Source organism: Scyliorhinus torazame, chromosome 16, assembly GCF_047496885.1.
Source record: "Scyliorhinus torazame isolate Kashiwa2021f chromosome 16, sScyTor2.1, whole genome shotgun sequence".
NCBI lineage: Eukaryota > Metazoa > Chordata > Chondrichthyes > Carcharhiniformes > Scyliorhinidae > Scyliorhinus > Scyliorhinus torazame.
In genome coordinates this window covers 46,667,330-46,791,052 of record NC_092722.1, presented here as the reverse complement: position 1 = coordinate 46,791,052, position 123,723 = coordinate 46,667,330, and the positions used below count along the sequence as shown (strand labels likewise).

The window sequence follows — 123,723 nt, the reverse complement described above, 5'->3', positions numbered from 1 at the left end:
CAGAATACAAGAGGGAGATAGAGAACCTAGTGGAGTGGAGAAGCGACAACAATCTACCCCTCAATGCCAGCAAAACTAAAGAGCTGGTCATTGATTTCAGGAAGCAAAATACTGTACACACCCCTGTCAGCATCAATGGGGCTGAGGTGGAGATGGTTAGCAGTTTCAAATTCCTAGGGGTACACATCTCCAAAAATTTGACCTGGTCCACCCACGTCGACGCTACCACCAAGAAAGCACAACAGCGCCTATACTTCCTCAGGAAACTAAGGAAATTCGGCATGTCCACATTAACACGTACCAACTTTCACAGATGTACCATAGAAAGCTTCCTATCTGGCTGCATCACAGCCTGGTATGGCAACTGCTCGGCCCAAGACTGCAAGAAACTTCAGAGAGTCATGAACACCGCCCAGTCCATCACACGAACCTGCCTCCCATCCATTGACTCCATTTACACCTCCCGCTGCCTGGGGAAAGCAGGCAGCATAATCAAAGATCCCTCCCACCTGGCTTACTCACTCTTCCAACTTCTTCTATCGGGCAGGAGATACAGAAGTCTGAGAACACGCATGAACAGACTCAAAAACAGCTTCTTCCCCGCTGTTACCAGACTCCTAAATGACCCTCTTATGGACCGACCTCATTAACACTACACCTTTGTATGCTTCACCCAATGCCGGTGTTTATGTAGTTACATTGTGTACCTTGTGTTGCCCTATTATGTATTTTCTTTTATTTCCTTTTCTTCTCATGTACTTAATGATCTGTTGAGCTACTCGCAGAAAAATACTTGTCACCGTACCTCGGTACTCTTGACAATAAACAAAATAAAATCAAAATCCACACCACAGAACTGTCACCAATCTCACTGAAGGATATCTAATTTGAGAGTAAAATATGTTGCTGAGGTGTGGTAGGGATTACAAGGAACAAAGAACAATACAGCACAGAAACAGGCCCTTCAGCCCTCCAAGCCTCTACCGGTCATGATACCACCCTTGGCCAAAACCCTCAACACTTCCTAGTGCAGTATCCCTCTATACCCATTCTATCCATGCATTTGTCGAGATGCCTTTTGAACGCCGCGTCTGAAAATGGACTGAGGGCCCAATAATTGTATATGATGGTCAAAAGTGAGAAAGGGCCATTTGGTCGATGAAACATTGCTCTTTTGTGATGAATATAAGAAATTATCATACTTCATAGTTTATATTTTTGCAGCCATGATGTGGAGATGCCGGCGTTGGACTGGGGTGAGCACAGTACGAAGTCTTACAACACCAGGTTAAAGTCCAACAGGTTTGTTTCAATGTCACTAGCTTTCGGAGCGCTGCTCCTTCCTCAGGTGAAGGAGGAAGGAGCCTGAGGAAGGAGCAGCGCTCCGAAAGCTAGTGACATCGAAACAAACCTGTTGGACTTTAACCTGGTGTTGTAAGACTTCGTACTATATTTTTGCAGTAATGTTTTTAAACCTAGGTTAGGATGCACAGACAGTATGCCTGCAAGAGCTGTGATTTAAAGTGAGGTAATCAGTGATTTTTGCAGGAGAAGTGCTTTGCAAATAGATATTAGAAGTCATTTTACCTTTTTGCAGATAGATAGCTAATGTAATGTTGTAACAGTCTGAGCCTGGCTGGAAAAATAAAGGCACATCTTGTAACAGAGACAGAAGAATGCCATGTGCCTTGAGTGTCTGGACAAAGGGAGTTGGTTCCAGGGCTCTAAGCCAGTGTTTTTCAAACTCTTTCCTGGGATCCACTTTTACCAACCAGCCGACTGTCAGGATCCACATTGGCCGGCCTTCATGACCCACACTGGCCAACCTTCACAGCACATCATTTTTGCATACATTTACTGCACAGGTGAGCCTGCTTGGTCCTCACAATCTTAATCAATTTATGATTCAATGGTACATTTCTGCTAAGAACTTCAGCTGATTATTTAAGTTCTCTCTGCATTCTTTCAAAAAAATCAAGAGGTTTATCCTCGAACCTGCCATGCTTAGTCTTCAAATGCCTTTGAAGATTTGGGGGTTTTAAACTTTCATTTGCCAGTACTTCCTTCCATATAACACACATGGGCTTTACATCCTGATTTGCATTGGTACAATTAACAAAGCCATACCTCAAGAAATTATCTTTATGCTGTTTTGTTCCTGATTTCAGTTTCTTCTTAATGGGTTGTTAACCAGAGACCCTGGATCTCTGTACAGAGCTAACACTAGCACTGTTTTGACCTGCCTTGGACTCTCCTGATCAGCTCTCTCCAGCAGATTCAGTTGTGAGATACTGGCCTGTTTGTATCTCTGGCCCTCTCTTCCTTATTACAAAATAATCCATGTTGCTGGCAGCTGCAGAATGGAAGAATCTCCTCCGTGCTTTTGTGTCCAAAGTATGGACGTACAAGGCATGTGATGTCAGTATACATGCTGAGTGGGTAACCTGCTCTCTGTTTCTGGCTGGAGGACTCCATCGTTTATATTTAAAGGCCTGTTGCAGCCGGCATTCCTAACAGCCGGCCACAGCAGTTGCGTACTTCTCCTGTGATCGGGAATGCCGTGACCAATTGCTCCGCAATCCTCCCGACACCCACCCGTGACCCACCCGCGGGTTGCGACCCGCAGTTTGAAAAATCCTGTTCTAAGCTGAGCAAAGGTTTTCAGCTTGGTCCTTTAAAAATGGTTCTTTCCCCCAGTAAACTGCTCCAAGATAAACAAGTAAAACTTGGTTGTTAACTTCACACATAAGTAAGTTGTCTTTGAAATATACGGGTTCCTTAGTTGGAATGTAGAGGCAGGTTTCAGGAAGCAAGTTAAGATGTTGTACCTGTTAACTGTAAAGCTATTCATTTGTCACTAATATGTGTAATTCTGCATTCAAATTAAAGTTTGCTCTAATGTAAAAGCTGTCTAATTACTGGTCAGTGCTATCACTTCTGTGGTGCAGTTAAATTTCCTCACAGTTTTCTCAAATGCAAATACTTGGGTTTTAATCTGGGACCTTAACCAAAATTGGGGTCTGATCCGGAACCAAAACAATTGCAGACTCTTTAGCAGGATTTAAAAAGTATAATTTCTTGTTTGGGTTTCTTGAATCTAAAGACAATGAGTGTGAGGAGCTGTTGCTTTCAGGTATTGATACTCTGGCTGTTTAATAGGGAGTCGCTTGTAAAATGGCTTTCAGAGGCTAAGTGTTTCCTGGGTGTTGAAGAGATATCTCGGGGTGGTTTACAAAGGGTGCTTAAAATAAAGCTTTTGGATTTGGCGGATAAGCTGAAGTAAACTTTACCTGAAGGGGTGAGGAAGGTAGAGATAATTGAAGCGATCGCTCAGCACTTAAATTTGGGAGGAATGCCAGAAACACAGCCTGGGTCATGGCAAGAATCAGTGGAATTAGCTAAAATTCAATTACAAATGAAGCAATTAGAAATGCAGCAAAGAGAAAGAGCTTTTCAAAAGGAAATTAAAATTAGGAAATTTGATGTGGAAATGAAAAGATTAGCAAGAGGAGAAAGGGAAAAGGTGAGAGTGAAAGAATATCAACTTAAACGGTTGGAGTTCAAAGCAGAAGTCAAGGAAAGTCAAAAGGGAGCAATGACCCTTCCCAGTCCAAATCCTAGTGGGGACATGTTTAAATATGTTCAAGCAATGCCAAAGCTTAACAAGAAGGATATAGAAGCATTTTTAAAATCTCTTTTGAGAATGTTGCTGAACAATTGAGTTGGCCAAAAACCATGTTGGTAGTGTTGGTTCAATCAAAATTAATAGGTAATGCTACTGAAGTGTTTATATTATTGACAGAGAAACTATCTACGGATTGTGATGAGGTGAAAAAAGCCATTATAAGTGCATATGAACTATTGCCAGAAGCTTATAGACAGACGTTTAGAAATATAAGGAAAGAGCCAAGTCAAACGTATATAGAATTTGAAGGAATCAAATAAAATAATTTTGATAGGTGGAAAAGAATATTAAAAATAGATCAAATGTATGAAACTTTTAGAGAAATGATTCTTCTGGAGGAATTTAAAGGTTCACTTCCTGCAGTGGTGAGAACTCAATTTATTAATAATTAATCATCTTTATTGTCACTAGTAGGCTTACACTTAGCACTGCAATGAAGTTACTGTGAAAAGCCTCGAGTCGGCACATTCCGGCACCTGTTCGGATACACAGAGGGAGAATTCAGAATGTCCAATTGACCTAACCCCTAACATGCGGAAGAGCAAAGGGTTAAGACTGCTAGACAGACAGCAGAAATGGCAGATGATTTTGATTTGTTCATAAATCAAGGTTTGGCTTTCAACATAATTTTTAGCCTGTGAGTATTATAAGCTGGGGTATTGAAAACTTCACAGGTGGTCAAGGAAAAAGAGGTATAGTTGGGGATATTAAAGAGATTTTGCCTTAGGTTAAAAAGGAATCATACGAGAGTGAAAGAGAGATAGGAAAACTCATTGTAATAAAGTTGGACACAGAATCACAGTGTTGGTGGCTTAAGAAAAGTACTGGGAAGACAGACTCTTTAAAACAGGATAGGCCAGTGGGGTTTATTAAAGGTGGAAAAACAAGGTCCCAGCTGAAGAGGTGAAAAAGTGTGTCCAGCTTGTTCAGACGTTGGTTGATAAACAGGTGGCAGATCCTTTTCGAAGATTTCGTTTGTGAGGGTAAGGATTACTCCTGTCTGCAAGGTGATATAACTGGATCACAAGTAGAAGTGATGTGGAAGGGGAAATTTTCCATCAGTGTCCCTAATGCATTCAAGGGAGATTTGATTTGATTTATTGTCACATGTACCAAAGTACAGTGAAAAGTATTTTTCTGCGGCCAAGAATACGTACACAGTACATACATAGTGGACAAAAAAGTATAATAGACAGAGTACATTGACAAATGGTACAGCGACAAACAGTAATTGGTTACAGTGCGGAATAAGGGGCCAAACAAAGCAAATACATCGCAAGAGAAGCATAGGGCATTGTGAATAGTGTTCTTACAGAGAACAGATCAGTCCAAGGGAGAGTCGTTGAGGAGTCTAGTAGCTGTGGGGAAGAAGCTGTTCCTATGTCTGGATGTGCGGGTCTTCAGACTTCTGTATCTTCTGCCTGATGGAAGGGTCTGGAAGAAGGAAAAACCTGGGTGGGAGGGGTCTCTGATAATGCTGTCTGCCTTCCTGAGGCAGCGGGAGGTGTATACAGAATCAATGTGAGGGTGGCAAGCTTGTGTGATGCATTGGGCTGAATTCACTACACTCTGCAGTTTCATGCAATGTTGAGCTGAGCAGTTGCTATACCAAGCTGTGATGCAGATGGATGAGATGCTCACTATGGCATATCTATAGAGGTTTGTGAGAGTCGATGCAGACATGCCCTAATTTCTTTAGCTTCAGTAGGAAGTAGGGCTTTCTTGACTGTTGCATCAACATGAGTGGACCAGGACAGACTGTTGGTGATGGTGACCCCTAGGAACTTGAAGCTATCGACCATCTCCACTTTGGAGCCATTGATGCAGATGGGGAAGGGGGGGTAGTGTCATGCTACGCTCCCTGAAGTCGATGATCAGATCCTTGGAGTTCCGACATTTGGATACACCATGTAGCCAAGGGATCGATTTCCCTCCTGTAGTCTGTTTTGTCGTTGTTTGACATATGACGCATCACAGTCATATCATCTGCAAACTTATAGATTGAGTTGGAGTTAAATCTTGGCACACAATCATGTGTGTATATGGAGTACAGTAGAGGACTGAGCACACATCCTTGCGGGGCCCCGGTGTTGAGGACTATTGTGGAGGAGGTGCTGTTGCCTATCCTGACAGATTGCGATCTGTTGGTGAGGAAGTCAAGGACCCAGCTGCAAAGGGAGGGGTCAATTTCAAGATTGCAGAGTTTGGTTATAAGTTTTGTCAGGATAATGGTGTTGAAGGCGGAGTTGTAGTCTATGGACAGCAGTCTCACATAAGTGTCCTTGTTGTCGAGGTGTTCGAGTGTTGATTGTAGAGCCAGGGAGATACCATCTGCTGTGGACCGGTTGCAGTGATAAGCAAACAGCAATGGATCAAGGCCGCCTGGGGGGCTGGCGTTGATCCATCTCATGACTAGCCGCTCAAAGCATTTCATGGTAATAGACGTCAGGGCCACCGGTTGGTAGTCATTGAGGTAGGCTACCTTGTTCTTCTTGGTCAGAGCGACGGTCATTGGATGGTCAGTGTGTTAGTCAGTGCGATGGATGGTCATTGCGATGGTCAGTGGTTTGGACAGTCAGGTGGATGGTGTTGCTCTCTTTGGTGTTGTCTCTTAATTTGGCTCTGTTTAGTTACGTTTGCTCAAGAGTCGCCAGGTATCTTTCGACACCGCCACAAGGGTCAGAACCGAATACTGATCAAAGACTCGATACACCAGTTAGTAAGTTCAAAGGCAATGCTCATTTATTTACACACAGTCAAATCTACTCATGCATAAAACTCTGCAACCTGAACTATCACTATTACTAGAAGCCTATACTTAGCTTCGGGTGCCCACTCAGTCAGAGGAACAATAGCTGTTGCTCGGTTCTGAGGCTGCTGGGTTGAGCTGTTTACAGGATAGCAACTAGGAGCGTCTATCTCGTAGCGTGTGTTGACTTAGAACTTACTTGGTCTGGCGTAGCTGCTAGGCTAGTCTCTCTTCGCTGAGAGCCAAGGCCAAAGAAGAAAAATTCTCTCTTGGGGAATACTTTTTATACCTGAAAGGGCTTTGCGCGATTTTGGGTCGGCCTTGAACTTGGCCTCAATTAATTGGGCCTTTCCCAATCATTCTTATCGATCTTCCTCCAATAGAGGGGTGGGTTCCCTGGTTGCTGGGCGTGTCCGAGGTGGCCGTTGGTTTGCTTTGTTTGAGTCTCCTCTGGCGCCAGGGTGTCTGCCTTAACATTGTTTATCTAAATGTTTCCCTTTTGTCCCCGGAGATGGTTCATTAGTATGTAGATGGCTTAGCAGTTTCTGTCCTGTCTGAGAGCCAAGGCTCTAATCACAGACAGACCTTGCACCTGCTTGTTTCTCAGTATTGTCCAATTTTCCCTGCATTCTTTGCAAGTGTCCATTTTGTAATCGGGAGGTGGCCATCCCAGATGGCTATACTCCCTCCTTGTGATCCTCAACGCGAAGCGTGAAGGATCACATTACTACGTCGTCTACATCCTCTGACCAAACGGGGCACCCATACTTCGGCTCTACACGGTCCTATCCTATGCAACACAATTTTATCTAAACCATTTAAAATACATTCATTATCATAAAACTCTATGGGGCGCTATGACATTAAGACATGCATTACAGAAAAGTAAAAAAAACTGGAACCTATAACTATTCTCAATAAACTATCCTCATTTAAACAATCCAAAAATACAATCAATCCAAACAGAATCTATACATCTTAAACTGTACAAAATAGCAGCACACTAATTTCTCTGGCCTGGCAGTCAGACACAGAGGTTTACATTTCTTTATTCCACATAATACATAAAGAAAAATGGATGCACTTTAATCCGTCCCAATGGGTTCGGGGGTCTGGTAAAATCCGAAAATGGGGGACCTAAATCTGTATACCGGGGTGCAAGAGCGAAATGCTCTCTTTCGCCATTTCCTAACTCTAAATGTTTGCACGACACTGCAAAGTATCGCCAGCACTAAGAGTGCTTCGACTACATATGAGAGTGAGTACCAGGTGATAAACCTATCACACCAGGTTGGGGTATTGCTAGCTGTCACGGGGCTTGTTATCTCGGGGTTCCGTGTATTGCAGGGGTGGGAATCATTCACGGCTTGTGTGGTAGGTGTCAGGGGGGTAGCGTCCGCGCGCAACTGACGGGATCCCGCTGAGATCCATGTGAAGGCCATCTTCATCTTTGTCGGACTTCTTTGTCTTCCTCTGGGGTTCCTGAGGTTCCAGAGTTCTGTGAACACAAGCATAATTTCTGTTATTATCTTGCTTAAGGTCTTGTATGTCTGTCTGTCTGTCCTTATTGCCAATTTCCCTTTATAATTGGTCACCATCTGTGACTCCCTCATTTTTTTAAAAAACCGAATGTTGGGACAAGACATCTAAGAAAAATACTGCCATACTGCGAGCCGTCTCGCAGCCTGTGTGATCTACCATCCTCGTGTTTTAGGATGTAAATAGCATACGGAAGCAACCTAAGGGTTGCCAAACCCAAACAAAAGAATTTTGAACATAACGAGTCAAAATGGGGTGCGTATGGGCCGTGGTGGGTAAGAAATGGGTGGAATCCCCAGATAGGACGGTGATCAATGCCGTCTGTGCGCTACCCGAGCGTAGTTGACCAGAGGGGGGGTCCTCAGGCAGGGCAGGGACCAATGCCGTTTCTCCACTGCCTGAGCAACCGGCAAGAACGGTTAAGAATGTGGTCGTCGTGGGGGCTCCCACACGAATCAGGAGAGTAGGTATGAGTCGTGTTCTGTCGACAAACTAGTTCCTCTGAACTATTGGCTGGGGACAAACTTGTTCCATGAACAGGCATTGGGCGTCAAAGGAGTGGTGACGTGGGGCCGTGAAAACTTTTGAGTTCACGAACAACACTTAACATTAGCACTAACGAACAAACATACAACGAACATGGTGCAGGTTCCATCAGAAAGGACGCCGTATCTATCCAGCGGTTCCTTTTTGTTTTCCATCATTTGAACACCTTACTGCTCAATAGCAAACAGGGTCACAAAGGGATTTGTTTGGTGGGAGTCAGACTCTAAGTCATCATCTTCTCCCGCCTGCCAAACCCGTGACTGTAGTAACCGTACTAAAGCTGCTTGGGGCGAATTGGGGTCCATCCCATCATTCCGGATGAGCCTGAACGAATTGTTTCGGTGCCAGCTTCGTGTGTCGAGGTTGGAGCTACTATGCTTCAATCCGTAATCGTCGGGCGGTGGGTCTAGGTCAGGGGCTTTGATACATGTAATCTCAAAGGGGTCAGTGGAATCATGCTCGGATTCGCTGGGAGTGGGGCCTGGTGCATGGGTATAGTCATAACGTGGTGTGCTGTGGCTATCGTCATTGTGATCGCTATCACTGTCGCTGTCGCTGCTGGTTGAGGGAAGGGAGAGGCGGAGTCGTGCCTCTGGGGGCGGAGTTGAACTCGTGTCTGAGGGCGGGCTGGACTGGTTGGGGGAGGGTAGGAATACGTCATCTGTGGGCGGGGCGTGCTCGTCTGCTGCTGCGAGCAGGATGTGGTGTGTGTGGTTATTCTGCGAGCCATAAGCCTTGAGCTGGTTTATATGAAACCACGCAGACTTACCAGTGGGATAGGTTATTTTGTATACTGAGGGGCTGACTTTGTCCGAAATGGAATACGGTCCAGAAAATTTGGGGAAAGGAATGAACTGGGGTTGTAAAGGGAAAGCATAACTTGGTGCTCTTCTGTAAACTCAGTGGCGTGTACTGTTTTGTCGAAACAAGCCTTGCTCTGTTTCTTCTTGGTCCCAAGTCTCACAGCTGCTGCGAGTTGGGCTGCCTTTATGTTCGCTGACAATTGTTGTACAGCATTTTCATGCGTGAGGGCTGTGACTGCGGGGCTGGCCAAATCCAGTCCTAATAAATACTCAGTGCCTTTCATGGGGCGTCCGGTCATGAGGGTGTGGGGGGTGTATCCTGTGGACGTGGATACCGTGTTTCTTATAAACATTAAAGCAAATGGGAGAACTGAATCCCAGGTGCTGTTATTCTGCTGTATCATCTTCCTGAGGGTGGCTTTTAATGTCCTATTCATCCTCGCTACAATACCACTTGACTGGGGGTGGTATGCAATGTGAAACTTTTGTCAAATGCCGAAAATCGTGAGGACGTTTTTCATTACACGTCCAGTGAAATGGGAGCCTTGATCGGACTCTATACTGCGTGGTAAAGGTATGGTGTGTTAATATTTTAGTCGTTGTCTTGGCCGTATTAGTTTGCGATGGAAAAGCTTCCACCCATTTTGTGAAGGTGTCTATGACCACCAACACATACTTGTAACCATTTCTGCAAGGGGGTAGGGGTCCTATATCATCTATCTGTAGATTTGTCCAGGGTCCATTAACAGGTCGGGTATGACTAAATTGAGCCTTTTTAGCATATCTGTCCGGATTGTTCTGGGCACAGATTAAGCAATTCTCTATGTAGTGCATTTCATCAGTTTTTAAATCAGGCCACCAACAGGGCGGTCTGAGGTGGGCTAGGGTGGGTTCAATACCTTGGTGTCCATGATTGTCATGGAACTGACAAATTATCTGGTTCCTGTCCTGGCTGGGAACTATATAAATGCCATCCTTTAAAATCACACCGTCATGTGTGGTGATTGCATTTTTGTATTTATCATATGGGGCTGGAAGGTTCCCTTTAAAACTTCCCTGAGTTTCTCGTCCTCTTTCTGTGCCTTCGCTAGATCCTGAATATTGGTCTGTGAGACCTGGACTGCGTGTACTGGGATGCTTTCGGGGGGGGGTCCAAAAATAACCATGCCTGGAGCCTGCCTTCGCTAGGGCGTCTACTTTAATGTTACCAGGGGGGGAAGAACGGTGATGACTGCGAACCTTAATTATTCCGTATTTCCTATCCTTCGCTGTCTCTAAGATATGGCGGAGTAATGGGGCTGAGGGTAGGGGTTTACCGTCCGCGGAAACAAATCTTCTTGTTTCCCACAGGGGTAGGAATTCCGTCAAACTGTTGCATACATACAAGCTGTCTGAATAGATGTCTGCTGGGGTCGGGAATGAGTCGGGGTGGTCTACAATGTAAGCGATTGCTGCTAGCTCTACTGCCTGCGAGCCTAAGTGTCCTGGCAACTTTAATGCAATCGCATCTAGGGCGCGTCCCTGCGCATCCTCTACATAAATACCGCAACCGGCAATTCTCTCTCCATTTAACATTGTGGAGGAGCCATCCACATAAATCTTCAGGGGTGCGCATGTGTCTGTGGGCTGGGGTCTCTGGGGTGTACTACCTGTTTTCCTGGGAGGTGTATTGGGAATAAATGGACCTGTGTTCTGTTTCGTGGTGATGATCTCACATTCATGAGGGGTGCCTGCATATTGCAAATTATCGGCAAGGAAGGTGTGGGTTTTGGTTCTTTTTACTGTGATGTCCCGTCCCTGTAAAAGAAGGGTCCAACGGGCTGCGCGGATTTGGCTGCCTGTGCCATCTTTAAGTCAGCCGTCTAACAATAGTTATGTTGGGGTGTGTTCTGTGAGAATGGTAATGGGGTTGAGTCCTGTAATGTAGGCGAAGTAAGGTACTACCCAAAAAACTGCGAGCAGGTGCCTTTCACAGGCAGAAAATCCTTGCTCTACAGGGTCTAACACACGTGAGATGTATGCTACAGGGCATAATTGGTCATGGCGTTCCTGGAGGAGTACGGCCGAAAGGGTTCGGTCGGTGCTTGCAACTTCAATTGCGTATGTGGAAAGTGGATCTGGGACCTGTAGTGCGGGGGCTGTGCTGAGTGCTCTTTTTAAAGCATGCACGGCATCTGTATGCAGTGGAAGCCATTCCCAAGGTGCCTGCTTCTTGAGAAGTTCAGAAAGGGGCGCTGCTTTAGTGGCAAAACTGTCAATATATTTTCGGCAGTAGCCAACCAGTCCTAAAAATGACCGGAGGGCTGAGACATTGTGGGGAAGGGGCAATTTGACGATCAAGTCAATCCTCTTTTGCTCGATCTCGCGTTTACCATGAGTGATCACTGTTCCCAAGTAAATCATTTTCTCTTTCAAAATCTGGGCCTTCTTGGGGTGAACTTTACAACCAATTTCTTTTAGGAATGCTAGGAGTTCGGCGAGAAGCGAAATGTGCTCTCCCTTTGTGTCTATCTGTAGTAACAAGTCGTCTACATACTGGACCAGACAATCGGGGCTGGAAATTTTTGCTAATCCATTTGCCAGCTGTCGGTGGAAAATGGAGGGGGAGTTGTGGAAGCCTTGTGGAAGGCACGTCCACATGTACTGTTGCCCTTGGAATGTAAAGGCGAATTTGTACTGGCACGCTTTAGCCAATGGAATGGACCAGAAGCCATTACTAATGTCCAAAACCGAAATTTGTTTTGACTGGAGTCCCTGTTTGAGTATGGTCTCGGGACTCGTGGCTACGGTGGGGGCTGCTGCTGGGGTTACTTTGTTCAGTTCCTGTTAATCAATGGTCAGTCACCACGATCGATCCGGTTTCCTGATGGGCCAAATTGGTGCGTTGTTTGTGGAGGCTACTGATCTGAGTACGCCTTGATCCAACAAACTCCCTATTACTTTGGAGATTTCTCCCTCTGCTTCCTGGGGAAATCCATACTGCTTCTGGGGTTTAGGGCCGGGACCTGTAATGTTCACAAAGCCAGCCAAATTGCCACAGTCGTGCTTGTGCTGTGCAAGTGCCGCTTTATTTTCCTGCAGGACTGCCCTAACCTGTTTGTCCGCACTGATGTTCACGTACTCTCCTACTGTGAGCATGGCGGGGGCTCGTGCTGCCTTTGCCATTTTCCAAACACACTTGTTAACTGGGTCAAAAGAAAGGTTATGGGAGCTCATGAAATTGATCCCAAGGATATGTTCTGCTGTCTGGGGCAGATCAACCAAAACTACGGGGTGCTTAGTCGTGATGTTCCCTATTTGTATCACTACAGGGGCTGCGATGTGTCCCTGTTGTAAATGGCCAGTAAAACCGCTGAGGGTAGCAGGGGCTGTTTAGCACAGGGCTAAATCGCTGGCTTTGAAAGCAGACCAAGGCAGGCCAGCAGCACGGTTCAATTCCCGTAACAGCCTCCCCGAACAGGCGCCGGAATGTGGCGACTAGGGGCTTTTCACAGTAAGTTCATTTGAAGCCTACTTGTGACAATAACCGATTTTCATTCATGTCTGTTGTGGGCCACGTGTCTCGCTGGAACATCGTGGAGGAATTGAGTGTGGTGCGGGACCCTCCTGTGTCCCAAAGAAATTCTACGGGTTGTCCCCAAACTTTGCCTGCCACTATCGGTCTACCAGACTTGTCCCAAAGGGTGTTGCAGACCCAAGTTGGGGAGCCCGAACACCGTCAGTCGGTGCCGTTCATGTCTGCATTTTCTGAACGGGCGCTTACGCTATGGATCGGCTTTGCCCTATTCCTGTTTAGGGTGCCTATCTTTGGCTTCTCTGCTGCTCGGGGCGCGTTGCACTCTTGTGCAAAGTGTCCTAGCTGTCCACAGTTGTAACATTCCTGAGCTTTGGGCTGGGGTGGGCTGTTCCTGCCCTCATTTACCCATGTGGGGTTCTGGTGGGCTTTAACTGGGTTCATCTCTGCCTGCTCTTCATCGGCTGTTCTCAATGCGGTTTTGCCTGAAATTGATTGCTCCCAAGCGTGGGACAATCTCTTCAAAACCCATTTTTCATTGTGGGCCTCATCTGAGGGGTCATAATTTGCGCAAGCTTTTCCTCCTGCCTCTGTGGCGTGGAAGACTGGAATTCGGGTCCATTTGGCCATATTATCTGGGGACACATGGGCGCGGGCTAACTCTCCGAAAACTGCTGTAAAGTGTATCCACAAGCATCCAGCAAACGCTGTGGGGTGCTCTGTTTTCTTTTGCCTACACTTATTTAGGTCTTCTACGGGATCTCCTCTGTTAAAGCCGATCACATCAAGTATCGCTGAGTGCCCACTTGGCATCATCCACCTCTCTGTCCCTTGCTGCTAACTGCTCTTGAAATCTCGATTCTCCTTCTCTACCTCGCTCACGTCTACCTCACTACTTCTGTCTCTCTCCTCTCTCTCTCTACGGAGCGTCCTAACGACCTCCTCTGTGCCTCGCAATTGTGCCATACAGGACATGATTGCCATCGGCTTGCGAGCATTCCCTAAGCTCTTCTTGTGTATCTCTGACAGGTTCTCCCACCAAGTATGTCCTATACTCCCGGGACCTGTTTCCTCATTAGCGCAGAATTCACACCAAAGGGGCGATCCTTTCCCTTTGAGATATTTCCTGATCTCATCTTCCCAAACGGGACACTGTCCTACTCTATTGGTCGCTGCGACCTCAAATTCCCGGGGGTTCATAAGGCGTTCCATTGCCTTCATTGCCATTTTCTCTATCTAGGTTCTCTACTGAATTTGGAACAGGGGGTGATAAAGTGGTGATGTAAACATGGGTATGGCTTATGCAGATTTCCGGCCTACAAAACTCCCGACAGTTTTATGCAACAAAGTCTCTCAGGTTTACCTTATATCCCTGTTAGTACGCATGCATTAACACACTTCCGAATCTCAGAGGCTTGATCAGTACTGTTCTTACGCTTGTGGTTTTTCTGTTTCCAATTGGATTCTCAATTCAAATTTGGGTTCTCTCAGAGTGGTTAGGCCACTTCTAAGTCGAGTCCCAGCGGAGTCGCCAGTAAATGTTGCTCTCTTTGGTGTTGTCTCTTAATTTGGCTCTGTTTAATTACGTTTGCTCAAGAGTCGGCAGGTATCTTTCGACACCGCCACAAGGGTCAGAATCGAATACTGATCAAAGACTCGATACACCAGTTAGTAAGTTCAAAAGCAATGCTCATTTATTTGCACACAGTCAAATCTACTCATGCATAAAACTCTACAACCTAAACTATCACTATTACTAAAGCCTAGGCTTAGCTTTGGGTGCCCACTCAGTCAGAGGAACAATGGCCGTTGCTCGGTTCTGAGGCTGCTGGGTTGAGCTGTTTACAGGATAGCAACTAGGATCGTCTATCTCGTAGCGTGTGTTGACTTAGAACTTACTTGGTCTGGCGTAGCTGCTAGGCTGGTCTCTCTTCGCTGAGAGCCAAGGCCAAAGAAGAAAGGTTCTCTCTTGGGGAATACTTTTTATACCCGAAAGGGCTTCGCGTGCTTTTGGGCGGGCCTTGAACTTGGCCTCAATTAACTGGGCCTTTCCCAATCATTCTTATTGATCTTCCTCTAATAGAGGGGTGGGTTCCCTGGTTGCTGGGCGTGTCCTAGGTGGCCATTGGTTTGCTTTGTTTGAGTCTCCTCTGGCGCCGGGGTGTCTGCCTTAACATTGTTTATCTAAATGTTTCCCTTTTGTCTCATTAGTATGTAGATGGCTCATTAGTATGTAGATGGCTTAGCAGTTTCTGTCCTGTCTGAGAGCCAAGGCTCTAATCAACTGACAGACCTTGCACCTGCTTGTTTCTCAGTATTGTCCAATTTACCCTGCATTCTTTGCAAGTGTCCATTTTGTAATCGAGACGTGGCCATCCCAGATGGCTACAATAGACAGTGGGATGGTCATTGGGATGGTCATTATGTTGGCTAGGGGAATGGTCAGTGGGATGGATAGCCATTGGGATGGTCAGTGGGATAGTCAGTGTTTTGGGCAGTGGGATGGATGGACAGTGGGATGGTCATTAGGATGGCCAGGGGAATGGTAATTGGTTTGGTCAGTGGTTTGGGCAGTGGGATGATCAGTGGTTTGGTCAGTGGGATTGTCTGTGGCATGGTAATTGGGATGGTCACTGAGTTGGTCAATGGGATGGATGGTCAGTGTTGGTCAGTGGGATAGTCAATGGAATAGTCAGTGGGATGGATGGTCAGTGGGATGGTCAGTAGGAATGGTCAATGGGATGGAGATCAGTGGGATGGATGGTCAGTGGGATAGTCATTGGGATGGTCAGTGGGATGATCAGTGGGATGGATGGTCAGTGGGATGGTCAGTGGGATGGATAGTCAGTGGGATGGTCAGTGAGATCGATGGTCAGTGGAAATGGTCAATGGGATTGGTGGTCAGTGGGATGGATGGTCAGTGGGATGGTCAGTGGGATGGATAGTCAGTGGGACCAATGGTCAGTGGGATGGTCAGTGGGATCGATGGTCAGTGGGATGGATGGTCAGTGGGATGGATGGTCAGTGGGATGGATGGTCAGTGGGATGGTCAGCGGGATGGTCAGTGGGATGGATGGTCAGTGGGATGGATGGTCAGTGGGATGGTCAGTGGGATGGTCAGTGGGATGGTCAGTGGGATCGATGGTCAGTGGAATGGATGGTCAGTGGGATGGATGGTCAGTGGGATGGATGGTCAGTGGGATAGTCAGTGAGATGGATGGTCAGTGGGATGGTCAGTGGGATGGTCAGTGAGATGGTCAGTGGGATGGTCAGTGGGATCGATGGTCAGTGGGATGGATGGTCAATGCGATGGATGGTCAGTGGGATAGTCAGTGCGATCGATGATCAGTGGGATGGTCAGTGAGATGGATGGTCAGTGGGATGGTCAGTGGGATGGATGGTCAGTGGGATGGATGGTCAGTGGGATGGATGGTCAGTGGGATGGATGGTCAGTGGGATGGTGAGTGGGATGGTCAGTGGGATGGTCTGTGGGATGGTCAGTGGGATGGTCAGTGGGATCGATGGTCAGTGGGCTAGATGGTCAATGGGATGGATGGTCAGTGCGATCGATGATCAGTGGGATGGTCAGTGAGATGGATGGTCAGTGGGATGGTCAGTGGGATGGTCAGTGGGATCGATGGTCAGTGGGATCTATGGTCAGTGGGATCGATGGTCAGTGGGATGGTCAGTGGGATGGTCTGGGATGGTCAGTGGGATGGTCAGTGGGATGGTCTGTGGGATGGATGGTCAGTGGGATAGTCAGTGCGATCGATGATCAGTGGGATGGATGGTCAGTGGGATGGATGGTCAGTGGGATGGTCATTGGGGTGGTCAGTAGTCTGGTCAGTGGGACATCATTGAGATGATCATTTGGTTGGTCAGTGGGATGGATTGTCACTGGGATGGCCAGTGAGATGGTCAGTGGGTTGGTGATGAGCTGGATGGTCAGTGGATGGTCATTGGGTTGGTCAGTGGGATGGTCAGTGGGATGGATGGTCAGTGGGGTGGATGGTCAGTGGGATGGATGGTCAGTGGGATGGTCAGTGGGATGGTCAGTGGGATTGTCTGTGGGATGGTCAGTGGGATGGTCAGTGGGATTGATGGTCAGTGGGATGGATGGTCAGTGGGATGGATGGTCAGTGGGATGGTCAGTGGGATGGTCAGTGGGATGGTCAGTGGGATGGATGGTCAGTGGGATAGTCAGTGCGATAGATGATCAGTGGGATGGTCAGTGAGATGGATGGTCAGTGGGATGGTCAGTGGGATGGATGGTCAGTGGGATAGTCAGTGAGATGGATGGTCAGTGGGATGGTCAGTGGGATGGATGGTCAGTGGGATGGTCAGTGGGATGGATGGTCAATGGGATGGTTAGTGGGATGGTCAGTGGGATGGATGGTCAGTGGGATGGATGGTCAGTGGGATGGATGGTCAGTGGGATGGGAATTGGGGTGGTCAGTGGGACTTCATTGAGATGATCATTTGGTTGGTCAGTGGGATGGATTGTCACTGGGATGGCCAGTGAGATGGTCAGTGGGTTGGTGATGAGCTGGATGGTCAGTGGATGGTCATTGGGTTGGTCAGTGGGATGGTCAGTGGGATGATCAGTGGTAATGGTAAATGGGATGGTTAGTCACAGTAGTGGTCACCTTTACATAAGGCAAGAACCTTCCTCCACAATACTCCTCCCTCGACACATCACCACCCTTGTCATTGAGAGTGTAGTTCCTAATGATGTCCTAGATTCCCACAGAAAGCTTTGCCTTCTTCCCAAACACTTGTTCCAGGCAGCACTTCCCTTTCCTGTCTTGCCTTCCCCAGTAGACCAATTGTTTCTTTGGATACAGTAACTAGCGGCTGAATCAACATTTGCCCATTTTGCACTATCGTTCAATGTCAACAGTACCCCACAGAGTGAAGATCGTGTGTAGTGTTCAGGTGAGGCAGAGTAGGAAATAACTGGGTAATGGTTTCTAGATTTTAAATAAGATATGAACAGATAAATACCATCAAATAAAAATGTATTCAGTCCCTATTTTAAAGACATATATCTTTTACGATGTTTCTCTCAAGCTTTCACTTTGCATAATCTAGTGTTAAGTGGCAAAACTCACCCAATGTGTGAAGAGGAGTGGAGTTTGTTGGAGATTCGGAGTTTCAACTGCAGTTCAGGTTAAGGAGCTGGGAGATGCAAAACAGAGACACTACAGCACTAGCATTAGCAAGAGGGTATAATAAGGAGTTTACATGGGCAATGGCCAACATAAATGTTGGCATGGAAAATATAATAGAAAACCCAAAACATGTGGAAAAAATGTGGCAACAAAAAGAATATTGAAATGATGTGAAGAGATAGATAATTGGCCAGATTTTGCAACCACTAAAATGGCAAAACTGTCAACATTTACTTTTATTGCTCTGTGAAACTGACAACACCTTTTGGAGTCCACACTTGCGCAGTTAAATACAGCAATCCAGGGGTTAATGTCAGTGATTCTACATTTCTCCATAGGATGCACTGTTGAAGTCTCTGCAGGCTGCAAACAGAAATCACTGAACTGACAATAACTTGAACTTACAGATATTAGTAACACCATAAAAACCCTTGATAAATGTTTATTGACAGAGGTGCAACTGGGCTTTTAACAATGAATTAAATTAACAATTCTTGTTGAACAACTTCTCTGGCTCTAAGAACTAATTTTATATCAAATTCCTCCATTATGATCAAATAAATTTGACACATTTTGACATTAATTTTGGACGTTTGTAGGGCAGCACGGTGGCACAGTGATTAGCATTGCTTCCTCATAGTGCCGAGGACCCGGGTTCGATCCCGGCCCTGGGCAAATGTCCATGTGAGTTTGCACATTATCCTCATGTCTGTGAGGGTCTCACCCCCAAAACCCAAAAAGGTGTGCAGGGTAGGTGAATTGGTCACGCTAAATCGCCCCTCAAATGGAAGAAACAAATAATTGGGTACTCTAAATTTATTTTAAAATAATAACATTTTGGAAGTTTGTTTGTGATATTTCAGCTTGTTTCGTAACCTTCTTTATGATCCAATTATTTTCTTTCCCTCTCTGTGAAATAGAAAAAGTTAAGGACAATCATTGCTTTTGACTTCCTGGCTTTCTCTCTGTGAGAATTCTTCAGTGTGATTGGCTGCAAACCCTAGTTGATTACATCATTGTTGCTTGATGCCATGAGATTCTCTGGACTTGGTGCCAGATTGAAACAAGCATTGGTAAAGAGATAATACATTTTGAATATATAAATGAGTAGTTTTGGAATTGGGCGTCCTCCTAATCTCCTACCATAACCTTGACAAACAATTGTGGGATTTCCCCACCAGAATGGCGTAATTTAGTATTTTCAGCCATTTTTCTAGGAGTTGCCCCCATCTCCTGCCAAAGTCTAAACGGCAGAGTGTGAGGGTTCTTACAGAATGTTGAGGGCCCAAATGTCTGATGTGCATTTCCTATGCGGCACTCTTCTCCCTCATCTCCTTCCCACTTCAGTTTTCACACAGGAATTTATGTGTTTCTACCGAGAGAAAAAAAATAAAGCAGCAAAGGCAATCATTTGATACAAGAACCAGAAAGATTGTGTCCTCAGAGTGACCTTAGCAATCACACTTTAAAAATAGGCCTAGGCTTCAAATCATTTATTGAAAAGTTGTTGAGCCTTTAAAGGGACAGCACTTCAAATTAGCAATGGAATAATAAATGCCCCATTGTATTGATAAACTTTTCAAAACTTTTTTAAAGTATTTGATAAAGCGAAAGAAAGCCAATTAATCATTTATAACATGTAAAGAAAGTTTTCCAGCAACAGAAGCCAATCTCTATTCCATTTCAGGAAAGACAATCTTGCCAGGAACTCCGGAGGAACAACCACGTTTTAATTGGCCCAGTAATTATATCTTGAGGCCTTAAAGGGACACGCTACATCACATGCAGCTGGAGTTGAGGAGAAGAATAATACATTGTGTGCCTGTCATAGGCTGCACGGGACTTACAAAGTGGCAATGATTAAACTCCCCGTGATCCTTTCTGAATACGCACTCCACTGTTAAAGGTGGGTGGGTCGGTGGGTGGGGGTGGTGAGATAGTTAATGCCTCTACCACCAGAAGGGAAGGAGCAGCGCACAAGTGACCAGAGCAGGAAGAACAAACGGTGTGAGTATTGATGAAGGGCTGGAGGAGGCTGAAGAGATATGTGGGAGCAGTCTACTTAAGGATTTGGAGGTAAGGATGAAGATCTTGAAGTCTTCACGTTGAGGGAGGGGGAGGCAGTGGAGGACACTAATTCTGCTCCTATGGCTTATGGTCGTATGAGTCAATATCCTCAGATAGAGAGCAGGAGATTGGAGGAAAATAATAGTATTTCTACAATTCAAGGAATGTTAATGGACCAAACAACATAGACAGTGTGTCTTCAATTTACCAATCTGCTTCCTGTAAACACAGTTCCCCTCTCACTTTGTGATTTTCTACAGTTTGCGAGCACCAAGTGCTCACAAACAGCACTGAGATAAGTGACCTGATAATCTCTTCCTGCAAGTTGAGTGATAAACATTGGCCAGAATATTGGAGAGAAATACTCTATTCTTCTCCAAGTAATGCCATGGGATCTTTTACATCCATTTAATAAGATAGACAGGACCTTGTTTAATATCTCAGGCGGGATTCTCTCAGCCCGGGGCCGGGCAGAGCGGAGAATCGGCGCCATTGACGCCAGCGTGTGTGGCACAGCGCCTGTCGCGGGCCCTCCTACGCAGCCGGTCCACCAATTCGCGGCCCAGGATGGGCCGAGCAGCCGCAGTTAAAACACTGAGTCCCGCCGCCGCCGTCCACCTGCTCACAGCTGGCGGGAACTCTGCGTGCAAGGGTTGGGCGGCCTGTGGGGAGGGCTCCGACCTCAGGGGGGGCCTCTGATGCGGCCTGGCCCACGATCAGGGCCCACCGCTCGGCGGGCATGGCTCCCTGTCCCCAGGCCTCATTTCCTACGCGCCGGCCCCGTACTCCTGCGCCGTGTTGCGCCGGGGCCAGCGCGTTGAAGGAGGCCAACGTGCAAGCGTGCATTGGCGCCACTGCGCATGTGCCGTTGGCTCTGGCGCCACTGCGCATGCGCGGATCCCGCGGCGCACAGTTCGAATCAGGATCGGCAGCTGGAGCAGCGTGAACCGCTCCAGCGCCGTGCTGGCCCCCTGTAGGGGCCAGAATTACTCCTGGCAGCGGCCCGTTCATGCCATCGGAAAACGCGACGGCATTTATGATGGCGTGGACACTCTGCCGCGGGATGGGAGAATCCCGCCCCTCATTTGAAAGAGTGCATCTCCGATAGTGCAGCACTCACTCAGTACTGAAGAGTCAGTCTCAAAGACTTCGAATTGGGTCTTGAACCCATACGTCTGGCACAGAAGTGAGGGGCATCACATTGTGTCAACCCTGGAACATCAATAACATCCTTTAGCCATGATACTGCACATTGGGATTCACACGATCTCCCCAAACAGCCTGTAACGTGGAAGGCAATAACAGGTTAATGATTGCATTGGAATAGCACAGTGGAATATAACAGGGCCTTGGGCAACAGCCAGAGGAGATGAAAGGTACACTAGGCCATGTTTTTCTAACTGAAATCTGTATTTCCACTCACTTGGGTGTCTTCTGATTTGAGGCTGTTATTAATGCTTACATTGAATTTTCACAAACATCAGAACTCAATACTAGATCCAACCTCCCCTTTCCTCCCCCTCTTCTCTAATTCCTCCCTTACCTAATTCCCTCCTTCCCTAACCTCCTGTTCTGCCCAGTTTAAATTCATAAAAAGCATAAACCTTTTTCCAATGTCGCTTTGAGTACCTTTCTTCCCCTCTCCCGCCTTTCTGTATCTATTAACCTCTGCTGCGATACGATTACTGGAGTCAACAAAGGTGCCGATCTTTGGACAGTGAATATTGGTGAGGCCATTCCATCCTCGGGGGGGAATCACAGCTATTAGTAAGCTTGTTCTCACCCAATGGCCACTTGTTAACACTTTACAGTAGGATGGCACAGACCCTGACTAACCTGTTTACCCTCTCTTAAAAGGACATTTAACCTGATTCTAGAGACCCCTCCCCACTCCTCCATCTGAGGTCAACCAACTCAGTATGAACCAGGGGTGGAAGCTTGGACCTTGGACCTCTGACCCATCCCCAGTTGCACACCTCACTCATCAGCACCACATTCCCCTCCCCTCCAACTAGAACCCCGAAAACTCCTCCCCCACATTTGCCCCCCACAACTTCCTCCAACCCCGACCCACTCAACATCACACTGAAATGCCCCGTCACCAAGCTTGGTTAGTGAGAGAGGCAGAAAATCATTTATGGTCGTCTTGTGGGTGAAGGAAAAACTCCAGAAATGTTTTCAATCCTGGTTGATCAATGGGTGGAACGTGCTCAGTTCCACTTTAAGATTAACCAAATACATTTAATGTTGGATTCCAATTGCTCTGTTTTCACATTACTGTTAGCTATTAATGCCTAGAACAAGGTGAAAATTACAACAAAGCAACTCGTCACAGCAGACGTACAACTGACACAAACGTCAGCCAATGGGGGTAGCACTACTGCATCACTGCACTACGGGCCTGGGTTCAATTCCGACCTCAGGTGACTGTCTGTGTGGAGTTTACACATTCTCCCCGTGTCTGCGTGGGTTTCCTCCGGGTGCTTCGGTTTCTTTCCACAATCCAAAGATGTGCAGGTTAGGTGGGGTTATGGGGATCGGACAGGAGAGTGGGCCTAGGTTGGTTGCTCGTTCAGAGGATCGGTTCAGACTTGATGGGCTGAATGGCCTCCTTCTGCATAGCAGCAATTCTATGGTTCTAGTCTGACAGGAATGACTGTGTAGCTCCGCCAGTTTGTGACCCTCTTTGTTGATACAGTTTGGTATTTCAGCCAAGTGGCCAATCTTCAGCTGTGATCCTGGAGAGTGAGTACCAGGAGCTACTTGAGCATGGGCCTGATGCCCACTAGCATGCACTTTCAGTGCGAGAGCTGGATTAAAATTTAAATTTATTGTCACATGTACCGAGGTACAGTGAAAAGTATTGTTCTGCGTATAGTCCAGGCAGATCGTTCCACACATGAAAAGCATAGGAGATACGATAAATACACAATGTAAATACATAGACATAGACATACGTGAAGTGTATGGAAGATAGTGGTACAACAGTACAGTTCAGTCCATAACAGAGCCATCCAGGAGTCTAGTAACTGCAGGGAATAAGCTGTTTTTGAATCTGTTAGTGCGTGTTCTCAGACTTTTGTATGTGTTGCCCGATGGAAGAGGTTGGCAGAGAGAATAACCCGGGTGGGAGGGGTCTTTGATTATGCTGCCCACTTTCCCAAGGCAGCGGGAGGTGAAGACTGAGCCAATGGATGGGATAAAAGCAAATTACTGCGGATGCTGGAATCTGAAACCAAAGAGCAATGTGTTAAAGACCAGGTTAATTATTTTTAATGATGGTGATTGTGAGATAAGTATTGGCCAGAACATCAGGGAGAACTCCACTGATACCCTTCAAGATAGGGCCCTTTATGCCTACCTGAGGTGGGAGACGGAGTTTCAGTTGAACAGCTCCCCTGAAAGAACGCTTGGTAAAGACGGGGTCATTGAACATTTTTAAGGCAGAGGTAAATAGATTCTGGTTAGGCAATGGGGGGGGGGGGTCAAAGGTCTTCAGGGGTAGTTGGGGACAAGGAATTTGAAACACAAACAGGTCAGTCGTGATCTTATTGAAAGGCAGAGCAGGTTCGAGGGGCCGAATGGCTAATGTCTGTTCCAATTTCATATGTTCGTGTGTAAATATCCTCCCACTGCCTTGGCACATTGCCAAAGAACGGCCCACATGAGCTAATTATTGGTGAGCAGTAGCCACTTTGGTCAAATTCCAAGAGTTGATCTCTAAAGAAACGGACATTATTGTAGGGTGTTAGATACTATTTGGTCGGTCTAAATGAAGTGTTTGTAATCTTAGGTAGGTTAACTATATGTATTTATTAACCACAAGAACTGTGCACATATATTTAGTAAAGGGATCAATCAGGAAGCTGGTTCCATGCTTGATTGCGCACACGTCTCTGTCCAATACTGGACTGATCTTTAGGTGCAGGTCACCTGCTCCCTTACCTCACCATTATGTGCAGTACTGTACTCACTCCCACATTGACCCTGTATGTGCCAGACCCTTATACGACAGATAAAAGACTGAAGATATCTTGGATTGGAAGTGTTGCAGAATTGGTTGAAGAGAGCACTATATTAATGATGCCCTCATCCTCACTCTCATGAGCACTGATCCTGCTACACCAGACCAGGCACTGCCCATGTGGAGATGCAGAGAATAAACACAGAATGCTGCCTGCAGACTGCAAAACTAGTGCTGCGGGGCGGGAATAAAACTCAGGAAGTAATCACAGGCCTTGTAAACGTGTCTGAAAATACTAAGAGCCAAATGAGACAAGGGAACCCAAAACATTTCCCCCTCCCTCACGTAGACTATTTATGTAAAGTTGTCACTGCGCCCTGTTGAGAAATGCCAACCCAGTGGCAGAGCAGAGTGCCCGTCACATCTGGAGAATTTAAAGGTGGGATCATAGCTTCCTAATGACACTGTTTGTCGGCTATTACTTTGCCCAAGGTTAACATCACATTAATAGGTAAATAAAATGCTCATTCCAATCACCATGGAAGTTAATGCATGGCAATAGCCCACATTCTTTAAGCTATCATTACTTCCTAATGGTAACAATGAACATTCCAGCATTTTTAATGCAGCAAACTGGGAGTTGACATGACTTAAACGATTCAATGGTCCGTGTACTTTGCTCCGCTCCATCTCCAGCATAAAATGCTTCTGAAAGGTCATGGAAGACCTTTTGGGTAAATGCGGCCTCCCTGCATGTGCCTTCAGCTGCAAAGGCTCTAAACTCTGCAATCCCCCCCCCCCTAAACCGGCCTTTCCTCCTTTAAGGTATCCTTTAACATCTACCTCTCTGACCAAGCTTTTGTCATCTGCCCTTAATGAGGCTCAAATTTTGTTTGATGATGGTCCTGTGAAGCACCCGGGATGCCTAACTATGTTAAAAGCACTATGTAAAAGCAAGTTTTTGTTGCATAGTAATTCTATATGCCGAGAACTATCATCGCCATTATCAGCACGGCCCCATGGTTAGATCCTACTACTGAATTTCAGAAAGAACATTTCTGATGCACCATGCAGCCGAAAAGCTCGCTGGACTTGCAACGGAAGGACACTGGCTTCAAAAAGGCACCAGAAGGGCTGGCATTGGTGTCGCTGGGGGGGGGGGGAAATTTCATAGAATCGCAGAATGGTTGCAGCACAGAAGGAGGCCACTTGGCCCGTTGTGCCCATGCCAGCTCTCTGCATGAGCAATTCGGAGATTGTTTTATACAAACTTGATGCAGACCATTAGAGGTGACTAGACAAAAATTGGAATGATTTTATCTACAGTTAGCGATGTCTGAGTGCGAATGTCGAGGTAGTTTCTTTCCACATCTGCTTCTGGCATTCCTTTACTTGTTACTGCATTCATTAATGGATTTTAATTGCAATAATCACAACTTGAAGCCAGTATGAATCATTGCAGTAGTTACAGGCTACCTTAACCCCGAACAAACCAATACAAAAATTGAAAGGCCCAGTGGAGACACAAGGGGTTCAATTTTACACCCACGCTGCGCCGATAGCAGCTCGCTGCGGCGAGCATGGCCAATAGAAGCTGGGAGACACCGCTTACAACGCCTCGCTAGATCTAACGTGACCTTGCAAAATGTTGCAATGTCAATCCCGTCCATTGTGGGTGAGATCACTTTTTCAAAAATCTGCATATTAAAGCGAGATAGCTAGACTCACTTTAATGTGCAGATTCCCGAGGTGTGGGATCTATCTCCTTCGCCTCGGAGGCCTTGTGGAGGCGCCATTTTGTATTGGTCTCCACAAACGGAGGCCAGATGGAATGGCACTTGTGGAGATCTCCCAGGAGATTGGAGACCCCCAGGTGCATGCCCTTTGGGCAGGGTGGTACCCTGGCACTGCACGTGCCACCTGGGCACCCTGGCAGTGCCACCTGGATGCCAGCCTGACAGTGCCAAGGTATCCAAGTGGCACTGCCAGCTGGCAGGGACACTTCTAGGGCTCCAACCTGGCATTTGTTGCGCTATGGTGATTGGGCTGGGGTTGCCCTGCGCGTGTGTTGGGGGAGGGTGCCGGGGGACTCTCCCATAGTGTGATGGGGGGTCACTTTGAGGGCTGCAGAGATCAGGATGCCACCGGCGAGTGGAGCTTCTTAGTGTACAAAATGGAGCCATGTGCAGCCTCGGCCGCGCATTCCCCACTGAGGCTCTCTATCTAACGCAAGTGCCGTTTTATAGCATTGTGTTTCTCAGTGCTGCTAGCACTGGAAAACACACGGCAAAACGCACTCATTTTGGGACTTTGTTCCCATTGAATCAAATCTTGCCAAAGAGCGAGGAATCCACAATCTAACACGCTCAGTGGTGAATAACAGCCCACAGGAAGCACATCGCATGAAATTATAATCTATACAAAAGAGAAAGAGCTCACATTTACATAACATCTGTCACAACCTCAGGATGTTACAAAGAACTTGACAGCCTATGAAATACTATGAAGTGTCCTCCTTTTTGAAATGGTAGAAAAAAACAATTTGTGGACTGGAATTTCTTGCAGAAAGAAACGTGTTAATGACCAGATAATCTGCTTTATGGGTGTTAATTGGGGAATAAATCTCGGCCCAGGGCGGTGTAGCACCATCGATCACACACGAGGCGAGACGTAGAGAACTTCAATCGAGGCTTTATTGAGCAGACTTGTTCAGACTTGTTCCCCAGCAGCTCAGTCACAGATTGCAGCTGCGGGGAGTAAACCGGGTTCTTATACCCCGCCTATCTGGGTGGAGCCCAGTAGGCGGCAGATCCAATCGGGACCCAGCATCTGTCCTCCAATAGCTCCTCGGCATACATGGTGTACCGTATTACCCCTAATACATACCACCACAGGCGGCAAGGACAAATCCCTTTGCTCTCTAAAATAGTGCAGTGGGGTCTGTTGCATCCATCTGAGGGCACAGATGGGACCTTTGATCTAACACCAGATCTAAAGGACAACGCCTCCAACAGCGCAGTACCCTCTCATTGCATTGGAGTGCGAACCTAGGTTAATGTGCTCAGGTCTCTGGAGTGAAATTTGAATGCTAAAATCCTGAGAGGGTTTGACAGGATAGATTCAGAGAGGTTGCTCCCCTTGGCTGGAGACTCGAGAACTAAGGGGCAAAGACCCGGGATAATGCGTCAGCTATTTTTCACCTGAGGAAGGAGCATTGCTCCGAAAGCTAGTGTTTAAAATGAACCTGTTGGACTTTAACCTGGTGTTGTAAGACTTCTTACTGTGCTCAGCTATTTTGGACTGAGGTGGGGAGAAGTTTCTTTATGCAGAGGACTGTGAATCTTTGAATTTCTCTTCCCCAGGGGTTGTAAGTGGGGTGCTCAGTTGATGAGTATAATCAAGACTGTGATTCATAGATTTTGAAGACTAAGAGAATCAAAGGCTGTGGGAATAGGACAGGAATGTGGAGTTGATCAGAAGATCAGGCATGATCTAATTAAATGGTGGAGCAGGCACGAGAGGACCCATATGGCCTACCCCTGCTCCTATTTGTTACGCTGTAACCCCAGGCCTCTTAAATCAGTGCAACCATTGAGCTGAACATGGCAATCCAGCCTATGGACTGGGAATTCCCCAGCTGCATTCTTTTTGAGTACAGTCCTCTTTGGAAAGATAGAAAAAGCCCTCAAAAGATTCACCAAATATCTTTACCTCCGCAGAGTTAGTATTAGTATCACATTAATGAATTAAGCTCCAGGATTAACACCATTAAAGTGTGACCTCTGTGAACGTTAGTCCACTCACTGTGATATTAATGAAATGAAAATCACTTATTGTCACAAGTAGGCTTCAAATGAAGTTACTGTGAAAAGCCCCAAGTCGCCACATTCCGGCGCCTGTTCGGGGAGGCTGGTACGGGAAATGAACCATGCTGCTGGCCTGCCTTGGTCTGTTTTAAAAGCCAGCGATTTAGCCCTGTGCTAAACCAGCCCCATGGCTAATTGGACTGCAAGGTCCCAGGTTTAAGTATTGGTTTCCTGAATGGACAGACGATACTCTGTTAGTGTGTATCCCCCACAAAACAGAAATGCACAACACAGGGTCAGAATTGCATGACTTTGACCTGTTTAATTCTTAGCGCAAAGCATCAGGATTAGCGTTTGACCTTCCCAAGCGTACAATACACAAGCTGCCCTCTAATTATGATGACCACAAGCCAGCTGAATGTAGGGACTGCAGTCGAGGGGGCTTAATGTCAGTTACAGAACAAGTGAGTTTACTGATTAACCCAATGGTATGGAGAGTACAAGCACCTCTGTTCAGAGAAACCCTGGGAGGGCTTCTATTCCGAGAAAGCAAGATTGTAGATCCTGTCCCAGGAAGCCGCCTCTCACCGCCAAAGCTCAGATTAGCAAGAAGAAAGAATTTACATGGCAATTTATCACATCCTCAGGATAATCCCAAAGCCCTTCACAACCAAGGAATTATAACAATTGTCATAAACACAGCAAAATCACACAAATGGCAAACTATTGCTATACGCTAACCTGCAGTGTTTGTTGTTGGAGAAATGCTCTTCTTCAGATGATTCCATGTGACCTTTTGCTTGAATAGACAGATGTCGCCTAGATTCTAGACACCACCCTGCACTGCGCTGATGTGCCACCCTAAATTATAGGCTCAAACTGTGAGGTAAACCTCAAGGCCCAAACCGCTCCACCTCCAAGGTGAAAATACGACCACCTGAATCAAGATGTCATTGCAGATGATGACACTCACGCTAAAGATAAATAAGTTTTAAAGACTGAAGGTTGCAAGGGGAATCACGGTTTGCCCCTTCCCAAACACAGAATATAAATGTGGTGTGCCACCTCTGCCCCGTCTCTGGAATCTGTAATTGCCTTCTTAACAGGTACTGATGTCCGTTTGAAGTGTTCAAAGGCGTCTTGTGCATCTGACCTTTGACCTCTTCCCTCGACTGAAATGAGAAAGAGAAGATGCTGGAACTTTCCATCAGGTCAGGCAGTTTCTCTCTCCACCGATTGCTGCCAGACTTGCTGAGTATTTCCAGCGTTTTCTCTTTTTATTTCAGATTTCCAATGTCCGCGCTGTTCTGCCTCCATTCTTGCTCTGTCACTGGAGACATTGACCAGGCTGCCAGGTAGGAAAATAACGCAGACAGAGCAATGTACATCATCCTATTACTTTATTGAGATGTTAACTCTCAGGGCTGAGACAATTGTGCTGCCAATCGTTTAAATGGAGAAATTCCCTTCCAGCCATTCCCACTCCGAACGAGTGGGAGAATTTTCCGTGGTGAAGAATTGCGGTCACAGCAGGTTCAGCAATGATGTGCATGCAAACTCGTTGGCTCCAAGAGCCAGACTGTTGTCATTTTCTCAGACCACTTGACCATAGATTTTCAACTGTACATCAACCAGAACCAAAGAATTACTCCAAGCAAAGCCCCAGGCTCTGTGATTAGTCAAGTATGTTATTTACTGAATGCTTCCCAAGGCTTTAGGATTAATGTTTGAAAAATGCAAAGCCACACTTAATGTTAAATCCTTAGAAAAACTCTTGAAGGGAAAGGAAATGGTCTTTTTCACATGATGCTTGAGACCCTGGTACTGAATGCATCAGTGGTTTGAGAAGTGGGCATGACCGAAGTGCCTGGTACTGTAACTCACACACAGTGAGGGTGTTTTTAATATTTGGCATGTGGTTATTATGCTGGTGAAGCTTACTAATCATTCCAAAATTCCTCAAGGACGTCAGAGTGGTCTTTCCTCTTAGCAAAGGTTTGTACAACTTATCTCACTCGTCCACTTCCGAGGGGATTAAAGTTTACCGGACTAATACCTGAATTGAGCGGGTGGCCTTATGAGGAAAGGTTGAACAGGCTAGGCTTGTATCCACTGGAGTTTAGAAGAGTTAAGAGGCGACTTGATTGAAACATACAAGATCCTGAGGGGTCTCGACGGGGTGGATGTGGAGAGAATGTTTTCTGCTGTGGGAGAATCTGGAACTCGAGGGCACTGTTTAAAAATAAGGTGTGGCCCATTTCAGACAGAGAGAGAAACCTTTACTCTCAGAGAGTTGTACAAATTCTCTTCCTCAAAAAGTGGTTGAGGCCGAATCCCTTGAATATCTTTAAGGCAGAAGTAGATAGATTCTTACTAAATTTTTGTTGGGGGGGGGGGGTTGGGAATGGGAAGTTAAAATTGAGGGATCACCCATTTAAAACGGAGATGATGCAAAATGATTTCTCTCTGAGGGCCGTGACTCTTTGGGACTCACTTCCTGAAAAGGCAGAGGAAGCAGAGTCTTTGGATATTTTAAGGCAAAGGTGGATAGATTATTGGAAAGCGGGGTGGGGGGTGGGGGGGGGGGGTAGGTTATCAGGGGTAGGCACGATGCAGATTTGAGGTGACTATCAAATCAGCCAAGGTCTTATTAAATGCCACAGTAGGCTACAGGGGCTGAAAGGCCTCCTCACATTCCTTTTCATACCTTCAGAAATTGTTTAACAGATGAGACAACCAAGGTTTTCCCTGTTGAACATAAAATATTTCCTGGCGTCACTTTGAGAAAGAGCAGGGAAGTTTTCAACAGCATCCTGACCAATATTTACCTTCAGTCAACATTATTTATCTGGCCATTATCACTTTGATATTTGTGGGAGTTTGCTGTGTGCAAATTGCCTGCTGCTTTTCCTACAACAGTGACTACACTTTGAAACTGGCTTGTAATGCAGCACAAGGCCAGCAGCGCAGGTTCAACTCCCGTACCGGCCTCCCCGAACAGGCGCCGGAATGTGGCGACTAGGGGCTTTTCACAATAACTTCATTGAAGCCTACTTGTGACAATAAGCTATTATTATTATTAAAATACTTCCTTATCAAACACTGTGGTAAATTCTAAGCTTGTGAAAGAGGCTGTGCAAATCTAAGTCTTTATTTCTTTTCAGTCAAATAGTTTGGAGTGAAGTTCTCTGAACATTAGGGAACAAATTAGGTTTTTTCACAGTCTAGTGTAACTTAGGTTGGGTAGTTCGAGATTTAAACACGCAAACACGAGTTTAATATGGCCATAGCAGTAATGATGGGCTGGATAAGAATCTGAACCTTTGAGGCTGTCCCACAAAACTGTGGTGCCTTGTGTATCAAAATATAAACACTCTTCAAACCACCCCAGGGCCAAGTCTTCACTTGGAAGAGGCGATGAACTCAATTAACAATACAGGTCATTGAGGGAAAAAAACAACTGGAAAATCCTTCTCTGATCCCCTTAGATGATCAAAGCTAAACCAGTAGATTAGTCCAATCCCATTGTTGCCATAGCCACTATATGATCAATGTAAGGAAAATGGCTATGATCCATCTCACTCTGGGCCATTCCATAATTTCTGCATGGACCTCAGTCTAAAGGAGCTTCTGGAATTCCTCCCAGTTATGGTGGTACCTCACTAACAATCTTAAATTAAATTTTAAAACGGCGACAACCAATTTAAGATTATCAGTCAGGCTCGCAGTGTTGCGTTTGTGTGTACTGGGAGCTACACGTATTACTACACATCTTTGCAGACAGAAAGGACACATAGACACAGCATGTGTTTCAGCTAAACAAAATCAGTGATATCTATTCGCTGATTAATTCCCCAGGTCAAGCTGCCTGGTTTCAATTTCAAATAATGCTTGGCAGTTATCCATCAGTCATTATTGACTGATGCATTCTCCGTGGCAACACCTCTACCAATCAGAATTCACTTGCCAACCAATCAGCATTCTCTTCTCATATAGTATAATTGTTGTTTTCCCCTTATAATAGTATTCTTGTGAAGTGTCCTGATAAGTGCAATATGAGAAGCTTCAACTTGTGTTTTTTGTCAGCTTCATGAGAAATATAAGTCTCAGTGGGCCATTCGGCCTTTCGAGCTTACTCTACAATTCAATACGATCCTGGCTATTCTGAATGTGGACTTAAAATCACTTTCTTGTCTTTCCTCCATAGCTCCTGATTCCCTTGCCAATCAAAGATCGTTCTAACTTAGCCTTGAACATATTCAATGATCCAGTCTTCACTGCTCTTGTGGAAGCAAATTTCAAAGACTAATGACCCTCTCAGAGAAGAAATTCCTCACCTCCATCTTAAACCCCTTATTTTTAAACTGTGCTCCGCTGGTTCTAGATTCCACCTCGAGAGGAAACGTCCACTCTATCGTGTCAAGCCCCCTGAAAATATTGGGCTGAATTTTTCGCAAGCGGGATGTTCCATTTTACCGGCAGCCCGGGGGTTTCCCGACGGCATGGGGCTGCCCCACAATGCGAAACCCCATTGACCAGCCGTTGTAACAGATCATCCCGTTGGCGTGCTGAAACAGAAATGTGGCGCGGCGGGGCCGAGTATCCTTATATATGTTTCAATAATTTCACCTGAAATGTACATTCACGCCAAGACTTGAGTGTGTAACCTAAGCCAACACCCCAGTACAGGACTCAGAGATATGCTGTTCTTTGAATGTGATAAGCAAGGACCTCTCTGCCTATTTATCAAATTTATTTTTTATTAAGAAGCAATTTAGTGTGGCCAATTCACCTACCCTGCACATCTTTGGCTTGTGGGGGTGAAACCCACGCAAACGGGGAGAATGTGCGAACTCCACACAGACAGTGCCCCAGAGCCGGGATCAAAGCTGAGACCTCGGCGTCGTGAGGCAGCAGTGATAACCACTGCGCCACCGTGCTGCCCTCTCTCAACCTATTTGAGTGAAGGTCAAAGGTGATGAACAAGGTTCAAAGGTCAGTGGTGGTCAACCAGACGAATATCTCATCTTCAAACACCAGCACAAAAATAGATGAACTGATCATTTGTGAGATATTTAACCTGTACAAAATGTGCACCTGTGATGGGGTGGGGTGGGGGAGATGTGGGGTTGCAGAGAGATGCAGTCAACAAGCCAGCATTTTCCAATCAAACTGAGTTTCTGAGCTAACCTCTCCCATCAGACCCTACCTGACAGCAACTGCCATTAGATAGCCCCTCTCTCATTGTGAATCTCAATTAGAATTTAGCTGATGCAAGTTATGTAGAGTTGTATTCTCCAAATTAGCGTGATGCTTCTGGGCTTTGAATCCCAGTGAAAGCTATTGGCCCTGAAAAAATTGTATTGAGAAATGATCGGATTTAATATTTATCCAGTGCCTCAGCCTTCCAAAGCTCCTTCAAATCCTTACAGATCCTTCATCCTCGTTTTCAAATTGTTTCTAATCCTTTCAAGATTCTTGTTTTGAAAAGCAGTAGGTTCAAAGTAAACCACATACAGTCCCTCAAATTAACATCTTCGAGCTACAATGGAAAACAAATAAGTGCTCATATATTCCTTCATTAAGTTGTGAATCCAGACCGGGCTTTTTGTACAGGGTTGGAATAACGGCGATAGAATGTTGGGTATCTCTGACAACTCTATCTTCTTCCTTTCACGTGGTCGTCCATCAGACGTCTATGGTTGTGGGGTTGTCATGGTTTTTTGACTGGACCGAACATCCTTTGTGAACTTCTGGATGATATTTTGGCTAAGGCACACAGAGAGCGAGGCCAGAGTCCTTTGGGCTCTTTCCCATGGTGCAACAGTGCCATCAGCATAGGAGAAAAGTGCAAATTAATTGAATAAAATTATGAAGCAGATTCTGACAAAAATGGACAGAAATTGTGGGAGGGGAAGTACAAGCAAATCTGAAGTCATTTTCCACAAAAACAATTGAAAAAGTATTGAAGAGAAAAATCAAATGACAAAAATACCTGATAAAATGTGGAGGAAACGTCAGACGTGATTGGAAGAGAGAGGAAATTTGAAAACAATTGACTGGAGCTCGGGGCAATAGCCAATGAAATTATTGTACCACTTCCAATATGTTCCCTGCAGCCCTACTAACAATGGCACGATGCAGAGTTAATCTCTTTTGTTATGAATGCCAGGAACAGTCAGCGTAAACTGCAGGCACCTGCTCCAGTCCTGGTGAATGTTCTCTTAAAACGCCATGGATCCCGAGCACAGCCTCTTGTCCCTCTTGTGCTCTGCATTCCACGTAACGTCTCAGGCCTGCTGAGTGAGCTGTAATCCTTGAGCAAGTGTAAGCGCATGCTGGGCCCGTCCCCACGGCAACTGCCGAGGTGGGAGAGCAGTGCGGGGGGAGGGAGCGGGGCGGGGGGCACAGCTTTCATCTGTAGCTTAACCAAGTAGTTTGAAGAATTCCAAAACATAATCAGCTCTCAAAGGGCACATTTGCGGTTTCTTGATTGTTGATTTTATGAACAGTGTTGCAGGTGACTTAGTTCAGTCTGATTTAGCTCAGTGGGCTAGACAGCTGGTTTGTGATGCAGAACAAGGCCAGCAGCGCAGGTTCAATTCCCGAACCAGCTTACCCGAACAGGCGCTGGAATGTGGCGACTAGGGACTTTTCACAGTAACTTCATACTTGTGACAATAAAAGGTTATTATTATTATTACTCTCTCTGGTCAGTGTCCTATTTCACTGTCTAATAGGTTTGGACATATTGTATTGTATGTTATCGTGCCAGTTTCAGAGGTTTGGGACCAGGACGTTTTGCTGAGCAACCGTCCATCAGACAAACTGAGGTGTTTGCTAAGATATCATTACAATTGTTGAAAGTGTTTTTGCTGTCATCTCATCCAGTTTAGTGTTGTGTTATCTGAATAGGGAGGTTATAATTTACCTTGACGTCCTCAGCCCAGAAGAAATATCAACCAAGATTCTATAAACCGCACAGAGTTATTCTGGATGAGGAAGGCCATTCGACCCCTGTTCATTGTTATTATTACTTAGCGAATGCAAATCCCTGAAGCCCCAGCATCCTCATTGGTGAGTTTAAGGTGATTAGTCTGTAGTGGGGGACAATCCTCAGTAATACGCTGTATTGATTATGTATTTCCACAAGTTTGAACAGAGGCCCCAGCATTGGAGGTTGGCCACGCAGGAGACGTGGCCTGTCCTGAACCTTGTACAGCAAAGACCACGGGGTGAATTCTCCGCCAGCGGGATTCTCCTTTCCGTTGGCAGCGCATCCCCGCCCGTGGGTTTCCCGACAGCGTGGGGTGGCTACAATCGGAAATCCCATCAGCCGGTGACAGGAACGGAGAATCACGCTGCCAGCGACGGCGGGCCACTGAAGAACACGTGGCGAGGGAGGCGGAGAATTCTCTCTCACAAGTCACCGTGGCAGTGCAAAGCCTGACATGTGACAGATGGGTTCGGCACAAGGAACCTGTTTGTCACTTCCATGACCCAAAAGATATCTGCTGGTTGGTCTTGCTGAGAAAAGGTGCTCGTATGAGGTATTATTTACAACCAAAACAGGGAATGCTGGAAACATTCTGCAGGTCTGGCAGTATCTGTAGGAAAACAACGTTAATGTTTCGAGTCCGCCTGACTATTCATTGGAACTAAAGAGAGGGAAAACATGCTGGACATTTTATTGTAGCTGGGAGAGATTGCAGCAAGATGTAGCAAACTTAAGAACAAGAGACAGATGGTCTGGTGTGTCATAATATACACCAGTATATCATGGTGCAGACACACTGATGGACACACAGTGGGACCAATCAACATACACAACACCGCAGCCAATCACCAGCGAGAGCACGGTCCGATTGACGGTCCGGAGTCCATCAAAGGTTCAACCGGTCCGGTGCTTTGGTGCTTGGTTGGGAGCGGCGTAACGATGGCGGCAAATTCGGTGCTGGCGGTGGTGGTGGTGGCAGCGATGGCGGTGCTGATGCTGGCCAGCCATCGGGGAACTCCGGGAACGTGCAGAAGTCCTCTTCGTCCTCTTGTGCGGAAAAGGGGAGGGGGGGTGGTATGGTGAGGTCAATATTGATGGCGCAGTGGGAGGTGGGGGGGGGGGGGGGGTGCATTGGTGGGGGGGGGTGCATTGGGGTGGAACCTGACGGTGCCAGGTCTCTGAGTGAGACGGTATCTTGGCAGCCGTCGGGGAACTCAACGTAGGCATATTGAGGGTTGACGTGGAGCAGGTGAACCCTGTCCACCAAGGGGTCCGCCTTGTGGAGTCGGACGTGCCTACGGAGAAGGACCGGTCCTGGAGTAGCGAGCCAAGACGGGAGCGACACCCCGGATGTGGACTTCCTGGGGAAGGTGAAAACACGTTCATGGGGTGTATTATTCGTGGTGGTGCACAATAGTGACCGGATGGAGTGTAGAGCGTCAGGCAGGACCTCCTGCCAGTGAGAGGCTGGGAGGTTTCTGGACCGTAGGGCAGCTGGACGGCCCTCCAAACCGTCCCATTCTCCCGTTCTACTTGCCCATTTCCCCGGGGGTTGTAGCTAGTCGTCCTGCTGGAGGCTATACCCCTGCTGAGCAGGAACTGACGCAGCTCATCGATCATGAATGAGGATCCCCTGTCACTGTGGGTGTAGGCGGAGAAACCGTACAGGGCGAAGATGGTGCTGAGGGCTTTGATCATGGTGGCAGACGTCATATCGGGGCATGGGATGGCGAAGGAGTATCTGGAGTACTCATTGACCACACTGAGAATGTACGTGTTACGGTCAGTGGAGGGGAGGGGCCCTTTGAAATCCACGCTGAGGCGTTCAAAGGGGTGGGAAGCCTTCACCAGGCGCGCACGGTCCGGCCGGTAGAAGTGCGGCTTGCACTCCGCACGACCTGGCACTCCCTGGTGACTGTCCTTACTTCCTCGACGGAGTAGGGCAGATTGTGAGCTTTGACCAGATAGTACAATCGAGTGACCCCCGGGTGACAAAGGCTGTCGTGTAGGGCCCGGAGTTGGTCTACATGTGCACTGGCACATGTACCTCGGGAGAGGGTGTCTGGGGGCTCGATGAGTTTACCGAGGCGATACAAGATCTCGTAATTATAGGTGGAGAGCTTGATTCTCCACCGCAAGATTTTATCATTTTTGTTCTTGCCCCGCTGTGTGTTATTGAACATGAAGGCTACCGACCGTTGGTCCGTAAGGAGAATGAATCTCTTACCAGCCAGGTAATGCCTCCAATGCCGCACGGCTTCAACGATAGCTTGGGCCTCCTTTCAGAGGCATGAAGGGTGCGGGAAAAGAATGCCACGGGTCTGCCTGCCTGGTTTAGAGTGGAGGCAAGGGCGACGTCTGAAGCGTCGCTTTCTACTTGGAAAGGCAGTGATTCGTCCACTGCGCACATCCCAGCCTTGGTGATGTCTGCTCTGATGTGGGCGAAAGCGTGTTGTGTCTCGGCCGCGAGAGGGAATTGGGTGGACTGGATGAGTGGGCGGGCCTTGTCCGCATAGTTTGGGACCCACTGAGCGTAGTAGGAAAAGAACCCCAGGCAGCGTTTGAGGGGCCTTGGGGCAGTGGGGGAGGGGAAGTTCCATGAGGGGGCGCATGCGCTCGGGGTAGTGCCCGAGAAGTCCGTTTTGGACTATATAGCCGTGAATGGCTAACCGGGTCGTGCTGAACACACACTTCTCTTTGCTGTAGGTCAGGTTGAGAAGAGTGGCAGTGCGGAGGAATTTATCGAGGTTTGTATCGTGGTCCTGCTGGTCATGGCCGCAGATGGTGATATTATCTAAGTACGGAAAGGTGGCCCGCAAACCGTACTGGTCGACCATTCGGTCCATCTCTCTTTGGAAGACCGAGACCCCATTTTTGACACCGAAAGGGACCCTAAGGAAGTGGTAGAGGCGACCGTCCACCTCGAAGGCAGTGTATGGCCAGTCCAACTTCCGGATGGGGAGCTGGTGGTAGGCGGATTTCAGGTCAATTGTTGAGAAGACCCGGTACTGCGCAATCTGATTGACCATATCAGATATGCGTGGGAGGGGGTACACATTGAGCTGCGTGTAACAATTGATGGTCTGGCTGTAGTCCACGACCATCCTGTGTTTCTCCCCAGTTTTAACCACTACCACTTGGGCTCTCCAGGGGCTGTTGCTGGCCTCGATAATACCCTCCTTAAGTAGCCGCTGGACTTCGGACCTGATGAATGTCTTGTCCTGGGTGCTGTACCGTCTGCTCCTAGTGGCAACGGGCTTGCAGTCCGCAGTTAGATTGGCAAAAAGGGAGGGGGGATCGACCTTGAGGGTCGCGAGGCCACAAACGGTAAGGGGGGTAAGGGGCCGCCGAATGTGCGGGTGAGGCTCTGGAGGTTGCACTGGAAGTCCAGGCCAAACAGGAGTGCAGCGCAGAGACATAGAGGCGGAAGTTACTAAATTCTACGCCTTGGACCGTGAGGGTGACTGTACAAAAGCCTCGGATCGGGACGGAGTGGGATCCGGAGGCTAGGGAGATCCTTTGATTGGCAGGGTGGACCGCGAGGGAGCAGCACCTTACCGTATCTGAGTGAACGAAGCTTTCGGTGCTCCCGGAGTCCAGCAGGCACGAGGTCGCGTGGCCGTTGATTTTAACCGTCGTCGGTGGCCAGGTTGTGCGGGCGAGATTGGTCCAGCGTCATCGAAGCAAGCTGCGGGTAGCCATCGGATGCTTCGGGTGGCGAGCGTGTGCGGTTCCGATGTCGGGATGTCCAGAGACCCTGTGTGGAACAAGATGGCGGCGCCCATGGTGCGGACATTGATGTCTGGAGTGGGGGAGGGGGCGATAGCGGGCACGATCGCAGCGACTGCGCGGGCCTGGCACACAGCTGCGAAGTGGCCCTTTTTACTGCACGCTTTACAAACTGCAGTGTGGGCCGGGCAGTGTTGGTGGGGATGCTTCTGCGGACCGCAGAAGTAGCAGCGGGGACCCCTGGGGTACACGGATCGGCGTGCGGCGCAGACGTATTGCGAAGGCAGGGCCCCAGCTGAGGAGGTCGTCGTCGGGGTCCAGGAGGGGTAGGAAGGGGTAGAAGGGTGGGCAGCGCGACGGGAGAGGTACGATTGTACGTTACGGAATGCGACCGTCATGGAGAGCGCCTAGGTTTACGTCTCTGCCAGTTCGAGCGTGGCCCCTTCCAGCAATTGTTCTCGGATGTGGTCCTACGCAATCCCCGTCACGAAGGCATCGCGCATGAGGAGATTCACGTATTCGGCGGCCGTGACGGCCTGACATTCACAGTCCCGGACAAGTGGAATTAGGGCCCGCCAGAAGTCTTCGATGGACTCACCAGGTAGTTGCGAGCAGGTGGTGAGTACATGCCTGGCGAAGAGCGTGTTCGCCTTCTGCGTGTAGTGTTCCTTAAGGAGTTCCATTGCTTTTGTGTAAGTCATGGCGTCTTGGATCAACGGGAACACGCTGGAGCTCAGTCTGGAGTACAGGACGTTGATCTTCTGAGCCTCTGTTGGCGCGTGGTCCGCTGCGTTGATGTAGGCCTCGAAAAATGCTAGCAGTGAGTAAAGTCTTTCCTGGCGTCGGGCGAGTGCGGATCCAGCTGCAGGCGATCGGGCATAATTCGGATATCCATTCTGTGGAAAATCTGACTGTAATAAATTGATGCACAATCGACTGCACAAAGACTAAAGTTGGGTACAACTGTGGCTTTATTACAGTCAGATGCGTGGCCTCCTGCTGCAGCTGGTGAAATGGCAGGGCACTGGAGGACATGCATATTTATACAGTTCTCCCTGGGCGGAGCCAGCCGGCAGGAGCTACCGGCGAACCTGTAGTGCAGGTCCTACCTTACATCTCCAATTACAGTGGATCACCACACTCCGGGTGCTCCGGTTCCCTCCCACAGTCCAAAGATGTGCAGGTTAGGTGGACTGGCCATGCTAAATTGGTATCCAAAATTGCCCTTAGTGTCGGGTGGGGTTACTGGGTTGTGGGGATAGGGTGGAGGTGTGGGCTCTTTCCAAGAGCCGGTGCAGACTCGATGAACCGAATGGCCTCCTTCTGCACTGTAAAAAATTCTATGATTCCAGTATTTATACCTGCATTACTGCCCATAATAGGAAGTCCTGTGGCACAGTGGGTAGTATCTCTGCCTCTGAGCCAGAAGGTCTGGGTTTGATTCCAACCCCAGGAGGTGATGGCCAAGGAAGGCGAGTTTATAATACAGCCAAAGAGATTGAGTATCAACCTGCAACATCCATCCGGAACGTGTGAATGGCAGATGGTAAGGGTGGGAGAGATGTTAGTCACACCAGGTACAGAGTGGCGCCGCTCAAACTATAATCCTCTGTTGACAGGCTCGTAACCTATTATGGAAACAGGTAAAAGCCTACCTTGTGCACCACAAGAAGAGAAAGAGCTGCCTATAATAGTCCAATGCATTGATTGTTCTTTGCATGAAGAAGAACCTCCTGATTTGTATCCTAAATAACTTGGCTCTTAAAATTCAAAGTAATTTTCACATAACATATACTAACCATTCACGCCCTCAGGATGCCTGGGAGCTAATGAATTACTATTGTGTTCAGTCACTATACTATGTAAACAAATGCAATATCTAGTTTGTACATAGCATCCTCACAAACATCAACAAGATAAACAATCGGTTCACATTTTTTGGTATGAGACAAATGTTGACCAGGAAACCAGGACGAATCCCTGTGCAATTCTTCGAACAGTGAGGTGGGATCTCTGATAACCACTGGTACAGATGGATGGGGCCTTAGTTTAATACAGCACCTCCAACAGTGCAGCATTCCCACAGTCAGAGAATGAGAGAATATTGCTGACAAAAATAGACATCTTTTGTTGAAGCTTTTCATCTTCTTCATCAGGATAGTCGCAAGAAAACAATGTAAGAGAAATGAATAACTTTATACTGTATGAGAAGAAAGTGCTGATTGGTAGGCAAGTGGACTCTGATTGGCAGAGGCGTCGCCATGGAGAATGCACCAGTTGTGTGGGTGACTGACAGTTAACTACTGGTGCATTCTCCATGGCAACTCCTCTACCAATCAGAGTCCACTTGCCAACCAATTAGCACTCTCTCCTCATACAGTATAAATGTGTTGATTTCCCTTGTATTGCACTCTTGCAAATGTCCTGATGCAAGACAAAAAGCTTCGACAACAAATGTCTGTTTTTTCAACAATATTCTCTCATTCTCTGACTGTGGGAATGCTGCACTGTTGGAGATGCTGTATTAAACTGAGGCCTGTCTCATCTACCTGTACTGGTGTTTGGGGGGGGACCGGCTTCATACCTCGATGGGCAGATATGGGGGGAAGGGGGGTCCCATCAGCAGCCCTCTTTTAACATCACCACCCTACCATAAGGTATGATCACAGTAGGTCGTCCCTCCCCGCCCAGCCCCTCCTTTGACACACTAATCCTTAACTGTCCCCTTCCCAAGCCTCATCTACCCTCCTAGCCCTAAGACCCCCAAAACCTTCCTGGTCCTGTACTCCTGCGACTTAGTCTCTGGGAACTACATGCAGTTCCTGCCCTGACCACTGCAACATCTGGCGCTGCTGGGACTAGGGAGCTGGCCAATCAAATTGGCCGGCAGCACTCTGAGATGGAACATCCTCCCATGTGAAGTGTGCAAATTCCGGCCGGATTGGGGTCGGAGAATCCTGGGGGAGGGGGTGATAATCGCACGACGCCGCCCTGACGCCGGCTCACCGATTCTCCGGCGCTGATTCTCGGGTGCCCGCGGGATGGCCGCCACACCGGTCGGAGGCCGTTGAAAGCGCCCCCCCCCCCGGTGATTCTCCAGGCCCCGACGGGCTGAGTGGCCGCCAAGTTTGGCCGAGTCCCGCCGGCATGGGTTATTCAGGTCCCACACGGCGGGACCTGGAAGGTGTGTCTGCGGGGGCCATCCTGGAGGAGGGGGTGGTGGAATCCAACCCCGGGGGGGAGCCTCCACGGTGGCCTGGCCCACGATCGGGGCCTACCGATCGGTGGGCGGGGTGGTTATGTGGGGGCCTATGTTCCTCCGCGTCGGGCCCCTGTAGGGCTCCGTTATATTGCCCAGGGGCTGGCGCAGAGACGGGAACCCACGTGCATGCGCGGAATCACACCGGCCGTGCCGCGCATGCGCAGAATCACGCCGGCCGTGCCGCGCATGTGCAAACTCGCGCCGGCCGTGCCGCACCGGCTGGAGCTGTGGGGACCACTCCACCGCCGACCTAGCCCCCTAGGAAGGGGAGTATTCCTGATTATCGAGGACCGTTGATGCCGGATGGTTGGCGACGCTTTTCATGCCGGCGTCAGAACTTGGCCCCGGGATTGGAGAATCCCGGCCCCCGTCTCTAGCCAAGTAATTTTTGTCAGAGTGTTAAATGGCTGTGGGGCAGCTCCTGCCAAATCCTTGGATAGTGGCTAGGCATATCCAGCCATCTGGAAAGTCCTGGTCCTCCTAGTTTTAATGTCTCTGTTAAATCTCTGTTTCACCTCCTCACTCTGAGGAGAATATTTCTAACTTCCCTAGTTCGATGATACTTTGATTTCAAGCTGGCTTTTACAGTTGTCTCAGATCCTATGAATTAGGAGCTGGAGTCGGCCATTCGGCCACTTGCGCCTGTTCTGCCATTCAATAATATACTTATCTGATTGTTCCCTTACTTCCACATTCCTGCATGTCCCGCAAAACCCTTGATTCCCTCGTAGAGAATCTATCCGACTCCGGTTTTGAATATATTTCAAGGACCCAACCTCCACTGCTCTCTGCAGTAGAGAATTTTATAGATAAACAACCCTCTGGGGAAGGAAATTTGTCCTCTTCCCTGTCTTAAATGGAAGAACCCTTATTTTGAAACTGTACCCCCTCATTCTAGATTTTCCGAGAAGGGGAATAATCTTCTCAGCATTCACCCTGTCAAGCCCCTTCAAACTCTATAAACTCAATAAGATGACTTCTCAGGCAATGTTTTCTCTCATGTGCAATGGTGCGCAGCTTCACAGCAATGGGGAACGGGCTACACAGGGAAGAAAAAGCCACACACAAGCAAGGGTCCCTTCGAGATGTGTGCATGCATGCCCGCATGTCAGTCTGAAAGGGAGTAAGTACACAGTGCAATAGGCGGACTGGGCACAACAAACAGAGAGAGCATTACTCTCCGGTATCCACACGTTGGTGAAAAGGCGTACCTTGGGTCATAAATGTAGATGGGTTTGCTGACACCCACTATCTACTCTCAGATATAAGTGACTGTTTTGGCAATGTGGCATTCAATCGTTCTGTCCTTGATTATATGAGCCCGTTTACTATTGATGCTCACTGTGTTTGATTGGGTACGCTTGGGTGTGGAGAAAAGTAAACAAACCGGATAAAGAGCTGAAATCCAGAGCTGAAGCATGGAGCAGACATTCATAGGCATTGTGAATAAAACCTAATGCACGCATAGAAACTTAGTATCATCTCTTCATAGCTCTGAGACATGAAATATATAACAGGCAAGGTACTGAAACCAGCTCATGCCTGTCAAACCGTATGTGATAACTCATGTCTTTTATGAAGGGGCTAAGAGTAAGAAAGGAAACAACTAATAGCAATACTGCAGGGACTTTGCAGACCAGAAAATATAGCGACAACATTCCACACCTTGGAAAGGTCGTTCAATGTTAACAAGTGATCTGGTGATATTTAACTCAAAAGCAATCTGTTTGGAATCCTCTCACATGGTGTTCCTTGGTTCTAGCTGGCGTGGTTGCTTCAGGGGTTAGATCGCACCTTATTTTAAAATACACCTTCCGGGTGAATCTAATTTCCATTAATTAACTTCCATTCATTTAACCATGTCATCACCCAAAACCTCTTTCAAACATTCATACGCAGGCTTAGAGAACTACATTGTGAGAAAAAAAGTTCATATTTATATTATACAGAAATTATCGACAGCTTTGAATTTATATCGCACCTATGATAGCCTCAAGATGTCCCAAAGTGCTTTACAGTCATGTCAATGATATACTACTTAAAGTAGTCACAATTGTTATGTGGAAAGATACAATACTGTCATGTTAAAAATTTAATGTGACATGGTTCAGTCTTGTCCCTTCTCCGAAAAAGTCCAATTGTTTTAAATTGGCAGACCAGTGGTGTGGTTATAGTCTCTTTCAGGGCCACACAGCAGAATAATGGTCACATGGCCTGTGCAACCAATTGGGACTCAGAGTGTGGAATCACTCCATGATGAGAGAGACAAAGAGACATTTTGGGAGCTGGCTACAGCCATGAGGCTGCTGTACAATCCTTATTAATAAATATTTTTGAGTTCTTTAATGAAGTCTGTGAATGTGCATCTTTACATTATATATTTTTCAACATTTTTCCAATTAAGGGGCAATTTAGCATGGCCAATCCGCCAACCCTGCACATCTTTGGGTTGTGGGGATGAGACCCACATAGACATGGAGCAGCACGGTAGCACAGTGGGGGTGGCACGGTAGAACAGTAGTTAGCAGAGTTGCTTCACAGCTCCAGGGTCCCAGGTTCAATTCCCGGCTTGGGTCACTGGCTGTGCGGAGTCTGCACGTTCTCCCCGTGTTTGCGTGGGTTTCCTCCGGGTGCTCTGGTTTCCTCCCACAGTCCAAAGATGTGCAGGTTAGGTGGATTGGCTGTGCTAAATTGCCCTTAGTGTCCAAAAAAACGTTCGTTGGGGTTACGGGGAAAGGGTGGAGGTCTGGGGATAGGGTGGAGATGTGGGCTTGGGTAGGGTGCTCTTTCCATGGGCCGGTGCAGACTCGATGGGCCGAATGGACTCCTTCTGCTCTGTAAACTCTATGGTTCTATGAATTCTATGACACGGGGGTATGTGCAAACTCCACAAGGACAGTGACCCGGGGCCGGGATTAAACCCGTCTCCTCGACACCGTGAGGCAGCAGTGCTAACCACTGCAACATCGTGCCGCCCTAAAGTGCAGCTTTGCAAACGGTAAGGTGGGTTTGACACAAGTGCCTGCATTTTCATTTGCCGGTGAGGTTAGGAACGGGTGTGGGCACAATTTAAAAATCGCATCCCAGGAGGAAATCATTGGATCCTGGTGCCTCTGGGATTCACTCTGATTTTCAAAGGGAGAGCAGGAAGGGGGGAATCAGGGAACTCACTCGTCTCCAATTAATGACCCATTAAGCTCCCTGAGAAACTTGTTAATGGGCCAGAGAGGGGAAGACTGCACCTTTTGGAGATTAATTCAGTGAACCCGGTCAACCTGGTATACGTTAATGCACAGCTGTCATGTTCAATGCTGGGAGCAGTGAAAAGTTAGATTTATATGATGAAAAATCTCGGGAGCGGTGGACAATTTGTATGTGTTTAGCTGCTGGCCCACCAGGCTGTCGCCTCCTCTCTTCTGTAAAGCAGTGGCAGGCCCCATCATGGCTGCCATCTGCATTTGCCACTTTTGCGCTGCAAGCAGCTCCTGCCTTCTGGAGACCTTTGACATTACTAATTGGTCGCCAAACCTGCTTCCTGGCTAATCAGGGTATTTACATTCCAAAATAGCAATGCATCAGCAACAGAGTACGCATTATCTGGAAAGTTATCCAGATGTCAGGTTCTGGATTCCGCTTTGAAAAACAAGCCCCAGCCTTCCCAGCACACATTCAGATCTCACTAATGGTTGAGGGTTTCCTGTGCCTCCTAGTTGTAAGGATCCTTTTCCATTCCTAGTGGACACAAACTGCCCACAATTTCCTGCTAATTGGCACTCTCACTCAGTGAGGCTATTGTCATGATATCTACATTAACATATCATGGTGCAATCACACACACACACTGATGGACAGGTAGTTGGACCAACCAACACACACACAACATCGCAGCCAATCACCAGTGAGAGCACACGCACTATAAAACAGGGAACACCACAGTTCCCGCTCATTCCACCAGGAGATAGCTCAGAGCACAGAGCTCACAGCGTGCCACTCAGACATACACCATGTGCTGAGTGCTTCACTAAGATAGTGCTAGGGCTGGGTCCACAGGTTAGCAGGTGAAGCACGAACCACAGCCAGAAGTTAATAGTTATTATTGTACAGAATAATAAAACAGAGTTGTACCATCTACAACCGTGTTGGTTCGTTTGTGTATCGGAACACCCAACATGACAGCTGTATGATGGCTGGTGAGGTAAAAGGAAAGAATGTCACATTGGCACAGTGGAGTGATGAGAGGGTGTGAGGAGTGTGGTGGTGCGGGCACAGCCTATTGAGCTTGACCTGAGCCACATTGTAAGGGCAGAACAGAGGCAGCTTTGCACCATGTCTCCGCGAGCTGGTTCTGACCTGTGGGGTGCTGGGTGACTGTGATAGCAGAAGTAGAAAAATGTCTCATCCCTGACCTTGATAACCTCAAAATATAGGGGAAAGCGGATATTCCTTAATCCACAATCATTTGAGAACTGGTTAAATTTTGGTGTGGAAAATTCATGTTCCTGTTCGTTCATCCAAATAATCATCATTGATATTGTGCGGTCTGTATCATGTACCTCATTCTATTATAGATGTAATGTTAGATGTGAGAAACTAGATAACTTCAAAGATAATTTGCTATTCTACAAAAGAAAGAGATTATATTAGTGTGGCGCATTATTCTTACAAAGTCCTAAAACCCCATCCATGGTCTGAATTTTACTCGATGGCGAGGAGGAGGGGCTGGTAGGAATCACACCGGGTCTCGCCTGAATCACAATGTTGTGGGTTTAATTCCCACTCCAGAGACTCCAGTGCTGTACTGAGGGAGTGCAGCTTTGTTAAAGGTACCTTCTTTTAGATGAGTCGTTGAACCCTCTGCGGGGGCATGCAAAATATCGCATTGCACAATTATCATAGAATTTACAGTGCAGGAGGAGGCCATTCGGCCCATCGAGTCTGCACCGGCCATTGGAAAGAGCACCCTACCCATGCCCACACCTCCACCCTATCCCTGTAACCCAGTAACCCAACGTCGTTGGACACGAAGGGATAATTTACATGGGCAATCCACCTAACCCGCACATCTTTGGACTGTGGGAGGAAACCGGAGCACCCGGAGTAAACCCACGCAGACACTGGAGAGCTTGCAGACTCTGCACAGAGAATGACCCAAGCCAGGAATCGAACCTGGGACTCTGGAGCTGTGAAGCAACAGTGCTAACCACTGTGCTACCGTGCCACCTATTCTGAAGAACGAGGGGTTCTCTCTGGTGTCAAGGCCAATATTTGATCCTTCAACCAGTATCACTGACAACCAATGATCCTATAGGTTATCTCATGGCTGTTTGTGGGAGATTGTTGTGTGGCATTTCTTACAGTACAACAGTGAAAGTACTACAAAATAACTTAGTGGGCTGTAAAGTTCTTTGGGACGTCCTGAGGATGTGACAGGCGCTACATAAATGCAAGTTTGTTTTTGCTGACATTGGCTCCTGCTGCAACTGGTCAAAGCAATTTGTCCTTCAGTCCAGCAGGCTGCATCTGATTCACTGATACCACCGTGTGGTCCATGTAAAAATAGCAACATTTCACTTCAAACATCCGAATTAACTCCTTGAAGTAATTTATATTGATAGGGTACCTTGTCACATCACATTGTTCCTTGCCATCAAAGGAGTGCATCTCTCCTTACTTTCGCACATTCTGCCATGCCAACTCTGGACGACTGCAACCTTCACCCCTCCTCCGCTCCATCCTGAGTTCCAGAACCACCAGATGTCATCTTGCTGCCGTGGAATCTCCTTCCCAAATAACTCTGTCTCTTCACATCACTTCTCCTCACTGTCCTCAGTTCCAGAGTCATCACCCCTGTGGTCATCTCCCAGAATACTCGCCTGTTAATTCCTTCCCTTGGTAATGTCTCTCCAATTTGTGAAACACAATGAGACACTAATCTCTGTCGAGGGTGACATCAGGCCAAGAAGTTATTTTACAGGAGACCTTCAGTTTTTCTTCCCAATTAATTTCCATCCCAAATCTGTTTTCTCTTCAATGGAATGTGGGCATCACTACCCATCCCTGATTGCCCTTGAACCGAATAGCTTGCTGGGCCATTGCGGAGGGTAGTTAAGAGTCAACCACAGTGCTGTGGGTCTGGAGTCACATGAAGGCCAGACCGGGTAAGGATGGAAGATTTCCTTCCCTGAAGGACATTTGTGAAGCAGGTAGCTTTTTAACAACAATGTTTTTCACAACTATCATAATATACACCAGTATATCATGGTGCAGACACACACTGATGGACACACAGTGGGACCAATCAACATACACAACACCGCAGCCAATCACCAGTGAGAGCACACGCACTATAAAGACAGGGGGCATCAGAGTTCCTGCTCATTCGAGTAGCAGCTAGCTAGGAGCACAGAGCTCACAGCCTGCAACACAGACATTTGCCATGTGCTGAGTGCATCAACTGGTTAGGACAAGGCAAAGGTCTTTAGTTAAAGCTAGTATCGTATTTACCCACAGTTCAAGTATGTTTAAATAGTTAACCTTTTAATAGAATTGTGTTGCACTACTTCAAGTGTTGGTGACCTGTATGTGATCCAGAACACCCAACACATCATGATACCAGGAGTGGTTGCATACTAGCACTTCTCAGACCTACTTGCAAGTGATCTGCCTTCCGCCAGCATTCCGTCATCCTGCAACATGGACAACATCAGCCCGCCACTGCCGCTCCGCATCGCCGGCAACCTCGGGGCCAACTGGAAGATTTTCAAACAGCACTTCCAGCTCTACCTCGAAGCCACGGACAGGGAGGGCGCCTCGGACACCAGAGAGATTGCTCTTCTCCTCTCCATGGCCGGGGACCATGCCATCCACATTTTCAACTCTCTCACCTTTGCAGATGACGAAGACAAATCGAAGTTCAAGACGGTTCTCCTCAATTTTGACACTCACTGCAGCATAGAGATGAATGAAAGTTTTGAGCGCTACGTGTTCCAGCAGCGTTTGCAGGGTAAGGACGAACCTTTCCAATCCTTTCTAACGCACCTCCGCATCCTTGCGCAATCTTGCAGCTACGGGCCCACCTCCGACTCCATGATACGCGACCAGATCGTTTTTGGTGTTCAGTCGGACCCCCTACGTCAGCAGCTCCTCAAAGTAAAGCAACTCACCCTTGCGACCGCCATCGCGACCTGTGTCCTACATAAAAATGCCACCAGTCGGAACTCCCATATACAAGCAGCTGAAACGGCGTGGCAAGGTCCCCATGAGGCGGAACGGGTCCAAGTGATTGAGCACCTCCAGGGCCTCAGCCTGGATGAGGGCGGCCATTTTGCGCGCTTTTCGCGGACTAATGCACTTGTACGCACCAAACGAGGGGACGGCTACGTGGAGGAACATAATGTGCAGGCACGCACCACGCATGACCGCACCACGCATGCGCGGTGGCGCAGCGAACGTGCTGACGCCACGACGTGCGGCAACTGTGGCTCCGCCCATTTAAAGCGGCAATGCCCCGCAAAATCTCGACATTGCCTACGATGTGGAAGACTTGGCCTGCTGGCGAGCAGCTCAGCCTTCCAATTCATATGGCTTCAGCCAGCCTCGATGGAATGTTCGGGCAATTCAACCCACGGTCACCGAGTCCGATTCCGACCTCCCACACGGCACTGACACCGAGGACCCGAAGGCACCTTTTCGCGTCGGTGTCATAACGAAAAACAGGCTGTCCCCGAAGCAAAGACACCAGCCGCTGTCGGTATACAGCATCGATCCAGACGATGAGTGGTGTGCCACCCTGACGGTCAACCGGTCCCAAATACGATTCCGCCTGGACACTGGTGCCTCCGCCAATCTCATAGCGTGGTCTGCTTTCCAAAGCCTTCGTGTCAAACCAACCATTCTTCCATCGGCCTGCCAGCTATTGGACTACAATGGCAACATCATTCCTGCTACCGGCTCATGCGAACTCGAAGTGACGCACAAGTCAAGAAAAGCCTTCCTTTTGAGATTGTGGGCTCCTCGAAGGACTCTCTGCTTGGCGCACAGGCGTGCAAGATGCTAAACCTCGTTCAAAGAGTTCACTCTCTCTCTCCTGATGACACGTCTGCCTTCCAGGATGCTGACTTCAGGGCGCAACTCAACGCCATCATCGACTAGCACCGCGATGTCTTCGAAGGCATGGGCACGCTCCCATATACTTACAAGATCCTACTCAAACAGAACGCACGCCTGTGGTGCATGCATCTCGCAGAGTCCCAGCACCCCTCAAGGACCGCCTCAAGCAGCAGCTGCAGGACTTCCAAGACCAAGGAGTGATCTCCAGAGTTACGGAACCAACCGACTGGGTCAGTTCCATGGTGTGCGTAAAAAAGCCTTCCGGCGAGCTCAGAATCTGCATTGATCCAAAGGATCTGAATCGCAACATAATGAGAGAGCGTTACCCAATCCCCAAGCACGAAGAGATCACATGCGAGATGGCTCGCGCCAAGCTCTTCACCAAACTTGGCGCCTCGAAAGGATTCTGGCAAATTCAACTAGTCAGATCCAGCAGGAAACTGTGGACCTTTAACACCCCCTTTGGCAGATATTGTTACAACAGGATGCCGTTTGGGATCATATCGGCGTCAGAAATGTTCCACAGGATCATGGAACAAATGATGGAAGGCATTGAAGGTGTTTGCATCTATGTCGACGACATAATCATTTGGTCCACCACCCCGCAGGAGCATATCAGTCGCCTCCAGCACGTGTTCAAATGCAAACGGGAGCAGGGCCTACGCCTCAACAGAGCCAAATGCTCCTTCGGGCTCCTTCGGCCAGACGGAACTCAAGTTCCTAGAGGACCACATCTCCCAGTTGGGTGTGCGGCCGGATGCGGACAAGGTGGCTGCCATCACAGCTATGGAAAAGCCAGAGGACAAGAAGGTGGTCCTCCGATTTCTGGGCATGGTCAACTTCCTAGGGAACTTCATCCTTAACCTCGCCTCTCATACCACAGCTCTCAGGAACCTGGTCAGGAAGACGACAGACTTCCAATGGCTTCCTGCCCACGAGCGCGAATGGAGAGAACTTAAAACCAAACTTACCACGTCCCGGTATTAGCCTTTTTTGATCCAGCGAAAGAGACAAAAATATCAACCGATGCCAGCCAATCTGGCATTGGGGCAGTGCTCCTGCAACGCGATGAGGCCTCATCATGGGCCCCCGTTACATATGCGTCACGTGCCATGATCACCACGGAACAGCACTACGTGCAGATCTTAAAGGAGTGCCTGGGCCTTTTGACCGGTGTCGTCAAGTTTCATGATTATGTGTACGGCCTTCCCCAATTCACCGTTGAGACCGACCATCGCCCGCTGGCCAATATAATACAAAAAGACTTGAACGACATGACGCCTCGCCTCCAGCGCATTCTGCTCAAACTCCGCCGATATGACTTTCAGCTCGTATACACCCCGGGCAAAGACCTGATCATAGCCGACACTCTGTCCAGGGCAGTCAAAACCCTTGTGACCCAGCGGGATTCGTCTGCCAGGTTGACGCCCATGTGGCCTTCGTGGCCTCCAATCAAACGGCCACGGATGAACGCCTCGTCCAAATTCGCCGCGAGACCGCGGCTGATCCCCTGCTACAGCGTGTCATGCGCCACCTAACAGACGGGTGGCTCAAGGGCCAATGCTCACAGTTCTACAACATCAGCGACGATCTGGCGGTAGTCGATGGTGTCCTCCTGAAGCTGGACCGCATTGTTGTCCCGCACAGCATGCGCCAGCTTGTCTTGGAACAGCTACACGAGGGCCATCTTGGCGTGGAGAAGTGCCGCCGACGGGCCCGAGAGGCAGTGTACTGGCCCGGCATCAATGACGACATCGCTAACACAGTGCTCAATTGCCCCACCTGTCAGCGGTTCCAGCCGGCCCAACCACGTGAGACCCTACAGCCCCATGAGTTGGTCACGTCCCCTTGGTCCAAGGTCGGCATCGACCTGTTCCACGCGCTGGGCAGGGACTATGTTCTGATTGTAGACTATTTTTCAAACTACCGGGTGGTGGTACGTTTGCACGACATCACATCGTCTGCAGTCATCCGTGCCTGTAAGGACACCTTTGCTCTTCACGGCATCCCACTCACTGTGATGCCAGACAATGGCCCCTGCTTCGCAAGCCAGGAATGGTCCAACTTTGCCAGGAGGTACAACTTTGTGCATGTGACATCCAGCCCCCTGTACCCCCATCTAATGGCAAAGCGGAGAAGGACGGCCACATAGTCAAATGGCTCCTCTGCAAGGCTGCCAATGCGGCCCCACTGTCCACTGGCCTGTCGCCAGCCCAGCTGTTCATGAGTCGCATCCTGAGGACGACGGAGCCGTCCATTCAAGTCCCAGACCTCGACCACGTTCCAGTCCTTCAAAGAATGCAACTGTCTCGTGCACAGCACAAGGCGGCTCATGACTCCCGTGCAGCTGATCTCCCTGCTCTGGCTCCAGATGACAACGTCCGCATCCATCTTCCGGATGGTGGCTGGTCTGCAACTGCTGTGGTTCTTCGGCAGGTGGCTCCCTGCTCGTTCCTGGTTCGGCTACCGGATGGTTCCATTCTGCGCCGTAATCAACGTGCCCTTCGTCTCGTTCCGCACTCGCTACGTGATCCTCCACCAGTGCCACGCCCTCCTGTTGTCCCTGACCTGGACTATGCGGAGATTCCGGTTACTCTGCATCCTCCTCACCCTGATGCAGTCCAGCCCGCTCCTCAGCCGGTGGATACGGACCCACCCTTGAGGCGGTCAACCAGAATTCGTCGCCCACCTCAGAGACTTAATTTGTGAACTTTGTGCACTAATGGACTCTCTGGTCTGTTCTGTTCTTCCGTTTAATCGTTCAAGTGGTTTGTATATAGTGTTCATCTCGTTATTTCTGTGACACACAGTTTTTCTGCACCAGGCACCTTCCCATTTAAATAGCTTAGTTTTTATGCACATAGTCCTGTAAATATTTCGCACACACGTAGTCAGGAACATTCACCACACACTATTTATTGTCATGCAGGCACATTTTTTTCTATAAAAGGGGGGATGTCATAATATACACCAGTATATCATGGTGCAGACACACACACACACACACTGATGGACATGCAGTGGGACCAATCAACATACACAACACCGCAGCCAATCACCAGTGCGAGCACATGCACTATAAAGACAGGGGGCATCAGAGTTCCCGCTCATTCGAGTAGCAGCTAGCTAGGAGCACAGAGCTCACAGCCTGCAACACAGGCATTCACCATGTGCTGAGTGCATCAACTGGTTAGGACAAGGCAAAGGTCTTTAGTTAAAGCTGGTATCGTATTTACCCACAGTTCAAGTATGTTTCAATAGTTAACCTTTTCATAAAATAGTATTGCACTACTTCAAGTGCTGATGACCTGTATGTGATCCAGAACACCCAACACATCAACAACAATCTTACAACCAGCTACTATGGTGGAATTTGAACCCAGACCCATAGCCCAGGCCTCTGGATTACTCGGCCTCTGACATTACCACGACCATCATCTCCCCCGGTTCTGCCACAGCATCTCTCCCCATCTTAGAAACACTTATTAATAGTCACACTGACAGCCAGGCTGTGCATTTCCAACACCTTCAGATTTAATATAGGAACTGGAGTAGACAATTTAGCTCCTCAAGCCTGTTCCACCAACTAGTTAGACCTTATTTAATCTGTATCTTAATTCCGCTTACAAATCATGGTTTCATATCCCTTGCCAATTTTTACCCAAAAATCTACCAAATTCAATTTTGAAAATTTAAATTGACCCTCCCACCCACCCATTCCCATCCCCTCCACCCCACCTCAACAGTGGGGGGCGTGAGTTCCAAATTTCCACCACTGTTTGTGTCAAGAAATGTTCAACTGACCTCATGGCTGAACGGCCTAGCTCAAATTTGATGGTTCTGTCCTCTTGTTCCGGACTTGTCCACCAGAGGAAATAGTTTGTTTCTTATCCGCCCTGTCACATCCTTTAATCTTGTGACAATAAAGGTTGTTTATTTATTTAGTTTAATCACTATCCACTTCAATTAGATCACTCCTTAAACGTTTATACTCAAGGGAGTACGAATGGAGTCCATACAGCATGGTCTTGTTCTCTTAAAAATAAGCTTGTGCCCCACAACGAGCAATGGTGGAAAACCAGTCCAGGCAAAGTAACAAGTCGGAGACACATTGAGGTACACTGTGGAAAAAAGGAGCGTTTATTTGTGGATAAAACTCCACAGGTGTTCAGTACCGAAACCCTGATGGGTTATGTACCTGAACATTGAGATATTTAAGATAAAAATAAAATGAGACAAACAATGTCAGACTTGCTTTGAAGTCTCACGATGCATTTGCTTTACTGAAAACAGTAATGATTATAAATATCAACAGTGTCAGGGCCGTTGAGGAACAGCAGGACAGACCTGGTCAGGGAAGTATTGGCATGCTTGCTCTATTCATCCAGGACAGTGTGGATATGAAAGATCTTCTCATTTACTGGGAGATATCAGGCTGTTGAACCTCTAGCCTGACTTTTGCATCGAGGGGAAATGTTGATGGAATCATATTTTGTTTCAGAACTATGCAGGTTATGTTCAAAACAGGGAAACACATTTGTAAAGATTTGATGCATGCTGTTTCCAATTTTCTCACCATGTTCCCTGAAGGCCTTGGCTCCTTCATCATTGGGAGCATTGCAATGAAACCCTGGCCATTGGACAGTGATTGGGCCCAGTCGGTGCGGTTGATTTTCTTTATTCTGCCCCTTGGGCCACAGGGAGTACAAATCCTTTAGCGGCTGCTGCTAGCTTCAAAGCTCTCCCGCCACACACAGCAGAGACATTCTGTGTTGAGATCGTCACCTAAACTACTGCCCATGTGAGCGGGGGAGGGAAACTCAGCACAGACACGGAATCAGATCAGGGAGCTTGCTGGTATACGTGGGCAGAACACTGACAGCCTCAGAGCAACACGCAAACCAGTTCAGGAAGAGGTTCAAAGAGACACAATCAGGTGTCTGGGTAACAAACATACCTCATGACTCAGAACAAAGCGGTCTGTTTTGTTCAGTGATCTGCGAGCGTGAGGTACACTGGCTGGGTGTACAGTTTTGTTGTAGTTTGATACATTACTGACAATAGCCAAGGCAAGGCTGACTAATACCCAGATTCCACTATTAAATATGTTAGTAATTCACATCGGGGTGTAGCCCTGAGCCCCAACCAAGCTACCTTTTGGAAAACCTCACTCATATCTGCGCTTATATCTTTTATCCACAGGTTGGCCACCGTTGTATGTTTTTTGAAGGACTGTATACTGCTGCTGCCTCATTGGGTGGACACCAAGGCCTCTTTACACCAGCAACTTCAAACCTTACACAAGTTAATGGGAGTGGAGATTTATACTTTACCTGTGGCCCTCGAAGCACCATGGAAATTAGTGACCCACAAACCACCATGGAAATTAGTGGCCCACAAAGACAAGTAGCTTGGACAGTCTTGGTGTGGAACATTCCCCTAACTATCTGTCCCAAGCTAACTTAAGGCTAATATATAGGCAGTTGTGTGCAGTTGGGCCAGGCTCACACCACCGAATAAAGTTTTCACCAGACCTTCACAGTCAGAGGAGATTTCAGTCTTGGCAGATCTGGCTTCCTGTCAGGAACGTCAGGCCTTTGCCCTGTGGCTCAGGGGTGAAGGGGCTGGTCTCCAAGGCACACCAAGCTCAGAATATCCCATGGTCAACCCCTGGTCTGGGTTGGGTTGTCTGATCTCTACAGGAAAAGTTCTCTGAATGTTTCTGACAGAAATGTCAGCTAGGGTTCTGACTCCGATCTGCTTTGAGTGTTTCTTGCTGAAATCATGTGGGTGGGAGTGAGTGAGTATGGTGTACTGTGTATCTGTATGTGTGTATGGCTGATTTTGTGTCTGTGTTTGCGTGAGAGTGTGCTTGTGTGTTTTTGTGTGTGACTTTGCATGTGTGAGAGTCTATTTCTGTTTGTGAGTCTGTGTATTTGTGTATGAGTGTAAGACTGTGTGGGAGTGTAGGACTGAGAGTGTGTTTGTTTGCATGTGGGACTGAATGTGTGCTGGTGGGACTGGGTGTATGTGTTTTGTTTGTGTGTGAGTGCATTTGTGTGTGACTTTGAGATTGTGTGTTTAGTTTTAATTCGTACTTGGGATGTGGGCGTCGCTGTTTGGGCCAGCATTTTTTGCCCATCCCCAATTGCCCTTGAATTGAGTGGTTTGCTCGGCCATTTCAGTAGGGGGCAGTTAAGAGTCAACTGAATCTCTGTGTGGATCTGGAGTCACATGTAGGCCCGACCAGGTAAGGATGGCAGATTTCTTTCTGAAGGACATTCGGAAACCAGATGGGTTTTTCTGACATTGTAAAAAGTGTGGGACTAAGTGGGTTTGAGTGTGAGCATAGGACTGAGTGTGGGACTGTGTGTTTGTGTATGAGTGAAGGACTGAGTGAGAGAGTGTGTTTGTATATGAGTGTAGGGCTGAGTGTCGGTGGATGTGAGTGTAGGACTAAATGTGTGTTTGTGTGCGGGACTAAGTGTGTGATGTGTCTCTGTGTGGGACCAGAAATGTCCATAAATCACTACATAGTTTGTGCTACAATTATGTCATTTGGCACAAGGTGAGTTGGGGGGATATCGTGCGCCCCCCCCCCCCCCCCCTCCGCCCCCCCTCATCCCGATTGTCACCAAATGAGCCGGCCCACTGCCATCAGCATCAGGACAAAGGGCAGGTCTCAGCAGGATTAGGGTGAGCCCTGATGCCCTCACCAGCGGAATAGTTTGCCCAAACTCATTGCTGAAGAAAGGCCTCTGCAAGAACGCATTGGAGGGTGGAGAGCTGACAAGGAATGATGCACCCTTACCCTCAGCACCATCTGAAGATGGAGGGGGAACATTGGGGTGAGGGATTATAAGTAATAGAACAGAAACACTGGTCAGTGCGCTTACTGCTCCCTGTATAGAAAATGGGGGAATACGTGCTTTGAGTGCCAACTGACAGTAAATGTGTAACAGCGAATACACTTCTCCTTCACAATATCAGTGCCTCACGAACTGTGTGAACTCTGCAAAACCTGGAGTGCATTCCGTGTATGACAATGGGTGTCAGTGGCCCAGGCTGTTCCCATGATAACTGAGGTCGGATGAAGAACATTTATTCCTTTGTTGCTTGGCAAGGCTGCAAAAGAGTAGGGGAGAAGAGGAAACAATTCAAGGAAGTCAGATGGAGACTGTACGCAGTCAAGCTTTGGCTTCCAAAGCCTGTAGACTGCAGGAGGAAAAACAAGGACTGGCTGAGGTAATGGGGTCCACAGTTTTCAGGTCCAGAATTGGAGGATTGGTCACCGTGAGCAAATCAAACAACAAAACGTTGTGCTTTTTATCATTCTGAACGGTGCAGCCTCGTTGTGTACAATTGTAAATACTATTACAATTCCTGCTTTCCAGGGGGCATGTTCTGAGCTGCTGAGGCCTTTTGATCTAAAACAGGAGGTATTGTCTCCGGAGAGGAGTCTGATGTATTTATTGTGGAGGAGTCTGGAACAGAGACTCCGTCGGTCCCTGCCTTTTGCCCCTCTGCCTCGATTTGTTCCGACGGGGCTCCTGCGTCAGATTCTGCCGCTGCCTTGGTGGGTGGCTCACCCGTGGGCTCGGCGGCCAAGGCCTCTGTTGGCTGGTGCTGGTCAGGATCAGGCCCTCCGATCACCTCTTCATCATGTTGCAACTCCTCCTCTGCCCCGAACAGCAACTTCACCAAATCATCGGCTGCAATCCTCTCCTGTGGGGCATAGAGTGAGCGAGAGGGCTGTCAGCACACCTGTACACTAACCAAAACCAAGACTAGGCCCCAGCCTAAACTTCAAAATATCACAAGAGCCCAGATCAAAGTCAGGCTTCCTTTCCAGATCCGCCTCCCGCCTCGCTCAGGGATGCTGATTTAAACTGAGCCAGTTCCCCACATTCTGCTTACTCTCTCGGCCATTGCAGCACATTCGACTCTTAGCCCAGGCTGCTCTCCATCAGCTCCCTAGGCCAACATAATCTGTGTCAGTGCTTTGGGGCACAGATTGAATGGCTTCAGAGAGAGGAGGAAGGAAACTTTGCAAGGCCATAAAATTATGCTATTTTTCAGTCAGCTACATTAACTTTAAAAACACGAGGCAAGTACTTAGAATAGAAAACAGCACAGAGCTCACTTTGCCAATACTCTGTTCCCCTCTTCCTGATACTATACCCCCTCCCAGACACTGTGTTCCCGACACTATGTCCCCTCCCCAACAATGTGTCCCCTTTCCTTGATAATATATCCCCTCCCCGGCACTATGTCCCCCACCCCAATAATATAGCACGCTCCCCAACACTGCTCCCCTCCCCTGATACTGTGTCCCCTGCCACTATGCCCCCCTCCCCCACCACTGTGTTCCCCTCCCCCAGAAACTGTGGCCCCTGCCTCTGTGTCTCCTCCCACTGTGCCCCCTTCCACGACACTGTTTCGCCCTCCCCGACACTATGCCCCCCTCCCGATAATATAACACTCTCCCCCAACACTGTGTCTTCCTCCCTCTCCCCTGTGTTCTCTGCCACTGTGCCTCCCTCTCTGACACTATGTCGTCCTCCCTGACACTGTGCTCCCAACACTGTCCCCTTCCCCGACACTGTGTCAACTCCCCAACGCTGTGCCCACTCCCCAACACTGTGTCCCCTTCCCCGACACTGTGCCCACTCCCCAACCCTGTGCCCCCTCCCCAACACTGTGTCCCCTTCCCTGACACTGTGCCCACTCTCCAACACTGTGTCCCCTTCCCCAACACTGTGCCCACTCCCCAACACTGTGTCCCCTTCCCCGACACTGTGCCCACTCCCCAACACTGTGGGCGCAAATCTCCTGCCGCGTTGCACTCTCGCTTGAGCGCAGCGTGGATGGATAACGTCGGGAGAGGCCTCCAGCAAGCCTGCCAACAGGCTCTGCGCCTCCTGGGATTTTCCGAAGTCCCACGAGACGTTGGAGTTGGAACCCCGCCCCAAATGGGCGTGACCGAATGATACTCGCAGAAGAAGGTCGTAAACCTACTTACTACCTATCTGTGCGAGTTCCAGCGGCCTCCCGCAATTCCTCAGCCTCCCCAATGAGGCTGCAGCTGAGCGCCGATCAGTGCTTGTCCACACAAACGTGGACCAGGTGGAACGGCATCCGGGGGGGGTCTACCGGGGGGGGGGGGGGTCTACCGGGCCACCAGAGACCCCAAGGTGGTCAGGGTAAGTGCAGAGTGGCTCCCTTGCCCTCCCCCTAGAACATGGGCACTTTGACACTTCCACACTGGCACTTCCAAGGAGCCCGGATGGCACTGCCAAGCTGGCAGGAGCACTGCCTGGGTGCCAGGGTGGCAGCGCAAGTGTGTCCGAGTGCCAGGGTGGCACCGCCAAGGGCCAGGGGGCGAGTGAGTTCTTGCCCATAAAATGAGGGTGGAACGGGCGTTTGAAGGGAGGGAGAGTGCAGGGCAGGTAAGTAGGAGCCTCTGGGCAGTTTGGGGGGGTGGGGGGATGATGGGTGGGGATCCTGGAAGGGAGGGGGTGCTGTTAAGAGGCTGGGGGAGCCTGGAGAGGGGGGACCCACAGCGACCCCATAGGGGGTGTCCTCACTTGGGGGGGTTGTGGGGTAGTGTCCATGTGTGTGGGGGGTGACATTGCCCATGGGTGGGCGACCCACAAGCTCACTTAGAGTTTGGACCACCCTGTCAAAATGGTGGCCCGATCTCTGTGTTCAGCTCCACAGTGCGATAAAAAATTCGAAGTGTGGTGTAAACAGGTGAGAAACTCCCCAGGGCCCAAAGAAGTGACAAACACCCCAGGGTCCAAAGAAGTGACTAAGTGTCATTGAATACTGGTGGGTAACTCACCAGCAGAGCTGACGGGAAACTTCCTGAAAAAAACGCCACAAATTAACTTTGAAAATTTGGGGGAGAATCGGGCCCTGTGTCCCCTTCCCCAACACTGTGCCCACTCCCCAACTCTGTGCCCACTCCCAACTCTGTCCCCCTTCCCCTGACACTGTGCCCACTCCCCAACTCAGTGCCCATTCCCAACTCTGTGCCACTCCCCTGACACTGTGCCCACTCCCCAACACTGTGTCCCCTTCCTCTGACACTGTGCTCACTCCCCAACTCTGTGCCACTCTCCTGACACTGTACCCACTCCACAACACTGTGGCCCTTTCCCCAACTCTGTGCCCACTCCCAACTCTGTGCCACTCTCCTGACACTGTGTCCCTTTCCCCAACACTGTGCCCACTCCCCAACTCTGTCCCCCTTTCCCTGACACTGTGTCCTCCTCCCTGATATTGTGCCCACTCCCCAAACGCTGTGCCCCCTTCTCCTGACACTATCCAGTCTCCCACACCCCCGGCACCATGTTCCCCTTGTATCTCTGTACCCTGATACTGCGTGCTCCCCCCCACAAGGTTAGATGACAGATTTTTCTGCCATATTCTGTTGTGAACGGCTGCAAATACCATACCCGTTCCTTATGTCGGGGGTCCAGAGTGAACCACAGTGCCACTGCACATCGCTGCCCTTTGGTCACGGCCTGGACCCCATGCGGATTCTCAGCCCCCGAGGAAAAGCCCACCACACGGCCACACTTGGGTTGTACCGTTGCCTGTGGAAAAAGAGATCATTGGAAATAATTTCTTAATGTACTTTAGTTGAGTGTCAAGGGTCAGGTGCTGGAATCCACCTCTAGCTTCAAAGAGGAAATGATAGGAAATAGGTAAGAAGTGAGCTTGTGGGGAACTCCGGTGTGCAATGTAAGGGGAAGATGCACATGAGGTGGCTCCTGCTGCAGAACAGAGTTGGATATTGTAGTCATAATAAAATTTTGTTTTAAAATAACAAATCCCTATTTTTTTCAAGCAGTCATTCCTGAAGCGAATTATTCTTTCCCCACAGTCTTACAAATTAAACTAATATATTAGAGTTTTGGTCCAGTATCTTAGCCATTGTTGGGGTCTGATCTGGGATCGTAATACTGTCATCCCCTCCCCCTCCCGAGTCCCCAAACCTGAGGTGATAATATCTCTTGATGCTGAAAAGATATTTGACAAGACTGGAGTGAGGGTATTGATTTGAGATTCTCGGGAGATTTGGATTTGGTCATAAATTTGTTTCCCGAATTCACCTGTTGTATAATGTCCCTATGGCCAGCGTTGTTGCGAACACTTTGTACTCTGATTATTTTCCCTTGAATAGGGGCGCGAGGCAGGGCTACCCACTGTCTCCACTCTTGCTCACCCTGGTTATAGAGCCGCCCTCTATAGCGCTGAGATCCTCTCGTCAATGGAGGTATTAGCCAAGGTGGGTTAGAGCATCGGGTGTCTCTCTATGCGGATGACCTACTTCCTTATATTACAGACCCGGCTTCCCCCATTGATGGCATAATGAATTTGCTTAACACCTTTGGCTCCTTCTCTGGGTATAAACTGAATTTAGGCAAGAGTGAGTGTTTCCTGGTTAACCCTCCTGGGAGGCGAGCTCAATTGTGGTCATTGACTTTTCACCTTTCTAAAACTTTCGCTACCCACAACAGAGCCTCACTTCATACACTGAACTATTAATGTCAAAATAGATTTGAGGAGGCGGAACAACCTTCCTCTATCTTTGGCGGGTAGGATTCAAACTATTAAAATGAACGTGCTCCCGAGGTTTTTCTTTTTCTTTCAATGTCTTCCCATTTTTCTCCCAAATCCGTTTTTATAAAGGATATCTTCTTTTATTTGGGTGGGTTAGAATCCCAGAATCTGTAGCATTCTGCTCCAAAGGGATAGGCAGTCGGGGGGCTTGGCTCTCCCCAATTTATTGTTTCATTACTGGGCTGCTAACATATGTTGTTGTGGATCAGTGACCCCGATTCTATTTGGGGACAAATGGAGATTCACTCCTGCACCACCTCTACTTTTCTTGCCACAGTCACTACACCATTGCCCTTTCCCCCATTACGTTTCCCTCAAACCCAGTGGTGGTGTCCTCTCTGAGAATTTGGAATAATTTTAGACAGCATTTTAAGCTCCTTGCCCTGTCTTCACTGGACTCTATTTGTAACAATCACCTTTTCTTACCTTCCGGTTTGGTTCCAACATTTAAATCTTGGGAAGTGAAGGATCTGGAGCGTTTTAGGGACCTGTTCGTGGAGGGGAAGTTTGCCAGTTTTAGGGACTAATTTCCAACTACCCAACTCCAGCCTTTTTCGGTATTTTCAGGTTTGTGACTTCTCACAAAAGGCTTTTCCTTCCTTTCCTTTGGTGCCACCATCTGCTTTGTTGAAGAGGATTCTGTCCCTGGCTAGGCCTAGCGAGGGGTTTATTTTGCACCCATATGACCTTATTCTCTCCAGATTCCACTCTGCAAAGTGTGAGGGCGAAATGAGAAAGTGAATTGGGCCCTATTCTTGCTCGTCAGATTTAGAGCGAGGCCCTTCACACAGTCAACACCACAACCTCATGTGCTCAGATGAGACTAATTCAGTTTAAAGTGTGACACAGGATGCACTTGACTAGGGCAAGGATTAGTGGGCTTTCCCCAAATGTTGAGGATAGGTGTGATCGCCATTCTCTTGACCCGGCTAACCTCATGTATATATTCTGGTCCTGCCCCAAACTCATAGGCTTCTGGGCTTCCTTCGTTGGTACCATGTCGGAGATAGTCCATGTAAAGTTAGACCCATATCCGCTTATGGCCATATTTGGGGTGTCGGATTCGCCGGTGATTCAGTCTGGGGTAGAGATGGATGTTGTTGCCTTTGCCTCGCTATAGCCCGGAGGCAAATATTGCTTGGTTGAAGGTCTACTCTGCCCAATGCCTCTGCTTGGTTAGGTGACTTAATGTCATCCCTGAACTTGGAGAAGGTCAAATTCAAGGAGTCGGTGGAGAGGTTCTAAGATGGCAACCATTTATTTCCTTTATTAAGGATTTAATCACCATCAGCTGTTCAGAGTTTAGGTTAGTTTTAGTATTTAAGTTAATTATATGTTGGGTTTTCTTTAACTTTCATATTGCTTGTGACCTTTTGCATTCTTTTGCTCTTATTTGTGTCGGTTATTAAAAAATCTTTAATAAACATATTTTTAAAGAAGAAGTGAGCAGGTGACAACAATGTTGGGTTTTTAAATTGTGAACATTGTGGAGTGAAGGGAAGATAGTGCAGAAGGAGGCCATTCGGGCCATCGAGTCTGCACCGACCCTTTGAAAGAACACCCAACCTGGTCCACTCTCTCGCCCCATCCCCGTAACCCCACCTAACCATCTTTGGACACAAAGGCTAAATTTAGCATGGCCAATCGACCTAACCTGCACATCTTTGGACTGTGGGAGGGAACCGGAACACCCGGAGGAAACCCACCCAGACACAGGGAGAACGTGCAAAATCGCCACAGACAGTCACCCTAGACCGGAATTGAACCCAGGTCCCTGCGGCTGTGAGGCAGCAGTGCTAATCACTGTGTCATAATGCCAGGGTGGGGGGGGGGGGGGGGGGGGGGGACCTGGGGAAGTAAACTGTTTCTAAAGTCCTCAAAGAAACACAGTTAACATGGGGCTCGGCGCAACAAGTCACATTTCAGGTTGAACCGAGAGTTTGTCGTAAAAACAGAACATGCTGGATAAACTCAGCGGGTCTGGCAGCATCTGTGGAAACAAACAAGAGTTAACGTTTTGAGTGTAAATGAACTTTCTACAGTTTGTAGGAACAGCCATTGATTTCAGCAGTGACTGTACTAACATTGATAAATTCAAAATAAGGACGTAATAGAGAGAAGAAGGTCAGGTGGTAAAGGTGAGAGAGTCATTGTCACCTTTTATGGTCTCCTATGAGGAGGGGGGAAGGTGGTGAATCAGTGGGCAATAGCCCCGCCTCAGAGTCAGAAGCCCTGGGCTCAGATCCCACTCCTCTACTTGATGGTCAAGGAAGGTGTGTTTATCAAGTGACCACACAGGCTTGATTATCAACCTGTAAATCCTTCCAAAATGCCTATGGCAGGGCAGCAAGAGATTGCTGGTCACCATGTTTGCAGGGGACTTGCGCCCCCGGAAGCCGTAGCCTCTGGTTTCCGGCTGATGACCTGTTCCAGGTAAAACAAGCTACAGAAAATAGACACAAGCAGGTGCTTTGCCTGCCACATGTTCCCAAGATGTACAAAGTCTTCTAAGGGTATTAGGAGTGAAACAGAGGTAAAAGAAAAATCTCCGCAGATAGAGAGAAAGGAACCTTCATAGTATTGTTTTTTTAACTGCAAATTATCAAAAATAAATGAGGGATAATAACTTACTGTAATAACTTTTGCATCGATTTCCGTGAATATGAAGTCCCCCCCTTCAAAATCGTGGTTCAAATAAAGAATAGCGCTGGAAAAAATATACAATCTTTGATCATTAAAGAATGTGTTACAAACACCCATCAGCATTCACAGACAACACCAAGTACACAGGTGAGATATGGACTTCCGCGGCTTTCCGCATCCCATCGTGGGTGGCCGGAGAGTTCGGAGAGGTAGCAAAACATCCATTGACTTTGGGCGGGAATTTAAAATCCCAGCTGTAGAGTCATTACAGCACAGAAGCAGGTCATTTGGCCCTTTGAAGAGATACTGTCAGTCCCTATGCTAACAGTGGAGGTGCCAGCCCAAGGAAACTGTGGCTAAATGCAGTACCATGGCTGAAAGCAGGGATCGCCCTTTCCACATATCACATCTCAAATACTCACAGCTGTAATGTGCTGAGTCACTGAGTAGCTGATATATCATAGAGAATCATAGAATTTACAGTGCAGAAGGAGGCCATTCGGCCCAGCGAGTTTGCACCGGCCCTTGGAAAGAGCACGCTACTTAAGCCCATGCCTCCACCCTATCCCTGTAACTCAGTAACCCCACCTAACCTTTTGGACACTAAGGGGAAATTTAGCATGGCCAATCCACCCAACCTGCACATCCCCGGACCGTGAGATGAAACCGGAGCACCCGGAGGAAACCCTCGCAGACACGGGGAGAAAGCGCAAACTCCACACAGTCACCCGAGGCCAGAATCGAACCCGGGTCTCCGGAGCCGTGAAGCAGCAGTGCCAACTTTAAAAAAATTCTTTTATGCAATGTGGGCTAGGCTGGCTGGGGTAACATTTATTGCCCACCCGTGATTGCCCTTGAACCGATTGGCCTTCTAGGCCATTTCAGATAATGGGGCTACGTGGTGGGGTTTTGAAAATGTATTCTTTCGCAAGATGTGGGTGTCGCTGGCTGGGCCCAGCATTTATTGCCCATTCCTAATTGCCCTTGAGAAGGGGGTGGTGAGCTGCCTTCTTGAACCCTGCGGTCCGCGTGGTGTCGCTACACCCACTGTGCTGTTCGGGAGGGATTTCCAGATCTTGATCCGGCGACAGTGAAGGAACGCCGGTATATTTCCAAGTCAGGATGGTTTGTGGCCTAGGAGGGAGCTTGCAGCTGGTGGGTGTTCCCATGCCTCTGCTGCCCTTGTCATTCTAGGTGGTAGAAATCACAGGTTTGGAAGATGCTGCCTCAAGAGCCTTGGTGAGTTGCTCCAGTTAAATCTTGGAGATGGCGCACACTGCTGCTGCCACTGTGTATTGGTGGTGGCAGTGAATATTTATTTACCACGCAGTCACGAGGGAACTGGCACACGGTATATTTATTGCTGATCCATCAGAGAACTGGCATGAAAAATATTTGGTGGAAATGGTATAATTGCCCAAGGTTCATCAATGGTGATGACAGAGCAGCAGTTACACTTTGAGAAAAGTGGGATCTTATTTTCAAAGTCTGTAGTTCAGCAAACGATATGTGGGTTTCATCCATAACAAATTAAATTTATGTGGGATATTTAAGGTAGCAAAGATTTTTCATAGTTTGGGCTCCAACCCTAGCAGGATTCGGAGGGGGATGGGGAATGGGATAAGGGCTGATGCCCAAAAGTAGAATCCACAACCTGGTGCAACTGGTTAGGGAGTCAACTGGTTAGGGGCTGTTTAGCACAGGGCCAAATCGCTGGCTTTGAAAGCAGACCAAAGCAGGCCAGCAGCACAGTTCAATTCCCATAAACAGCCTCCCCGAAAAGGGTGCCGGAATGTGGCGACTAGGGGCTTTTCACAGTAACTTAATTTGAAGCCTACTTGTGACAATAAGTGATTTTTAAAAAAAAACTATTTTTCCTGGAATAGGATCCTATTGTGGAAAGAATTAGCCAGGCCGGAGATTGTTAACCAACCATAACAAACCACTTGCATGCAAATTGGCGTCTTGAATAGTTTTTGTCTTTCACTGTGCTCTGGTGGGTAGTTCCTGCCCGCTCACTACATCAGTCCTGGTGAGGGTACGGCCAGTGACCCCCCTCCCCCCACCACCATCATCCCCACCTCCACCTCTCCCTCAATTCATCTGTGGCTCTTAAGAGCTCTGTGACCCTGCTATATTCCACTCGTGGCCTCTCAGGGTGAGAAACATGGAAACATGGAAAGGTGGAACATAGGGTGGAATCTGGTTGAGGTTTCAAGGATTTAACCTGCTGGCCTCTTTGCCAGAATGTCCACCGAGGCACAAACCCAAAGAGGCAGCGGCAAGGCTGGGGGTGGGCATTCCCCTGGAAACAAGAACCTGGGGGGGAAGACGTCTCACTTATCTAAAACCGCCAGCCAATCAAAGGCCAGCAGCTCTTGTGCTCAGCAGCGCAACCGGGAAGACTGTGGCTGCTGCTGGAAGGACAGGCACAGAAGTCCCATGATTGTGGAATGACCCACAGCCACTCACAGGTAAGTAATGTGGGTGGGGTAGGGGGTTTATAGAGGGTGGGGGTGGTGTGGGTTGTGGGGAGAGGAGTTGGCAGCAAGGGTGGGGGAGGTAGGGAGGGGTTGGCCCGCAGAACCCCCACACTTCCCAATGTCCAAACCCTTGATCAGACACACGTCTGCAGTGATAAATGGATCGTAAGCCAGACGGTGAAGTATGAAACGAGCCACATCCTTTATTTGAGAGTTGGTTTATTCACGGAATGAAGCATTGTGCATCTCTGCCTGCCACCTACCAACACTCCAGAGTCTCAGCAGTCCCCTTTCATACTCTCTTAATTAAATAAATGACCGATAAACAAAACATAAAAGACAGGGCGGGGGGGGGGGTGGGGGGTGGACAGTCTCCGGTGGGGTGATGATGCATCCCAGCCCCCGCGGTGCCCACCGGTCGTGGAAGGCCTGAAGTGTGCTGGTGTACTCCCTCCCCAAGGTCACCTGGCCGCAAACGTAGCCAGGGTAAAGGGGCAGACATCTGGGTCGGATGACCCTCTGAACTGTCCACTGCCCAGACCTGATGATGGCCAACTTGGCCAGGTCCTGGAGCAGGCTTACGGAGTGGTCGTCCTCCCTCATCGCGTCTCTCCCCACCTCGCGTCCCCTCACCCCTCCACATTGAGTGACCGAAGATTAGGAGTGTGGAGCTGAAGTGCAACCAAAGATTGAGGAGCAGTCCCTTCAAATACCTAAAAAGGGGCTGCAACCTCTGACAATCTTTATAAACGTGGAACATGGGCTCAGAAATGGGAAGTCCCTTTGTATATGTGCTCAAGATACTTAATCAGTGAATACCATCGCCTGTTTATCCTGAATCTTAATATCATTAATATAGCATTAAAAATATAGCATAAATAATATAGCATTCCAGTTCCATCAATTCTCGGCCTTTTGGCTTTGATCGAGTGTCAGATCAAGCCCAAGCTGAGGTGCAATGCCTTTACTTGTCAGCTTGGATCTTGTATGTCTCTCTTGTGAATTGGGTTTAATTTGAACGTGAATTGTTTTTTGGGAGCAAACAATGAGATGGATTAAGGGTTTGCCCTGTTCACTCTGCGCATTGGCTTTGTAACTTTAAGGATTCACAGTGCCTTCATTGCAGTGTTAATGTAAGCCTACTTGTGACACTAATAAAGATTATTATTATTTCAAAAAATGTTTAATAACATTAATTCTAGTCCTAAACCTCCCAGTCTTTCTTCCTCCTTTAAGCCAAACTACTTCTTTGGACAAACATTTGGCAACCTTTCTCAATGTATCTTGCGCAGTGTCAGATTTTGTTTGATAATGTTCCTGTGAAACATATGGGGATGCTCTTGTCTGGTAAAGTTGCTATATAAATGCACATTGCTGTTGTTTAAACCAGGGCTCAGTGTCCCTGAATGTGGCTCTTGAGGGAGACTTGGGACAGGATTCTCCGATCACCAACACCAAAATCACATTCGGTGATCGGCCAGAGAATACCCGTTTACGAACAAATCGGGGGCGCCACCGCTTTCACGATGCTCTGCCACCTCCAAAGCGCCATCGCACGCCGTATCGACAGCCTCACCACGTTGCCTGAGGCCCACCCGCCGATACTCCGCTCTCTGACCAGCGTAAGCCGCGTGTGGTCTCATCCATCGGGAACTCGTCATGGTGGCTGCGGACTCAGTCCAGCGCCGCCACAGTCGGGGGAGGTCTGATCCGCGGGCAGGGGGAACATTGTCAGGGGCTGGGGGCACTGTTGGGGGGTGGTCCGGGGTTCGCGAACCGACCAAAAGGGTGGCACTATTTTGTAGGCCGGATCTGCGAGGGCCGGCGCCATGTTGCACGGTGCGGTCGCTGCAGGCCGCCGCCCTGCGCGTGCTCGGCCACGGACACGGCAATTCTCCGGGCCGTATCGGCGGCTAGAACCGGGTGCTCTACGCTGCCCGGCTGCTAGCCTCCAGCCAAACGAAGGATCAGTGGCCGTTTTACGCCAAATGTCCAGTCGTAAAACGGCACCGTTCCCACGCCGGTGTGGGGACATAGCCTCAAAATCAGAGAATCCAGCCCCTTGTTTGGGACTGTGACCCTTGGCAAAGCGTCAATGAGGAAGTACCCTTGCAGAGCAGCCACTGTCTTGCTTTGGCTTTACCTGTAGTCCCGCTCAGTGTAGGCCGGATGCTCTTTCCGACACTCCAATGCCTCGGAGTTTAATATACAATTGTCAACATGGACTGAGTGACTCAGATCATCCCGGTTGTCCTGGGTTCCTGGCAGAGGGGACAAGAAACCAAGGTAACCAAAGTTAATATCCCACAGAAATCTGGATCTGCGAACAATTTGTGGGTGAAAGTAAAAAGAAGGAAAGCCGAGTGAATTCTGGAACAAAGGCTGGAAATACAATGCAAGTATATCTGAAAGTAGAACTTCAGGTGCACAGCTATATAAAACAGCAAATGGTATAAAAACATCACATCATTGTTCCTTCAAAATTAAACCCTGACTATAGATTGAGTGGCCACAGATTCATTTTCAAGAGGAGGCATAGGGACTCAAAACTTTAGCTCTGTTTCTCCCTTCATTGAGGTTGCCAGGCCTGTTGAGTTTTTCCCGCGTCTTCTGGTTTTATTTCATTTTGGTGAGGGCTAAATGAAGGGCCCAAATTCACAAATGGAATTCTGGGAAGGGAAATGGAAGACCTCCAGAATCATTTGCGAAGCTGCTGGATGCTGCGCTGGTGAATGTCAGATCCTTCTGGATGAGTCTGAAGACCAAAAGACTTCCCTTTAAAAACCACGCCCTGATCTTTCACAAACCAAAGTTGCTGTACTAAATCAGAGCCCACCCCACCAGTGTGATGACGTGGGCCCTTTCCATTTTTTTTCTCAAAGTCTTTAGAAATACGCTGGGAAAAGCCATAAAAGGAGCTCAGGTGTTGGGAGGATTGGTCGGTGGATAAAGGATCGGCTAACTAACAGGAAGCCACGAGTAGCGATAAGGAGATCTTTCTCAGGGTGGCGGGCAGTCAGTGGAGTGCCACAGGGGTCAGTGCTGCTCTTCAGGATGCGGATCATGACGTTTCACGAGACCTGGTTAGATCTCGCGAGGCATGATGATCATTGGGAATCCCAGGAAGGCCTCTCCCAGGAACTACTGGCTGTATCCCTTCCCGATTCTGGCGGGACGCGATTGGTAAATCGCATTCATAATATCCAGGAAACGAAAACTGAAGATATCTAAATCCCCTCACCTTCAGGGAAGTTGGTTTGTGTATGCGTACCGCTCCCTCAATATAAATACCCTTTCTGCACCTAATTTTGTGTATTGCTGGCTGTTTCTTTCAATGTACTTTTCTGAGGCAGATTAGGCTCCTATCTGCATGAGACCTTCCTTATGAAGCTTTTGTGAGGGCCACGAAGAATCCAGCACGAGTTTTAAGGATACAAAGTAATAACATTTATTTACAATAACATATATATATAACAGTAGCAGTAACTTCCCTTGCTGCATACTCCTTCCTGCTGGTTCCTGAACTGGCCAACTTTATTTATACTAGGAGTTTACTAATGGTTTCTCCGCCCCCCCTCATTGGGGAAGCTCATACTCCCACAGGATTGTGGGATTGTCATTAGTCCCCAGCCAATGGTAAGTAGGCAGGTTATAACAGAAGCCCATCCAGGTAAAGTATAAATCATGACAAATTCTGCCTGTATTTTGTTATATGATATAAACTCAAACACGTTCACAGCCAGCAGGAAGGCTTGCTATCTCGGCAAAGCTGAGACAAAGATCATCACCTTCAACTGCGGTCCGACAGACGAGGTGTGTGTAGGAGAAGTAGAGTGGATTTTCCAATCGGAAGTAAGACTCCAGGATCCGTCGGGTTTTCTCACTGATGTCGTAAAACAACTTTGATGTTTGAAGTGGGATCCTGCCTTGCTGACTGAACTGTCAGAGAAAACATGATTGTAAATGAAAGAAGGAAACAGAAAAGGCAACTGGTGTGCCAGCAGTCAATTCAAAACAGGAGCGCCAGACGGTCCTCGTGAGCCTCATTCATGACAGAAAAATCCATTACGAAGTGACGGAAAACACCAGAACGGGCAAGAATAACATATTTGGAAATGACTGAACTGACAACAAATAAATTGATAAAAAACTTAACCTGTACTTAAACTTAAATATTGATTCAGCGTCTCTGACATTTCTGTGTTCCCTATTATTAACTCGGCAGTCTCGTCCTCTAGGGGATCAACCTTGACTTTAGCTCACAACACAATTTGGAATGCCTGTTTCCAAATTGTGGTAGTAAGAGGGGCTTGTGGGCTTCAGTGCTCACATTATGTTGGTCAGACAATAAGTTAAAACAAAAGGGAAATATGGCAATTTTGGATTGTTCATTCAAAATATATGCCAACTAATCAGCACCCTTTTCTCATGCAGTATAAATTGTTGCTTCCTTTGAATTTGGCATTCTTGTGTCTGTCCTGATCAGTGCAAGATGAAAAGTTTCAACAGCATGGCTCTTTTTTCACCAATACCCACGTTTTGTACCTAACCAAGCTACAAGTTTTTGTTAGTTGCTTTGAAGCAGTTTAAATATTGGGGTGAAGCAAATATTTTTGTACTAGCTTGTTTCTATGTAATTATGTACCATGTAAATAAATTTGGCTGTTCGCTTTAGCCTGAACGACGCAGTCTGATAGTAAGATGTTTATTTTTGCTTTTTCATCAACAGGTGTGTGACCACGGTAAAAATGTTCCTCGACATATTTTTCCATTTACAGCATTCATAAGGCTGTGGTCTTGAAGACATCGGGGTCATGGGACCTGCTTACACAAAGTGTAAGCATGGTAGCATAGTGGTTAGCACAATTGCTTCACAGCTCCAGGGTCCCAGGTTCAATTCCCGGCATGGGTCACTGTGCGGAGTCTGCACGTTCACCCCGTGTGTGCGTGGGCTTCCTCCGGGTGCTCCGATTTCCTCCCACAGTCCAAAGATGTGCAGGTTAGGTGGATTGGCCATGCTAAATTGCCTTCAGTGTCCAAAATTGCCCTTAGTGTTAGGTGGGGTTACTAGGTTACGGGGATAGGGTGGAGGTGTGGACCTTGGGTAGGGTGCTCCTTCCAAGAGCTGGTGCAGACCCGATGGGCCGAATGGCCTCCTTCTGCACTGTAAATTCTATTTTTTAAAAAGTGCTATTGTTGTCAAGATGAATAGGAAATGATGGGAGAGAACCTGAATTGTAACAATTGGTGGTAGCTAGTGTTGGATAACCATCATCTATAAATGGTCTAGGCCACTCAACGCTTAATGGGAAATGGTGGAAGTGAACAATGGCAGTAAGATTCAAAAACAAAACTAGACAGAATGTTAGCCTGTTGGACAATGGAGCGAAAAGGCAAGGGCCATGAGTGACAAAATTGCTTAAAACACAAGGCTGAAACAGTGACACGGGGTGGAGTTTGAAGAAAAGGAAGGGGGGCTCCCAACAAAAGGAGGAATGCGGGGAGAATGGTTACGAGGTGGGATTGAGCGAAGCATAGCTTAGACATGAGGCAGAGGAAAAAGATAAGACTTTGCCAAACACGTGCCGGGACTTATGAGAGAGGTAGCACTAATTCACTTCATAACCGTGCTGAATCACTCACCTTTAATGCTTTGAGGACTGTCACTCCCTGGAATCGCTCATTTGGTGTGTGAGGAGAGGGTTTCCCTTGGTAACCATCGCCCATTGAAGCAGCAGCCTGGAAATCCAGGATTGGAAAGTTAAGGATATAAAAATGGCCAGGAATAGATAGCCCCTGCAAGATCGTTATCCTTACAGCAAGTTAAATTACCATTTGAACCTATTTGTACTGCCTACTTCACTCACTCAAATTATTATTATTTATTGTTTGAATGAAAATGATCTCCTGGTAGAGGTGAAAGAAACAGGCAAGAACCCTGGCGAATTTGGGGGTGGGTGTGCAGGGTAGATCTGAGAACTTTCCCTCTAACCCACCCAGTCCTGCCCACAGATGATCAATCTCTGCAAAAATGGGTGGACTCGGTGTAGTTAACCCGCAGAGTCCTTGGTTGGTATAACAGCAGAGCTGAAGTCAGACATTGCCAGGCCTGTGCGATGCCCCAGGTGGCTGTATTTTATGGCCCCCACAGCCAGATGTGCTTTCCACGCTAGGAGGCGCGGTGGGGGGGGGGCATGCATGGAAAAATCTGTCAAGTGCCATGTCCACCTCCTTTCCACCCACCCCTGAGCTGTTCCCCAGGGGAGGGGGCTGAATATGATGTCCACTATGCTGCCCACGCTTAGGCATATTGGGGTACTTACCTGCCCAATTAAGGGGCAATCAAGTGCCTTAATCCCCTTCCACTGCCATGAAACGCTGAGCAGTAGCAGGCGGGTAGGTATGATAAGGTTGCTTTTGAAGTGGTTCCTTTGAAAAGGCAGGAAGGACGTGGAGGGCCTCATCAGTGTGCTCTGTACACATTGGGGGTATTCACTCCCTACCAAGATGTCACATTCCTTTTGTTCCACCTTATCTGCCCTCCAAAACCTACGCAGCCCCTCCATCCCCCTCTCCCATTCCACAGGTTGTCCAATCCCTCCCTACCCTAAAGGTCTGGGACGTACCTGTCTCCAGTCACTGTGCTCTTCGCCCCGGGCCTCTTGCAGCCTCAGCAGCACCCACTACTGGAACTGCTGGTGCTGGCAGCCTACCTTGGGACTTCTTGTGTTGCCCCAGCCGCGTTATCACTGCAGAGCAGCCATTTCAATAAATTGGTCCATTTTGGATTGACTGTCTTTCTGAGGTGGGGGGATAGGGAACGAGCAGTCTGCCAACAGCAAGACCTTGCACCATGAAATCCAGTCCAAGGTCTGAGCTACCTCAGGGTCCTACACTTAGCATGGTCACAGTTAGATCTGCATTTTTGTAGTGTGAAAAGAGCTGTCACTGGCTGAGTGTTGCAGATTCTCACATTCCAAGATCCAGGACTGAGCCTTGATGGATGCGCAAGTGCTTGGGGGAGCCCCCACAAAGTGGGGAAAGCCACTGTCTAAGGCCTTCCTACTATGGTATACCGAGGGATTGGAAACCATGCAAAACCCCTAGGGCAGAATAGTTCACATGAAATGAAAATTGTGGTTATAGCCTGTAACTGTGAGTGCAACTGTCAGAGCGCCACATAGTGTATTGAAAAAAAATTGCTTTTATGTAATGCACCTTTACAAATGTTATGAATAAAGTACATTTCTTGCAGGGGGAAGAAGTTCCTCCATGGTCCCCATCCTCCAGAATAGGGCTGCCAACTCTGATTGGATACATTCCTGGAGTTTATATTGTACAGGCTCCTATCTCCAAGTGCCCTCCATGGGTCAAGCAGTCCTAAAATCCCCGTCTATCATATTTTTGTAGAGTCAATGCCAGCAAGCAGATGTTTTGAAAGAAAATGTGAGAGAAACTTATTTCCTTTTCACACCACAAAGATTTGTCTCTTGAGTTTTGCTCCCGCAAGTGTTAAGTAGATCAGTCCTTAACACCTGGAGACTCCAGCATGACCCTAGAGGGTTGGCAACTCTGATCCATAAAGATTTCTTTGACTGGACCTCAGCCAAAAATAGTTTCCCTGGTTGAAATTTTTATCTTGACCACCTCCCCAATTCTCCAACCAGAGGATTCCCTTTCCCTAACTCACCTCTTCTGCCGCTATTTGGAAACCTCTGACTCGACTTACCCTGTGGAGGCTTCCGCAACAGTTAAAAGGATTGTTTCCCTGCCAACCTCTAATTTCATGTCACGAGGATTAGCATCGATTTTATTACTCTTAACATGGAGCTGATCCCGTGCGGCACGTGGCACAGTGGTTAGCATTGCTGTCTACGGCACTGAGAACCCAAGTTTGAATCCCGGCCCTGGGTCACTGTCCGTGTGGAGTTTGCACATTCTCCCCGTGTCTGCATGGGTTTCACCCCCACAACCCAAAGATGTGCAGGTTAGGTGGATTGGCCATGCTAAATTCTCCCTTAATTGGAAAAAAAATAATTAGGCACTCTCAATTTATATTAAATAAATAACATGGAGCTAATCATTTCACTTAATTTAGGTGGTCAGGTCGGTAGCTGTCAAACCTCAGCCAGGTCAGGTAGAACGCTGTCACTTGTGGGCCAGATCAGGTGGGGAACTGTCAGGTCAGGTAGGGAGCTGTCACTCCGAAACAGGTACTGGTAAGGAGCTGTCACTCCTTGGCCAAGTCAGGTGGGGAGCTGTCACTCCTAAACAGGGACTGGTAAGGAGCTGTCACTCCTAGGCCAGGTCAGGTAGGGTCTCAATGTCACTATGCTCTCTATGCTTGACATTGAGGATGTTGAACATTCTGGTTGAAAACAATTTCATGAAGTTTATTACTAGCAACTACTATATACAGCTCTGCACAGGCCTTGATCTAGCCTGAGTCCTAATAGTTACATATGTTCATTACTAGACTATGTGCCTGACTCATAAGGTATACATGAGAGTCTTACTGATAGAGTCACAGGCAATCGTGAACATCTGCCTTACACACTCCAGCCTGTTATAGTAAAGTCACTATGGAACTTCTTAAAGGTACATGTCATTGTATGTGTTGGTATTCAGACAATATCGCAACAGGGACCTGTCACTCCTGGGCCAGGTCAGATTTTTAAAAATTAATTCAAAAGATGTCCGCCTCACTGGCAAGCCAGAATCATTGCCCATCCCTAATTGCCTTCGAGAATGTGGTGGTGAGCTGCCCTCTTGAACCGCAGCAGATGCAGGTACACCCACAACGCTGTTAGGGATTGAGTTCCAGGTAGGCAGATGTCACTCCGAGACCAGGGCAGGTAGGGAGCTGTAATTCCTAAACGGGCCAGGTAAGGCGCTCTCACTCCAAGGCCAGGACAGGTAGGGAGCTGTCATTCCTAAACGGGCCAGGTAAGGCGCTGTCACTCCAAGGCAGGGATAGGTAAGGAGTTGTCATTCCTAAACGGGCCAGGTAAGGCGCTCTCACTCCAAGGCCAAGACAGGTAGGGAGCTGTCATTCCTAAACGGGCCAGGTAAGGCGCTGTCACTCCAAGACAGGGACAGGTAAGGAGCTGTCATTCCTAAACGGGCCAGGTAAGGCGCTGTCACTCCAAGGCAGGGACAGGTAAGGAGCTGTCATTCCTAAACGGGCCAGGTAAGGTGCTCTCACTCCAAGGCAGGGACAGGTAGGGAGTTTCCCACATGAGGGCTGAGCTGAGCAGAAGCCAGGATAGGAAAAAGATGACATTTTGGAAACATCCTCTTGTGCAGAATGAGACAGACTGAATTGGAAAAACTTGGGCGTTTTTGTCCAGGTCAATCTATTCAAACAGGCAGATCAACCTGATTCGCCAGTGACTCACACTCCTTGTACTGCTTCAAATACATTCTCCCCTACTAATCTTCTGGGGCTGATGTGTTGGGTGCTCTGGATCCGTGGAACACATACAGGCCGCCAACACTTAAAATAGTGCAACACTATTTTATTAAGTTAGAAACTGTTGAACATACTTTCACTGCAGGTTAACACGATGTTAGATTAAACTAAAGACCTATGCCTGTCCGAACCAGTTATGCACTCAGCACATGGTGAGGATCTGTGCTGTAAGCTGTAAGCTCTGTCCTTGTAGGAGGCTGCATCCCGAATGAGCGAGAACTCTGATGCCCTCTGTCTTTATAGTGAGTGTGCTCTAACTGGTGATTAGCTGCGGTGTTGTGTGCGTTGATTGGTCTTGCTGTGTGTCCATCAGTGTGTGTGTATCTGCACCATGATATACTGGTGTATATTATGACAGGGGCTAACACAGAATCCCCTCTGCTTCATGAACATCACCGTGCTCTATAATAATTCAGTACCATTTACACAGATGTGAAGCACTTGATGATCAAAGTGGATAGATTGGTGATTAAGTATACTCACATTAGAGAGGTAGCGCAGTTCCTCGCATTCCTTGTCGGTGATCACTCCATCGAGCGCCACCCTTTGTGTTCCATTCAAAAGTTTTGCGTTCATTAAAAGCTGGACTTCATTATATAGCAAGGGACCCCCTGGAGTAGGACAAAGGAGTTTAGGAGTATTTAGATAGTACATTACTGGGGAGAATAGTTGCATCAGTGTTGAGGGGGGGTTACAGCTTGGGAAAAAGGCTGCTGGAGCCATTGCTAACAGTAAGGTTGCGTGATAGTGTCCTGTGGCACTCATAGGCAGTTTACATGAACCACTTCGACATTAGTTCTGCAGGACAAGTCCTTGATCCTATATTCCCAGTCCATAACCAGGAAAAGAATAGAAACCCTTTCTTTAGCCTGGTTGTCTGCTTATCCCTATCGTGTAACACAACAACATCCATACACAGTAAGGCTCCCATCACCAATCTGCACAAAGCTTTCCATTAGATCAGGATTTCGGGGAATTATGGATTGAACTCGAGTCTAACTGCTTCATTGGCACTGCCTATGAGAAAGGCAAATGTTTCTTACGTGCCTTTCATGAACTTGGCATTTACAACTGGTCCTCACAGACAACGATTAGCTTTTGAAGCGTAGTCGCTGTTGAAATGTTGAGGAACAAGAGAGCAGGTTTACACAGAGCAAGCTCCCACAAGCAGCAACGCGTTAAGTTACCAATTAAACTGTTTAGTAATACTGGTTGAGGAATAAATATTGGTCAGGAATCCAGGAGGATCTTCCAGCTTCAAAACTGTCTTGGAATCTTTTTGCTTCCATTTTAGAGAGCAGGTGGGATCTTTGTTTAACATCTCATTTGGAGGCAGTGCAGCACTCCCTCGGTACCACACATATACCATCAGATTAGGGTGTACACTCGGCAGAGAGGGTTGAACTTGTGAGCTTTCTGACTCAGAGGTAAGAACACTACTAACCTAAATACCTAGAGACTGCTGTAACATGTAACACCGATCCTCAGATCCATACACTTTGGCAGCATGACTCTCTGTTGGAAGCATGGAACCATAAAACCACCTTGCTCTGGACAAAAGTAGCATCGGTTTCGCCTCAAGTCGACAATTAGATTTGGCTTTGATGTGGTGCTCTCGGTCGTCCTACAATGCATTCATTCATTCAGCATTCAGCATCACACATAAAGAAGTGCCACTTGAGGGGGATGCCTGAGGGCTGTTGGAATTCATGGACCTGAACGTTAACTAGCATCAGCACCCCCAGAGAGGAAACGGGGGGGGGGGGGGGGATTAAACAGAGGGCAGCACGGTAGCATGGTGGTTAGCACAATTGCTTCACAGCTCCAGGGTCCCAGGTTCGATTCCCGGCTTGGGTCTCTGTCTGTGCGGAGCCTGCACGTTCTCCCCGTGTGTGCGTGGGTTAGGTGGATTGGCCATGCTAAATTGCCCTTAGTGTTGGGTGGGGTTACTGGGTTATGGGGATACCGTGGGGGTGTGGGCTTTGGTAGGGTGCTCTTTCAAAGAGCCGGTGCAGACTCGATGGGCCAAATGGCCTCCTTCTGGACTATGAAATGGGATGGTGGTGGCAGGGAAGGGGGAAGGGAGGTGGTGGCAGGGAAGGGGAAGGGAGCTGGGGGTCCTGGCAAGGTGGGGCAAGGGGGGAGAGAAGTGACGTGGTGGGGCAAGGTAATGGGAACAGAGGAGGGGACCATAGAATCATAGAATTTACAGTGCAGAAACAGGCCATTCGGCCCATCGAGTCTGCACCGGCTTTTGGAAAGAGCACCCTACCCAAGGTCAACACCCCCACCCTATCCCCATAACCCAGTAACCCCACCCACCACTAAGGGCAATTTTGGACACTAAGGGCAATTTATCATGGCCAATCCACCGAACCTGCACATCTTTGGACTGTGGGAGGAAACCGGAGCACCCGGAGGAAACCCACTTTTAAATCATAGATAGCAAGGCAATGGCAAGGTGGGGGGAAGGGAGGCAAGGTGGGAGCAGGGAAGGGTGAATGGAGGCTGGTGTAGTGGCAGGGGTAGGGAGAGAGAGGTGGAGGTGATAGCAGGAAAGGGGAATGGAGAAGAGGGCCTTGGCAGGGTGGAGGGAGGGTAGAGTGAAAGGAGGCGGGAGGATGGAGGGATCGGAAACCTTTTCATATAAGTTTTCTTGATGTGGGAGAATTAAATCTTTGTTGGAAGAAAAGGTCACCCTGGCTTGGTGGCAATGCCCTCAGATCTGCATTCTTGCTCTATAAACAGGAACCTCCTCTCGCACAGCCTTACCCTCCTTCACCATCTTCATAATCTCAGTCGATTCCTTAGTCTTCTCATCGACCAGGTGTTCAATCTCTTTCATGAGGTTTCCGATCTCTTCACTGATCCGAGCTGCAGTCTCTCGCTCTACCCTGTTTCAAAGATTTTTTTAAAAAGAACGTGTGAGAACAAAGGTTCAAAGCTTCCCGCCTTCCCCTCCCAGAGGCACTATCTGACATTGCAGCAGCTTCAGTTTTCACATTTGAGACTGGCAGTGAGTTTGCCCATTCATGATTGAGCTCTGGACATTGTTGCTGAGCCTCGTGCTTTTCCAAATTAGCGTCCGTACACCAGCTCGTTCGGAAACCTCTTTCTAGCCCAAGGACTGGAAACTCTTCTCAGCAATCAGACTGAAATCAGCCCAACAATAGGGCGGTCTGTAAGTTGAATAAAATCATCATAGTTGTCGATGATCATAGGCTGCTTTGAGGAGGGGAGCTGACTGGTGATTTCACCTGAGGGTCACCACACCTCGGGCGAGGGGCAAGGTTGAGAAGGCAGGACCTTCATGAATAACCTCAGCCGTACAAGAATTGAACCCACGCTGTTGGCCTCACTCCGGATCACAAACCAGCCGTCCAGCCAACTGAGCTAAACTGTACCACACGGGGAATCCCTGATCCCTGCAACCATGCCACGCCGCCCCGACGCCGGCACGCAATTCTCCGCTCTGCGGAGAATCGGTGCCATTGGCGCTGGTACATTCGGCGCGCCGCCAGTCGTGGGCCGCTCTACGCGGCCAGGCCGCCAATTCTCCGGCCTGGATGGGCCGCTCTAAATGAGAGTCCCACCGGCGCCGGCCACACCTGGACGTTTCACAGCTGGCGGGAACTCTGCGCGTGGGGCCAGGGGCCGGCCTGTGGAGAAGGGAGGGGGCTCCGACCCCGATGGGGGGGGGGGCCGATGGGGCCTGGCCCCTCGCTCCCCGGGCCTATTTTCCTACGCGCTGGCCCCCTGAACTCCCGCGCCATGTTGCGTCGGGGCCGGCGCATTGAGGGAGGACACCGCGCATGCGCGGCTTGGCCCCTGTAGGGGCCAGAATCGGTAATCCCAGCGGCCCGTTCACGCCATCATGAAACGCGTGGACACTCTGCCGCCAAATGGGAGAATCCCGCACAATGAACGAACCACAAGGTCAGCGGTACCAGTGGAGTAACACCTGCCTCCGAACCAGGTCACAGTCGATTCTAGATGCAGGTCCCTCTGCAAAATCAAACTCAGTTTTATAATAATTTTAATTATTGTCACAAGTTGGCTTACATTAACACTGCAATGAAGTTACTGTGAAAATCCCCTAGTCACCACACTTCCGGCGCTTATTCGGGTACACAGAGAATTCAGAATGTCCAATTCACCTAACAAACAAGTCTTTCGGGGCTTGTGGGAGGAAACCGGAGCACCCGGAGGAAACCCACGCAGACACGGAGAGAACGTGCAGACTCAGCACAGACAGTGACCCAAGCCGAGAATCGAACTCGGGACCCTGGTGCCGCAAAGCTAAAGTTCTAACCACTGTGCTACTGTGTCGCCCTCGTACCATTAGAGTTAGTGAAGCCCTCGCAATTAAAGTGCATGTAAAAGAGAAGAAGAATCAGTTTGTCACTTCACCCCATTCAGGATCCCATAGCTGCTAGGCCACCAGACAAATGAATCTTAAACATTCAAAATTTCTCTAGCCACAATTTGTATTACAAATTTAGACGTCATTTCTATTTTATTAGAACCATATAATTCCTACAATGCAGAAGAAGCTCATTAGGCCCATCGAGTCTGCACCCGCCCTACCTAGGCCCGCCCTCGCCCTATCTCTGTAACCCCGCCTAACCTTTGGACATTAAAGGACAATTTACCATGGCCAATCCACCTAACCTGCATAGCTGTGGACTGTGGGAGGAAACCAGAGCACCCGCAGGAAATCCACGCAGACAAGGAGAGAAGGTGCAAACTCCACACAGTCACCCAGGTCAGAATTGAACCGGGGTCTCTGGTGCTGTGAGGCAGCAGTGCTAATCACTGTGCCACCGTGCCGCCCAACATTTTTTTAGTTTGCTATTTGCATCCACTTTTTTTTCTTCTGTGAGGCCGGATAAAGCCGGATGTCAGATAAAGGACCATCTCATCAAAACATCTTCTTTTCCAAAGAAAATAAACTGCAACCAGCCCCCTTCCACCAAACCGGAACATTGCCCTGAGCTCTCTTTCACACAATACTAGCATTGGTTATCAGAGAGAGTCATTGAAGCTTGTATGGTGGCTCAGGAGGTAGACACACATGCCTATTGTCAGAGGGATAGGGGAGAGACGACAGATCGATGAGGATTGTGCGGGAAAAGAGGACCAACTTGATTGGACGCAAGCTGCTCCAGTCATTTCATTAAAACAAACTGGGGTTTCTGGCCTCATCTTAATCACCAACTTCAACAGCTCTCACGGTGAGGCTTGAATCTTACTTTTGCTTCTCTTTCAGTTTCACAGGCATCACGTCCTCAGGAGTCCACTTGTCCTGAAAAAGCAGGAGAAAGTTCATCAGTCGTCGACTATTGGAGGAGCAACATCTCATCTTCCGGTTAGGCATGCTACAGCCTTCCAGCCTGGACATCAAATTCAACAACTTCAGATCATCAGCTCTACCCCACCTCGACCCATTTGTTTGCATCCCATTTCATTTTAACTGTCTTTTACCATTTCCTCCTTTCTTAATATATATTTAATTCCCCCCTCCCCCCCCCAATCTTATCCACCTTTCCTTCACCTTTCTCCTCTTTGCTGCCCCGTTCCCCTCCCCCCACATCTACAGTTCACCCTCTGATGTTAGTCTCCCTGCTATTTGATCTTTCACATCTTTTGTCCTCTCTGGGGACTGCCATTAGCACTCTTTCCCCTTGGTTTCTGTGGCCACTGCACCCGGTTTCCCTGGGTTTCTGTGGCTATGACTCATCTTTAATTCTCACTCCACAGTATAAATATTTCCCACTTTCTCTGTCTGTTAGCTTTGACAAAGAGTCATCGGACTCGAAACGTTAGCTCTTTTCTCTCCCTACAGATGCTGCCAGACCTGCTGAGATTTTCCAGCATTTTCTCTTTCGTTTCGGATTCCAGCGTCCGCAATAATTTGCTTTTATTAATTGATCTAGCATCATGATCACTCCATGGTCAACATTCCCAACAACTTAGCCTAGCCCAGTGGTTGGTTATAGAGAAACTTGCAGATAAGGGTGGTCTATGTAACAGTATACTAACTGCACTCTCACTCAAAAGACACATTCATATTTTCATTAAGGATGCCAGAGGAGCAAGGTCCAATTAGGACCAATGCAATGTCCTCCCCTCTTGAACTTACTTGCTGTCTTTGGTTCAACCATAGTCTGTTGGAGATAGACACTATTGCTAATAAAATGATATTATAATAATCTTTATTGTCACAAGTAGGCTTACATTAACACTGCAATGAAGTTACTGTGAAAATCCTCTAGTCGCCACACTCTGGCACCTGTTCGGGTACACAGAGGGAGAATTCAGAATGTCCAATTCACTTAACAAACACATCTTTTGGGACTTGTGGGAGGAAACCGGAGCACCCGGAGGAATCCCACGCAGAACGTGCAAACTCCGCACAGACACTGACCCAAGCCGGGAATCGAACCAGGGTCCTTGGCGCTGTGACATTATAATGCTAACCACTGTGCTACCGTGCACCCACATGTTTTAAGCTCAGATGCCACAATAGCCGGTGAGAGCCGTACTGTGGACTTGTAGAGTTTCGGGGCCTTTAGAGGCCTGTAAATATGTTAGAGGTGCCACAACGCCTCTGGTGAAATGGGTGCTTTTCTGAGGTTGGGGCTAAGCAGCACACCAGGCTGGTGTTACTTGATGCTGACTCTGGGTGCTAAGGGCTCCGTAACCCAGCGCTAACATCATTCCATTTGATGAACACAGATTGACCAACAGAACTACTCTTGGTGGCTAAACATGGGCCCCGTATGGCAACGGGTTTTCAGGGGCATCCCACTGTCAACATTCAAAACAGAACAGGAACCATTTGCAATTGTTCTGCAAGTCCAACTAAATGTCCCTATTGTTTTCTCTGAGGTAACGCTTGGCCAGCAAACTCGACACTCACCGGGTCTATAAATGTGACTCCAAAGATTTCGTTGGCAAAGTACAGCAGCTCCTTCTCCAGCAACGAGTTGTTGATGTATCTCTGGATGTGCTGTGAAGAAAGAGTGGAATTCGGCACTGTCCAATAAGTCACAACTATTTCTAATAGCATCCCTCACACAGCATAGAAAGATCCCATAATGGTTGTGTACATTTCTGATCCCTGTGGGGGTTGGAGGTGGGTGGTCCTTGGAAGATCCCTACACATGGGCTAGGCTAGCAGGTGGAAATGCCAACTTGTGGGGCTCTTTGACCTGTCAGCTAGCCCTGTGTGCCAGAGGCAGGCGCCTGTCTGTACTGAGCCCCAATCGCCAGCATAGCTGGATTTGTCCTGCAGAAACTGGCTGAAGTGATGTGTGTGTGGCGGGGGGGTGATTTATCGGACACAGGAATTCTTGACCGAGTTACAACAGAAGACAAGTGAGTAAAGGGATGGGGGACAGGGCAAACACATGAAATTAGGATTAATGATTCCTTGGGAGATAAATTCCAACATTAAGGAGTTGTCCTGAATGACCTGGCCGAGGTGTTGTAATTTCTATGTAATGCTATTTAAAGGCCCCCAATGTATTCCAGAGGAGTCAAAATTACCACTGCACTTCCAACTCCCCATATTGCAGGTTTATATATCCCTTTGCCTGCAGGTGTACTATTCTGATGCCTGGAATGGAAGAATGCAGTCAGAAGGTGACTTCAGTTTCCCATTTAATATAACCTCCCTGGAGTGTGTGTGCATGTATGTGGACAAGCAACTAGATCTCAGGCCCTTGCAGCTGGCATTGATGGTAGCATTGGACAGGACCTCTGCTGGAGATTCTCTTCCCTATTGTGACTTTGATTAATGTTGCCACATACTGATGTAGTCGGTCAAGAAAGGGCGTAAGGCCCTTTGATTGGTACTTCTTTATTATGTAATCTATGGCTCTTGTTTCTGAGACTGAAGGCTGTGAATGCATAGACTCCTTCCAGGACTTGTTAACAAAGTTACAGGCTGACATTTTGAGCAGTAACAAGGGAGTGCTGCACTGCTGGAGATGCTGGGCGCGATTCTCCGCTCCCGCGCCGGTTGGGAGAATCGCCTGGGTCGCCAAATTTTCCCGCGACGCCGGTCCGACGCGATTCACGGAAGCGGCCAGACCGGCACAATCGCGTTTAGCGCGGCAAATCGCCCGAGACAGCCAAAATGGTGATTCACCGATACCCCCCGCGATATTCTGGCCCGGATGGGCTGAGCGGCCTGCCCAAAACGGCGGGTTCCCCCCGGCGCCGTCCACACCTGGTCGCTGCCGGCGGGAACAGTGCGGGAACGCTGGGGGGGCGGCCTGTGGGGGGGGGGCGAGGGGGGATCCTGCACCGGGGGTGGCCTCAAATGGGGTCTGGCCCGCGATCGGTGCCCATCGATCGTCGGGCCGGCCTCTCTGAAGGAGGACCTCCTTTCTTCCGCAGCCCTGCAAGATCCGTCAGACACCTTCTTGCGGGGCGGACTCGGAGAGGACGGCAACCACGAATGCGCGGGTGACGCCAGTTATGCGGCGCCGGCCGCGTCATGTATGCGGCGCTGCCTTTACGCGGCGCCAAGGCCTGGCACCTGTAAATGAAGCGGCGGCGCTCCTAGCCCATTATCGGGCCCTTAATCGGTCGGGATAGGGACCATTTTGCGCCGTCGTGAACCTCAACGGCGTTCACGACGGCGCGAACACTCTGCCTCCATTTCGGAGAATCCCACCCGCTATCTTTCAGATGGGATCTTAAACCAAGGCCCTCTGATATTTCTCTGATTAATGTAAAAGACTCAATGAGACGCTAAGTCCAGGGCAACATTTATCCCTCAGTCAACATTAACAACAAAAAACAGATCACTTCTTGGCCTTTCGGATAAGATCAAGCATCAGGTCAAGCCCAAGATGAGGTGCAATGCCTTTTCTTGTCAGTTTGGATCTAGCATGTCTCTCTTGTGGAGCCTATGAATTGGCTTCAATTTGAATTTGAATTGGGTTTTGGAACAAGCAATGCAATGGATTATGGGTTTTCCCCGTCCACACTGCGCATTGGCTTTGTAACTTAAAGGATGGGTAAAAAAAAAAATTAAAAACAACCAAAATCAGATTAGCTGGTCAGTGTTATGGCTGGATTGATCTTTTGGCTGCTGTGTTCGCTACATTGTAACAGTGACTACGGCTGGAATTTTCCAGCCCCCTTCCCTTCCCGACAGGTTATCCCATGGGCTGGGCTGGTGAGGCAATCTCAGTTCACATTGGCGGAAGAAACCGCCGGCACGAGGGGCTGGAAAATTCCGGCCTACATTTCAAAAGTACATAATTGGCTGTAAGACGCTTTGGGCATCCTGCAGTTGTGAAAGGTGCTTATATAAGTGCTGGTCTTCATTTGTTATTGAAGAGTCTATTAGTGGCGGATTAAATCAAAGAACGATATTGAGGCCTCCACATCTGGAGTAGATGTACCTCTCTCTGACTGAGGAATTTGGCCTGTTCTTCTCCCAATACTGCCTGGTAATATTGTAGGTTCTGGATCATTACTTCATCACTCGGATAGAAAAGCAAATAGGTTTTGGCACATTCGATGGCCTTGGGGAAGTTTTCAGCTGAAATTAGAATGGAGATAAAGTAGTTAAGAGCTGAGACTCCAGAATGAGAACGTGTATTTTAATGACACAAAAAAGGATTTAAACTCAACAAACCCTATTTTTATTTCTCTCTCAGTAGTCTAACTGATAACAGGGAAGGTAAATTTTAGTCACCTTCCAATTGTGCTCCTCAAGCATGGTCATGGCAACTTTTACTCAATATCTGTGGTTGAATGTTAAAAGCTGGCAAACTCAGATATTTTTCAGATCTGTACCAATTTCATCACAAGAAGAGGCTATTTGATCCACGTGCCAGTACTAGTTCTTGGAAAGAGTTATCCAATTATTTCCACTCTTCTGATCTTTTGCCAAAGACCTGTAAATGTTTTATTTTTAAATATATCACATTATCCATAAAACACATTCAGTAAAGTCAGGGGTGTGATGGAATACCTTCCACTTGGCTGGATGAGTGCAGCTCCAACAACACTCAAGAAGCTCAACACCATCCAGGACAAATCAGCCTGTTTGAATGCTACCTCTTCCATAAAGCCACAGTCCAAAGATGTGCAGGCTAGGTGGATTGGCCATGCTAAATTGCCCCTTACGAGTCCAGGGATGTGCAGGTTAGGTTACGGAGTTATGGGGATAGGGTGGGGTGGGCGGGGGAGTGGATCTGGGTAGAGTGCTCTTTCGGAGGGTCAGTGCTTGACTTGATGGACCTATACTGCTTATATACTGTAGGAATTCTATGATTCTATGAAAAAACATTCAATACTTCCACCACTGGCGAACAGTGGCAGCCGTGTGTACCATCTATAAGATGCACTGCAGGAACTCACCAAGGCTCCTTAGACAGCATCTTCCAAACACACGACCACTACCATCTAGAAAGGCAAAAGTGGCAGATATCTGGGAACATCACCACCTGAAGGTTCCCCTCCAAGTCACTCACCATCTCGACTTGGAACTATACTGCCGTTCCTTTACTGTCACTGGGTCAAAATCCTGGAATTCCCTCCCTAACAGGATTGTGGGCGTACCTACAGCTCAGGGATTGCAGCAGTTCAAGAAGGCATCTTACCACCACCAGGGCAACTAGGGATTGGCAATAAATGCTGGCTGAGCCAGCAACATCCACATCCTGTAAATCAATTTTTTTTAAAAGTAAAATCCACACATAATTTTGAACAGGGGTGTTTGGGTATGTGGCCTCTTTATTAACCAAAAGTTACTTAAAATGGGTAATACATCAGAACTGGATGAGGTGCTTCCAAGTGTACTAAGGGAGGTGAGAGTGGAAATTTCCGAGGCACTGATGATAATTTTCCAGTCTTCCTTAGACACAGAGGTGTTCCGGGAGGACTGGAGAATTGCAAATGTTACACCCTTGTTCAAAAAGGAATGCAAGGACAAAGCCAGCAACTACTGACCAGTCAGCTGATTTCATATTTAACTAACAAGCTAGAGTTTTTTAAGAAGGTTGTTTAAGGGCAATGATGTTGATGTGATATATATGGCTTTTCAAAAATCATTTGCTACAATGCTACAGACTTGTGAGCAAAATTCTAGCTCATGGAACAAAAAGGAAAGTAGGCACTTAAATAAGAAAGTGGCTGAGTGACAGGAAACAGAGAGTAGTGATAAATAGCTGTTTTTCCAATTGGATGAATGTTTTGCAGTGGAGTTTCCCAGGGGTCAGTGTTGGGACCCTTGATCTTCCTGATATATATTAATGACCTAGACTGCGGTGTGCAGGGCATAATTTCAAAATTTGCGAATGATACAAAGATTGGAAGCATTATCAACTGTGGTGAGGATAGTCATAAACTTCAAAGGACATAGACATATTGGTGGATTGGGCAGACAAGAAACCAGGACTGCAAGAAACTTCAGAGAGTCGTGAACACCGCCCAGTCCATCACACGAACCTGCCTCCCATCCATTGACTCCATCTACACCTTCCGCTGCCTGGTGAAAGCGGGCAGCATAATCAAAGATCCCTCCCACCCGGCTTACTCACTCTTCCAACTTCTTCTATCGGGCAGGAGATACAGAAGTCTGAGAACTCGCACGAACAGACTCAAAAACAGCTTCTTCCCCACTGTCACCAGACTCCTAAATGACCCTCTTATGGACTGACCTCATTAACACTACACTCTGTATGCTTCATCCGATGCCAGTGCTTATGTAGTTACATTGTATATGTTGTGTGCCCTATTATGTATTTTCTTTTCTTCCCTTTTCTTCCCGTGTATTTAATGATCTGTTGAGGAGCTCGCAGAAAAATACTTTTCACTGTACCTCGGTACACGTGACAATAAACAAATCCAATCCAATCCAATCCAAGTGGCAGATGAAATCCAATGCAGAGAAGTGTAAGATGATTTATTTCATAGACGAATTTCATAGAATCCCTACCATGCAGAAGGAGGCCATTCGGCCCATCGAGTCTGCACCGACCCTCTGATAGAGCAATCCACCGAGCATACTCCCCCCCCCCCCTTATCCCAATAATCCCTTAACCTAACCTACACACATCTTTGGACACTAAGGAGCAATTTAGCATGGCTAATCCACTTAACCTGCACATCTTTGGACTGTGGGAGGGAACCAGAGCGCCCGGAGGAAACCCATGCAGACACAGGGAGAAAGTGCAAACACCACACCGACAATCACCGAAGGCCAGAACTGAACCTGGATCCCTGGTGCTGTGAGACAGCAGTGCTAACCACTGTGCCATCGTGGTGCCCAAGGTGTGCAAGAAGGAGTTGGACAGACAGTATGAAATGAAAGGAGAAACTCTTAAGGAGGTGCATGAACAAAGGGACCTTGGTGTACATGTGCATAAGTCATTGAAGGTGGTAGGGCATGTTGAGAGAGATGTTAATAAAGAATACGGTATCCTAGATTTTATTAACAGGGGTATTAAGTACAAGAGTAAGGAGGTTATGTTGATCTTATATAAGACACTAGTTAGACCTCATTTGGAGTACTGTGTCAAGTTCTGGGGGCCATATTTGAGGAAAGATGTGAAGGCTTTGGAGAGAATAATGCTTCCAGGAATAAAGAACTGTAGTTGTGAGGATAGATTGGTGAGGTTGGTCTGCTTTCCTTGGAGAAAAGATGGCTGAGAGGAAACTTAGTAGACGTATTAAAGATCCTGAGGGGTATGGACAGGATAAATAATGAGAAACTGTTCCCTATCAAGAGTACATCCCGAACTAGAGAGCACAGATTCAAAACAATAGACAACAGGAGTAGAAGTGATGTGTGGGGGAACCTTTTCAGGGGATGATTAGAGTCCGGAATGATCTTCCTGAGAGAGTGGTGGAGGCAGATCAAGGTATTCAAAAGGGAATTGGATTTCTATCTGAAAATAAAAAAATGTATACGGTTACAGGGATAAGGCAGGGGTGTGGGATTAGGTAGAATGCTCTTTCAGTGAGCCAATGCAGATTGATGAACCAAGTGGACTCCTTCTACATCGTAAAGATTCTGTGATTTAGTCCTTAACTCACCGCCGAGGCAGGTATTTGAAATGGAGATGTTGACAGCACACCCACTCCCTGCTTTGTGCCCATGATCATGTTGGATTAGGCAAGGTTTGGACATAATGCACCAGAAGGGCTAAATATTCAGGCAAAACTCTTTGCCCAGGTACACATGCGAAGTACTACCACTTGGGCAAGGTACTGGAGGGCAACTGTACCCCCAACTCTACCAAAGAATGACACAATAGGGAAGTGGAGCAAATGAAGTATAATTTAAAATACTGTTAAGTATTGAGGAAAATTTAAATTAAAAAGTGAATGTGGGGTGAAATAAAAAGGGGACTGATGAGTGCTGCTTTCTGAAGCAGTATTTTGACATGCAAATTAGCATACCAGTAGGAAAAGGAAGTGTTTACCTATGGAACTAGGGGGGAAACAAGGGACAAAATTCTCCCCCCCCACGCCGGGTGGGAGAATCGCCGGGGCGCCGCGCGAGTCCCGCCACGCCGCCCCGGCACCCGCATGCGATTCTCCCACCCCCCGCCCAAACCGGCGTGGCGAGAATCACGGCTGGCTGCTCGGAGAATCGCCGCTCGCTGTTTGTAACGGGCGAGCGGCAATTCTCTGGCCCGGATGGGCCGAGTGGCCTGCCCAACACGACAGGTTCCCACTGGCGCTGTCCACACCTGGTCGCTGCCGGCAGGAACAGCACAGGAACGCTGGGGGGGTGGCCTGGGGGGGGTTCCTGCACCGGGGGGGGGGGGGGGGGACTAAAAAGGGGTCTGGCCCGCGATCGGTGCCCACCGATCAGCGGGCCGGCCTCACTGATGGAGGACCTCCTTTCCTCCGCTGCCCCGCAAGATCCATCCAACATCTTCTTGCGGGGAGGATGGCAACCGCGCATGCGCGGATGACGTCATTTACGTGGCGCCGGATGTGTCATTTCCGCGGCGCCGCTTTTATGTGCCGCCAAGACCCGGCGCGCATAAATGACGCGGCGCCGCTCCTAGTCCCCCGGGGGCGGGAGAATTGGGGGCTGGGAACGGCCTCCGACGCCGGAGTGAAACACTCCGGTTTTCACTCCGGCGTCGGCACTTAGTCTCCCGATGGGAGAATTGCGCCCAAGGTAGATAAAATAGGTGACTTCAAAGTGGAGAGAAAGGGAGTTGGCACTTATATGCTAAAAGCCGGGTCCACAGGGTGGAGAACATCAAAAGGAAAAATATTATATATCCATATTTAGAGCTAACTAAAGGAAGAGACAATAGAGGCAGCTACCATTATGGTCACACCCGTTTGTAGAAAGCAGGGGCGAGATTCTCCGGTATCGGCGCGATGTCCGCCTACTGGCGCCCAAAACGGCACAAATAAGTCGGGCATCGCGCCGCCCCAAAGGTGCGGAATGCTCCGCATCTTGGGGGGCCGAGCCCCAACCTTAAGGGGCTAGGCCCGCGCTAGACTAATTTCTGCCCCGCCAGCTGGCGGAAAAGGCCTTTGGTGCCCCGCCAGCTGGCGCGGAAAAGACATCTCCGGGCGGCGCATGCGCAGGAGCGTTAGCGGCCGCTGACGGCATTCCCGCGCATGCGCAGTGGAGGGAGTCTCTTCCGCCTCCGCCATGGTGGAGACCGTGGCGAAGGCGGAAGGGAAAGAGTGCCCCCACGACACAGGCCCGCCCGCAGATCGGTGGGCCCCGATCGCGGGCCAGGCCACTGTGGGGGCATACCCCGGGGCCAGATCGCCCCGCGCCCCACCCAGGACCCCAGAGCCCGCCCACGCCGCCTTGACCCGGTGGTAAGGTAGGTGGTTTAATCTACGCCGGCGGGACAGGCATTTTAGCGACGGGTCTTCGGCCCATCCGGGCTGGAGAATCGCGCGGGGGGGGGGCCCGCCAACCAGCGTGGCGCGATTCCCGCCCCCGCCGAATATCCGGTGCTGGAGAATTCGGCAACCGGTGGGGCGGGATTCACGCCAGCCCCCGGCGATTCTCCGACCCGGCGGGGGGTCTGAGAATCTCGCCCCTCAGGTTCTCCCGAAAACACGTTATTGGTAAAAGGTAGCTGTTTAAAATCCAAAACTCAAGATTCCTCCACTGAAACTAAAGATGGTTTTTCCAAACATGGACAAATAACCTGTGGGTGGTAACTATCTGCTGGATTTAGCTCACAGTGTTATATAATATTGGATGTTGTGTGGGAAAAGGGGGGCGGGATTCTCCACCCCCACGCCGAAGTGGCCGCGCCGTCGTGTACGGCGTCGAGGTTCACGACAGCGCGGAACGGCCCCGGTCCCGACCGATTCAGGCCCTGACAATGGGCCAGTATTGGGGCCGCGTCATCGACCCGCGCCAGGCCTTGTCGCCCGCGTAAAAGTGGCGCCGAATAGATGACGCGGCCGGCGCCGCATAACGGACGTCATCCGCGCTTGCGGATATTATAGCTTCTTGTGTGTTTTCTTTTCAGTTAATAAATAGTCTTTATTAATTGATCACTACAAAACTGGACTATTCCTCCCTGGTTTGAATATCTTTTCTCACAGTATACCAAATTGAAAATATATTTAACATCAGCGGGGTTCTTAACAATACATACATGCAAACTGAACCATTCTCGCAGGTTCTGGAATTCAACTTGCCAAAAATGTAACTCCCTCCCCTGCCCCTATAGTGAGGTGAGACCACCCCTTTAAGAACACAAGACACTTACAGTTATAATAAGCAAATTGAAGGTAGTCAAAATGGGCGGGGAGGAAGTCATCAATGGGCGTTTCTCTGTCAGGTCGACTCGCCAGCTCTATCACACAATTCTGTTTGCAGTTCAGCACCTGAATATAGTGATCTCAAAGTAAATGGCAACAGCGAGTTAGAGGGGCATGTCACACTGTAATGCAACAATCTACAAACATACAAACCTGAAACAGCAACTTGCTCCAGCCTCATTCACACACTTGTTCTCAATCTCCAAGGAGATTTGGTTCAATTTTATCCAAGAAGCTGTGGTCAAAGCCCCAAATGGCCACCCCCCCTGTTAATCTGCAGGAGAGGCGAGAGGCAACTTTGGAGTCATGTTGGGCGAGTGGGCAAATCAGTGGCAGATGCAGTATAATTTAGATACGTGTGAGATTATTCACTTTGGAAGCAAAAACAGGAAGGCAGATTACTACCTGAATGTTTGTAATTTGGGAGAGGGGCGTGTGCAGCGAGACCTGGGTGTCCTTGTGCACCATTCGCTGAAGGTAAGCATGCAGGTGCAGCAGGCGGTAAAGAAGGCTCATGGTATGTTGGCCTTCATTGTGAGAGGTTTCGAGTATAGAAGCAGGGATGTGTTGCTGCAATTGTACAGGGCCTTGGTGAGGCCACACTTGGAGTATTGTGTGCAGTTTTGGTCTCCTTCTCTGAGGAAGGATGTTCTTGCTCTTGAGGGAGTGCAGCGAAGGTTTACCAGACTGATTCCAGGGATGGCGGGACTGACATATGAGGAGAGTTTGATTGATTGGGATTGTTCTCTCTGGAGTTCAGAAGAATGAGGGGAAATCTCATAGAGACTTATAAAATTCAAACGGGACGAGACAGGGTAGATGCAGGGAAGATATTACCAATGATGGGTGTGTCCAGAACCAGGGGTCACAGTCTGAGGATTTATTTCGGACAGAGATAAGGAGACATTTCTTTACCCAAAGAGTGGTGAGCCTGTGGAATTCATTACCACAAGAAGTAGTTGATGCTAAAACATTGAATATATTCACGAGGTGGATAGATATAGCACTTGGGGAGAATGTGATCAAAGGCTATGGGGAGAAAGCAGGATTAGGCTATTGAGTTGGATGATCAACCATGATCGTGATAAATGGCGGAGCAGGCTCGAAGGGCCAAAAGGCCTCCTCCTGCTCCTATCTTCTATGTATCTATGTATGTATGTCTGAGTTGATGCTTGTGCTTCAAAGTTGATGAATATGAACAAGACTTGGAAATATATCCCCGTTCCTTCACTGTCCTGGAGTCAAAATCTTGGAACTCCCACCCTAACAGCACTGTGGCTGCACCTACACCACATAGACTGGAGCAGTTCAAGAATGCAGCTCACCCCTGCAATCTCAAGGGCAATTAGTGATGGACAATAAATGCTGGCCTAGCTAAGACGCCATATCCCGTGTATTAAATAAATAAAAACTAGCCCACACCCTATTCATGGTAATTCAAGAGATAAGAGGTGAGATTCTCTGGTCTCCCGGTAGCCAGGTTCTCGGTTCAAGAGGTAGCCTGCTGTTGCCCAGCGATGGGTTCTTTTGGCCCCGCCGTGGTCAACGTGATTTCCCATTGACTCCACCCCACACCGCGGGAAAACCCAAGGCAGGACAGCGGTGTTGCCGGAACTGAAGGATCACACCGACGTAAACAGCCGGAAGATCTCGCCCAAGATTTTATGTACTAACCGCGGACATATCTCTCTTGAACCTTTGACTGGAAAGGTGATTGTCTTGGGCTTTCCAGTGGCTCAGTTGATGAGCGGAACGAAGCCGCATACACCAAGAAAATCCCAACTTCAGTCCGTGTCCTGCATTAAGTTAGAACATCTCCGTCTGGTTATGTTGAGATGTTATAATATATGTCAGTGGTGTGGATCGTAAAGGGAAAATCGAACTTGGGTTCCATGTGTGATTGTTATCCATCCACACCGCCACCACTCCAAACGATGAGCACACATACAGAGTTTGGGTGATAGCACAATTGCACAGAGCAAGCTCTCACAACCAGCAATGTGTTAATGGACAGATAATTTATTTTTCGGTGGTGTTGCTGAGGGTTACATATTAGCCAAGACACCCAAAAGAACCCCACTGCTCTCTTTGAAATAATGCCATGGGATCATTTATACTCTCGGGAGAGCAAATGAAGACCTCAGTTTAGCATTTTGGCTGAAAGGCAGCGCCTGCAACAGTGCAGCACTCCCTCAGCATTGCGTTGGGAAAAATAATCTAGATTAGGATGCTCTTATCTCTGGAGAGGGTCTTGAACCCAAAGCCATCTGGCTCAGAGGTACAGGTGCTACCAAATCAGCCACCGTGGAAGTAGTCAGTGACAGATTCCTGGGTCATTTTGACTTCTGCACAAGTGTAAGAGTTACCTGTTATAGCCTGGAACAGGTCCGCATTGTAATCGATGTAACTGTAGCTATCAAAATTGTACGGGCCCTCGCAGAGAGCGCGGCATTCCATGTGTGCCTTGAAGTATTCCAGCAATGCATTTTCCAAGTATTCAATTGCTGGCTCAAACTGCTCATCCGTGTAAAGTCGGACCCCTGTACGAAAAGCTTCCTGAGAAACAAGGCAACAGAACAGAGGTCAACAGAATATCCATGCAAAGTTAACCACATAGAATATATACCTACCTTAGAGTTCCCACACGTTCATCTGACCTCCTCATTGCAGAGTAGAATTCAGAGCACCACTTCGGATGTGAAGAAATCTCCACGTTTGCAACCCCACATGCATGTCCCCAAATCATGTACTTTTTTTGGCTGCAGAATATCCATCTCCCCAATCCCATGCTTATCCCCCCGCACCCCATTTTCTTCAGTAATGGATGTACAGGCTAACAATACAGATGAGCTACCATACTTTGTTTACACTGCAACCCTCTACTATAAAAGTTTGTTTAACCCAGGTCATAGCCAACATGAACACTCAGTACAAAACAATCCATAGGACTGAGGTGAGGAGAAATTTCTTCACCCTGAGAGTGGTGAATCTGTGGAATTCATACCACAAAAAGTAGTTAAAGCGAAAACATTGTGGGATTTCAAGAAGGAATTAGCTATAGCTCTAGGGGCTAAAGGGATCAAGAGATATGGGGGGGAGGCAGGATCAGGGTATTGAACTTGATGATCAGCCATGATCATAATGAATGGCAGAGCAGGCTCGAATGGGTCGAATGGTCTCCTCCTGCTTCTATTTCCTATATATGTTTCTATGTATGTTTGGTGACTATTAAATCTGTAACTTCAGGCAACAAAGTTTTACCATGGCTGATGAAGGAATTGGAATTATCCTGGGGTTTTACTTGGTTTATTTATTCTTGGGATGTGGATGCCATTGGCAAGGCTGGTACTTATTGTCCAATCCTGGTTGCTCTTGGGATGGTGGTGGTGAACCTTTCCTTGAACCCTGGCAAATAGCAGTTTGATATAACTGAGTGGCTTGCTAGGGCACTTCAGAGGGCTGTCAAGAATCAACCACATTGTGATGGGGCTGGAGCAAAATCTAGACCATGTGGGGTAAGGAGAGCAAATTCTGACTTCCGGTTGCGGTGATGCACTGCTAAGCCACACGTTTCGGCAGCTCCCGTTCTAACTGACTTTTGGGCTCTTATCGGGAGCCCCAACGGAATTTTTTTTCGACCTAACCCAGTGTGGGGTGATGAAGGAAGGAGTCCCCCCAGGTGTGCATGGAAAGGAGCGGCGGTAGTGGCCAGATTGCGAAGGATCCTTTGGAGCAGCGGCAGAGAAGAGAAGGGAGAAGCAAGATGGCGGCGGATGGAGCCCAGGTGGTATGGGGCCCGGACCAGCAGGAGTTTCTCCGACGATGTGTGGAGGAGCTTAAGAAAGAGGTGTTGGCGCCGATGCTACTGGCAATCGAGGGACTGAAGGAAACACAAAAGGTCCAGGCGATGGAGCTCCGTGGAGTGAAGGCAAAGGCAGCCGAGAATGAAGATGAGATACAGGGCCTGGTGGTAAAAACGGAGACACACGAGGCACTACACAAGAGGTGCATAGAAAGGCTGGAAGCCCTGGAGAACAGCTCGAGGAGGAAAAACCTACGGATTCTAGGTCTCCCCGAAGGAGCAGAGGGAGCTGATGTTGGGGCTTATGTGAGCACGATGCTCCACACGCTAATGGGAGCTGAGGCCCCAACGGGCCCCCTGGAAGTGGAGGGAGCGTACCGGGTCCTCGTGAGAAGACCAAAGACAGGTGAAACACCAAGAGCAATAGTGGTGAAGTTCCATCGCTACATGGACAAAGAGATGGTCCTGAGCTGGGCCAAGAAGGCACGGAGTAGCAAATGGGAGAATGCGGTGATACGTGTGTATCAGGACTGGAGTGCGGAGGTGGCGAGAAGGAGGGCGAGCTTTAACCGGGCCAAGGTGGTGCTCCATAGGAAGAAAATTAAATTTGGGATGCTGCAGCCGGCGCGATTGTGGGTCACGCATCAGGGCAAGCACCACTACTTCGAGACGGCGGATGAGGCATGGACATTCATCCAAGAAGAGAAACTGGACTAGATTTGAGAGTTTGATTTTGGAGAGAAGCAGCGAGGTGGTGGTACAGGAATGTAAAGTGGGGCAAGGGGAGGGCTATTGTATAGCAATGTTGGACGGGGAATTTCTCTCCCCCCCAATGGGGGGGACACGAAGAAATGTGGGCGCCGGTGGAAAAAGGGACAGGGGAGGGGAATGAGGGAACTGCGCCATAGGGGGCAGGGCCGAGAGGAAAGCGCGGGTATTCTCCCGTGCTATGTAAATTATAGCGGGAAAACGGGCGCAGGAAGGAAGGGAGCCCCACACGCAGGGAGGTCAAAGAGTGAACGGGGGAAGCCGAGGTCAGCCAGAGTTAGCTGACTTCCGGAAGCAATATGGGGGGAGTAACCAAGCTAGAGGGGGATCTAGCAGGGGGGCGGGGGGGGGGGATTAACTGGGTTGCTGCTGCTGAGTGCCAGGGGGAGCTGGTAAGAGATGAGGTGATCGGGGCGGGAAGGCGCTGCCTGGGGGACAGATGGGTGCGTGGGACCCGGGTGGGGAGATGGCCTAAAAAAGGGGATGGCTAGTCGACGAGGGGGGGGGAGGTGAATGGCCCCCCAATCTGGCTGATCACGTGGAATGTGAGAGGCTTAAATGGGCCGATTAAGAGGGGACGGGTGCTTGCGCACTTAAAGAGACTGAAGGCGGACATAGTCATGCTCCAGGAGACGCACCTGAAGGTGGCGGATCAGGTTAGATTAAGAAAAGGATGGGTGGGACAGGTATTCCACTCAGGGTTGGACGCGAAAAACAGAGGGGTGGCAATATTGGTGGGGAAACGTGACAGTGGGGGCAGATATGTGATGGCGAGTGGCAGACTGCAGGGAGAGGCGGTTGTGCTGGTGAATGTCTATGCCCCGAATTGGGATGTCGCGGGATTCATGAAGCGAATGCTGGGACGTATCCCGGACCTGGAGGTGGGAAGCTTGGTAATGAGGGGGGATTTTAACACAGTGCTGGATCCAGGGCTAGACCGGTCCAGATCCAGGACTGGGAGAAGGCCGGCAGCGGCCAAGGTGCTTAAGGGATTTATGGAACAAATGGGGGGAGTGGATCCGTGGAGATTCGCCAGGCCGATGGCTAAAGAGTTCTCTTTCTTCTCCCACATCCATAAGGTATACTCCCGGATAGACTTTTTCGTTTTGGGAAGGGCACTGATCCCGAAAGTGGCAGGAACGGAGTACTCGGCCATAGCCGTTTCAGACCACGCCCCGCATTGGGTGGATTTGGAACTAGGAGAGGAAAGGGAGCAGCGCCCACTCTGGCGACTAGATATGGGACTACTGGCGGACGAGGGGGTCTGCGGAAGGGTGAAGGGGTGTATTGAGCGATACCTGGAGGTCAACGACGATGGGGAGGTTCAGGTGGGGGTAGTATGGGAAGCGCTGAAGGCGGTGGTTAGAGGAGAGCTGATCTCCATCAGAGCCCACAAGGGGAAACAAGAGGGCAAAGAAAGAAAGAGATTAATTGGGGAAATTTTGAGGGTGGATAAAAAATATGCGGAGGCCCCAGACGAAGGGCTATACAGAGAAAGACGAAGACTACTGACGGAGTTTGACCTGCTGACCACGGGAAAGGCAGAGGCACAGTGGAGGAAGGCACAGGGGATGCAGTATGAGTATGGGGAAAAGGTGAGCCGGCAGTTGGTCCACCAACTTTGGAAGAGGATGGCGGCGAGAGAGATCGGGGGAGTAAGGGACGAAATGGGAAATATGGAGCAGAGAGCAGGGAAAGTGAATGAGGTGTTCAAGACATTTTATGAGAGGCTATATAAGTCCCAACCCCCAGGGGGAAAAAAAGGAATGTTACACTTTCTGGACCAGCTAAGGTTCCCAAAGGTGAAGGGGCAGGAGGTGGCAGGTCTGGGGGCGCCCATCGAAGTGGATGAGGTGATTAAAGGACTGGGGAATATGCAGGCAGGGGAGGCCCCGGGACCAGACGGGTTTCCGGTGGAATTCTACAGGAAGTATATGGATCTGTTGGCCCCGCTCTTGGCGAGAACCTTTAATGAGGCTAAGGAAAGGGGGATGCTACCCCCGACAATGTCGGAGGCGACGATATCGCTAATCCTGAAACGAGATGAAGACCCGCTGCAATGCGGGTCATACAGGCCTATCTCACTCCTAAATGTAGATGCCAAACTGCTGGCAAAAGTGATGGCGACAAGGATAGAGGATTGCGTCCCAGGGGTGGTGCATGACGACCAGACAGGGTTTGTAAAGGGGAGACAACTGAATGTTAATGTACAAAGGTTGCTGGGGGTGATGATGACGCCCCCACTGGAGTGGGAGGCAGAGGTCGTGGCGGCGATGGATGCAGAGAAGGCATTCGATAGGGTGGAGTGGGACTATCTGTGGGAGGTGCTGAAGAGGTTTGGGTTCGGTGAGGGGTTTATTCGATGGGTCAGACTCTTACATGGGGCCCCGGTGGCAAGCGTAGTCACAAACCGGCAAAGATCGGGGTATTTTCGGCTACATAGGGGTACAAGACAAGGGTATCCCCTGTCCCCGTTACTGTTCGCGTTGGCAATTGAACCACTGGCCATAGCGCTGAGGGATTCTAAGAAGTGGAGGGGGGGTGCTTAGAGGGGGAGAGGAGCACCGAGTGTCGCTCTACGCAGATGATCTGCTGCTATACGTTGCGGACCCGGTAGAGGGGATGCCAGAAGTAATGCAGATACTTAGAGAGTTTGGAGAGTTCTCGGGATACAAACTAAATGTGGGGAAGAGCGAGCTTTTTGTAATGCACCCCGGGGAACAGGGAAGGGGGATAGATGCTCTGCCGCTAAGGAGAGTGGAAAGGAACTTCCGATACCTGGGGATCCAGGTGGCCAGGAACTGGGGAACCCTGCATAGACTTAACCTGACGCGACTGGTGGAGCAGATGGAGGAGGACTTTAAGAGGTGGGATATCGTGCCGCTATCGCTGGCGGGCAGAGTGCAGGCAGTTAAAATGGTGGTCCTCCCGAGGTTTCTTTTCGTGTTTCAGTGCCTCCCCAATCTGATCACAAAGGCCTGTTTTAAAAAAATAGATAGGAGCATTACGAGCTTTGCGTGGGCAGGAAAGACCCCGAGAGTAAAGAGGGGGTTCCTGCAGCACAGTAGGGACAGAGGGGGACTGGCGCTGCCGAGTTTGAGCGACTACTACTGGGCCGCCAATGTGTCGATGGTCTGTAAGTGGAAGAGGGAGCAGCGTGGAAGAAGCTGGAGATGGCGTCCTATAAGGGAACGAGCCTAAAAGCGCTGGTGACGGCGCCGCTGCCATTCTCCCCGAAAAGGTACACCACAAACCCAGTGGTGGTGGCAACCTTGAGGATCTGGGGGCAGTGGAGGCGACACAGGGGAGTGACGGGTGCCTCGGTGTGGTCCCCGATAAGGAATAACCACAGGTTTGTCCCAGGGAGGATGGATGGGGGGTTCCAGTGTTGGCAACGAGCAGGAATTAGGAAGCTGAGGGACCTGTGTGGTAGTATGTATTAGGGGTCATGTGGGACTGGAAGCCCTAATGTCATTGGCTGACAGATCCCGGGTCCTGGTTGGCCGTTGACCTCTAGCTCCGCCCTGAAGGCGGAGTATAAGAAGCCAGAGTCCTCTCCCGCATGCCATTCTACTATCGAGCTGCGGGGGAACAGACACGCTTAATAAAGCCTCATCGACTTCACTCTATTCGTCTCACGGAGTCTTTGTGCGCTACAACCTGTTTATAGACGGGACGTTTGCAAGTCTGGGAGTGCTAGAAGAAAAATATAAGTTGCCCCCGGGGAACACCTTCCGGTATGTGCAAGTGAGGGCATTTGCGAGGCAACAGGTGAGGGAATTTCCGCAGCTCCCGACACAGGGGATCCAAGATAGAGTGATTTCTGGGGTATGGGTCGGAGAGGGCAAAGTGTCCGAAATATACCGGGAGATGAGGGACGAGGGGAAGGCGATGATAGAGGAGCTGAAGGGAAAATGGGAAGAAGAGCTGGGGGAAGAGATTGAGGAGGGGCTATGGGCGGATGCCCTAAGTAGGGTAAATTCCTCGTCCTCGTGTGCCAGGCTTAGCCTGATTCAATTTAAGTTTCTACATAGAGCACATATGACGGGAGCAAGACTGAGCAGGTTTTTCGGGGTGGAGGACAGGTGTGGGAGGTGCTCGGGAAGCTCGGCGAACCACACACACATGTTCTGGTCGTGTCCGGCACTGCATGAGTTCTGGGGGGGCGTGGCAAGGGTAATTTCAAAGGTGGTGAAGGTCCGGGTCAAGCCAGGCTGGGGGTTAGCTATATTTGGGGTTGCGGAAGAGCCGGGAGTGCAGGAGGCGAAAGAGGCCGATATTTTGGCCTTTGCGTCCCTAGTAGCCCGGCGTAGGATTCTACTCATGTGGAAGGAAGCAAAACCCCCAGGCGTGGAGGCCTGGATAAACGACATGGCAGAGTTCATAAGATTGGAACGAATAAAATTTGCATTGATAGGATCGGCTCAGGGGTTCTCCAGGCAGTGGCAACCGTTCCTTGACTATCTCGCGGAACGATAATGAAAAGATAGAAATGACAGCAGCAGCAACCCAGGGGGGAGGGGGGGGAGCACTATTTCGTGTTTTTTTTTAGTTGTTGTTGTTAGTTCACTATATTATTTAAATAATGTTATTTACCAGTTAATGTATAATCCCTTGTTGAGTTGTAAAAACGGAAAAAATTTTGTTTGAAAAATTTTAATAAAATATATTTTTTTAAAAAGGAGAGCAAATTCTCTTGCCTAAAGGACATTAATGAGAAGAATCCAACAGCGTCATGGTCACTTTTACCAGATTTAAAAAACTTAATTCAGCTTCTCAAACCAATAACGTGCGATTCTGAACTCTCATGTGCTGGATTATTAGCCTCGACCTTTGGATTCGGTGATATAACCGCCACACTCCCATATCCAGCCTTGAATACAGCTTTGCCAGTTAGCGAGTTATTACCATGTGAGGTTTGGCTTCCAGATCCTTAAAGTCTGAATCTTTCACGCCAGCCATCAGTCTGTAATACTCCAGGTTCTGTCTCATCTCCAGGTGTTCGGGGTTCACCACATAGAAGGTGTAAGCGGCGGCCACAGCCTTGCCCAGCTTCTTAATCTGTAACAAAACAAAACACAGTCGGCATATTTTCCGCAACAGTGTAAGGACATCATAAGGGTGTAGAAAATGTAGGGAGGCCGGGTGGATTGGCCATGCTAAATTGGATAATAATAATATAATAAATTGGAATAATATTATCCAATAATATTCTATTGGGCCGTTAACGTTGAAAGCTCCAAGCCCCGTCGCCAAGGAAAATGGAATGATGATTACAGTGGAGAAGTAGGCCATTCAGCTTGTCGAGTCCACACGAGCTCTCATGTGGATGAGTAAAAGAGATGACCAAAGGTTGGACTGTAAATGTGGCATTTGATGTGTTGGGTATGCCGGATGGCTGATCGCTGGTCAAAGGCAGACTATCTCAAGGTAGGTCCGTCTCGAGCATAACTCACTTCTGCTTGAAAATCTTCCAGTTCGCACCGATGCGGAGCTGCGGGGGAGGGCGGACGCTGTCCATGTTACCGGATGGCTGATCGCTGGTCAAAGGCAGATTATCTCAAGGTAGGTCCGTCAAACTCGAGCGTGACTCACTGGTACCATGATGTGTTGGGTATGCCGGGTCTGCGAGGACTGCGTTTACTGCAGCAGTGAGAGAGACAGGCTGCCAACACTTGAAGAAATGCAACTTGATTTTATTGAACTCTTAACTATCATACATACTTTAACTGTGGGTTGACACTGTGCTGACTTGACTGGAGACCTGAGGCTAACCTGACCAGACTATCTTACTACCACATGGTGTATGTTCTAGTTGCTGCTCATGGGCTCTGACTGTCTCAGAGGCTGGATCCCAAGAGAGCGCGAAAACTAGTGCCCTCTGGCTTTATAGTGGTCGTGTCCTGTCTGGTGATTGGCTGTTGTGTTCTGTGTGTTCACTGGTCATCCTGTGTGTCAATCATTGCCTGTCTGTGCACCATCATATACCTGTGTGAACATTATGACATCTCCTCCTTTTTATTTTGTTATTAAAAAATGTGTGTAGGTCAATAAATAGTGAGTGTCTGTGTGTACAGGAGCCTGACTATATACAAAGTATGTTAACATATTCACATGGGAAGGTGTCTAGTGCAGACAGAGGGCAGATAACAAATTAGGAAGAAACAATATGTACAGATGTGTAAACGATTCACAAAGTAATGCAACATTCAGCTATAAATTCAGTTTCTGTGGCGGACGACGAGTTCTGGGTGACCGCCTCAAGGGTGGGTCAGGGGCCGCCTGCACTTGAATGAGCGGAACTGCCTCCAATGTAGAGGTTGGTAAAAGAACTGGCACATCGGTGGCCTCGTGGAAACGTGCATCCTGAGGAACCAGCATGCGAGGCGGGACAGCATGTTCAGGTGGCGAGCGTGGAAGTAGCTGCAGTGCCCGCCTATTACGCCGAAGAAAGGAGCCGTCATGCATGCGCACGAGGAACGATCTCAGGGCCACTTGCTTAACCACCACAGCCGTGGCAGACCAGCCACCGTCAGGCAGCTGAACACGAACTCGGTCAGCAGGAGCCAGAGCAGGGAGATCTGTGGCGTGGGCGTCGTACGCCGACTTACATTGATCCCGAGACTGTTGCATCCTCTGCAAGACCGTAAAATTGTCAAGGTCCGGGATGTGGATAGCCGGCACCGTCGTCCGTAGTGTGCGGTTCATTAGCAGCTGTGCAGGGGACAGGCCAGCGGACAAAGGAGTCGCCCGATAGGCTAACAGTGCCAGGTTAAAATCCGAACCCGAGTCAGCCACTTTGCACAACAGTCTTTTAACAATTGTGGACCCCCTTTTCAGCCTTCCCATTCGACTGGGGGTAGCGGGGGCTTGAGGTGACGTGCGTGAAATTGTACCGCCGGGCAAAATCCGTCCACTCCTGGCTGAAGAAACAAGGGCCATTATCAGTCATAACTGTAAGTGGAATGCCATGACGGGCAAAAGTATCTTTGCATACCTTGATGACCGTTGCTGATGTGAGGTCAGTCAGTCTTACTACCTCGAGGTAGTTGGAAAAGTAGTCCACGAGAAGGACATAGTCTCGGCCCTTTGCATGAAAGAGGTCAATACCAATTTTGGACCATGGGGAGGACACCAGTTCATGCGGCTGTAGAGTCTCTTTGGGCTGAGCCGGCTGGAACCTTTGACACGTTGGGCAATTGAGGACCGTGTTGGCAATATCCTGACTGATGCCTGGCCAATATACTGCACCTCAGGCTCGACGGCGACACTTTTCGACCCCCAGGTGATTTTCCTGGATTTGGCCGATGACCAGCTCTCGCAGGCTCTGTGGGATTACTATCCTGTCCAGCTTCATTAATATGCCATCCACTACCGCTAGATCATCCTTTATATTATAAAACTGGGGGAACTGCCCATTTTGCCAACCATCCGTGAGATGTCACATCACCCGCTGGAGTAAAGGATCCCTGGTCGTCTCCTGACAAATTTGCACGACCCTTTCATCAGTGGCCGGAAGGTTGGATGCACAAAACTTCACCTGAGCGTCTATCTGACAGACAAAGTCTGACTGCTCACATGGCGTGGTGATGGATCTAGAGAGTGCGCCGGTCACAATGAGCTCTTTGCCCGGGATGTAGGCCAGGTCGAAATCGTAGCGGCGGAATTTGAGGAGGATACGTTGTAGCCATGGCGTCATATCATTGAGGTCTTTTAGGATGATGTGAACCAATGGCCTGTGGTCTGTCTCGACTGTGAATTTGGGGAGTCCATACATGTAATCATGGAATTTGTCAATCCCTGTGAGGAGGCCCAGGCATTCTTTTTCAATCTGAGCATATTGTTGCTCAGTAGGCGTCATGGCTCTAGAGGCATATGCGACTGGAGCCCAGGAGGAGGATTCGTCCCGCTGGGGGAGTACTGCCCCAATGCCAGCCTGGCTTGCGTCGGTGGAGATCTTGGTCTCCTTGGCGGAGTCGAAAAATGCCAGTACCGGGGCCTTGATGAGTTTCGCCCTGAGCTCACGGCACTCTTGCTCATGAGCGGGGAGCCACTGGAAGTCCATAGTTTTTTTTGACAAGATTGCGGAGAGCTGTGTTGTGTGATGCAAGGTTGGGGATAAACGTCCCAAGGAAAGTGACCATCCCTAGGAAGCGGAGGACCGCTTCCTGTCCTCCGGGGTCTTCATGGTGTTGATCGCCGCCACCTTGTCTGCATCTGGCCGCACACCGAACTGCGAAATATGGTCGCCAAGGAACTTTATTTCTGCTTGATCGAATGAGCATTTGGCTCTATTGAGCCGTAGGCCATGCTCGTGGATCCTGTGGAATACTCGCTTGAGGCGATCGATGTGTTCCTGAGGAGTTGTGAACCAGACAATGATGTCATTGATGTACACTCGCACCCCCTCGATGCCCTCCATCATTTGCTCCATTATGCGGTGGAACACTTCCGAGGCGGAGATGATGCCAAAAGGCATCCGGTTGTTACAGTAGCGACCGAACGGGGTGTTAAATGTGCACAACCTTCGACTGGACGTGTCCAGCTGTATTTGCCAAAACCCATTGGGAGGCATCCAGCTTCGTGAAAAGCCTGGCGTGAGCTATTTGGCTGGTGAGCTCTTCTCGTTTAGGTATAGGGTAGTGTTCCCTCATGATGTTACTGTTCAAATCTTTGGGGTCGATGCAAATGCGAAGTTCTCCTGACGGTTTTTTGACACAAACCATGGAGCTAACCCAGTCCGTGGGTTCCGTGACCTTAGAAATGACGCCCTGGTCCTGGAGGTATTGCAGCTGCTGCTTGAGGTGGTCCTTGAGGGGTGCCGGCACCCGACGCGGTGCATGAACCACAGATGTGGCATTCGGTTTCAGCAGTATCTTGTATCGGTAAGGTAGTGTACCCATACCTTCGAAGACACTGTGGTATTGTGCTATGATGTCATCTAATTGGGCTTGGAAGTTGACATCCGGCGAGGCCGTTGCCTCTGCGGGTGACACGGTGTGATCCCGCTGCACAAGATTCAGGATTTTGCAGGCCCGAGCACCGAGCAGGGAAGCACTGTTGGTTCCTACAATTTCAAAACGCAGGGTTGCTTCTGAAAAACGATGGGATACCGCAAGCTGGCATGAGCCACTGGCAGCAATGGCATTGCCATTGTAGTTGAGGAGCTGGCAGGCCGGTTGAAGAATGCTTGGCTTGACGCGGATGGTGTCAAGGTCAGACTTTGAAATGAGGTTTGCTGAAGCGCCGGTGTCCAGCCTGAAGCGTATGCGAGCCTTGTTGACCGTGAGGGTGGCACACCACTCGTCGTCCGGATCAATGCTCATCACTGGGAGTTGTTTCACCTTCTTCGCTGAAGGCATCGTATGCTTGGTGATGATGCCCACCCAGAATGGGGATGTGAGGCCCTCGGTGTCGGAATCTGGAGCCATGTCAGAGTCGGAGTCTGCAACGGGTTGCTGTGCTGACCGGACGTTCCTGCGCTGCGACTGAGATCGCTGTGTGGTGGGCAGTTGAGCAGATCTGCACAGGGCTGCGTCGTGGCCAAGCTTGCCACGCTGGAGACAGTGTCGAGATTTCGTGGAACATTGCCGCTTTAAATGGGCGGAGCCACAGTTGTTGCACGTCATGGCTCCGGCATCAGGACGCTCCATGCGCCACCGCGCATGCGCGCTGCGGTCGAACGATGTGCGCACCTGCCCAGTTCGGTCGTCGGCCTCGCCGTCCCCTTGATCGTGGCGCGGATTCGCAGGAGCCCAGGAAACGCGCGCGGAATGGCCGCCCTCATCCAGACTCATGGAGCTGTTTTACGGCCTGCACCCGCTCCACATCGTGGGGGCTTTGCCGCGCCATCTCTGCTGCCTTGATATGGGAGTACCGGGTGTTAGCGTGCTCGTGGAGGACGCAGGTTTCGATGGCGATGGTAAGGGTGAGCTCCTTCACTTTAAAAAGCTGCTGGCGAAGGGGATCGGAGTGGACCCCGAAAACGATCTGGTCGCAGACCATGGAGTCGGAAGTGGAGCCGTATTTGCAGGACTGCGCGAGGATACCGAGGTGGGTTAAAAAGGACTGGGAAGGTTCATCCTTACCCTGAAGCCTCTGCTGGAACACATAGCGTTCAAAGCTCTCGTTGACTTCGATGTCACAGGAGCTGTTGAACTTCAGCAGGACTGTTTGAAACTTTGTCTTGTCCTCGCCTTCAGCAAAGGTGAAGGAGTTGAAGATGTGGATAGCGTGATCCCCGGCTGTAGAGAGGAAGAGAGCTGTCTTCCTGGCATCCGATGCGGTTTCAAGGTCGGTGACGTCAAGATACAGCTGGAACTTCTGCTTGAAAATCTTCCAGTTCGCACCGATGCGGAGCTGCGGGGGAGGGCGGACGCTGTCCATGTTACCGGATGGCTGATCGCTGGTCAAAGGCAGATTATCTCAAGGTAGGTCCGTCAAACTCGAGCGTGACTCACTGGTACCATGATGTGTTGGGTATGCCGGGTCTGCGAGGACTGCGTTTACTGCAGCAGTGAGAGAGACAGGCTGCCAACACTTGAAGAAATGCAACTTGATTTTATTGAACTCTTAACTATCATACATACTTTAACTGTGGGTTGGCACTATGCTGACTTGACTGGAGACCTGAGGCTAACCTGACTAGACTATCTTACTACCACATGGTGTATGTTCTAGTTGCTGCTCATGGGGTCTGACTGTCTCAGAGGCTGGATCCCAAGAGAGCGGGAAAACTAGTGCCCTCTGGCTTTATAGTGGTCATGTCCTGTCTGGTGATTGGCTGCTGTGTTCTGTGTGTTCACTGGTCATCCTGTGTGTCAATCACTGCCTGTCTGTGCACCATCATATACCTGTGTGTATATTATGACAGCGTTCAAGAAGCCTTTTAAAGGTGGGGGGGGGAGGGGTGGGGGCTAGTAAGGAAGCAGAGGGGTTTAGGGATGGGGACAAGTACTTCAGGGCTGAGATAATTACAGGCAAATTACTTATTCCCAACCGTTGAGAATTTGGTCATTTAAACTTCAGTCCAAACATGGTGACCAGAGTTTTGAGCTGGACAAGTTCATACATGAATCTAATCATTAGCAGAGTTCAAACAGACTAGAATGGCATGCAACTGTCTGGAATCTCATCTAGTCAAGACTATAAACTCCTAATAAGATTATGGCTGGATGTCAGGCCTAAGGCTCCATGGCCTGTCCCAACCTGTGGAAAACTCTATAACTGGTAGCAACGATCCTAGCTCAGGCCAGAGGAGTTTCGATCTAAATTCTTCACACAAACGGTGGGGGTTAGTGGAATCGAATGCCCAGGATAATAATTCAAGCTTCTTCCCAGTGCTTTCTGTTAGTATCTATAGCAAAGGTGTTTATAGCTGGGGTAGCTTTTCTACAAGGTGAGCGGTGAACCCTTCTACCACTGGGCTATGCACCAAATGTAATGCTTCCAAACTCTTGGCCTCTCCGAACTGGAAGGAAACACCACATTGCCAGACTGCACAGCTCTGTCTAAATACTACGCATCATGATTATTAAGAAGAAAGCTTAGACAAGGGCAAATATCTGGTCAGCAGATTAGGTAACAATTCACCACTTAACTTTCACAGATACTTTAACAATTTTACTAAGTCCCAGATAATGAATCCCCATAACTGTAACCACCTCCCGTCTTACAGCTCTCCAAATTGTCTGTGTTCCTCCAATTCTGGCCCCTTGCACAAGTGTGATTTTCAATGTTCCATCTTTGCTGCCTAGGCTCAAAGCTCTGGAATTCCTACCCTAAAACTTAACCCCTCTCTTGCTTTCTTTCCTCCTTCAAGACACTATTTAAAATGTACCCTCTTAGGGCAGCACGGTGGCACAGTGGTTAGCATTGCTGCCTACGGCGCTGAGGACCCGGGTTCGAGCCAGCCCTGGGTCACTGCCTGTGTGGAGTTTATATGTTCTCCCCGTGTCTGCGTGGGTTTCACCCCCACAACCCAAAGATGTGCAGGATAGGTGGATTGGCCATGCTAAATTGCCCCTTAATTGGAAAGTATAATTGGGTACTCTAAATTTCTTTAAAAAAAATGTACCCTCTTGAATGACCAAGCATATGTTCTCCGTCCTAATGTCTCCATGGGAGGCACAGTGGTTAGCACTGCTGCCTGACAGCGCCAGGGACCCACGTTAAATTCCAGACTTGGGTGACTTTTCGTGTGGAGTTTGCACGTTCTCCCCATGTCTGCGTTGGTTTCGTCCGGGTGCTCCGGTTTTCTCCCACAGTCCAAAGATGTGCAGGTTTAGGTGGATTGGCCACGCTAAGTTACCCCTTAATCTCCAGGAATGTAAAGATTAGGTGGAGTTAAGGACAGAGGGCGAGGGAGAGGGCCTCGGTAGGGTGTTCTTTCAAAGGGTACGTTCAGATTCAATCGGCCGAATTGTTTCCGTAGGGATTCTATGGATTCTTATCTGACATTTTTTGTTCTCACTGGAACGAAGGAGGTTGAGGGGAGACCTGATAGAGGTATACAAAATTATGAGGGGCATAGACAGAGTGGATAGTCAGAGGCTTTTCCCCAGGGTAGAGGGGTCAATTACTAGGGGGCATAGGTTTAAGGTGAGAGGGGCAAGGTTTAGAGTAGATGTACGAGGCAAGTTTTTTACGCAGAGGGTAGTGGGTGCCTGGAACTCACTACCGGAGGAGGTAGTGGAAGCAGGGACGATAGGGACATTTAAGGGGCATCTTGACAAATATATGAATAGGATGGGAATAGAAGGATACGGACCCAGGAAGTGTAGAAGATTGTAGTTTAGTCGGGCAGTATGGTCGGCACGGGCTTGGAGGGCCGAAGGGCCTGTTCCTGTGCTGTACATTTCTTTGTTCTTTGTTCTTTGTTGACATGGTGCCATATTTTCTTGAATGTTCCAATGAGGCACCTGGATGATACAGGTGCTTTACAAATGCAAGTTAGTGTCACTGTTTCCGCTTTTTTAAAATCCTTCCATAAGATCACTTCTGACTGGGTATTTCATCAATTATGTTCCTGCTCCACCATCAAGTGTAGACGTTATGATGGCCAAAGAGGGGAGCTTCCAGAGAAACCCCTGCTACATTGTTGCTGCAAGCAGGGGCCAGTCTGGTTCAGCTTGTGTGCGGTGCCGCCTCACTGCAGGCTTGAGTGAACCGAGGCAACCAGATTCCTCCCCAGGTTTCATTGCCTTGGGGGGCTGAGTTGTCCCACAAAACTGGGGGCGATTGTACAAAAGGAGATGGTTCATGTACCGCCATCCATCTTTAACCAGGAGATTCTCATTCTGACATCTAGCCGACATTTGAGGAACATTCAAATTAGGGGCGGGAGTAGGCCATTCGGCCCATCGAGCCTGCTCCACCATTCAATAAGATCACGGCTGATCCAATTGTAACAACCCAACATTCCTGCTTTAATAAGGACACAGGGAGTCCACACCGAGTAAAATTAAGAACAAAATTATATTTACGAACGATATATATGCACTTCCTGGTAGACCCCTACTGAGTTCCATCAGATCGGTGCCTTACTGTCCGACCTCATACACACTGAGTAATTGAGATACCCCGTCCCTAGTGGGGAAACTCGTACTCCGGAATGAGCACGGGGAAGACAAGCATTCCCACCCCGTAGGTCCCTTGCGGGAAATTACACCTTTGTTCCCCAATAACCTTTCACCCCCTTGTTTTTTTTTAAATTTAGAGTACCCAATTCATTTTTTCCAATTAAGGGGCAATTTAGCCTGGTCAACCCACCTCGCCTTTGGGTTGTGGGGCCTAGAGCCAGGATCGAACCTGGGACCTTGGCGCTTGTCATGATATCCACATCAGCATATCATGGTGCAATCACACACACACTGATGGACATGCAGCTCGACCAACCAGCACACACATAACATCGCAGCCAATCACCAGTGAGAGCACACGCACTATAAAACAGGGAACACCACAGTTCCCGCTCATTCTACCAGGAGATAGCTCAGAGCACAGAGCTCACAGCGTGCCACTCAGACATAGACCATGTGCTGAGTGCCTCACTAAGATAGTGATAGGGCTGTGTCCACAGGTTAGCTGGTGAAGCACGTACCCAAGCCAGCAGTTAGTTGTTACTATTGTTTAGACAATAAAACAGAGTTGTACCATCTACAGCCGTGTTGGATCATTTGTGCATCAGAACACCCAACACAACAGCGCTGTGAAGCAGCAGTGCTGCACATTGCGCCACCGTGCTGCCCTTCACCCCCTTGTTAATCAAGAGTCTATCTACCTCTGCCTTTAAAATATTCAAAGATTCTACTTCCACTGCCTTTTGAGGAAGAGAGTTCCAGCGACTCATGACTGTCTGAGAGAAAGAATATCTCCCCATCTCTGTCTTATTTTTAAACAGTGACCCTAGTTCTCGATTCTCCCACAAGAGGAAGTATCCTCTCCACAAATGCATCTTCTCTGAAATCAAAAGCTTGCATACATTGACATATCACAAGCCTTGTGGTTGCAGCAAAGCATTTGGACCTGACGGGAAAGGTCTGGATGAACTTACACTGCCCTCACCTGCATTGCTGCCTCTATCCGCTATCGAACGCTGCAACAGCTTCAACACCTGCCCTGAGTCCAGCGATTATTTGCTTTATATTGATCATGGAATCATTGAATCCCTACAGTGTATCGGCCCATCGAATTATGGTCATTATTCTCAAAACTCTTCCCACTCAGGTATAAAGCTAGGTTTTGTTCTTTTACCTCTCTTATTATCATCCCTCTTCTCTTTGGGGCTGGCGTGCAGATTTTCAAAAGTCAAAACTGGGACACGCTGAAAAGCTGTGGGAATTTGGTGATCCACATGTTGTCCAAACAAAGGTAGGAGTTTGGGGGCAGGTGAGAGTGTGACGTCATGTGATGACATGACCTCCCGGAGTTTGTCCCGCCAGAATTGGCAACCCTATTCCCGAGATCGTCTTCAGCCATGGAGCCATCAGCGACAGAAAGGTAGTGACAACTCTTTGGAGACCTGGGGGTGGTTGGAGGTGGGGGGATACAGGAAGAAGGAAGAAATTTCACACAGTTTCTCCAGTTTATCATAGAATCTGTACAGTGCAGAAGGAGGCCATTCAGCCCATCGAGTCTGCGCCAGCCCTCCAAACGAGCACTCTACCTACCCCACTTCCCCACCCTATCCCCGTATACCCGTGCATTGATCATGGCCAATCCACCTAACGTTCACATCTTTGGACTGTGGGAGGAAAGTGTAGCACCCGGAGAAAACCCACGCAGACACAGGGAGAATGTGCAAACTCCACAGTTACGCAAGGCCATAATTGAACCCGTGTCCCTGGTGCTGTGAGGCAGCAGTGCTAACCACTGTGCCACTGTGCCGTATACTGGACAAAAAGGGAAAAGGTAAAAACCGGGACATTTGAACTATTTTTAGAAAATTGTCAAGACAGCGGAGCATTTAATGAAAAAAACAAAGTATCTGGTCACCCTCGGCTGAGGTAATTCTCTCTCACCTTTCTGCTATCTCACCCCAATTCCTAATCACCACCTTATAACCTAGGCCAGTCAGCAGCTTATTCACCCAGAAGACCGAAGCCCATCCTTAACCCACTGCCCATGTAGGCTAGACTTTCTAGCTGGAAACAGGAGGGGCAACTTTAGTTTTGGGTTTCCCCCTCCCATGTCCAATGCTACTGAGGCCAACAGACAAACCATGACAGCTGCACCCTGCACGGGCCACAGATTGAACCATGGAGCTCAGAACATGCCCAAGTCTTGCTATCAGTGACAAATCCAAGGGTAATCCAGCTAGTTTTTCTTATTACTCAGGCATCTAATATGACAGGATGTTTATATACTAATTCTCTTTGCATGTATAGCTGAGATTTTTCAAAGTTAAGATGCCAAAGTGAAAGGCCAAGACAGCTCGAGGGTTGGAACTGTAAGAGAAGATGGACTATGTAAAGCAGATGTAGCTGAAGATAAAACAATCTCTTGTGCATTCCAGCTTCACAATGCCAGTACAAAGAGGAAACTCAACCTCACCTTGAATGACCAGAGACATAATCCGCCCCCTGTTTATCTAGGTGTCACTCTTGATGGAACCCACGCATATAGATAGCATCTTATCAAGATTGTAGAAAAATTTTAAAACTCACTTAGCTGCCTGGTACATCACGAGGATCATAGGCCTAAGGACCTCTGCTTTTGCCATCACATACCCAATTGCAGAATACTGTGCACCAGTAAGGTACCAATCTGCCCACACCAAACATATTGATGTGCAACTCACCTCAACAATTTCCAGAATTACATGTAAATGTTGCCACAATTCCAGAGGGCTATAGACTGCTCTTCACTTTAAGAGAGAGTTGACCAAGTGGTTAGCACTGCTGCCTCACGGTGCCAAGGTCCCAGTTTTAATCCCGGCCCTGCATCACTGTCCATGTGGAGTTTGCACATTCTCCCCGTGTCTGCGTGGGTCTCACCCCCACAACCTAAAGATGTGCAGAGTAGGTGGATTGGCCATGCTAAGTTGCCCATTAATTGGAAAAAAAATAATTGGTTACTCTAAATTTATTTTTTAAAATAAAGAAAAAGAGAGAGTTGACCAGTGGTGATTGGGCCTGAGGGTCAACCACACATCAGACGAGGGACGAGGTTGAGAAGGCGGGACCTTCATGAATAACCTCAGCCGGTTCGGGGATTGAACCCGTGCGGTTGGCGTCGCTCTGCGTCACAAAGCTGCCATCCAGCCAAGTGAGCTAACCTTAAGTACATGTGCTCTATGACTAACTCACCTGCCCTAGCTCTCAGCCCTGAGCAATGTTGTCCCCACACTATCCCCATCCCCACAACACTGCCACATTGGCAGGGTAATTGCAGCAGGCAAGCTATTAGGGGAAAACTACTCCAACCACAGCCTGTCCTTATTCAATGACTTCCTCAACCCACCAGCAGTGCGCTTTCCCTCAATCGCCCCACCTGGCTAAACCTACCATGCCGAGGACTAACAGCAGGAGAAAACATTCACCAGAAACTACTCTCTCATCATAGACCCCACTGCTTGGCCAATGGATTTGATCTCCCACAGCAACACTAGGCCATTTACGGATTGGCCAAGGACTCTGTGCAATATCTGACATAAATGGGGCTGCCAAGATATCCAGGTTTCAGCTGTTTTGTAATCCAAACGACAGCTCATAATTATTGAGGAGTGTGGTCTGACTGAACTTAAACTCCATCTAGCCACTGACAAGCCTGTCTCTGTGACTGAAATAAACAAATAAACAGAAAGCATCTACAGGTGGATCATCCAGTGTCCTGGGGAGTGGGGTGTGGGGGGGGAGGGGGGCATCCTCCAGCCTCACAATGTTCCTGGACATCCAACTTCTTTCTCAGGAGGTCCATCTGCCGGTCTCAGAGTGCTCCCGGAGATCCACCTTCATTTTCAAGATGCCCACCGCCTTTATTCAATCGTGGGTCAGTGAGGTTAGGTGCCTTTTCAATATGGCGCCCAGATTGGATTGCGGATGACACGTCTTCAGGACTGTCCTGTAATGAAATATGGCGCAAAACACCTGGTTGTATAATTAATGAGGTCGGGGCCGGAAAATATGGCTTGTTTTCCCACTGGCCTCCGCGGCAGGAAACACTCCACATTCCTGCCCCCTCCATGGGACTTAGTCCCAGATGGGAGAGCTTCGCCCACCAACTTTGCCCCATATCACTTCACACCTCCAGTACAACAAAATTCTATCAATCTCAGATATAGGGTGGGATTCTCCGGCCTCCCAACCACATGTTTCTCGCTGGCGGGAAGTGCCACATCGTTCGCTGGCAGCGGGATTCTCTGCTCCCATCGCTGTCAATGAGAATTCCCATTGAAGCCCCCCCCCCCCCCCCGCCACCACCCCCACCCCCATCCCCACCCCCACTGCCAGGAAACCCACGGGCGGGAATGCGCTGCCTGGGGGACCAGCGAACGGCCGTAAAATTCCGGCCATAAAACTATCAACTGATCTGGAGTCAACAGCCATTTGTGGAAGAGAGTTCCAAACTTCTATCACTTTTGTTCTGTGTACAAGTGTTTCTGGATGTCACTATCTCTGATAATGCCCTCTAGCCCTAACTCCCCAAATAGGTTTCCATCTACCCTGTCCGTCTCCCTTAACATCTTATAAGCTTTGCTCAGATCATCCCTTAACCTTTTAAATTGCGGCGAATACAACCCCAGTTCACCCAGAGAGCGGTGAGCCTGTGGAATTTGTTACCACAGGCAGTAGTTGAGGCCAAAACATTGTATGTTTCCTTTTAAAAAAAAAAAAATTTAGAGTATCCAATTCTTTTTTTCCAATTTCGGGTTAATTTAGTGTGGCCAGTCCATCTACCCTGCACATCTTTGGGTTGTGGGAGTGAGACCCACACAGACATGGGGAGAATGTGCAAACTCCACACGGACAGTGACCTGGTGCCGGGATCGAAACCGGGTCCTCGGTGGCCTGAGGTAGCAGTGCTAACCACTGCGCCACCATGCCGCCCCGAAACCAGGCATGTTTTCTTTTTTGTTTAGAAAATATTTTATTGAAGCATTTGTAATTTTCACAGTTTAAAACATTAACATTTCTTACATTGCATGTTTTCAAGAAGCAGTTCGATATAGTACTTGGGGTGAAAGGGATCAAAGGATATGGGGGAAGGTGGGATGATCAGCCATGATCATAATGAATGGCAGAGCAGGCTCGAAGGGCCGAATGGCCTCCTCCTGCTCCTATTTTCTATGTTTCTATGGTATGGGAGAACGCTATATTAATGCAAGTTTCTCTAGTCATTTTTTAAAAACAAAATAGACGCTGCTATTGCAGGGAAAAGTAACGATCAAGCAGATGAAGATTCCGAGGCATTGCAAAAGAACCTGAGAGAAAAACATTCTATTAAACAGGATGAGATGCTGTCAAACTTCCACTAATTAAAGACATTTGCCACAAGTGGCCTTCTAACTGAAAAGATGTAGTTTCAAATCACCCAAATCAAGGACTGCTTCTGCAGGAGCAGTTGGGATTTTTAAAACTTAGTTTTCAGACACAGAGGCGGGACTCTTCTAAAGTTTGGTGGGATTTTGTAAATCTGCTTGCAGATTGTGGAATGGGAGCTGTAAGCAGCAACAGGGAGCTTCAGATGACAGCCGGCTTCGACGTGGCACTCAGGCTTGTGGGCTTGGCTGGGGGAGGGGGGTGGTGGGCAGGGCCGACTGCAGCTCTCCACCATAGGCAGGAGTAAAACAGACTCAACGTGTCGCCTGAAGACAAGGGGACGCAGAGGCAAGCAACACCTTGTGCCCCCTTCCAACACCAAAAACTGGCAAATGTTAAAAGAATGAGTGTCGATGGCCGCAGTGTACACATTTTTCAGCTAAGGCTCGGAGGTAGCTCCAAAGTCTGAATCAAATCTGGCACTATTCTTCAGGTGCAACGGGGGATGAAAACTGTTCTCACGAATCTGCGAAGGGCTCACCTCAAATGAAAATTAGACAAAAGGAGCGAGAGAATCTTCCCAATTTGCCCTTCAGCACTTGACTGTGTTACAGTGTTCCTGACCATTGTTAAACCAGAGTAAAATCGATATCATTCTTTGGCCCATAAGTTATTTCACCCTTTTTGCAGGGCAGAGTAGGCTCCTCTGTCTAGCTCCGTCTCAAACCCATTTTTCAGATGAATATCTGGCCCAGCTGAAGGAACTTTGAAACTGGATACTTGTCCATCCCCTAACACTACCAACTCTCATTATATACAACAAGCACAGAATTCAGCACTGCAAAAGTAAAGTGCAGGAGGAAGCACTTCAGAGAATCTGCTCGAGAGAATTCTTTAAGATTCAGCTTCGGTGGGATTTCAAACTGAAAATACGTGAACTGTTATTTTAAGCTGCAGTTAATCGCCGACCGACCCTGATCACATGTTGACGCTAGTCTGGGTGGAAATAGATTTGAAGTCTGATAATAAAGAGGGGGAAGGCATGGTGGGAAGTTCTGATTAACATTACCTTGAAATAAGCCATTTGTAGGTAGTTGTATGGGGTCCTCTTCTGGAACTCGAGCAGAAGCTCCTCGGAGATCTGATGCATGGAGTAGGGCCCCAGTTTGTCTTCCTCACACTCTTTCAGGCAATCGGCCTTCCTCAGCACTGTGTTGAAGAAGTTTGTGTCGAAGAAGAATTCCTGCCCACCGCTGGAGATGGCAAACCCCGTCTGGTTGTTGCAGTGGGTCCAGCAGTAGACCTTAATGCGGCGCAGGGCCACTTTGTTCTTCAGCGCCCGCTCCATGTTGACGATCACCCCTTGCCAGTCATTGCGGTAATATGCCTCCACCGCCGCGCTGAATAGGTGGTCGTACGGCTCCAGCGGTGAATGGCCTGGCTCCCGCTGCTGGGCCCTGTTCCCTCCAGCCAAGATAAGCGTGAGGAAGATAGACCAGAGGGCCATGTCAGTGGTGGAGAGAGAGTGAGGGAGAGAGGGAGAAAGAGAGGAACATAGAGAGAGAGAGCGACAGAGGCACCACAGTCTTATGAGGAACAGGGGTTAGGATGAAATGTGAACTGGAGAGAGTGCTTCCTCCCGAAGGGAGGAGCCTAGGCCTGTCTCCTCCCTGCAGCCACTCACAAACTGCTTCACAAACTGCTCAAGTCTTTAAACATGGAATGCTTATGTGCTGCAGTTAAGTTTAAAGCAGTGAGAGGGCGGAATTTACTGAAATGAGGGAGAAAGAAAGAGATTCACTTCAGAGAAACTGAAGAAAAATCAGAGAAATCTTTGACCTCCAGCTCTGATTTCAGAGACTGGGGGCCTGCAGTTCAACATATTTCTTTCCACGTGTTGAAGTCTTGTCACCTCCCCCTGCCCTTCCTCCTGCACAACTCTTGCTGTATGATTCCCTCTATTGTACAAAGCATCGGGATATTTGACAGTCTTAAAAGGTGCTTGTGAAGTGCAAGTTGTTTGAAAGAACTCAAAGCTGCTTCAGCCAAAACTTAAGTCCCTCGGATTGTACCCCGGGAGATTCCTTTGCCCTCCTCAGATTTACAAGGGCGGTCTCTACATCAGCTGTCCTGGAAACGATGCAAAAATTGAATGTACAAAGCGGAAGGCAGAATTTCTGTCCCCGGTCACATTTTCTTTGTTGCAGCAAGGGTGGAAGGTATTGGGGATTCTTTGCTTAATGTCCGCTTTACAGAATCTTAAATGAAAATCCTCGTACATCAGTTTGGATTTAAATAGATTGAGGAACGTTTTGACTTAAACATGGGATTGGACTATTAAACCTTCCCCTTGTGCTATCAGGGGATCCTGCCTCTGAAAACAGTTGGTTCTCTAATGTGTGTGCGTATATACAGCACACTGGTGATGGGGGGGGGGGGGGGGGGGGGGAGGGGAAATGGAGCCGCCCATAGAGAACTGGAAAATGTAACCCTTTCAGTACCATTCTGAAACACCAAGATTTTGATTTTACCAAGTGTACAGAGTGGAACATAGGAACAGGAGTAGGCCATTCAGCCCCTCGCGCCTGCCCCGCCATTCAATGAGATCATGGCTGATCTGTGACTAACTCCATGGGCTGGATCCTCCCAAAATGAGACTATGTCCCCACGCCGGCGTACAAACGGTGGAGTGTTACTCCAGAAATTCCTCACAAAAAGTTGAACAAATTCAGTGCCCTGCAGGGGGCTAGCAGGGGCCCGGAGTGAATCTCGGAGCCTCCAGCGCCCGCGCCGAGCTTCATGGTGGACTCGGGCCATGGGGCCACACAGAGAAAAGAGACCCCCCCCCCCGGGTCAAGCCTCAGACCGCGCAAATTTAATCCCCGGCCTCCTATAAGGCCCCTCTGTCCTCTGATACCCCCACCCCCGACCAGGGTGTCCGCGGACCGAGTCCGCAGCCGCCCCGTCAGCATCTCAAGCGGCAAATGGTGGTTAGTTCCACGCTGTCGGGAACTCGGCCGGTCGAGAGCGGAGGATTGCTGGGCGGGCCTCTGGCAAAGGCCCCCACCCCCCAGCGGCACGACATACTTCGCGATCACGCCGATATTCGGACGCCGGAGAATCGCCGGATCGGCGCCGGGCCCGATTACAACATGAAAATGGATTCTCCGTCCCCGCGCTGGCCGCGATTTTGGCACGGGGCTGCGGAGAATCCTGCTCCATATACCTGCCTTTGGCCCATATCCCTGAATATATTTGCTGAACAAAAACCTATCTATCTCAGTTTTAAAATTAACAACTGATCCAGCTTCAACTGCTGTTTGTGGGAGAGAGTTCCAAACCTCTACCACCCTTTGAGTGAAGAAGTTCTTCCTGACATCTGTCCTGAATGGTCAAGCCCTAATCTTTAGACGATATCCCCTAGTTTTAGAATCTCCAACCATTGGAAATAGTTCATCTTTATCTACCCTGTCTTTCCCAGTTAATATCTTGAATACATTGATGAGATAACTCCTTAGCCTTCCAGGTTCTAGCATAGCAAATCTAATTTGAGTAATCTCTCCTCGTAACTCAACCCCTGTAATCCACGTATCATTTTTGTAAACCTACGTTGCACTCCTTCCACGGCCAAAATATCCTTCCTAAGGTGTGGTGCCCAGAACTGCTCACAGTACTCCAAGTGGGATCTAACCAGGGTTTTGTATAGCCGCAGCATAACCCCTGTCTTTATACTCCACCCCTCTAAATATAAAGGCTAGCATTCCATTAGCCTTTTTAATTATTTTCTGCATTTGTTCCTGGCATTTTAAGGACCTATGCCCCAGTGGTATTCAGGACTGTCCCAGGGCCTCCAGGAATTAAAGATTATCCTCCTGATGGGCAGCACGGTGGCACAATGGTTGGCACTGCTTCCTCACAGCGCCAAGTACCCGGGTTCGTTCCTGGCCCCGGCGTCACTGTGGAGTTTGCACATTCTCCCCCTGTCCGCGTGGGTCTCACCCCCACAACCAAAAAATGTGAAGGGTAGGTGAATTGGCCATGCTAAATTGTCCCTTAATTGTGGCAAAAAGATTATCCTCCTGATCACGGCAAAATCAAAGAGCAAAAATAATATTGCAAGAAATTATCAGGGGTAAAAATCATTTCTTTGACCTCCATCATTCACTGGTTTTAAAATATTGAAGATGAGGAATAAATGGTGTTTTGCCGGCTGGGACAGTTGGTGGAATCGTTGGGGTGGGAGGGGGCTTGCGATACAACATCCAGGAGTAAATCCAAGGACAGTTGGTAGCCGAAAGTATCACATACGTCTTCAATACCGGGCTTCCCGAAGCTGAGGCCTGTGAGGAGATCCTATTGGGTCCATCACACCCATAGCATCAGCAGACTTTTTGTTTTGCCTTGCAGAACTTGAATTAAAATTAGAAGTTAATGGAGTGAGATGAGGAGAACTTCTTTTACCCAGCAAGTTGCTAGCATCTGGAATGCGGTGCCTGAAAGGGCGGTTGAAGCAGATTCACCAGTAACATTGAAAGAGGATTTGGATAAACTCGCGAATGGGATAAAATTGACAGGACTATGAATAAGGGGGCGGGGATTGGGAGTAATTGAGTAGTGCAGGCAGAAGTTCAAATGGCCTCTTTTGGGGGAAGTTTCATTCTATAAGGCAATAAGAGGATGAAACAAAATGGATGCAGCAATGTGAAGTAATAGTGGTGAGAGAAATAGGGATATTAGAAGTGAAGGGAGAATGGCCGAATATGAGCTGATGCATTTTGGCAGGAGGGATAGAGATTTAATGGCATATTTTGAAACAATGTGCACGGTCACAGAGACCTGAGAGCTCTTTCGGGCAGCACGATAGCACAGTAGTTCGCACAATTGCTTCATAGCTCCATGGTCCCAGGTTCGATTCCTGGCTTGGGTCACTGTCTGTGCGGAGTTCTCCCCGTGTCTGCGTGGGTTTCCTCCGGGTGCTCCGGTTTCCTCTCACAGTCCAAAGATGTGCAGGTTAGGTGGATTGGCCATGCTAAATTGTCCCTAGTGTCCAAAAAATGTTAGATGGGGTTACAGGGATAGGGTGGAGGTGTGGGGATAAGGTAGAGGTGTGGTCTTAGGTAGGGTGCTCTTTCCAGTGCAGACTCGATGGGCCAAATGGCCTCCTCCTGCACTGTAAATTCTATGATTCTATGATCCTTGAAGGTGGCAAGACATATTGAGAGCATACGCCTGTGGAGATCTTGGGGCTCATGAATAGAGGTATTGAGTACAAAAGCAATTTTCTATGCTGAAAATTAAAAAAGCTCTGGTTGGACCACAATTAGAGAATTGTGCCCAGTTCTGGTCACTATGTGACAGCTAGGATGTGAGAACCCAGAGGCAACTTCCCAGTTCCTTGGATGAGGGATTCTAGCTTCAAGGTTAGGTGGGAGAAGCTAGGGTTGTTCTTCTTGGAGCAAAGGAGGTTGAGGGGAGATTTGATCGAGGTGTACAAGATAATGACAGGTTTAGATAAGATAGACCAAAAAAGGCTTTTCCCATTCACCCTTCAGAATTAAAGAGGGCAGAATTTAAGTTTTGGGCATGGAGTAGTTTGGCTGTTATCTGAAAAGGAAGAATGTGGAGAGTTATCTGGAGGAAGCAGGGGAATGGCACTGGGTTATTCCTATGGAGAGCTGGTGCAGACACAGCGGGTTGAATGGCCTCCTCTGTGATGTAACCATTACGTGCTCCTGTGTGGAAATAACCAGGAACTCGCTGCCTATGAGGGCAGGGAAGGTGGAGGCAATTAATGATTTAAAATTAATGAGTTCAAAAGGAAATTGGAGGGGAAATGAGGGAAACAGACTCACCAGGTTACAGTGGGACTGACTGGGCTTCCGCACAGAGAGCTGTTATGGACACAATGGGCCGAATGGCCTCCTTCTGTGTCATAATGACTCTATCACTCTGAGAAACAGTGTAGAGATCTACCATGCAGATCTAGTGGCACTTGTGAACACTAAAACCCAGTAGAAATTTGAGTTAACACTTCTCGGGAGCAAATAAGAATTGTTTTATTGACTCTAGTTGATTACAATTGAGAATCACTTAAATCTTATTCTCTAATAAGTCCAGCTAGTAAAAGGACTCAAAGAGAAGCAATTTGTCGACAATATAACTTTCAAATAATGCAGAAATGATTTTCTTGCTTAGAGCAAACAGCTTGCATTTACTTCAAGAGTTAGAGTGGAAAAGTGAAAATATGAAAGATAGAGGGACAGCGAGTAAGTTAGATCAAGGTATCGATGATTCATGAATGAAAAACGGCCGTACGATCTATCATGGTTATACTAAATCATATCAGTCTTTAGCCATCTATCTACACCCCTATGTAATCCTAATTGGTTTGGGTTAGAATCAAATAAGTTTGATTTGAAGGTTAGCGGTCTGTCTTTAATTTAACTTGAAATGTTTCATAAATGAATTCTTATATGTGTTATGGAATGCGATTTGGTGCCGTTATCGTAAGCAGCTTGAACTGGATTCTTGCTGACTTGACTGTGGCTCCTTTAGGTTACTGTACCGTTGCTATGCTGTTGTCATGGAGCCTGCCCTGTCCTTGGACTGCTTAGTGTCACATTATCTTGCAAATGTATTTGTTAGCTGAATAAGAATGCTGTTTTAATCTATCATGAATCATGCAGTTTCTGCATTCTGTTGAAGCTATGTTTTAAAATGACCTGAGGTTATGAGAGTGCTGAAATCCTTAATTTAAAATGGGTAAAAAACTGGGGTTTAATATTTGCGCTATTACCTATCAGATGTATTAGAAAAGCAGCAGGTGCAATGGAAGAGAATACGCCGGGTCTCTCCCCCCGCCTCCCACTTGATTGCAATCCATGAGCATCTGCTGCAAAGTGAGTGAGTGTCTGTGTGTACGGGATTGTGCTCAGCGATGATGCTCACCACAGTTGAATAGGCGGCTCGGGCTCATTTTTAAGGCTCGCAGGCGAGGAGGAATAGCCGTTAAAGCGCAAGATTGCCAGGACAAAACGGGAACTGCTCCAAACGGTTCACATTGCCAGACACCAATGCAGCAGAAATAATCCAATTACCAATGGCCAGTCTGTCCTGGTACCGAGTGAGCGCTGCACTGTCAGAGTGTCCGTCATTTGGGCGAGAGGTAAAACCGTGCCCTGGGCTGGATTCACCATTTTTGAGTCTAAGTGCGGAGGATCTGTGGCATTTTACGTCAAAAAAATCGGCGCTGCTCCCCTCACTGATCCTGCGACCGGTGAGGGGCTAGCAGCCATGCCGCGTAAAACTCCCAGCTCCCACGATAAAAATGCCTGGAGAATGGCCGGGTCTGTGGCTGACCTGCAGCGGTTGCACCGCCGGCGGTGCGCGGACCTGACCTGCCAGATAGTGCCCCCCTGGCCACCCCCACCAATCCCCCCCAGCCATCACGGAAGCCCCCCCCCCACCCCCCAGCCAGCAGCACGGCTCCCGCCCAACTGACGCGACACTGGACACAGTCCGCAGCTGCCACGCCGGGTTCCCGATCGCTGAGACCACACGTCAACCGCGTGGTCGGGAACTCGGCCCATCGGAGGGCCGCCAGGTGACGCGCTAAGGCCGTCACAGCAGCGTGCAGCACGCAATGCGATGATGCCATTTTGGAGGGGACGGAGCATACAAAACCTGTGTTAAACAGGCGCCACCCCTGATTTCGGCGTCAAAAGGGATCCTCCGCCCGATCACCGCTGATGAAATCGGCGTCGGGGAACGGTGAATCCCATCCCCTAACTGCCCTTGTGGGCGGTCGTAGAAGCTCCCGTGGTGCTACCTATGAAGAGGAGCAGGGACGATCTCCCTGACGTCCAGGCCAATATTTCCCCTTATACCCAACTTCAACAAGACAAATCATCTTGCCATTATCTTCTTGCCACCTGTGGGATCTTGCTGTGTGCAGATCGGTCACCACGCTTCCCATATTATTGCTGTGGCTATAGTGCTGGGTGCTATGTAAATACAAGTCCTTCCACTCTGAACGGTATGGATTTTTAAAATTTCCTCTGCTCTCTGCTTGTGTCTGTGTGCTTATTGATTTTGCTGTGTTCTGAGAACGGGGGGGGGGGGGGGTTTGGGCTACTCATTCTGCTGTGTTCCTGGCTCTGCCAGCCTTAGAACCCATGTGTCTGTGACATAACCACAAAGTTAACACAAGCT

At 48.6% G+C, this 123,723-nt stretch overlaps 1 protein-coding gene across 1 annotated transcript; it reads right to left on the bottom strand.

Annotated features, from left to right (window-relative positions):
- Window positions 1-54,058: 54,058 nt before the first annotated feature.
- On the bottom strand, window positions 54,059-117,807 carry p3h1 (prolyl 3-hydroxylase 1). The gene is made up of 15 exons (XM_072478442.1): window positions 116,582-117,807; window positions 101,441-101,593; window positions 94,329-94,518; window positions 91,911-92,042; window positions 85,593-85,732; window positions 83,093-83,182; window positions 81,423-81,475; window positions 78,943-79,064; window positions 76,654-76,781; window positions 72,342-72,437; window positions 70,487-70,637; window positions 68,842-68,959; window positions 64,204-64,279; window positions 60,402-60,542; window positions 54,059-57,666 (listed from the first exon to the last, which is right to left on the bottom strand). The coding sequence occupies exons 1-15, from the start codon at window positions 117,017-117,019 to the stop codon at window positions 57,316-57,318; spliced, it is 2,379 nt and encodes a 792-aa protein (XP_072334543.1). The 5' UTR covers window positions 117,020-117,807; the 3' UTR covers window positions 54,059-57,315.
- Between the last annotated feature and the right edge of the window lie 5,916 nt (window positions 117,808-123,723).

What these genes read in the sequence shown, in the direction of transcription:
- p3h1 (XM_072478442.1), bottom strand. Translation starts at nt 117,019, where the DNA reads ATGGCCCTCTGGTCTATCTTCCTCACGCTTATCTTGGCTGGAGGGAAC. An exon ending in TCAATTTGCTTATTATAACT is followed by an intron (nt 85,733 to 91,910) that starts GTAAGTGTCTTG and finishes TTCTAATTTCAG; the next exon opens with CTGAAAACTTCCCCAAGGCC. An exon ending in TACACTGAGCGGGACTACAG is followed by an intron (nt 64,280 to 68,841) that starts GTAAAGCCAAAG and finishes TATTTTTTCCAG; the next exon opens with CGCTATTCTTTATTTGAACC.